The sequence below is a fragment of the Chaetodon auriga genome, chromosome 6 (assembly GCF_051107435.1).
Source record: "Chaetodon auriga isolate fChaAug3 chromosome 6, fChaAug3.hap1, whole genome shotgun sequence".
NCBI classification, from domain to species: domain Eukaryota; kingdom Metazoa; phylum Chordata; class Actinopteri; order Chaetodontiformes; family Chaetodontidae; genus Chaetodon; species Chaetodon auriga.
This window is the reverse complement of record NC_135079.1, coordinates 4871145-5001868: the sequence shown is the minus strand read 5'-3', so window position 1 is coordinate 5001868 and position 130724 is coordinate 4871145. Positions and strand designations below refer to the sequence as shown.

The following is a 130724-nucleotide window of genomic DNA, read 5'->3' as shown; positions in this document are numbered from 1 at the left end:
GAACAGTAGTGCAGTTGACATAATTAGTCAATTAACCGATTAACTGACTGACAGAAAATTAATTATTGTTGATTGTTAAAACTGTTCACCTTTTTCACATGTGATGTCCACCACATGTCTCATTTGTGTGTGAATTTACACATATATATCCCCTTCAAAGAGCACACAAAAATAATAATTGCCTCAAATTAAGTGAAAATCTCAGCATGCGGAAAACCTAAAACCATGGTGGCCTCTGGTCTCTCTGTGTGTGCTAACTGGGGGATCAATAAGGGACTGATAAAACATATTTGCCGCTGGAAACTCTAGGAAAATCTGTCCCTGGTGACAAATCTGGCAAGTGAATTATAGCTCATGGTAGCACAAATTAAGTTTGTGATTGTCAAATGAAAAGAGTCCACACACTGAGATCTGCGCCCAAGGTGTCTAACACAGCCCTAATTTCTTTCCGTTTACATTTTTTTCTATTCAGCAGCTGATTAAGACTAATTTTAATCTGTTAAATTGAATCAAACAGGCCATAACTGGTTACATTAATGCGTCTTTAATCCATGATGTCATCCCTTGATTAAGCCTGCATGGTGATCTTGAACAGTTCTCAGGAAATTCCCATGATGCATGAACTCCTCCTCTGAAATGCAGATTAAGGCCGATGTTTCATTGTGGAAAGCTGAAAGGTTCATCTGTGGGTGTTTCTTGAGCTGAGATCCAGCAGTGGGTCAGAGATGATTTTTGTGCTCGCGGAGGGAGTGGGCGTGAGGCGAAGAATTGTTTTTTAATGGGTGTGAGTTTGAAGGTGGTGTCCAACAGTGTCTGACCCTTTCAGTCGTTCAATCTTTCACCTCCTTCCTCTTGTATGGATGAGAATTGTTCAGATGTCATTTCTCATCCTGCTCCAGATTTAGGAATTCAAATGAAGGCTAAATATAACAACAGTTGCATGATTGTCAACTTAAGGGGATGTGATACCTGCGTGATTGCGCGATGGCTTTGGAAGTGTCTTCCTGGCTCTCGTGCTTACATTTCCTTCCATGTGTGATAAAGTGAGGCAGACTGTACAATAGCAGCAACGGTATCTGCAGATGAACTCTACACACTTTGATTGGCAGGGTAAAATGTACCCTTCTGTAGCCTAGTAACAAGCCAAAGTGATTTAAATGCAGCTTAAAGTGATCTCACGCTTGGCGACTAGCTCAAATACGGAAGAGGAAGGCTGCTGTGCTTTGATGGTCTGTTCTCATCACATCTCCATGCTTAGTTTGTTGCTCTACTCTCAGTCAAAAATGATGGTTCAGTCTTGAAACTATGCTGTGTGGAACCTATAGCCCTTCCTCCCACATACCGGACTTAAAAAAAAAAAAAAACCCTTCCCCCAGATGACCTTTTCACATCAAAGCTAAATCTCAAGCTAGATGGAGCGATACCAAGCTCCTCTTATGTTCCCACTCATTAGTTTGATGAGCAGCAGGTCAAACAGAGAGTGAATATACTGTAATATGGGAAGTGAAGGACTCTGTGACCTCCGCTCCTACTTGATAAGATGAGGAACCCAGAAATTCCTCTTTCTGCCCTACAATTCCCCCCAAATGTGAATGCAGAAGGTTATCTGTGGTATTTTCTATCAAAGCAAACTGAGGATATGCTGGGAAACGGCAGTAATAATAGCTACTTCTGCTTATGTACATACTGTATGTCATAAAATGAGACACTAAGAGGTGCTTACAGTTAGACTGATGAATTAAATCTTACCCATTTTTAACACAGGTATGAACTGGTGTGTGTCCTTTTAGAAGTTTTACTTATTTTAACTAAAAGATGTGCTACTATTTCGGCCGTTCTGCAGTGAGGAATTTGCTGTCAAATCCATTCACTGTGTGCTGCAAATAAATAATATGCACTGTAAAACACCTAAGACCTAAGTTTTCTCATCCTGAGCCACGTTTATAATAGAAAATCAGAATTAAATAAAACAGGGGTGACCTGGTGGGGACCTCTGTTACATGTCCTTCCCAAAGTCTGGATGACCAACCATGCAAAGGAGTCAACTTCCTGAGGGCCCTCAGGGGGCATGAGCGTCCCACATGCACTGTGTACCAGTTAATTTGGTAAGTCACAAGCCTTTTTGATAATACTGTACGCACTATAAAGCATGTTGAAGCCCCTGAAATGGCACCTGCATTATCACCAAATCTTGATGTACCTGTTTTGTAAAGAAGCCAAGTTAAAATCATGTTTGAAGACTTTTAATATTCTTCTTAATAATGTTCTTAAACTTATTCTGATATCTCTTAATAATTACTAGATAATGCATGCAAAATGCATAGCGAGTGGGAGAAACGGGGAGATTTTTCCCCTCGGGTCCCCACAACTCATTAATCTGGACTTGTCTCTCTCCCCTCATTTCCTGTCATTTCTCTGCTGTCAGCTATCCAATGAAAATACTTTTTTTTAATGAACCAAATTAAGCATACCACAGCATTAGATGTAGGACGCAACATTTTCTTCTCAGCTTTCTGCAGTCCCTTGTGAAGTAAAACCATACCTGAGTATATGTCTGTATAGTATGTCTTCATACACCCTCCAGAATCCCAGACAGTTACTCATCCTGTCCCTCAGACATTTAATATCACCAAACTCAGACTTTAGAGCATCATAAAAAATGTGGCCAGCAGCCCAACAGCAGGTAACAAACCACCATCAGCCTCGTAAAAAACTGATAATGTTTTAGAAAATGTGAAAAGTTGATGTGGACAGCAAAACTCAGGGATTTCCCATCCTGTAGCTCAAGCGTCAGTGATTTGCTGCGTGTGATGACAATGCTTCCATCATGTTGAAGTGTGCTACAGCAAAGATGTTTAAAGCACTCTTGGTTTCTTTCTTTCTTTTTTTCTGCCACAGAAAAAGAGTGTCAGCAAAATCCCTCAACTGTGAAACTCAACAGGCAGAAAGAGAAAAGCTGCTTTATGCGTACAGTCCTGAAGCCATCAGGACAGATCATGTGCACTGTGGGCGGGTTGACGTGGAGCAGCCGTCAGATGTGGTGAGGCTCCACAATGGCAGCATCCTCTGATGTTTCAGTCCTATGAGACAGGGCTTCTTCTCATGACTGACCCTCACTAAGTCTGAGCCAGAGGTTAATGATGGTTTGATGGAAGTTCAATGTGACAGAAGCCTGTTTGATGCTAATCCTCAATGTGGAGCGCAGCATAATCCTGTAAACTCAAACCTTGTGAAAATGAAGCGTGGTGAGAATTCATAAATCTGTGACTGGTGTGTATCAGTGAATTTTCACTTCTGTCTCGTGCTCAAAAACAAGATGAAGCCTCTTTCACTTCTGTCCTCATCTGGAGATACGAGTGAGGATTCACACTTATAAGCACGTCATTGATAAAGAAGTGAAAATGATTGAGGAGGGGAGTGTGCGTTCCTGTGGCTTCGTTTCTTTGGAAGAAAAAAATGCTACAGGGGAGCCGAAACCTCATTTTGATGCTCATGGTTCGTACAGCTGTTTTTGCTCAAAAGGTTCATTGAAACTGTGTCAAACTGAATGGGTGCAACAACCTAAACTGAAGTGTAGGGACTCAGCTTCATTTGGGACTAGAGATATAGAGTTTTCTTGCTAAATTTGAATTATTATGTTAGTGGTTTGGTAAATGTGGGCTAGATTGGTAAGAAACGGTGTGATGGGTCTGTATGTTGCAGCCAGTCTGCAAAAATATTTACTTAAAGTAAATACATAAATACAGTGTAACTATTTCATAAGAAAATTAATATCATATTCTAATAAAACTATAATAAACTTTCGAGTGATACTACACAATTATCAGCAGAACTGTATTAAGATCATGATCAGGTCACTGTGAATGAAAATTAAGTCGTCATACTGTATGTCCCATTAGTGAATAGCGCCCTCCAGTGGTTAAAAACTCAATGCAAAAGTGCCTGGCTGAAGTAACAGTCGCCTCACATAACTGTCACTCTGCCTACATTTTTAATCTCTTATGGTATCACATATACTCTAAAGTGAATCATATTACTGCTATATTTATATATGCAATAATATCTTTGTGTGGGAACTTGTAATTTTTTGTGATCTCATTCAGTTATATGATACCCTAGATATTAACTATCATTATGGAATAAAATGTCAGTAGTGTCTGTGTAAATTATATTTGTGTGTCGATATAAACTGCAGGCCTGCAGCGGTCTGCAATGTGGATCCTCTCGGTGAAACCGCAGCGTGTTACTATAAATTAGACATCTGTAGTTTCAGCGAAGTAGGAAGTAAGGTACACCGCTGTTTGTTATGCTGCCTTCCGGTGCTGTCGGATATCCTCTTTTTACAAGCTCGACGAACACGGACGCCCAAATAGGCTTCGTCTCAAAATAAGAGAAGCAAATATATACACGCGCTGTGATAAGTGCTTTGTGAATACACGTAAAGTGATGCAAAGAAGAATCTAAACTGTGTTATTTTATGGTTAGCTGTAGTTACTAGTGGTTTCTGAAAAGTCGGAGCTTTTTAAGAACAGGTGAACGCACCCTGAGCTCCCTGGTCAGCTCCGCTGTTGTAAACAGACGGTGTCCAGAGACGGAGCTCAACTCCGGGTGGATCCAACCAGAACCCGGCCAGACTCCGCAAAACACGATGGTAAGACCGAAAATGGTATCTGAATACTTTAAAACAAAAACTTTACGCAATGTCCGATTAGTGTTCCTGTTTTTTGAGGTCGTCAGTTTAGCCTCGACCCACTTTGGAGACAGTTTTACCTGAGTGACAAAAGAGTACAAGAAGCTGAGGGCAGGGATACCTGTGACTCATTTAAGCTAACCGGAACACAACGGGCTGTTTGCTCCAGTCTCTGCTAGTTTAGCTAGTTTTAGCTAGTTTAGCTAGTTTTTTGAAGTTTAAACTAAAGTAGGCCTACCTGTCTAGCTATCTGTCATAGCGAATAACACGATGTTTTTTCAGGTTTCTGTTGTAGTTTTTTGTTGAATTGAATCCAGTAAGTTGTTATTAAGGAGGTTGAACTGTGTTTTCCAGCACTGAGTGCGCATCATCTGACTTTGGTTTCATAAAGGAGGGACCACGACCACTGTGTCTCCTTCAAAGCTAGACAACAAGGTGGGTGAAACCGGGTGAAATCAACAGAGAGCATCTCTGCTGGTTAATGCTAGTAAGTGTCCAGAAGGACTTGATCAGTATGAGTTGAGCTGTGATCAATATCAGCATAAGCGCTTTTGAATGAAACATCCAATATATGCTATTTTGCGAGCCAGCGTTTAAGCACTGACCTCAGACTACAGACGTGTTTCCAGGGCCAGCAGCTCTCCAAAGAGAGGAACTGCAGCACAGCACCCTAAAAAATACTTGACTCTGAGATAAACAGTCAGAAATGTGTGCAAATTGAAGGGGGTTCAGTTTTAAAGGCTGTTTTATGTTATGTGTATGTCTAATTCCACCACCTGTAAGCTCTTAAGTCATGTAAACTTTCCTAACACGCTGTGTATAGGTCCTCTCCCGTGTCCACGATGACCACCCTCCAGGACGGTGACATGAACACCTTCGGCCCGGAGCTGCCCGCCATGTTTGATGGCGTGAAGCTGGCAGCCGTGGCAACTGTCCTCTACATCATCGTCCGCTGTCTGAACCTGAAGAGTACCACAGCACCACCAGACATCACCTACCAGGACACACCGCTCAGCCGCTTCCTGCTCAAATCCTGCCCGATGCTGACCAAAGAGTGAGTGTTTATGATTATCTAGTCCCAGTTTTAAAGACGAGGAACACTGGACGACTTCTGCATTGTTAATCGGCGTCTTGATCACCTGAGATACAGGTGCCACACCTGGCTAATTAACAAATAAGCCCGCTGCTATCATGCAACCACTGACAGAGGGGAGGTGACAGATCAGTGAGCTGCCTGGGAATGAGTCCGTCACAAGGAGGAGATAGATGTGAGGTTCACCGACATGGCTTTTCAAGACAAGTAATGGGACATCTGACAGAATGATTTGCAGAAACAGCATTCCGAGCTGCACTTGAACTGGTTTCTGGGATGCGGACTTGACATGTCATTCGTGACTTGGTCTTGTTGACTTTGGTGTGACCTTCATTTTCACTCTATTAAGTTTTCCCACAGTGAGGAGAAAGAGCCGAAAAACAGATGGAGAGTAATGAAAGTCACAAGTTAGACAAAAACATCCCTCATATAAAAATAGCTAAATAAAAAAGTGAATGCCTAAAAAGAGAAGAAATGTGTGTTTTGAGAGGCGAGAAGTTTGGTAGCTGACAGTGACTGTATGAGCTGCCTTATACCTGAAAAATGGAGAGCACACTGATTGACAGAGGGCTTCAGTCAGCCAATGAAAAGCATGTTTCTGCTCCCCCTGTGCTGTCACGCCTTGGTGGTGCTTCTTCTGTGTAAAATCAGTGTAGATGTTCAGTCTCTGCTCTGCACTTGCGCATTGTGTTTACAGAGGGAGTGTCTGCAGCGATGTGTTTAATAAAGCGAATGCTAAAGCTAAGGTCCCTTTATGCCAAACACAGCTCAGCTGCTTGTATTTGAACAAGAATGAGTAGTGTGGCAAGTGCGTGGGAATAAGGTGTGTCGAGTTACGTAATGTGGTGATATGAAAACGTCAACCACAAATGAAGTAATCTCCTCTAGCTCAGAGTTCAAATCCAACTCAGCTGCCAGGGCCGCTCAGTGAAATGGCTGACGGTGCCTGTAGATTTGTCTGCCACCTCCTATAGTTAGAGTGGTATGTGTGCTTGTCTGTGGTTGGCTACTCTTTGCTAAGACTGTGTTCACAACTGTAATGTAATCTGGAGCGCGTCCTTCTCTTCAGATACATTCCTCCCTTGCTGTGGGGTAAGAGTGGTCATCTGCAGACAGCTCTGTACGGCAAGATGGGACGTGTCAACACCCCGACGCCCTGCGGGGTCCGCAAGTTCCTCCAGATGCAGGACGGGGCCACGGCGACCTTTGACCTCTTTGAAGCACATGGAGATCACAGCACAGGAGGTCAGACACAAACAGTAGTCTGTCCTGTAAAGCCGAAAAAACAGCTGGCTTTGGATTTACTGCGTGTTTAGGATTTAATCACACAGCTACTGATCTTCTGTCACACTTTTAAAGCTTATTTTTCGATGAAGACCTCGCTAGTTGTGGATTTGTTAAGCTGTTTTTATCTACCCGTCTTTCCTCCTGAGCTTTATGTGCTTGTTTGGATTGCGAGCTCATCAGCCTCAAGTAACAATCAGCTCATACTACAGCATGCACGCGCTGGAAGACCGCTAATGAACTCCCTGGAGCGAAAATGCCATGCATTTCAGCAGCCAATTAAATCAACGTGCAAACACACACACTCATAGCATCGATTTTATGCCCACACATGACTCCAATTTGTATGCTTATGTGTGTGTGTTGGCTCATGTTTGTCTCTGTGTGTGTGTGTCAGATGACATTACCATGGTAATCTGCCCTGGGATCGGAAACCATAGCGAGAAGAACTACATTCGGACCTTCGTGGATCACTCCCAGCGGCAGGGTTACCGCTGTGCCGTCCTCAACCACCTGGGAGCTCTGCCCAACGTGGAGCTCACCTCGCCGCGCATGTTCACCTACGGTAACGAGGGAAACGTCACGCGGTAGTCTCTGACTTGTGGGTGTGATGACATGTTGTTGAGGAAGTTGACGACAGAACTAAAGTTAGAGGAAGCAAAGCAAAATGAGTCAACGTTGCAACACATGAAAACACTTAGAAAAGCTAATTTTATGAGCTGGAAGGAGACAGTGAAAGGGGGAAGGGTGGAAGATCTTCAGTGGGAGGGGGCGGCAGTATCAGAGCCTTTAAATAAAACATAACTTTTAAATTAACCATCTAATCTAATGCCACACTTCAGTGATACGACCGTTGTAAAAGTGTGTCTTACATTCAGGTTGTACCTGGGAGTTTGCGGCCATGGTGGGCCACATCAAGCGAGCTTTTCCCCAGACGCTGCTGGTGGTGGTGGGCTTCAGTCTGGGGGGAAACATTGTCTGTAAGTTCCTGGGTGAGAACAAATCGAACCAGGACCGAGTGCTCTGCTGTGTCAGCGTCTGTCAGGGTTACAGCGCCCTCAGGTTGGTAGAATGCAGGAGAATTAAATCATTTCTAAAACAGCACATTTGTCGAAACCTCTGAGTATACATTATGAGGGTTTTTCCTACCATAATGTGGTGCAGGGCCCAGGAAACATTCCTCCAGTGGGATCAGTGCCGGAGGCTCTACAACTTCGTGTTAGCGGACAACATGAAGAAGCTCGTCCTTTCACACAGGTGGAGAAACACAACAACAGTTTGTAAAGTTACAGATATATTCACCTTTCATCCTACGTGCATTGAAGCATCAATCAACAGTTTAGCTTCCTGCCCTGATTGGTCTAAAAACCTTTATTGTGCTGTTCAACAGGAGCAGTTTGCTCAGCCTGAACTCCAGCAACATCGGCGATGCCGACATGAACAGACTGTACGCAGCCACGTCTCTGATGCAGATCGATGACAGCATCATGAGGTGAGGTTTACGTGGATTTTGATCTAGATTTCGGCCGCCGATGGCCGTTCCTGACTCTACAGCTCTTATCTGTGTCACTGATGTTATCGCACGATTTGTGCTACAGAAAATTTCACGGCTACAGCTCGTTGAAGGAGTACTACGAGAAGGAGAGCTGTGTGCATTACATCCACAACGTGAGTGACAAGTGAAAGCTTGATACGACACGCAGTTTGCTTTACTTTGATGTGCTGCTAATATCAATACATCTACTACTGTCTACTATTGCTTCTACAACTACTGCACTACCTTGACTAACTCACTATTATAGCATCTTCTCCTCAAACTACTACTATTACTGCTGCTGCTGCTCCTTCCAGAAGCAGTTGTGCGACCAGGCCTTGCCAAGTCATTCAGTAACAAACTGTCGTGTCATGTCCAGGTGACTGTGCCTCTCCTCCTGGTAAACTCCTCAGACGACCCACTAGTTCATCAGTCGCTGCTGGCTATTCCTCGCACACTCGCAGGTTTGTGTTCATAGACAAGAGTCACTCATCAGTGCTGGGTAATTAGACATATTGGGGGTATTATGTGAAGGTGGATGTTGCATTGGTCATGATGTAGTTACTCATCAGAAACAGTAAAAGTATTTTGTGTGTTGTACTCACAAGGATTTAAATGAGTCATCGTCCCTGGTACATAAAAACCAACATGTTTTTGGTAGAAAAGACTTCATCAGGGTCTCATGCTTAAGAGACAAAGGATGTAAAGTACTTTTCAAAACTGCCTTAACGGGCCAATCAGAAAATAGGAGCATCACGCATTAAAGCCGCTTATAATAAAACAATAATGTACATCCATTTCTAATAAAACATAGTCATTCACACCTGATAAAAACAGTCATATGGAAGTCTGCAGGTATAACCCCCCCCCGCACATCTTAAGGCTTAACTAAACTGTTGTCATAACGGCTCATGTGTTGATGTTTGTTTTGAATATAATAGGATGACTACAGCGGTGAAACGTTGTCCTCAGACAAGTGTAGAGCCAATGAACCCGTTGTCCTCCCTCCACCGGAGCCGGACACTGGAGTCTTAAGTGTTGATAAAGTCTTGTCACGGCTATCCGCTCAACACCGCCCAGCTCAGACAGTGACATGCTGAATTTTTCAGGGCCATGTCATCCACCCGGGCTGTTGGAGAGATATATATATATATATATATATATACACATATATATATACACACACACACACACACACACACACACACACAGCAGTGCGCTTGTGTTTGTGTGTGTTTGTGTGTGTGTGTTGCCTCAGTAGGTCACATGCACTAGCCCCTGTGCATGTAAATCAGTGTGTGTTACAACCAAGACCTTGACAAGTCAAATTCGAAGCTTGTCCTTTACTTCAAGGAAACATGAACACACAGAATGAAATTTTTTTTTCTTAGATTATTCACGTCTTAACTTACAGTGACTCATTTGTAGGTATTTATACAAGGTCCAAACTAATCTGTACAGTTATATTATAGATAAAACTAATGAAGTAACCCCCAGCATCTCGCTGAATTGAAGTGTGTTTGTTACACGCTGCACACACACGTAAACAGGAGAAAGTGTGTCGGTGGTGTAGCGTAACAGAAAGGGAAAGAGGCTGGCGTCTTCAAACGTCTTGGCCACGGGCCTCACAGTCAGTCACCGAGCCGTTTTATCGATACCTCCGCAGAGCAGGAGAGCTTAATTATTTACCTTCACGTTGACGAGACCAGAGGGCCTTTAGTTACCAAACGGCTGGAGAGGCCTGACCAGGAAGTCAAAGTGAGACAATGATGCTTCTGTTCCACAGTCTTTACCAGCACTGTCTGTTTCTAGGTGCCAAATAGTGCTCTAATCATGTGACATGAACTCCATGTTGTCTGCTGGATGTGCAAATAGGCAGTTATGTGCCATCTTATCAGTCACTGCAGCTTAATGGGCCAGTAGTACAGTATGTACAGTATGTCATGGTTGTGGTTCTCTGAGGGTGATTTGGGGTATTTGTAGAAGTGGTCAAAAATCACTTATTGCAGCTTTAAAGAGGCTTTAATCAGTATTTTATAATGACAGTGGTTATGACTAATATGAAAGGGATCAGCATTAACTGACAGATGATTATCACCAGACTCTGCACTTCCTCTCAGCTCTACGGAGCTTTTTAGAGTCTTTGAGTTGATTGTTTCGCTCTTTCTGTTCGAAAAACTCGCTGTACACGGCCAGACAGCAGACAGACAAAGTTAGCGACGAGTCGGTGAACCTAGTGGAGCATTCAGCAGCTGAAGAGCCCTGAGGAGCTGGTAGAGACCAAACAGAGCTGAAAGAAGAGTAAATATTGAACCTAATGTCATCAGGTGGCCTGAAACACAAATCCACATGAATGCTAACGCTGCTCCGTTTGCATGTCAACTGTATGAAGCGATAATGTGTCGATGTTATTGTCTCTGCTGCCCCCAAGTGGCCAGAAAATATCTGTTATTGGAACTTAAAACACGAACCAAACACTGTGAGTGAGTCAGTTTGATGCTTCCTTATTTTTAAGATGATATTGGAGGCAGTATGTCCAGTCAAGAGCAGCTGGACTTGCTCTAGATTCAGTTCATCCAGCTGGTGAACTGGAACTTAACACATAAGAGCTGATGTCATGGGGAGCTCTGGTGATTGGTTCACAGCATCAGTAGCTGATAAGGCGAGTTCACTGAGAACCCAAAGCAGCCCTAACTTCCTGTTACAGACACTTCCTCCATGGCTCAGCAGCTGTTTGGAGGGATCTCATTAAGTTAGGTGTTTAACACTGTTGAACACTCCTCCTCGTTGTCTCTGCAGAGAAGATGCCCAATGTGATATTTGCCCTGACCCAACATGGAGGCCACCTGGGCTTCTTTGAGGGAGCCGTGCTGTTCCCTCAGCCCCTCACCTGGATGGACAAGGTCATCGTCGAGTACACCGACGCCATCTGCCACTGGGAGAGGGACCGGCCGGCCTGCCAGAGGAGCAGCCACCAGGACGTGAACTCCCACCTGCAGAGCGCAGGTGTAACAGTCAGCGGGTAACAAAGATGTCTGGAGACAAAACAACAGACCAAAAACACACAGACACACACTCAGCCTTCTGTAACAATGAGCTGACATATTCATAGGTAATTCTGGGAAATGTGGGAAATGACATGGATGAAAGTAGATTAGAAAAGGCCGGCTGAGGGGAAGTTCGTACACCGAGCTGTAAACTGAAACTCACATCAGATGACAAGACTGGAAAATGTAATATGACCCCATGGTGACATGCTTCCTGCTGGTTTTCTCATTTAACCTCCACGTAACACAACTTCACCCTCTGCTGGTGTTTGGCAGCTGCTGCGTCTTAGGTTTGGACAGCAGGGTGACCTTTGACCTGCAGGTAGAAAGAAGACAGAACTACTTTTCTACATGAATTACTGCTTCCTAGATACTACATGAAGGGTTCATTTTCAGAAGCAGATATCTCTCTTTATTTTCCTGAATCATATTTTTTGTGCGCTCCAGGGAATCTCAATCAAACTGGTTTTCATAAGATCTCAAAATTGTGTTCATAAATCATGTTTTTCTATGTTTGTGTGCACTCAAGTGGCATTAGTTTAATAATTTTAAGAAAGACAGTCATCTGTTTTTCAAATATTCACAGACCAGATTACAAATTAGACATCTGGCATAAATCAGAAAAACTGGAAAATCGTCTTAGTGAAGTGTGACGGGCACATTTATTTAGCAAATAGCCAGAAGCCTTAAAAGCATAACCATAAAATGCACTTTAAAATACACGTGATGACCAGCATCTGTCACATTTTGAAGCATGTTGTTGTTTTCTAGTGAAAAAAACTGAACTTGTGAAGTTCATGACCAGATTGAAGTGCCTTAATATAAACGTGAATCTGCTACACATTTGGTTTCTGGCTTCTCTGGAGTCATTGAGCTACCTCCGATCAGCAGCAGTATGACAGGATTTATGGTTTACAGTGATGGTTTCCAGCTGTTCTTAAGGCTCAACATAACGTCTGTCGAGTCCGGTCAAACTCAGATTTCCTTAATATGATCTTGTTTGTTTCCAATCAGAGAATTTTGCAGGAGAAACGTGTTAAATAACACCCAGTTTGGTTTATTTATATATTTTGAGGCATCATTGTGCCCTTTTTGACACCACTCTCCAGAATCAGGGTGTCAGACTTTTAAGGAGGACTAAGAGTTACACAAACAGACAATCTTATCTTCGGTTCAGTGAGGTTTTTCTAACAGTCTTTGTGTGTCGTTGAAAGGATTTTGGCATTAACATTGACTCCACACATTGTACTGCTCAAGGTCAGCTCGTCCTTTTCCATCTAATTGTTCCTCGGTACCTTAAAAGCAGCAGTAACAGCAGCACTGTAACACCTCCTGCAATAGCATGAGGACGTTCAGGCGGTTTAATTTTCCCAAATGCTGCTCTGATTATGACCACAGAAAAGCTTTTAGATCTTTACAATCCAGGACGCTGAAGACGTATACGTGACTGAGGGGCCGGTGAGGACAGAGCTGGGTCAAACCGTGTTTACAGCCTCAACAGAAAGGAGAGGAGAGAGTGCAAATGGGACACAAGCAGTAAGCGTATTAAATAGGAAATCCAATTGCGATCTCTCAATTTATGCACTTATTAAACAAATGGACCAAAGCACGTCTCACTTTTCAATAAAGAAGTGGCTCAGCCTTGAACCTTTCAATGATGACCTAAAAAAGCCTCGTGGCTTCGGCTCAAAAACAGCGAACGTCTCGTATCTGTGAACAAGGACTAACTGATGAGTTTTACAGGTGGGAAAGGTTTTTGGGATTTGTTTTAATCTGCTTATTGCTGCGTAGAGGACGGGTGGAGTTTGCCACATAAAACAAATAGTTACATAAACAGTGAATGGAGGAGTAAAGGCCTCAAAGTAAGAGGTCAAGTTCATGTGCAGATGTTTTACTTTGTCTTCTGTGGCTTATTCTCTTTTTCTGTTTTGAGGAGTGCCTGCGATGTGAATGTTTGATATTAATCATAGTTTCCCGTGAGTAACATCCTGTCAGACACTGTACATTCAGCAGACTCCACCCAAGTCCATACTTGTCTTATTAATCATCAGTTCAACCATCAGATTTAATACAACTGTACCGCCTCTGTGTCTGTATGTGCAATACGTCCTGACTGCACTTTACTGTCTCTACAGTTCCTGTTGTTCTGTACGGCGCTGTAGTTTGTATCAGCATATATATGTGTAACATTTCTAATCATGTGTTTTGTTCTGACAGCCAGGACTGATTAGTCATATTTGAACTCACCCATTAAAAAATGTTTTTCACATTGATTTTTTTTTGTCTGTTCATTGTAGCATCTGGTTTTAGATTTCTAGCCAAGCTGTCAACAGAGTAATATCTGACATTCATGGCCCCCAGAGGATGAATCCCTCTGACGTTCCTCTGCATGAGGTTGATATGTGGCTGCTATGTGAGCTGCCATTGAATTTGGTTCAAAATACTTTTAACCAAACATCTGCAAAATCAGACCCATCAGCCTCAGCTGTCAAATGTTAGCATGCTAACATGGTGAATATTATATGTTAGCATGCTAACGCTTTTAGGAGTGCTGTGCAGCCTCACAGAGCTGCTAGCAGTGACTCTTGTTTAGATTTGGAAAGTGATGCAAAGACTACAACTTACATTTATATACAGTTTATTGTACATTTATTGACAGTCTTATTGTTGCACCAGGTAGCACAGTGGGTAACACTTCATAGTATTCATACTGAAGAACAATCTAAAAAACACACGAGAGACAGGCACTTGTTGGAGTATCAGCCTCGTACTTGAAGGAGAGACGGGGGCAGAGAGTGGAGACTGAGAAAGCTGGGGCCTGCCAGTGTTCGAGCGAGCTGTGTGGGTGAACCGTGGTCCAAACAAAGCACCACAGCAGAGGTGAGAGACAGAAGATCTCAGTCTGCTGCTCAAAGCCAGGCGGTGGGTGTTTTCAGTGAATGTGGCATCAATTTTTCCGTGTATACTTTACAGTAATGCTGAAACTTTCCCTGCCTTCCCTGCCATTTTAGATTAAATCCTGCCTCTTGAACAGCCACTTGCGTCCATTCATTTGAGTTTGGGATGAAAATCAACTTGCAGAGCCTTGAAATCTGTTGAAATAGGTGATCCCACCACCGTGCACATCTGGTCACTGGTCACACAGCTGTGGTGACTCAGGTGTAAGCTCGTGCTGTTTTGAAATTTTTCCCCATTGGTGACTTTCAAAGAGCTCTGAGATCTCGTGTTTGTGAATCAGTGAAACATCGGACATTGGAAAGAATACTATGAATTTGGTCTTTTTGTAAAATAAAAGGTGTTTGCCAGCAAACTCAAATCTGGAAAATCAGAGCTTCTTTGAACACACCAACGAGGAAGCGTCAAACCGGCGCCTGTCTAAGATTCTCCTTAATGTGTGAAAATAACACATTTTGCAAAAAGCACCTAAATGTTCGGCGTGATGAATTGGCAATTTCAAGTCAGTCTGAGGTCGATTTTCACTCTGAACTGGTGTGAAGTCAACCAAGGAAACTGGTTATACAGAGTACTGTGGAGAGGAAGAGTGATTGTGGGTGAACCTGCCTCGTTCCTGCTGGTCTGTGCTTTGTCAGGACGTCTGGAAAACATCACTCAAACTTCTCACACACTTGTGACTTTCATTCACAACCTTTTTCCTCCAACCACACAGCTGGATTGGGCTTTGAGTCTCCGCAGTCTGAGGGGTTTTGTTATATAATGGCCGTTCGCCTGCTTGGTGCAAAGAAAGGGAGGACGTTTAGTCGAACAGCTTGGCTGCTGTGGCCTTGCCGTCATACTTGGAACCTTTTCCGTCGAACTCAGAGGGAAGGATGTCGGCGTCAAACTCCTTGTAGTAGTTTTCCAGCTCGTCTCCGTGGACGAACACCTACCGTAAGAAAAGCAGCCGTTAGACGCGTTTGAGACTGTGGGTATTTTCAGCGCTTAACTGTCCGATCGGAAATTCAAATTGAGCGGATGTTTGAGGTAAGAAGTCGTCATAAACTCTAACTCACTCTCTCCAGCAGCTTGCTCTTCATCAGTGGTTTGACCACATTGTAGGTGGTGGTGAAGTACCAGGGCTGGTGGATGAAGTGCACCGCTTTGAAACGAGCAGGGAACGAGTCCTGGTGGGAGAAGAGACAGTCAGGTGGTTTGGTTATAACTCTGGATAAAACCTTCGCTGAAGGGGAGTCCTGCTGAAAGATCTCCTCCACCCTGCGATCCGCCCGCACTAACAGACCGGCTCATGGCCTGAGTTTAGACTGTCCCACCTGCAGCATGTCCACCATCTTCTTGAGCTCGGTGGGTTTGATTCCTGAAGCCTGCTGCATGGTGAAGCCCTTGAAGTTCTCAATGATGCAGAACCCGTTGATCTGAGTCTCCTCGTTCTCCAGCAGCTTCTCCAGGATCACGCAGTAGGCACGCAGGATCTGAACACACACACACACGTTTAGGCTGCTTACTGACTCAATCTTTGTGGGACATGCGGTCGCTCAGAGCCTCCCTCACCTCATCGAAGGTGATCTCCTCGTAGTCCCAGTTCTCGATGTTGAAGAGCAGAACCACGCGGCCGTACTTGTCTCTGCTGGGCAGGATGCCGGGGTAGCCGGCCTCGATGGTGCTGCGTACGGCCTCGGGGGTCAGGTTCTCAAACAGCTCGGGGTAATCCTTCCTGAAACGCACGTAGCCTGGATGGAAACACATTGTAGGGTCACGCCAGGCTGGACATTTGGCTTCTGTTGGTATTGACCGCTCATGTCATCCACTGACAAAGTGACAGAGGCTCTATAAACAACTCTGGGATCATTAGAAAACAGACACCAGACTCTCATCATACAGACAGATTCACAGGTTTGTTATTGTTTTCTTTTATGTTGGACTCATAGATGTAATCAGGAGACACTGTTCTCTCTCTGTACCCTTCATGAGTTCGAAGGCTCTGGGCACGTCGTACTTCCTGGCCCGGATGAAGCGGATCAGCAAGCTGTCTGGTTTCTCCCCAAACGTGTCCTGCACCCCTTTGGCCAGGTCGTCACCTCCGTCTGCCTTCTCCTTAATCATGTCTCGCAGCTCCTTCGCTGCCGCCACCCTCTTCTCATCTGTCTCGTTCAGCTCGTCCTTGGCCTGTAGGGGGAGCCAGAGCAGACGGTTAGCTCACATTTTGGATAGCTTCGGTCTTAAAGCCTCCAGTTTGCTGGCACTCTGTGAGTGAGGAACTCAGGTTTGCCTTCATCACATGTGTCTGCTCAACTTAACTTAATGTGTTATCTTAGCTTCCTTCCGCAGTGACAGCAGGTATGAGAGCTAACTTGGTTATCTGCATGCAATGCTAGCCCGCTAGCCAGTTTTTGCTCTTGTCAGAACCCACCTGCAGTACATTTCCTTGTGTTATCACATCAATACTGAAATTAATGTTTATTTAAATGAATTAAACGAAAGAATGCATTGAAAACACTGGAAATTGTAGACTTTGGGTGGTCAAGACTGGATAGTGGCTGGAAAATGCAAGCGTCAGCACAGCCAGTCTCTCTGGATTTGACTTTATCTACGGATGGTGAATGATGAACTAATGATGAACTAATTTCTCTCTGAGAAAAGAATAAGAACACGAACCACAGCTTAATTCAACAGGTATATTTAGTTTAATACTGTGTTTTGTGTCCAACATGTCTGCCTACCTTCTGCTTGGTGTGGTCTGGCAGGCTGGCGCAGGGTCCAAACACTGGTCCGTGGTCCTTGACGGTGAGGCGCTCCAGCTTGGCCCTGAGAGCCTGCTCCTCCTCTGACACCATACGGTAAGTTCCACTCTGAAATAGAGGAGTCAGTATTAAGGCGAAGGCAGAAGACTTACTGGGACCACAGTAAGTGTTGCTGTAACACTGTTTCCAGCAGTCATGTTGACCCTAATGACAGCTCTGTCGTGGCTCCCAGCACCAGACTACACACACTACAACCAGGGCCTTGCAACAGGCACAGCTAAATAAGTGTTAACATTCTTCACATGTGTTTGATAAGTCACATTGATTACCTTGCAGCTGACACTAGCATTGTGCAGTTCTGCATAAATACAGTAAATCTTACTTGTGCACTAGCTGATGTATCAGACAGAAGCAACAGTAACTTCATCATTTTAAATTATTTTCAAGCTACAAGAGCTCGGTGTCTTCTAACATTGTTTTGATGTAAGTGCCTGTCCATTACTTGATTTTCAGCACCGATACTGAAGCAGAAACCTTCAACTTTGCATCGATAAAGTCAGAGATTGGCAATATTAGGATTTAAATCTGTAAATATTAATGAATACAAATCTGATTCCAACAGAATTTGACACCAAAATGTACTGAGGTTTGATACCCAGCCCCACAAGCTGCAGCAATAAGTAGGTCATAATAAGAGTCGAATGTGGCTTTGAGTCTAAAACTATTCCCGTTTCGTTCCACTAATAGATAAAGTCAGCACTGAATCACATGTTACACATCTGGAAGCCTCTCAGCAGGCTGTTGGTACTATAAGCCACACCTGAATAGGAACTTTCCACAGTGGACAGTTTATCATGGCAGGGAAAGCACAGGTATTATTAATGACATTAATAATGGATGCATTCCATTTAGCTGTGCCAGTTCCTGTGCCCTGGTATTGTGGGCACAGATCCATCGTCAGTGTTATCAGTTACATCTGTGCCTGTCTGCTGTGACGGAGGACGGCGAACACTGAACGTCTCTGCAGAGAAACATGCCCGTAAATCTTTTCATCTAAGTTGAACAAAAGCTAAACGCCTCACTGTGCCAGTAATTCTCTCACAAGGGTTGTGCTGTGTGCGGTTTAAAACACGTCTAATCCACGTTAGAGACAAAACGCCTGTCCAAAAATGTTGCCGGAGCATAATCAATAGGCCTCTGTGTTTGATTAATCCCCCTCACATGAGTCCGGTAAAGCCTGTAACTACACAGTAAGGGCCGCTCGCAGACCTGCTGCAGGGATCAGAGATTAGCAGCTAAGGCTACTGTAGCTGCTAACAATGGGCTTTGGTCTTGAGAAATGTTGAGCTGCAGCTGAGTCCATGTTACGGGAAGATGAATAAGTATTTATCTTGGCAGTTGGTTTTTGTGTGTGAGTATTACTCAAGCACAGGCCTCTCCAACTTCAACACCCCCGTCACAGTTCATGTATCCATGCAAAATGTTGCACTGAGCAGAATCAGACCAGCACAGTTTAAAGTCAGTGAAAGTGTAAGTACTCACAACCACGGCCATCTCTCCTGCTCTTTAGATCAGCTTCGCACTGTCTGCAAGGAAATGAAAGAGGGTTTCACAGTAAAAAACACAAAACAATTGACACACTGTACTCCACTTTAATCTCCTTCATCCCACCCTCTCTGCTGTCACAGGGTACCTTGATTCAGCTATATTTAGCATTGGCCCATTCCTGCGTGATTTAACAGGAGGTTTAAGGTTGAGAGTCTTTTGGTTTCATAATCAACAAGCTCACAAATGTTTGAACTCTTTAGTATCATGCCGATAAATTCTGCATCACCATAAACATTCAGAAATTCAGTTTGTATCATGCTCAAACCTTTATGCATGAAGTAAAGAAGACATTTTTGTCAAAGCGTCCTGCAGCACTTGCATCCTCTTGTTCTAACTCTAATCAACAAATGGACTCTAGTCTCTGCTATGTCATGATATGTGACAGTAAATTCAATATCTTTGGCTTTTAGACACCAGTTCAAACAAAAGAAGTCATCTATAGAGACTAAACTACTCTAAACTTGCATTTTATGGAGAAAATAACCAGCAAATTAACCGATAACGAATATAATTGTTGGAAAATTCCCAGTTCTCTCGAGCATCATTTTACACACATTTCCCTGTCATCTTTGGAAACCTGGAGAATTTTTCTCACAGGTTTGACCTGCAGACAAACATTCACGACCCTTTCAAAATAAAAGTGCTGTGAAATTTGACATGTAAATGTTTTGGGGAGACTGAAAGACGTTCCAGCTGCCATTCTGCGTGTCCGGCATATGTCTTCAGCATCACCTTCACAGACAGCTTTGAATTCTAACGTCACATAAACCACTCAGACACTTAAATCCAAAGCTGTAACACAACGAGCTCTTGCATTTTTGGGATTGCTGCTCACAGTGGGAAGGCAGCTCTGAACCTCGCCAGCATTAGTCCCATGATGCACCCACTGAGCAGCATTTGACCAACAATGGGCTTCACTCATCACTTCACTTGGATTTAGCATCAAATACCTCAAAATTCAAGAAGAAACTTTTGTTAAATACAGCCGAACGTCCACATTTCTTTTTTTAGTTTGATGCCGGTTCATGTGAGAACGCCAATGAGGAGAAGAGCGTGGAGCAGCCAATCAGCGGAGGAGTCTTACCTGAGGCGGATGTGAAGTTCCTGGCGGGGAGTCGCAGGGGTCTGTGAGGAGCCAGGAGGACGGGACCTATGATTTGTAGTGTTGGGATTAGTGGCGTCACACCAGATTACATCCGACAGATTTCTTTTTCTTTTCAATCAGCATAAAAGTGGCAGGGGGTGGGGACGGGGGAGGGCCAGTGCACATTTTGGATGATGTAATGTTGAGTTTACGCTTTAGGTAAGAGGTGGTTTAAGGGGGTGGGGGGGATTTGACTGCATTCCGAGGAGACTTGGAGAGAAAAGTGACCATTGTGGCCGGTTTGATTTCTGCAACGTGATCACGCTCAGGTGAGGAGGGAGGGGAGCCTGCATTCAGATGCTGCGTTTCACATGTTCGGAGGCATGGATGGCACTTCAGTCTGCTTTCAAGTCGCTTCCTTTACTCTGCAAACAAAACTGCAGCAAAATCTAAAAAATAAATCCAATCCACCAAATTCCCTGGACATTTTAGACGTTTACACATACTATTTGCACATGTTGCAAACTAAGCAGAAATCAGGTGACGGCAGTTAAAGGTATTAAGCATCGAGGCTCTTTTAGTTCAGAGCGACAGTAAGTTTTGTTGAGTGGTGCATATTTTGGTCTGTAGCTGCCGTCAGATTTGGTGTCCACATGCTCCCACTTTACAGCATGAACAGACTTCAGTTCATTCAGAAACAAAGTGGCAACTATTCGATAATCAATTAACTTTGGATTTGCTGCTTTTCTTTCTTTCATATTGTTGTAAATTAAATGTCTTTCTCAACTGTGAGTCGCACAAATCAAACAATTTGAAAATGTCAAATTGGACTGAGAGAAATCGTTATGGCCATTTTCTAATTTTTTTTTTATATAATTCATAGACTACAAACAATAAATGAAAAAAACAATTGGTAGACGAAACGTTGATGAAAATAAGTGGTAGTTGCAGCACTACACAGCCACAAGGGAAAGATAAAAGCTAAAAGAAGAAAACAGGGAAAAACAGCAAAGCAAAAGAGAAGCAGCAGCAGGAAATCAGCGACCAGGCAGTTCATGATATATCCTGTGGAACAGAAAATATTAGAAGAAAGAGATTTCTGTTCAGGACGTCTCACAAATCAACTGGAAATCCATCATTCTGACTGAGGGCGAGAGCTTCAGCATCTACCTCACATCTCATTTCATAAACCACAGATATCCACACATGTGAGGCCACGGCCTCCACAAGGATTTGGATTTAGGCTTGGCTGCATTGATATCAGTTAACATGGATTCTAAACTACCCACAATTCCCTGTGATCAGATTACTTCTCTCATGCACATTAGAACCCACAGAACATACGGACGCTGTGCACGTGCTCGTCGCCTCCATATCTGTGCTGTGCAGCGTGTGCCACAGCGAGCATTAACAGCTGAGAGCGAAGGTTTATATAATGTGATCAATCCTGTGAGCACTTCATCGAGAGTTAATCCCGACTGAGCAGCGAGAGGTGTGCATGAAAACAAATCAACAAAGAGCCGCTGGACAGGAAGTGCAAGAGGACACTGCAGGTGCTCAGTGGGTCGAGGAAGTCTGACACGTTTGGTGATAAGAAACATTCGTGAAAACAGTGGAAACATTAGCAGCATCTTGAATCAGATGGGGGCCGATGTAGAGGAGCTGAGGTTACGGTCTGTGTCTGTGATGAAGCAGCAGTGGTCGTGTATTTGTCATTTTAATGTGGGTTTGTTTGCTGGGTTTTAAACGGCCTGTTAAATTACATTATGAAGTATTTTTCAGTGTGTTTGACAAACACAAAGCTGATTTTAGTCGGTTTTTTTTTACATTTTCTGGATCTGAACTGGTGACGCCATCGCTCCGAGGCCAGCATCCAAACATCCAGACCACCACAACGGTCCTGTTTCAGTATTTAATAAAAATAAAAAAAGCTTTTCACCAGTTTCCATCTCACATCTGTAACTGTGACATCACTTCTTTGCCCTGAGTGTGAAGCCCCGCTCAGGTTTTCCTCTTCTTATTACGGACTCATCGCCGCAGCCGCTTGTTCTTTTGTGTGGTGGGTTGAGATGTTTGGAAGTTGGCCATGTTCCTCCCTCTGACCCCGGCAGCGCTAACGTCATCAGCACAAGCTTCCCCCCCGATGCAACGTTGAAGGAGCAGGCAGCCGACCAATAATCTGCTAAATCAGGCCTGATCTGCTCAATAAAGCGATTTGAGGAACAAAATTAGATGGATTGGGCAAACAATGCTACTCTGTTTTCTCCCTATAGCCTGAGCTGTGGGGCCAAGTAGAGGCTTTAGATGTGTGTGTGTGTGTGTGTGTGTGTTCATGGGTTTGAGTGTGACAGAAAGAAGCTGAGGCCCAAAGACGAAGCCATTCGCAGAGCGGTAACAAAATGTAGAGCTCCACCTGCAGCTCGCTGTGTTCCATGTTCATGTCAGATTACATCCTGCAGTGCATCATAATCTAGTGTCACGCTCACAAACATTAAACCACCACAGAAATCTGTGCAGCATGTCAGCTCAGTGCTCTCACCGGTGCTCTTTCGTCCCTCTGCAGTGTAGTTTTTAGGTCAGCCGCCTTTACTACAGTGGATTTTGCACCCTGTTTGGACGCCATTAGATGATTTTACATCCTGATCCAGTCTTGGTGACACACTCTGACCTGCTGCTCTGGATGATCCTGAAAACATTGCCCAACGTTAACAGAGCCGCGGTTTCACGCAGTAATGCGGCCGGTGCCAACAATGCCGCCATTAACGCTGAGCTGGCACTGGATCAAGTAGGATGACCGTGACGCCACAGTTGGGAGTTTTTCCTCTGCAATTAGCAGGACCCTCATCATGACCCAAGCCCACAGCAGGAAAAACAAAAAGAACACACACGAGGTAAAATAACACAGCTGACTTCACTAAATTAATGACTTACCAGTTTAAAAAACACTTTAACAGTGTGTGCTTTGTTTAAAAGAGCAGCTGAAGCGTAAAACTGGTCAATAATTTAGATGCAAACTGAACTGATGAATCACGGTATTTTTAAATACTCGTACACTTGCAGATACTCTGAACATTGACATAATACCACATGGCAAACTTGCCACCCTCCTTTTAGCTCATTCTTTGGTCTTCACCGACTCCTGATGTCTCGTTATGTGCTCAATGCTCCACTGTGCTCCTCCGGCTAGTTGCTAACTGTGCATCTGCTGTTTGGTGCAGAGCAGCTCCGAGTTTTCTTTTTCCCTGAAAACAATCAATCTGATTACAAACTGCTGTGTTTTTTGTACAAAAGATGGAGGCTTGGAGCCAAGCAGAGGGTTTCCTTAACTGATGGTCCATCATTTTAAACCAGAGCACGAGACTTTGAAAGTGACAAGAAAGAAACTTAAATACGATGTCTTTTATTAGGACATTTGAGAGCAGCTTACACTGAGAGGTAATGAAATAAACCATGGCAATTAAACACAACATACATCGAGCTGACGGCAACTTTAGCTTTTAAAAATCTTTCCACTTTGTCTTGAAGATGGTGAAAACATTTCAGCCACTTTCACTTCTATATTCTCATGTGAACATTTTAAAAACTTGATTGAAAAATGTGTTTTCCAAAAGCAGCTGTCATCTGCGGCCTCAGTCTCCTGTTTTACTACTTGTTCATTTTGCCTTTCAAGTAAGAGCATATTAAGTTAGAGAACTCTGAACTCTGTTTCATAAGTTAATAAGTTTAGGAGCACCAACGTCACACGACAACACGATCGAGTGTCAAAGCTGACTTGACGACTAACAACTGCAGGCAAACGTCTGGTATCACAGCAGAACATAAGCTGTTAGAACTCCAACCGCGTTCAACGTGTTTCAAAGTAATAAGTTAGCAAAGTGTTTCCATTCAAGCAATCAAGTTATTTCCCCCGCAGTGATGCAGTACATCTTCCCAAAATACATTTACTTCTTCCATTTTTCACTGTATATCCTGTCCACATGTTTTTCATCCACAGTGTTTAGAGTTATCTGAAGCTCTCGTGGCTGTGTACTGTACGCCACCATGTGACAGGATCTGCTGAGGTACTTCCCACTAATTGTGTCACGAATACTCCCCTCTCATTCGCTCTCAGCTATGACATCATCCGGCCAGTACTCGTCCTGCATGTAGTGGTTTGAGGAGGCGAAGCTCGGCTCGTGCGGAGCGTTGTCGTCCCTCAGCTTGTTCTGCAGCTCCTGCTCCCACTCGCCCTCCACCAGCTTGTAGAGGTCGAGGACGGCCTGAGCGTCCTCCACCGAGCAGTGACCTCTCTTCCCCGCCTGGGCGCGAAAACACGGACAGCGTCAGCGCGTTTAACAGCAAATCAAACTACAATCATACTGGCAGCAACTTCAAAAATACAGACGACGATGTTATCAAAGCAAAATGTATGTTTTACTGTGCACACGGCACTTCACTAAAGACAGTTAAAACACTCATCAACAACATATCAATATTCTATTTCTAACACAAATTTGACATTTAGTCATTTAAGAACCAGGAGACGCATCAAGCAGAACATTTGACAGCTGAAACATGAATGTGTCAGCGCCCTCTGGTGGACAAACATCATGATGACACTTTCTAATTTACATCACAGATTTTATTTTATTCTTCTGTACTGCTTCTACCAATATATCTGTGATTTGATCACATCAGTCAATGTTTAAGGACATGCCAGTGTTATCAGCTGGGTTCCAGCATCCACTTATCCTTCCTGACTTATATTTTTAGTTAACAAGTTCCTTTATTTCCTTCAATGCTTTTCCTTCACTCATAAAGGAGGAGCGTAAACTTGCTTCCAACAAAAGCAAACAAATGTGCTTATAGCTCACGGTCTCGTCTGTGATTGTTAAAAAGCTGTTTTCTGTGGTCGGATACTTATCATAAAAACAGAAATGCAACAGCATGTAAGAACATCAATAATACAAGTCGAAGATACAAATTTTCTTCACAACTCGGGTCATTAGCTCTAAAAATTCAAGCAGTCTAGAAAATGAATCTTAGTGATAAATAAGGTTCTGACACTCAGGACATCTCACCTGGATCCTCCTGTTCAGCAGCTTACAGGCCAAGATTTTGAGGGAGGGGCAGCGTTCGCGGGGGAAACCAGCCAACCGGCTGAGGAGACGTGTCATGCTGGTGTCCCTGACCATGTGACCTGGATGGAGCACGTCCAACGCCTCAAAGTCGTTGTAGATGGAGTGGCCGACGACCACTTTGCCCTCAAGTATACTGAGGATCTACAGAGGAGAAGCCACGCAAGTGTAGAAGAGGAGAAATGTGAATGTACCCGACGTGACGGATCACGAAGGGTTCGTTTGGACTTTAAACCGAGCTGACAGTTCAAACCTCTCTGACATGTTTGTACAAAATGAACTCTGTGTGATTGGAAATCTGGAGGCAGCACAGCAGGCATCTTTAAACACAGCCAGTATTTGACAGAGAGCTCATCTGGAGGAGCGCCGCCTGTTTAACCTGCACCGCAGCTTCAGCTGTTCCACGTCACATTTCTATACTGGTTTCCCCTGAGAGGACGCTGGCGGCTCAACACTCAGCAAGATTAATATGGAGCTAAGTGGCAACTGTTTTGGAAAGCCAGATAAATACAGTGATTTACTGCTGCTTTTGTTTTTTAAGTGGCTCTGTTCTAAAATAACTTTTCAAGTGATGATTCCCAGAGAGTACTGTAACAATTCAAAGGCTGACTGTAACCTGCAGCTTCATCACCGCAAAGCTGCTGGAAACTTTTTCTTTGTCACTTTAATTTGACTTGTTGGGAGCAAAGACAACAGCAGCATGTTAAATAAGCACTCTGATCATCTTCTGAATCTTTTATGTGTTGATATTGTGATGTCTAAGTCAGTAATATAACAAACTGCACCTTCACCCAAGCTTGAATAGAAAGAGGAGATGATTAAAGAATCCACAGATCCAAAGCAAAACAGGCCTCACCTCCTCCCTGGCCTGAGCGAAGGGCATGGCGTCGTGCAGGTGATGCCTCCGGATGCCACTCCATCGAGTCCTGTAGTCTGTGACGGGCTGACACGGTCGGACGTATTTATCGTACAGTATGTTGCCGTGATAGTCCAGGATGCTGCAGCGTGCCAGCTCGCTGCAGCGCCCGTCCGGCCCCGTCCCCACCATCTCGCAGTCCAACGCCACCACCATGGTCGTGCACGGGCCGAGGCACGGTGAACTCCGGCCGCTGGCCGGAGGACTCGCCTCAGAGGAGAAACCGCTGTCCACCTCCCAGCTGTCTCTGAGGGCGGTGACTAAACTGTGGTGGTCTGAAGCTCTGGGCTCAGACACAGAGAGTCCAGGTCGAGATACGCTAAAGCTCTTGTTTTCAGAGTTCAGAGTGCTGTGATGTTCCTGGGCTGCATCGCTCACTTTAGCTTTTTTGACCAGTTTATATGTTTCCATTCGGTCGTTGGAGTTGTCCGGTATTTTCCTCTTCATGCTGGTGATTTTCTTCTTCTGGCATTTCTTCCTAGCTCTCGTATTCTCCATGGCACAAAGCATCATGGACTTTTTGCATGAATGAGGGTAGTTGCTGAGAAAACCCGCCATCATCGACCTCTGACACCTGCCTTGAATTCATTTCTGAGGGAATAAAACAACACAACGACTCTGATTATTGTTAGGAAATCATTGTGATTCTGTATTTAGTTTTCTGAAGTCCACACATTTGCTTTGGGGAAAAAATGGCAGCGTTGTCACTGAAGCTGCTGCATAACATTGACTCTTAGCTCACTGTGTGTACATGCAACGTGACCAGCAGACCAAAAAAGCAGACTAATGAATCACAATAAAACAGACTAACTCTGACATCGGGTACAATCTTATTAGCTAACAGTCCTTTCAGGAGCAAGTGACTGACGGCAACACATTACAAGGCAATTCTGTGAGCTGCCTTGTTCGCTTGCTGAATTTAACAGTCAAATGAGCTGCTTCATAGTTATTTAATGAAGTTAACAATGAAAGTGTAGGAACTGTCAGGCTATTCCGAGCAAAAGACGACTTGTGTTTCCTCTGGTGTTCTCGGTACTATCGGTAGCCACGGCTAGCTGTTACTGCCGCACACGCCAACTGACGTTTAGCTAACGTTAGCTAACACAGCCGTAGAGAGCAACGTCAAACGAATACAATAAACGTCATTCCTCCAAGATAACTGTCAGATAATATTAATGCTGAGATATAAACTAAAACTACTAATAATGAACAATTTCTACGTTACCCTCTGAAGCAGCACGTGCACAGCCCGGACATGCCTGGACAAGATCCCTCTGCTCTCACTCTGATTGGCTCTTTCTCTTCTTCGTTCAGTTTTTGCCCGGAAGTGTTCGGCTGCCGTATACATGCGGAGTCGCCACCTACTGGTTGAATGCATTACTAGCTAAAAAAATGTGTCTCTCAGCTGCAGTGTTTCATTATTCAACCAGTTCGGACTATGACACGAATAAATCACACATGAACGATATTCAGTGATCAAACCAAAGCCGTTAAATCCCCGAGGTTTATGTAGTTAAACCCCAGTCACAAAAATTCAGCACTAACTTCGTTGGATCACCAAAAACCAACAACTTCATAATGAAAGAAAAGCCCCTTTGTGACTTAGTGGGTTACATCAACTTAAATTGGTTTCTTTAAAAAGCCCTACAGGCCCAAAATGTGACAAATGAGCCGTTTAGCATGATGTGTTGGTCCAATTCATCTGCAGTTTATTATGTTGTACAAAAAGGCCTTATTGTACTGAAGTGACAACACATTTAATTCTGTACAAAACCACATGTTCTACAGCTGTTATGATGGGAATAATGTCTTTTTCCCCTTTGATCCTAAATTGTTTACAGCCCGACAGAACCAAATTCATGTCAAAGAAGCAACCAACACCAATTTTGAATAAACTGAATCTTTTAAGTGTTGGACTTTTGGTTGGACTCTGGGAACTTTTGGACATTTTTTGACTTTCCGACATTAGCCAAAAAGCCAATCAATTAAAAGGTGCACATTAACTGATATATGCCCTATATGTCTCTCAGTCATTTAACGCAATGACTGTAGAACATTGGGAATTAAAGGTCTTGAAGTTTGAGTTGACAGTAAGATAAAAAATTAATGCTCATGAATGAGATCATACAGTTTTGGTTTTGTGGGCCTTTTTATTTCACAATCCTTCCAAATGTACAAAAACAAAGACATGTAACAAAACAAAAAAAAAAAAGAAAAAAAAAGAAAAGAAAAAGGAATTCACCAATACCATTATTCCCTGTGACGACAACAAAAACCAACAATGACTGGTGTCAAACCAAAGTGCATCAGCCTGAGGTGTGGCAGACAGACCAGGGAAAATAAAAATCTCATTTTGTCAAAAGCTGTCCCCTCTTCCCTAAAAATTTGTTTTTGTTTTTAAACATCGGGCAGGCCCTGGCCACCACCTCTCCACCTTCACCGGTTTTCCCAGAGTAGCGGAGGACCTAAAGGGGGCGCCGCATCTTTTCGACTTGGCTTCAGAGCATTCGGTAGTTCACTAAGAGAGTGGAATAAAATTTAGTTCTTTCTTTTCATGGATTTCCCCAATCCTCCTCCTCCTCCTCCTCCTGCTGTGGGGGGATGTTGAGTTCCTGTTTGGGGTTTTTATAGCTCTGACTTGTCGTCGTCCTTCTTCTTCTTCTTCTTCTTCTTGGACTCCTCCTGCATCACCAAGGGATTGGTGGCCTCTCTCTTCAGGTAGGAGATGAAGTCGCTCACCTCGCGACCTCCCTGAAACACGAGCGGCGAGACGGGACGATTAGCAGAGCTGACACAAACATGACTTTGTTTTAACGAACGCTCGAGCAGACGCTCACCTCGTATTTCTTTGGGCTCATCTTCCGTCCAGCTGGGGAAAAGTACAGTGTGGGGAAACTGGAAAAGGAAAGGTTGAGGAGAGTGATGAGAATTCGTATTGGTAACATGTCATGCTGCACCATCACACAGTGTTGTTCAGATCCTTTTATTCAAAATCTGTCAGCACGCCGACCAAGAATCCACGGGCAGAGGTGGTGGAGGGGTGTTCAGTTGGCTGCAATCTGCTCCCTCACCACTAGATGCCACTAAATCCTACACACTGGACCTTCACAGGAAGCCTGAATGTTGCACTGATGCGACTCTTGACTCACCCGCTGACTTCATATGGAGATGGCACATCGTTGGCGGTGGCATCCATCTTGGCAATGACAATGTTGGGATCGCCAGAGAGCTGTTAAGAGCAGAGCAGAGAAACCGTCGACCGTTTGCAAGCTAGTTCACAAAAATCGACCTCTGGACAGTTTGTAAGTTGTGTCTGGTCTTTCTGTCAGGTTGGACCAATGCAAATACAACCTCTGACTTAATGCTAACGGCACAACGTGGTTTCTGCTCATTATAGAACAACTGTTATTATTTTACAAACAGAAGTAGAGAACTGAAGATTCCCTCCACTATTCAGCCTAAAACAGCGTCTGTCAAGCTCTCAGTTGATGTTTGATCTGCTCTCTTATAATATGTTTGTGCAAATGTTGAAGCAAACACTTCGCTTCAAAACATTCTTTGGTTAAGGTCAAGAAAACATTTAACTTAGATTACTATCTTAATCTGGTAAATATTGCAAGTGCAGTAGATTAGATATGACAGAACGTTATTCATCCCGAGGGAAATCGTTCGGAGTCCGTTCCCTCACCTTCTCTCCCAGCTCGTTGTATTTGGGCTCCAGGTTCTTGCAGTGTCCGCACCACGGAGCGTAGAACTCGATCAGCACGTCTTTGCTGTCATCGTTGACGATGGAGTCGAAGTTCTCAGCCACCAAGACCTGAATTCAAATGAGACGTCATAAAGTCTAGGCATTATGGACCGATGGGCAGCTTCGAGTGTTTCTTTAAGAGCATTTTATGTGATTTTCAGGCTTTCAACAAGCACAGCATGTGATCCTGGCCTGTTTAAAAAGGTGAAGGCAGCGTTATGCTGTTAGATGCTTTTCAGCAGGTTTACTCCAGAGGCTGCAGACACAGAAAGGTGGCTATATAGCCCCCCCAAGGTGCCACACTAGAATAAATCAACAACACTTAACACCACTACAGAGCACACGTTAAGTAGAGAAGGAGAATCTTCCTGGAGGTTTCATCTCACCTTCACAGGCCCGTCGTTGTTCTCTGGGATGGGCTCTGATTTGAGGTAGCGCTTCAGCTTCCCGTCAAAGTAGTCCTGCAGGAAACGCTGCAGAGCCTTTCCGTCACGACTGTTAGAACAAAAACAGAAGTCGTTTAAGTAACCAGCAGAGAAATAAAGTGTCAAGTTTTCACTTCAGTGGAAGGCGCTGCTCTGTGGAAGCAAGCTAACATCTGCTGACCTCACGCTGCTAACTCAACCTGCTAACTAGTCAGCCACCAAAGAAAGGGCGTGTGTATAATTAAGAAAATGCACATTTGACTCACGAGAACTCCTCGGACATGACGTATTTGTCTCCCTTGGCGGTGCGGATGGCCACCAGGGGCAGCTCTCCTGAGCCGTCCAGGCCGAACTCAGACACGTCGTGGTTGAACACGTTCTTGTTGGCCACGGCAAAGTTCAGCTTCTTGCCCTGATCCAAGAAGTCCTTGGCCACCTTCATCACCCTGTACAATGTTCGTTTGGTCAGCTTGTTCTTGTGATTTTTTGTTTCTTCTTTAAAAAACACAAGAAGACTAATATGTAAGCTCAACAGCGACCATGCAGACTTCAGACACAAACCTGTTCCTCCAGTAGTTGGAGCCTTTGGGGTTTTTGTCATAATCAACATCATAATAAGCCACCAGCAGGTCTTTTCCCCTCAGCTGGTCTTTGTTGTCGTCCGTCATGTGGGGGCAGATGCCAAAGCTGCATTGATGAGAGAAAGTAAGAATGGATCAGTTTACAGATAAAGTTAAGTCAACATATACTCTTTTAAGCGTTTATGAACAACCACATTTACCAGATATGCACACAACATCTACATGTCTTTGTAAGTGCGTTGGATATCTGCTTCCCTTTTAATGAGCAAAATGTAGAAGTAAAAACACTGATCACATAAACTGGGCACAATATACAGAAAACACTGCAAATGGAGTAAAAAATAAAAATAATAACACAGGAAATGGTATGCTAGTGGTTTCACACTTTCATGGTTCTCACTCCAGCATGTGTGTTTAAGTCTATGAATGAACGATAACTAAAAAAAACCCCTATTTTACAGTGTGGCCACATCAACTTAGCGTTGACGTGAACCAGCTACAACAACCAGACATAACTGGGAAAGATAACCAGTTGTTTTCACAAGTACCCACATGTCTCCATCTGTAATACTCTTTCACTATTCTGAGTTCGAAGATAATTATCTCTCTTTTAATTGCAATGACTCAATCAAACAGAGGCATCTTTCTGATTCTCTAGTTTTATCTGCACATTCAGTCTGCGCCTGAGATAATGATCCTGCAACAATGATCTGCAAGCACTCAGTCCAGCAGTCGTTCATCACAAGTCCCACATATAGTTAGTTACAACTTAAATGAACACATTGACATATTTAGCCATTCTCCCGGAGTCAAGTGAGAATTTACTGTGTTTGCAGAACTCACACCAGACCTATTACATGAGGTCCTGTTGGCACTGGTCCATGTGTATAAATACATGCTGTTACTCTGTAAGATGATGCTTTGCAAATCAAAGGAACCATTATCTCTACTGCCAAACTGGAGCATATGGATGCTGTCAGATGATGGATTGCGATGGCACTCACATGTTGTCCTGGATGAACCTCTTGATTTTGTTACTGGTGTATTTGTCCTCGCTGAATTTAACGGAGCTGTCCTCAAACTTGTTGCTGAGTCGTGGTGGGCGGAACAGGATGACTCCCCTGTGAATCGAAACAGGAAATGTCACCCGAATCTTGCCGCACCAGCAGCAGCTACACCAGAGATATCAAATGCGTACTGATAGAAGTTATTTAGACTTCTTTGCCAATAACTGCTCCTATGGACTTGTGTCAAAACAAGAACGATAAGTAGATCAAAGGCAGAAAGAGCTACTTACTCTCCATCAATGCCGTGGCTCTGGAGGAGGGCCTCAGAGTTGGTGTGAGCAAAGCGGTAGTTGTCCCTCAGGGCACTGGCTGCCTTTAGGAACTCCACCTGCGCTGCGCTCTTCTCATCAGCAAAGAACCCTGGGAATGAAAGATGAATCATGTTCAGATCAGGATGCATTGAGCATCGTCCTGGACTCCGTGAATTTCACCAACTTTGCCTGCAAAATACTGCAATGCAACAATGATCTATGATCGGTTTTGTGTGACAGCGGCTTTTCAAAATAAGTTGACATCCCGGGCTTGTTCACATTCCCTCTGAGGGACTGAGTGAACACACTGCGAGGCAATTACCAACATTCAGACATCAACTCACCAACAACACTTGCGTCTTGGTCTCCGATGTACTTCTGCAAGTCTCCATCAGCCTTGAGCTCCACGGAAGCTGGTCCAGCCTGCTTCTTGAGGAAACTGACAATCCCATCTAGAGAGGGCAAGAGAAAAGAGGAGAAACAACACAGTGAGAAGAAATGATGAGAGAGAGAGAGAGAGACAGGAAATATGAAGATGACCACGAGGTGACAGAAATAAGCAGATATAAGGAGCATTTGTGCAAGTGTGCGAACCTTCAAGACAGCAGCAGTAATCCACATAAAAGAATGAAATCACGGGCAAATACCTGCAGTCCGGGGACCATCATAGGGACCAGATTCCTCTCCATCCCTGAAGATCTTCAGGGTGGGGTAGCCACTGACACCGTATTTGCTGCAAATGTTGCTGTTGGCTGTGCAGTCAACCTAAAGGGAAAGAAAATCATTCACTTTCTAAACAGGTGCACACAGTACAACAGTGCAGAGTGCAGCAAGCCACGCTTAAGTGGACTGAGTTAAGTGAACTGCATTATGCAATACCTTGGCCAGAGGGACGATGCCTTTCAGACGTGTGGCGGCTGCCTCATACTCAGGTGCTAGCCGTTTACAATGGCCACACCTATTGGAGAGAGGATCAGCCAAACAGAGGAACAAGTTACACTTCAGTTGTATTAAAGTTTCAGCTTGGTAAAGATCCTGAGGGAGATCCAGAGATTTCACTGTGTGGAATTGGATACATCTGAGGTAATTCAACAAGGGTTGGAAAATACAAGACGCTTAAAAATCAGCTAATTTAAATTAGTTGTACAGTATTGGGGATGCAAATAACATATTCTAATTACTGATTACTCTGCTGGTTATTTAATTAATAGTTTGGCCCATTAAATGTCCGTAAGTGATTAAAAAAAAAGGTTCATCACAATTTCCTAAACTCCTAGTTTGCATATAAACATGTCAAAAAAAAAGGACATAGAACAAAACACTTTAAAGTTTTTACAGTCAAAGTTTTGTTAAATACTGTCCTCGTTAACTTCTATTTTCATGTGCGGCACTGTGGAACACGTCATAGTTCCTCTGGACCAATCAAAAGTGGACACCAAAACTTACCTGACCAATTATAACGTTACAACAGTAAAAGGGCACGCCCCTAACTTCCTCATAGCCTCATTTGTACGTAGTTTCCATTGAACAGGATTCGGAGCAGTTAGAAATACGAAACATGACCAATTGTTGGATATTTTTGCAGTTTATTGTGCTGTCAAACTGCGGCAGTGTTTGAATCCTCGGCCCATTAAAAAAAACATTCAGTACAGTAACTGGCTTAATGTTACACCTTTCTGTTAGCTAACACGCTAACGTTCGGTCACTAGCCAGCAAGCCGAATACAAGTTGACGCTACAGACTCTGTAACCGTTAGAGGCAAACGGAGACTCAGTTTGCCATTTATACAACGAATGAAATACCTTCAAAACCCCCTCAACATACATTCAGAGTGGTAAAAATACTGCAACTAAACGTCAGTTAGCTGAACTGCTCACGGCGAAGCAAGTACGCTAGCATTAGCTAATTTAACGTCTACAGAACAGCACATTTGCTGAAATCCTCAGCACATAACGTGGGGAGACTCACCAAGGGGCGAAGAATTCCACAAGAGCGAGATCGTGGTCTCCGATTTTGCTTTCGAAATCATCGTCCGTGTACTCAAGCACATCACTGGCCCGGGTGAACCCAGCGAGAGCGGCCAAAAAGAGCAGCCTCCACATTGCACACCGCGCTCGCTAGAAGTCTTCTTCACTTTTTGTTAAACAAAAACAAAAGTTTGAGATGCAAATTGAGTCCGTGGCAGCCCCCTCTTCTGCTCTTCAGCGACGTGAAAGCTGAGGCTGCTAGCTCATCTGCCAAGGCCAAGCGCAGATCAGTCGATAGAGAAAGAGAAAGGGATGGAGGCGGTGAAAATGAACAGGCAGGCAGCTCCGGGATCTCGCCTAACCACAGTGTGGCAGCCTCCCATTGGTCTTCTCAACCTATCACTCTGCTCCGCTTAGCCAATGAAAAGCAGGCAAACTAGCATTCAGCCTCTCACAACCAATCACAACTCTGCAAAATCAAAACTCCTCTCTCAGGCGCGGAAGTCATCACGGTATTATTTCACTGCTTGAAATCATGGCTTTTTAATGACCGGCAAACAACTCCAAATGTGTCGATTACAGGAAGTTATGTTAATTCATAAGTTCGTTTATTTTAAAAGGCACCTAAAATACAGTTGCAGTGGTGAAATATTTGTCAGAAAAGAACATAACTTCTTTCATACATTAGACAGAGTATGTCCCCTCAGGCTGCTTTGGTTTACAGACATTAGTCAGTATTTACACATAAAGAAAAGTACAGAAAGCAGAAGGAGACATGCAGTCTAGGTGACCTGGAGACATCAAACACCTGAATCTTCATCACTTTAATCACTCCAAGTCAAACAAAAGTATTCTGAAAAGTAACATACAAATCATAACTTGATAACAACTTCAGAGTTTCCTGTGAACCATAACCTTAAATTTTTCTGAAAATTGTGGATCCAGTCTTCAAAATCTGCACTGGTCACTATATTTTCAGACTTTCCTCCAGGGAGACTGGCAGCACTTCTGATGATCACTTTTATGAGCTCATAGGATCTGATATACAAATCCCTTGTGCTCTTAAAATGTGCCACCTTGGCTCAGGTGTCAGGGGGAAGGTCAAACGCACTGATCACCATGTTGATCTGCAGGTCACTGTGCCGCATATGTGCTGCAGAAAAGCTAAGCCCCCAGGATTTACTGCGCTGGAGACACCGCTGATGCAACACACGTTTCCTAGGTATTAATTGTGTTAACCTGAAGTTTGTTTTCTATTGGCGCTGTGTCTGTCCATTTTCTGTCATTGACACTGACAGCCTGAGGATATCAACTGAGGCGAGTCCTGCATTGTTAAGAAATCACGAGGCCCTGTGTTGTAGGGGGGCCCTGTGTCAAACGCTAATTTTAATAATATTCTTATTTTAGTTTATATTGTGCTCACATGATGGATATTCCTACATTAAGATGTGATTCATTTGATCAGAGGTCAGGTATTACTCCAGCAGGGGAGAGCTGACGCAGCCATTTGTAGTCAGCTGGAGGCAACAGGTGCATACTGGAAATGCAGTGGGAAATACATAGTATTCCTTGCAGTCCCATTAAATGTTGTTAAAATCTTAATTTTTGACAATAGTTGAAATCAGCATCAGGTGAAGATCCACAGTCAGGATATTTGGTGAGAATACAATGTTAAATAATTATATAGTAAGAGTATAATGCTGATTTTCTGAGTTCATATGATGCTTTTTATGACACTTGTGACTGTTCTCATGAACTGTTTGTCAGCTGTGACTGTTTGGCCTATTTGTGTTGTTTTGTATGCAGATTGTGTGTCTTGTTCTTAGGTCTGCTCAGGTGTATGCACAGTTGTCTGACTTTCATTGCGAGGACCCCTGAGCAGATTTCATTTTTATTCTGATTTCTTATTGTTGAAGACATCCAGGCAAAAATAGGCTTCATATTAATCAACGCAGACTAACAGACAGCATGAGATAAACGACTTCCTTCTTTGTGCAGCTGCAGTTACATCACCAAGCCAGCAGAGGGAGCTCTCTGACAGCACCACAATCATTTTTTCTAAAAATAAATATTCCATCAGTGTTATATGAATGCACACAAGTGTCATACAGCACCTCAGTAGGTAAGTAAGTTCTACCTTAAAGGTATTCCTCATAGACTTTAGTATTTAAGTATTTATATTCATATAATACATTTTTATGTGACATACTCTATTCCAGCCTTTACATGTCACATATACATGTTACTCTGATGCCCAGTGAGAAACCAACAAGTCTTGCAAAAGCTGATATCTCCCCTCTGTAACTTGTTTAAGTGTCTTTCAGTGGTATTTCCTTCAGAGGCCTTTATCACTCTGCCATGCACCCATATGACTTCAAACTTGCTTACTTTGCCATATTTGAAGAGGATGGTTAGAGACTAATAGTGAAAACCTTAAAAAAATCAGGAGATATTTTACATTTGCATACAAACTCAAAATTTCTATTGTGACAGATTTTTCATTAAGACAGAACACAGAGACAGATTCAAGCTTCTTATCAGGTTGTGCAAAAAACTTTCCACATTAAGAATATAGTAATCTAATATCTGACTAATAATAGATGGAGTTATTCAGAGTGCATTCAGTATGTATTATTTGCCTGCCCTGCTAACTTTGAAGGTACAGTGCAGTACAAGAAAACTACATTCTGCAGTATCAGCGTATTTCTTGCTTGGGTTAAAAGTTGACATGATTATTTATTCATTAATAATCTTTCGTGACTTCAATCCAAATAAAGCTCCACTGTCTACAATGTATGTTAGTGGGGAAAGTGCTCTTCATTTTTATAAATCTTACTTCCTAAAGAGACCAGTTTCTTTCAGCAACGGCCCACAATGTCCCCTCATCTCCCCTCATGAAGCTCAAACACAGCTGACTGACGAGCTGTACAGCAGATCCTTTGAAGCGGAGCTGCAGCCGTTTACTGTAAACGTACAGCTGAGGTGGAAATGGCAGAACTGGATGGAAATAATGTCGGGATCAAATGAGGTTAGGGGAAGGCTGACTGTCAGCAGGGCTGTGATTGAAATGTGTGAGTGTGTGTGTGTGTGTGTGTGTGTGGGGGCGGGGGCGGGGGGGCACTATTGCACAACACAGCACTTTGTAAAATATTTGTACTATTTCAAGGTCACTGATTGTCAATGTCAATGTGTCACTGACATTGTGCTAAACACTGTGAACAAAGACGCTATGCAACCATTTGATTGCAATCAAAATGGTGAACAGAAACCATGTACACACAATCTACAATGGAAAGTATTGCACAAATGGATGGACCACACAAGCACCAGATAATAGGAATGAACAAACAACTCACAGGAATGAGGGGAAGAGACAGGCTGAGTATAGGACATACGTCAGGAAGGGGCAGAGTGGAGTAAAGCCAGGTTTGGTGGGCTCAGGAGTGCTTTGGGATCAGAGCCATAGACACCGTTTGGCCATGCAGAGACGGGCAAACCGGCAGCCGTTAGAGCAGCCTACAGTTTGTACATCCTTCTTTAATCTTTGCTACAATTTTAGAGCAAGGTTTGAATTTGAGTTTAAAGATAAAATCCCTTAGAACAACTGAAACACACTTAAGCCCAATGCTGGATTCTGGGACCCTGGTTTGGTTGAGCCAGACAGCTGAGTAAAATAGAGAGAAATCAGAGGGACAATCCCCTTTATTTGTCACACACTACATAGAACATGCTACACATGCCATGCATTGGTGAAATTTTTCCTCCGCTTTTGACCCATCCTGGTAGTCCTTCCACTGCGGCAGACCAGGAGCGGTGGGCTGCCATCCGACCGGCGCCCGGGGACACCAGATTTAAAGTCGCTGCATTGGCTCCCCGTGCGTTTCAGGATAAGATTTTAAGGTTCTTTTATTAGTTTTTAAATGTCTTAACGGTTTATCTGACCTACTTTTACCCTATCAACCCTCGCGGACCCTGAGGTCCCCCGGCACTGGCCTCTTAACCATACCAAAAGTAAGAACTAAAACACACGGGGAGGCGGCTTTTAGTTATTATGGCCCCCGATTGTGGAACTGCCCGCCGGAAAACCTCAGTGCCGCAGAGACTGTTGATGTTTTTAAAAAGAGGCTCAAGACCCACCTTTTTAATCAGGCTTTCAATTGATTTGTTTGATTTATCTCATTCCTTTAATCAGGCTTCTGACCATATTTATCTTTATACGTACATATATATCTTATTTTAGTTGATTGTTTTAACAACATGTTTATTTACTATTTATTTCATTTATTCATTTTATCTTATTTTATGTTAATGTCTTAGTCCCTTGGTTTTTAGCTCCAGTGTTTCCTCATGGGGGCCCCCCCACACTGGGAGCTGCTCTTGGTCTACTGATGGGGGCGCTGCCGAGGGGACAGCTCTGGCCTGGATGGCTGGAGGCCTCTGCACCTTGGTGTGGGGCCTCCTGTCTGCCTGGGTCGGGGTGGTCTCGGGCGGCGCTCCCTCGTCATGAGCAGGGGGCCCTCAGTGTGGATGGCTCCCAAACGTTGCTTATTCCTTGCCTTGCCCGTATGGGTGTGTTTGATTGATTGATTGATTTTGTAGATTATAGATGTTGTAGATTATATTATATATTTTGTAGATTATATTATAGAGAGGTACTCTGGGAGGGCACAGAGTGAGGTGTTGGTGCATGTGATCGTGCCCAGAGGTTTGTGGGGTGAGGTCAGGGATCAGTGTCTACTTGAACACCTTGATGGGTGGAGGCACCTCGATGTCCTGGCCTTTCTCCAGTCTCTTCTCACACTCGATCAGGTAGTTGACGCCATCAATCACTGTCTGCACCAGCTGGACCTGAGAGGGACACGTCACATTTTGTTTTTATCCTTTTTTGCATAAGAAAAATGGAGACTGGAACATAAAACGCCCTCTTCTGCTCAAAAATGTTGCTTCGTGCTGCTTCAGCTGCATGTTCGACCTTCGCTGCACAGAATGATGTCTGTGCAGAGTTTCACACTACAAGAAAATTATTCACCTGCGTCTCAAAACAATGCAGAAAAAAACAGTCCATGCATTCATGACTTCCAGGTTGGATTATTGCAATTTCTATCCAGCTGCCCACATCTTATTACCTGACTAAACACTGCGCTCCCAAAACAGAGGTTTACTTATGGTTCCTAAATTCTCCAAAAGCAGAATGGAAGCCAGAGCCTTTAGCTATCAAGCTCCTCTCCTGTGGAACCATCTCCCAGTCTTTGTCCCGGAGGCAGACACCGTCTCTACATTTAAGCGTAGGCTTAAAACTTTCCTTTTTGATAAATCTTATAGTTAGGGTTGGCTCAGGCTTGCCTTGGACCAGCCCTTAGTTATGCTGCTATAGCATTAGACTGGTGGGGAACTTCCAATGATACACCGAGCTCCTCTGCTCTTCTCTCCTTCTCTACCTGCACGCTTTCATGTCCTACCAAGGCATGTTAATAACTTAGCTTCTTCACTGGAGTCTTTGTGCATTGCTGTCTTGTAGGTTCCCATGGATAGTGGTTGAACCGCCTCTCATCCAAAAGGCTTAAATCATAAATCTCTCTGCATCAAAGTCGTGATTTATTTCTCTTGCACAGATGCAATAAGCAGTCTGTGTTCTTCCAATCGTAAAAAGCCACGTCTCCAAGTTATATAACAGTAAAAAACTGCAGGATTGATTCTCAATCTTCACTTGTTGTACAATGCACTCAACCCAACAGAGAACAATGATTGTAGATAACAGATCATTGTGCTGCATAACTCTCACTCAGGTGTGACAGCATTCTCTCCAGTCCCCTGCCCTCCCCTTCCCACTCCCCTCCTCTCTCAGTTGTGAGACAGTTTTGGCTTCATTTGGTCTGAAAACAAAACAAAACAAACAACAACTCTTTTGCCATCAATGGGTTGTTGTTTAGACTCCCAAAAAGTCAGAGTCACACTGTGAGGAGATAAATGTTCATTCCATTGAATCTTTCTTCATATCAGGAGGAGTTTCTCATCACACGCAATGTTTTTCGCAACACCCCGTTTGTTACCTATGTGTCTCCATACGTCAATGCCCGGGGGACAATGACAGACAAGTTCTGTAAGCTAATAAGCAACTCAAGTGGAGCAGTTTGGCAAGTGAAGGCTTGGCTCTGTTGATGAGACAATTACTCACACCCTTTGTTCTCACTCGGCCCCAGCCTCTGTGCAGTGCTATACAAGTTTCCCTACCTCAGACTTTCCCATGCGGAACAGGTTGGAGATGTCGTACACATTGTCCACAGCAGCGGTGTCCTCACCGCCTGTCCCTCGCTTCTGCAGACACAGGTTGCTCAGGATCTTACCGAAGCGGGCGTCCTTTTGTTTGGAGGAGAGAAATCATTCCATACAGTTTCAAAGCACTTTAATCAACACATTATTCAATATGCAAATCTACTGTTTTTCCTTCCAGATGTCATTTAGACATTTTCAAGTCTTTTACAAACAACATTTAATCAGCAAGAATCTTCTAAAAAGCTTATTTCCAGGTGAATATGACTGATGAAAGTTCTAAAAATGTTATTTGGCAATTTAAACTCTTGCACATCATTTCAAACTAAGTTAGTAAAAATACTTGTTCTTTCTTTACTAATGCATTACCTTGCTCAGCAGGGGCAGCTTGACGTGGACCCCGGCCCTGAGGCCTGTGCCCAGGTTGGAGGGGCAGGTGAGGATGTAGCCCAGCCTCTCATTCCACATGAACTCCCAGCCTCTCTCCTGGATCAGACGCTCCACCTTAAACACAGAGAGAGAGTCAAACACGATGAGTGTGTGTTTCATTCATAGAATGTCTGACCTTTGGCCCGCGTGACGGATGTGTACATACTGTTCATACGCAGCAAACTGTTAGTAACATGAAGTCTGTTGGGAGTGGACTGACACAAACGCTAGCATTAGCATAGCATGTCACACTCTCAGTGTAAAACACTGCAGTACCAGATGATGCATTGCTTGTACGTAACTCTTTCTCTGATGGGGAACTTGGACTGCTTGGATAAATAATTTAAGCTTGCACTGCTGTGTTTGGACAATGTGTTATCGTGTGTCATTTACAGGCTTTATTTTTGTAGTACGGCAAAGACTAGTATACAGCCTATAGCCTTGGTGAGTCATCAGAGCGACAGCCTACACCTGAGAGAAAGGAGGATGATGGCTGAGCTATCACCCCTGATGGAGAACACGTCTCACCCCATGCAGGACACTCTGACAGTACTGGGCAGCTCCTTCAGTGACAGGCTGATTCACCTGCGGTGTTTGAAGGAGATACACTATAGGCCCTTCCTTCCTGCTTTACAATCAACACTGCACCCACACTATGAGCTTTAGTAAGACTTTATTAATCCCCCACAGGGGAAATAAGGGTGTTACAGGTAGTCACAGTTCCTCTCTCATCTCAACATCTTAAACAATCCACACATGAACAAACACAGCCTTACCTCCTTTATGCCTCTGCAGAACCTCTCAAAGACTCTCTTCATGTTCCCTCCCTTCTCCATGGAGATGATCCTGGTGTGATCCTCCTCATTCACCCAAATCAAAAATGTCTTGTCGTTGTTGTGCCTGCACAGAACAGAGTTTTTTGAGTTATATTGTGCTGATCTCCATAGCTTATGGTTGTTTGCATTTGCCCCAAGGAACGGTAACCAGACAGTGCAGCACCCAGGGAGGGGTCATTCATTCTGACGTAGTACCCAGTAAACTGGAACACAGAGCTGATATCCTTTTCTTACTCATAGCTTATGGACTGTCTTTTTTAACTGTATCAACAACTTCAATATAATTTACTGACGGGAGACAGTGTGTAGCATAAGTTAATGAGTAGAGATTGGTTATGTGTTTTCTCTGTTAAGGGAACAATATGATATTGGTGGGGAGAGAGTAGCTGATTAACCATCAGTCACTGAGTATGACTGTTGTTTCTGTCTAGTAATACGACACTGATTTATGACATACTTAAAAGAAAAAGACAAATCATTAAACATAACACAAAGCTAAATGTGATGGATGAGACCTTGCAAACTCATGACGATCAGTTTGTTAGCAAAAGAGAAAAGCTGACAGTTGCAGGAAATTCTGGCCAAGTACAAGGCAGGCGTGTTTTTCTCTGACATTTCTGTTTCTAAAAAATATATACACAAGTCAATATACAGTGTGAATGAGTGACAAGAAAGTGTTGTACTGACATTCCTATCTTTAGCCTCACTAGTGATGGGGCTGGTGACGGTTCATCTGTTCATCGGTCCGACATAAGTGTCCAAATTGAAAAATCTCAACAACTATTGGATGGGTAAAAAGGTACAAACATTCCTGGTTTTCAGAGAAGGAATCTTGATGACAAAATCCCTGACTTGTTATGTAGTGCCCTAAGCAGGTAAGAAAACAATTTGTCCCACACTTTAGCTCATATAACCTTTATTTAATCAGGTAAGTCCATACAGATGGCAAGACACTGTAAAAACAAATTCGCTTTTACATCCAGCTTTCACAAGACCACATTCTGTCAGAGGTAATGTTACGCAGGCAGGTTTTGTGATTAGCGAGCTAACAGCTAGGAGGCTGAAACCCCATTCAGAAGGAGGATTTGTGAAGGAGTAGCCTTGTCGCTGCTGCCGAGCATCACATCAACCTCTCAGAGGTGAACCTCAAGCTTTCAAAAGTGAAATCATTTGAAAAGAAATTAAAGCTTTGGCAAGTGCAACTGGAAAGTTGAAGCAAAACTTTTCTCAGGAGTTCCACAAGGGTCAATCCTGGGTCCTTTGCTTTTTCATTTGTACATGCTCCAGCTTGGCAACATTGTAAGAAGATTCATTGTACCTTACCATTCATATATTGATGACACATATGCATATATATTGCGTTGCCAGAAACCTCTATCATCCTTTTTTTTTTTTTTTTTTTACTTACCAGATACCACGAGCATCTGGCCAATCACGAGCCATGCCTGTGCTCATCAGCCAGGGTGACACGGGCTTGTCAAACAGGAAATGGTCCTATTGTGAATACAGAGTTTTATACTCAAACTGTAAACAGTGGCTATGACCAAAACAGTGAAAACTGTGATTGGACATTATTGTTAGAGGGAAACAGAAACAAGGGTGTGAGACTTGAGAATTCAGATATGTGGTCAGTATCTCTCATTATGGCTCCACTGCTCCCCTTTTCCCTGGGTGTTAGTCAAGTAAAGTCAGTTTTATTTGTAAGGCCCAGTACCACAAACCACAACTTTATCTCAAGGGGGCTTCACAGCATAGAACATCCTCTATCATGAGACACTCAATTCAGATAAGGAAAAAGTCCCCCGAAAAACATTTTAATAGGGAAAAAATAGAAGAAACAAAGAAGGAATCATTCAGTAGATGTCATAGGAACAAAATAAACAAAGTCAAATTACAGTATGGACAATCAGGATGACAAAACACATATGAAGAATATGGACCCCGGAGGACGTCAAACAACTTCAGGTGTTGCCAAACAGAAGTTGTAACCACATCCACAGTCAACTAAACATCCTCACTATGAGTGCATGTGTTTCCCACACAAGCCCTTATTCCGACCAGCACATCCACATTGATTTTAGAAAGTCTGGACAGTAAAAAACTACATGAAAAACAGATCCAAGCCACATTTGGAGGTGGTGTGAAATACGATTAGATCGTATTTCTACAGATGTGATTCCAAAGTGTCTTTTGCATCACTAACAATGTGACACACAAGGACGACGTTAAATCCAAAGCGACTGAGGAAACCAAGAAATATCAAAACACAGCTGAACTCCTTCGCTGACTTTGCCTGGCACGATGGAGAAGTTCTGCACTATGACTTCACAACGTGACTGATGGCCATTTTTCATGCTTCCACATTGGAAAGGTGTGTCACCAGCATCTGTCGCCTACCACATAAGCACAGCGACCCATGCAGAGATGTTGGTATTGCCTGGACACATAAATCTAATCACTTGCAAATAACAGTGCTGTCAGTCTTAAAGATGTCATTTCAGAAACAAAGCTGATTTGCCTGCAGCCTGAACTGAAATAACCTCATTGTGAATCAGATTCCGACACGACGCATTACTATTGTGTTGCAGATTGTGCTGCAGTGAGTATTTTAAAATCCAAAATTGTTGGAACAGGTCCACTGGCAGATCATGTGAAACCACTAATGCTACTGTATTAAAATGATTGATTATAAGTGGATATGAAATAGAAAGCTGTTCTGGTGTTGTATTTCATGAGAATAATATGTAATTTAAGGCAATCGACCTCTAAAAAGATTCTGTTTCTACAACCCTGAATCCAAATAAGTTTGGATGCTGTAGAAAACGTCAAAAATAACCCAGAATGCAATCACTCACAAACAAACTGTGTTACCGACAGTAGTTTTATGAAGTGATCATGAGTCCATTAGTAATATTCTTCATACAATCATGTGTTCACAAAGTGGTGAACCTCTGTGAAGCTGATGAAGTAATCCACTATTTATATATTGCCTTTGTAGTATTTTCAACTGTGTATTTATCAACAGGGATTAGCAAATTATCGCATTCTGTATTATTTGTGTTTTACACAGCATCCCAATTTGTCTGAACTGAACCTTTTTTCCCCAAACAATTCCTCTTGTGACAAGAAGCAAAAGGGTTAAAGTGGCACTACAGGTCAAAAGACGTACATCTTCACCTGCATTGAGCAGTATCCCCACATCACTCACATCAATGAGCTGTTGCTGCTCCTTTTCTGTCATCTGGGTGAGACTGTAGTACCTTCCGGCCAGGTCATCCTTCAAGCCTGCAAGTGCATTCACCACCACCCTCTCCACCTCCCGTCGCTCTGCCCGAGTGCAGGCGGGAGGCAGGCTGAGCCCCCGGATACTGCGGCCCGTTCTCACCCTGGACGACAGCACATAACGCTCGTCAAACTGGCCCGACTGGATCTGAAATGAAGACAGGAGGGGAAATATTTTTATATATGTTTTGCATCACTTTACATGTCTTCATTCAATGTACAATAATGACACTGATGTGAGTTTCAGTGATAAAAATACAGGCTGATGTTCTCTCTTGAAGCAGAGTTAATCCCAGTGGTTGAGTTCAATAACAGATGGCAGAACCAAAGACCTCTATTGTTTCTTGCTAAGGATCATTGAAATAAAGCTTGGTGAAAAACATAAAGGAGGAAGAAGAGTTTCACTCTTCATTCATTTAGGTTGTACCTCTCAAGCTGGGACTAATCATACTAGCATACATATAGCCATCAAGCTAGCCAGCCAACTTGCCTGCTGACATTACATTCTTCATGTATTGGATTGTCTTAAGCGTTTGTGATGTGGTGTTATCCCTGTGCTGTGTGTGACCGTAACACTGTGCATGCCACACATGTAGGTACACACATTTCAGCACAGTCACCAAACAACGCTGTAGCTTGGCTGTACTCAAGAGATAAAGTGACTGATATACTGTAGGTTTATTGCAGCTGTTGACTATTGGTTGTTGCAATGAGAAAATGTGGTATTTGTTCAACTCTGATCAATATTGTAGGAACAATAAAAAAAAAATGGTTGCTTATTTGTTTGCGGTCACGTGATGTTAAATTCAGATGGAGGGCCGGAAATGAAAACCGTAACGGATGAGATGAAGGAAAGTTCTCATTGGGCAAGTTTAGATGAAAGTATGAGAGAAAGGTATAAACAGAAAATCAGAACATATGTTGGATGTGACCCTTATGTTATGAAGATGAGCAACAACTTTTGGTACTCGATTAAAGCTACTCCTGGTTTCTCGGTTGAATCGACCATAAATGACATCAAAACATAGGCATTGTGTATGCGTGTTATTGTGCTTCCTACGCAGACAATCACTTCCTGCCCTCCATCTGCAGTTTGCGTCACAACAAAAGAGTGACGTGACATCATCTACAAACAACCTACTGCTAAGTATCATAGTTCTTAAACAGCAGCAGGAAGTCACCAGCCCGAGGAATGAAACAACCTCTCGCATAAGAAGCTCTGTGAGGGTATTACCTTGCTGGCATCCAGGTCGGTGGGGTGCTTCATGGTGCGGGGATCATAGCCGTTGTGCCTCCCTTTGATGACAGGGTCCAACAGTTCTGCAAATACCTGAAACAGACCCAGAATTTAAGAACACACAAAAAAAATGAGACAATGGATAAAGACTTTGTCCTGAATTCAACTCATCAATGTTTGCCATGTAGAGGATGTGTTCCTGACATTTTGTAGAATCAGTGTAGATATGTATATGAACACATGGCCTTAATGGCTGCTGATGACAATAGTATGGATGTGATAATGAAACAAAACTGCAGGGTAAATCTATACATTTGCTGTCGACATTATAAGAACTCTTCTTGCACACTGTTGTCAGCACTTCTGTCCACTTACCAGCAGCAGAAATACCACACCCATATGACCACAAACAGAGGAACCACTCACAGCACACAAACACTCTGTCTCTGGTCACAAAGATTTGTTGCATTAAAAATGTTGTGTCATGCACTCGGAGTGATGCAACCTGGAGTCCTTGAAAATGACACATCCTTCCCTGAACCGTGACCTGCATCTGCAGCCTTAACACTCCCACCGATTGGTCCCAACTGGCAATTCATCATTCATATCTGACTAAAAAAATACACTGGCACTGAGACATCCCAAAAGAGGTGCTCTGGCCTGAAACTACCCCTCTCCTGTGCTGTAATACTCCTTCCTCTGGAGCAGCACAGGAGGGTTGGCTGACCGCAATTTTTTTGAGTTACACTCAGGCAAATTTCCCAATCATTTACAATTTCTGATGATTAAAAGATTTTCATCTATGTTGAAACTTTGTCAGGGTTGCCCTTGTTGCTGCAAACTCCCGCTGGTGCCCTGAGGAGGCAGTGGTCAGCTATTAGTCTTGTACAGTAAACATGGAGGTGTGCCAGCCCCTTCTTTTCCCCCAACAGTGAGGAGCTTGCATGTGTTTAAAAAGGCATAATGATGTCTGACCTCATAAGTCTCCTCGTCTCCTGCCACCATGCCAATAGACGTGATGCGGGGTTCCCCTGGGTTGTCCACGCCCCACTGGATGGCCTCGTCCAGTGTGTAACCGTTGGGAGTAGCCTTATCACACAGCTTGGCATACAAGGCAGGTGTAAGGTAAGTTGCCATGAAGTTGTTGTGTTTGCGCAGGTCAGGGTACTCGGCACTGCACAAACACAAATGCAAGATGAGATATTATACTGCTGCACTGATCTTTGAGAGAGAAGAACTCTTTTTAACAGTGTGGACGCCTGCTAACCATGGAGCTGTGTCCTTGGAGCAGGTGCAGAGTGAGCGACTCGCTCCGGGACACTTCCATGTGACACACACAGTGACTGTGGTTCAAACCTGTGTCCTTCTGGCTATGGGACACCTGCTGTGAAAGACGCCCACTAGTTCAGACAGATGATATTGGGACTGTAAAAACAAACAAACTGCTATGCGACACACATTGAAAACCACTGAAAACTGGCAGAACTGCGATTTTACGGTGTTCAGAGCCAGCAGGTGAATATAATCAATGTTTAAAGAAGTTTGAGTGGACTAATCCACCTCTATCTTTTTTTTTTTTTTAACTTTTTATTTATTTATTTATTTACATGAATTTTTTGTAAATTCTGTTTATTACATTTTTAGTTTTTTCAGAAACAAATACACAAACATTACACATGAACAAACATTAATATTAAAACAACAACAACGGTGCTGCAGGACTGGTCCATATGATGAAGTATGTGGCATTAATAGCACAATGAACTTGTGCGTTAGTCAATACTATATGGTGGGGTCTAAGACTAGAGAAAGTTCATGAATCAAACCCATGTCCTCTGGTCAAAGATTTAAAAAAAAAAATAAAGTTACCAGTTTAAATCCAGATTATAATCGAGTCCCAAAAGTTCCAGTGGCTTCCTCCATTCCTGCAGAAAAAGATGAGTCCTTCCATTGATACAATATCCAAGTTTTTCCAGAGTCACAACCTCTGAGATCAGAGATTTCCACACAGAGATAGGAGGATCCTCTCCAACCCACTGTACCATTACAGCTTTCCTTGCTATCATTAAAAGCGACTGGATTCCATTTTCGTTGTCTTTAAGAGAGGCAGGGACCTTCCCAAGCTGACACAGAAGCGGACTGACTGACAGCTGCTGACCTGTTGCTTTACTAACACTTAAACATACTGCCATCCAGAATGCTTGGATTTTTTTGCATTCCCACAAACAATGCAGCCCGGTGCCTATGCAAGATTTACATTTGGGGCAATTTGGTGAGGTTCCTGTTCTATACTTACTATAGATATGCGGAGAGATGTAGATTCGATGCAAGATATTATACTGAAGTTCTTTATATCTGTTGCAAATCGAAATTCTGGAAGGCAGTTGTAAAATCTCATCAGATACATCACCATCAATTATACACTTAAGTAAAGTACACCAGTTTACCCAGGTTCAAGCTCAATATCTCAGAATAGAATTTAGATATAAAGTGTTTTTGTTGCTTACAATTAATATAAAATCTTTCACCTACAGTTGTAATCTTGCTAGTTTAACCATAGGTTTCCTGCCATTCCAAATAAAGTCTGATAATGCTTTATTTATATTTGTATTGTCATTTGTATTTAAATTTACAAACAACACTGATGTGGTATATAATATTTTTGGAAGGACTGTCATCTTGATGAGGTTGATTCTGCCAAGGAACGATACAGGGAGACTCTTCCATCTTGTAAACATTTCTTGGACACTTTTAACTAGAGGATTAATATTTTCTGAATATAACTGATTGAGCTGGGGGGTGATTTTAATTCCTAAATAATGAAACCCAGATGGAGTCCAACGAAAGGGCTGAGTATAAGGTGGTTCTGTTTTTGTGTCATTATCTCAGATCATTATTTCTGACTTGTCAAAATTTACTTTATATCCAGATATTAGGCTGAATTCTTTTAAACAATTAGTTAAGGCTATTAATGATAGAGAGGGCTTTGTTAATGTCAAAAGGATATCATCAGCATACAGTAAAATTTTATCTTGGTTAGTACCAATATTGTTACTCCCTGGATGTCAGGGTTTTGTCTGATAGCTAACGCTAATGGCTCCATAGCCAGGGCAAACAAAGTAGGGGACAGTGGGCTTCTGCAGTATAATTTTTTCTAAGAGATATGTGATGATATGTGATGACTGGAGAAAATACTGTAACCAATGGTAGCTGATAGTAGTTGATTTACTGAATGTGATGCTGTGACAGTAGCTGATCTGCTGAGTGTGACACTGTAGCAGAAATTGTCATAGTTTGTACTTGTTTCCTTGTTTGTTTTTCATTGCATGTTGGCTAATGGCTCTCTCTCTCTCCTCGCCTGCAGTGGAGGTGTGGCCTGGTGGTGCTGCGGGTCTCCAACACACCTGGGGCAGATCTCCACTGATTGCGCCTTCACTTAAGCAGCTTGGCAGGATTGTCGACGCTTTTCGCTGAGACTCTCCAGCCATTCTGTTCCTATCGTTGTGCCTTAGCCTGTTTCCCTAGACTTGTTTTGTCGCTATTTGATCTGTGCCTAGTTGCACTAGTTTAGTTTGTTTCTGTATTTTCTGGTAGTGATACTCTTGGTTGTTCGAAGTCCTAAGCTCTCCTACCCGCTCGCCACGGTGTAGTGATCGCTTTGTTAGTTTGGCTGATTTTGTGTTCTTTGAGCAATTAGTATTTCTGCTACATTGGTCCGACTAAACGCCGATTCTATGGAATCATAACAGGAATAGAGAAATGGAGAAATCATGAAATCACAGAGCATTCTTATCAAGGCTTTCTGGGACTCTCTTTCTCTCCCACAACTCGTCTTGTCTTAGCAGCAGCTGCTTCTTTGTGTGGTGCACTGAACTCTGGTAACCTCATGTAACCTTACTGTTTGAACAAAGGCCTTTAAGCATGTGTTCCCTTACAACCTATATTTGTGTGTTTTACTATAACTACTGATGGATTGAATGCTCTTATAATCTCACCATGATTTGATGTAATCTTAAAGTGCACTAATGACAATATTATTGTGTGGTAGACCTTTATACTTTGTAATATGCATTCATTACTTTATTTTGTAATTTCTTAATCTTTTAAAAATTGGTATTTGTTGGCCGAAAAACAATGATGTAATTTGGGAAGAACAGAAAAAAAAAAAAGTAATAAAATGCTTCGTCCTGGATATTGGAGGCATAAACATTTCCTAATACAATAGTTTCACCGTCTAGCACCCTTTTAACCAAGACAAACCTGCCTTCAGTGTCTTTCGGAGAAGCTGTGACAGTCTCAGTGATCTTGAGTTTGCAGTGGTCGCAAGTGTCCCGCATATTTGATTCCAGGTCTCCTCTTGATATTTGTGTTTCTGACTCCCTCTCCCATTTTTGTTTGATAGACATTGTAGAGTGATTTTTAGAGGCTTGTATACTTCCATATATTCTTGAGACCAACTTTTTATTGTCTTTTTCTTTGTACGCATTATAAAATATAGAAATCAAATTATATTCTTTCACCTCTTTAGTTTGTAATTTTTTATTATAATAGTCTCTGACTTGCAAATATCCATGGAAGTCCCTCTTTTCCAAGCTAAATGTGTCTGAAATAGTCTCATAACTCTGAAATTTACTGTTTGAGGTGAGGGAACAGAAAGACGTGATACCTCTCCTGACCCACTGATTGAAGTCCCCGTCCAACCTAGCAGGTTCAAATTCTGGGTCATAGGCAACCCAGTTCAAGACCCTAGCCTGTTTCTCTATTTTTAACTTCCTCAAAACCTTGAACCATATCTTAAGAGTGAATAAAGTTCATTGATTCAAGTTGTTATATAGTCTTCCAGCTTGACTTTTATTTCCTATAATAGATTGTATCGCAGTTTTTATTTGTGTAATTTCCAGGGATTTCCATTTAGATTCATAATTTGGAGCACATCAGTATACCAAGGGTTTCAATTGTGCAGCGAAGTAATAATCCTGATCCACCTCTATCTTAAAATGATTTATTTATGCTTTCAAGCAGGCTGGTAGAACAAACATGAATAACCGGCTGTCAAAGATTGGCCTGTATCCAAACGAACACATTCTCGGGGCCAGGGATGGAATGAAACCAGGTTTGCCGTTTCGAAGACTAAAACTGCAGAAGCAGAACAGACTGAGTAGCTTATGGGTTCCTGTTCCCTGCCAGTCTGCAAAGATAAGACATTTAAATTAAAAATGACACAATAACTGCCTCTTATAAGTGTTCCCAACTTACTAAAGCAGTACTAATGATGAGATGGGTCTATGGAAAGATGTTTGTCATGGATGGACCCTCACAACAGTCTTCTTGCTTGATCTATATGTCTATTTCATCACTGCACAGTCAAACCTGGCCTCTTGCCTTAAATCTACCTTTCCTGGTCTATAACACAGAGACACAAGTTCCTCTTTCTTCCACAACAATGAGCTCAGAAGATGGTAAACGTCATAAGTTGGTGAGGGAGAGAGAGGTGCATCAAAGGATGCCATCTATGGTTGCGGTCCATGACAACACTTTCAGAGCCAACAAAACACAAGTGGCTGCAGAGACAGAGTTTCAAATGCTGGCAAAGTGTATCAGTCAGATTGATTCAGTATCATCACACTGAACGTGTTCCAACATGAGCACATAATGCAATGCGAAATTATGTCTGTTTGCATTGGAAAATAACATTAATGCAGAAGAGCCGCCTGTTCAGGCAGGTCTCATTTGTCAAAAGAAACGATCGGTAACTGTACCGTTGTTCACTCATTCAGGGATAAGCGGTCAAAACAGGATGTCCCAGCACCTGTAGTTTAATACTAAACGATTATTTTAAGACTGCCACAAACGATTTTTTTCATTTTTGTCTGTCAATGTGTCAATTATTTTCTCGATGAATCCATTCCTTGTTTGGTCGTTTAAATGTCAGAAAACAGTGAGAAATGTCAACTGCTGTTTCCTAATGCCCAAGAGGACATCCTCAAACGTCTTGTTTGATCCACAACCCAAAGATATTCAGTCTCCTGTCCGAGAGGAAAATGTTTACATTTAAAAAACTGGAATCAGAGAATATTGACTTTGTTTCTTAAAAATGACTCAAACCAATTAATCAATTATCAAAATAGTAATATTAATTTAATGGTTGACAGCTAACTGACAAACCGTTGCAGCTTTGGATTACCACAGAGGCTTGCAACATATTTGATCTGAGTGCTTTTATTAGTTTATTAGTGTTTTTTTATATTCGGATTTAAAGAACACTGTTATGAGCTATTCACCTCTAATCTCGAACCTCCAACCCCACCAACATAACTACAAAGATGCTTTTGTCGCTTCATAATTTCCCTCACATTAGTTTGCTAACTATAGTACCTGCTGTGTGTAAGCATTGTGCAACCACCTATGCAGGGTTTTTATATCTGAGTGCAGATAAGATTTACTAATAATTTACATTTAAGTGCTGCTGCTTTATAATAGAATGTCATATACAGGCAAAACAACTGTTTTTTCCTGTGAGATCAGGTGTAAACTAGCTCTGTGTCATTATTTGTCTAATACAAACATTAGCTACTCAAAATTCCCTTTAATGGCTGTTAAATCTGTAGGAGCAGGTGTGTGCAGTATGATGTTTTTTGTGTTTTAATCTTGGTGTATGATTAATAAAAGATACATTAAACAGGTGTACCTCCACTCTAAAAAAAAGATTACTATAAAACTCCAGTAACAAAGGAGAAACGTGGAGCCACAGCAGCATGTAATGTGTCAGTCATGTGCGTTTAAGGAACCTGTTAACGGCTCTTTGATTAGCTGGTGTCCTATAGCATTTCATATAGCATCTCATATTATTATTCTCACTATGCAAATTAATGTTTGCACGTAAACCCAGATTTTTAATACTTAATTAACAATTAGGCCTAATGTGTGTCGATGACAGACATTCTCACCTGTCAGGACTTCTTCATTAACAAACCTGATGATGTATATTGTGCTATGTGTTGGTGGGGGTTACGGTACCTGGCGGGGTACCTCCTGCGTACAGGGACTCCAGCGCTGACATGTTCTCGGTGGAGCAGAAATCCAGCCGTTGCAGAGCCTCCCACCAGCGACAGGATCCCAATGTTCCGTTTGGAGGACAGGATTCTTGAGAAGCTGCTTGCCATTTTTTTGTTTTCTTTAAAGGCGTTAAACAGGTATTATTTCCACGGCCGCAGGGAGGGAGGGACAGGTGGAGGAGAGAGTTGGTGACGAGGAGCCTCTGATGGAATGATAACAGGGAGAACGACTTAAAAGGAGCAACGTGAAGATGGATGGAGAGATACAGCACCAGACCGGAAATTCAGCCATAGCTTCAAAGTAAAAGGACAAGCGCAGCCAAGACCATCTGTTCTCAAGTTTGATTTGTTGACATGTGCACAACAATTACAGTGAAGCAGTCCTTCACAATCAAATTCTAAGATGAGTGCTCTTACATATAAGTATAAAAAAAAAGGTGTATTAACAAAGTGGAACAAAACCTAATTTGAATCTAAGGTAAAAAATTACAGTGAAATACATGAATATTATATAAGTAATAAACTATAATATTAATACTGCGTAGCCAGGTGAGAATTAGTCAAATGTATAGACTGCAATGTAAACAGGTTGTGTAGTAATGAAGTGAATCATGAGGACAGGTTGTAGACAGGGATGCATATAAATACAGTATACAGTATAAATAAATCCATATAAATGCAGTACTTCCACAGTTAAGAGTAGGCTCACACTATAAAGTGTTTCATAAAAATGACAGCAGCTAATATTGACAAATACAAAAATAATGCAAATCTGGATAATTCTAAATAGTAAGCTGCTCCAATTATATTGAAAAGTTATTCTCTTTTGTCTAATTTTCACTTGCACACTCTGAAATCCACAGAACAGTGCGCGCTAAGAATTTTATTGTGAAATTTGCTTACACAGGAAGTCACAGTGGTGGAGGAGTGTGTGGTATGGTATGAACGCTGACAGGCATCAACAAGCTGCTGTCATTCATAGCTGACATTCAAGTCAATTTTAAAAGTGCTGCTACTTCTTCATTACGATGAATCATGGCTGACTGACACTGAAGGGACAACACCTCCATGAGAAGACGTTCTGAGGTGGTTGTGAAATGTCTGCTTTGGTGTAATGAAGACCTGTGGGGACTCAGTATCTGATTCTGCTGTGCCTGAGAACCACGGAAAGCAGAGAGAGAGAGAGAAAGAGAGAGAGAGAGAGATACCAGAGAAGAGCTCTTTCACAGCTTTGTCGTAAATTACTTCTTATCCTTATTCGACTCTATTTTTATCTAGATTTTCATATTTTACTATGTAATTTTATGCACTGTATTTTTTATTTTAATCCTTATTTTCATTTGTTTTTATCTGTTTTAATGTCCATTCTGTCATTTTTATGTAAAGCACCCATTTCCACTTGGTGCATGTGATTCCTTTCTTGTAAAGCACTTTGAGCTGCAATTCCTGCATGAAAGCAGCTATACGAAAAAAGTGTCTTATTATTATTTTAAGTATTATTATAAGGTTCCTTTGTCCAATCACACAACAGCATCTCACTAAAGGTAATATCAGCAGGTTAACATGACCTCCAAGAAACGTTTTTTTTTTTTTCTTTTCAGAAACCTAAAATAAGTTCTGATATATTTATTTAGGGCCGGCTGCGGCTCAGGAGGTAGAGTGGTTGTCCATCTATCAGGAGGTCGGTGCTGTGCCATCGGTGTGTGAATTCATATGTACGTCACTTTGGAAAAAAGCATCTGCCAAATGACTACTCGTAACTGTAATTTAGATTTGCATGAGTCAAAAATGTGGAGTCCTCACTGTTCCAGATTCAGGTCCTGAGCTCCTTATGGAGGATAATTCAATAATCGGTGGATTAAAGAGGACCCTGCTGGTGTACAGTAGTTGGATCAAAGTTCACAATGCAGTTCTGCAGCATGTGGAGTCAGTTTACAAGACACAGGAAGAATTCAAACATATACTGTAGTACTACTCTGCTGAACTTCAGTCACCTGCAAGACTTTAAAAAAGTAATACTAATGTCAGTGTCACTTTTGGCTGGAGCTCTGATCTTCTGGCTCTCCTGGCCAAGTAGAAAACAAACTAAATGGCCATGAGTATGTGGACAGTCAAACATTACAACAACGTGTGACTGTGGCTGCAACTAAACCTTATTTTCACTGTTGATTAATCTGAAAATAATTTTCTTGATTCATCGTTCAGTCAATAAAATGTCAGAAAACAGCACCTGCAATTTTCCACAGCTAAAGACAATGTATTAAAATAGTTAAATTTTTTTCCACCAGCTGGTCCAAAACTTTATTCAAAGGTCAAAGATATGAATTTAATACCAGAGGCAAATAAGAAAATAAGCACATTTGAGAAGCTGTAAGCAAATCATTTTTGGCATTTTGCTTGAAAAATACTTAAAATCAGTTATCAAATTAGCTGCTTATCAATTAATATTTACATATCAATGGGAGGTTAAAATTCTTTTGCATTGTTGAATATCATATATGTACAATATAATATACACATATATCATGTGTATGTATATTGTACATGTGAGGGTATGTTTTTGCTGACATGTGGCTCATAGATAGTTGACAGTGAAATTAAAGGCACTAACAGTACGATTGTCAAAACAACGTGTTAATTTTGATTAATCCCTTGAAGAGTTTGACACTTTGGGAAAAAAGCTTGTTTGCTTTGCTGCACAGAAAGATTGTTGAGTGTTGTACAGTTTTAATGGGCAGACTCACTGATTGTGTTCGTTCCTTCAGATTTGTTCATGTCACTTGATCGTCTCTTCCCTCGTCTGTCGGGCCCCCTGCCCTTGACCCCGAGCTGCTCAGCCTCGTTCTGGTTCTTCTGGGCTTTGACATTCAGCCGCGCCACATTCAGCATCTGGAGGGAGCGGCTCATGGTCTTCATCTTCTGTTTCACTGGTGTGCGCTGGGCGCCACCTGTAGATCACAGATGGAAAATGACAGAGAAATATTTTATGCCTCTTTAGCTCGGGTTAAAATCTTGATGATACTAGAAACTCAACATTTTTTTTCCATTTGCTATTTAAAAAAAGCAACTTTACTTGTGTCTAAAAGAAAAAAGGATGATTCCTAATTTCCTAAATTGTGGGAACTCACTCCTGACTGGTCTGAAAGAGGGAACCAGCACTCCAACACCCCTTTGGTCAGCCGGATATAGCAAACTTCTCTCTGAGGCCACTCAGGAACCCGATGATCCTTTGGCTGGTCTGAGGGAGAAATGAAAACAGCAAGTAGCTCGTAATTAAACAGAACATGGATTGGAAATAAACCTATACTGTTATTTGCAGGTTCAATGAGGCCAACACATACATTTGGAATATAAATATTCTACTCTTACACATGAAAAAATAAAATCAGAACATTACGCCATCCTATTACAGTAAAATACATGCAACAAGTGAACTGTGTACTTTTAACAGCTGTGAGTCAAGCTAAAACCTTTTGGTAACATATTTTATTTTTGGTGACATAATCATGTGTGTGTTTGACAGAATTACTGATCATTTCAGGGAGAAATTATTGCTCCAAAAAAAGCTTTTGATACTTTGAATCCTGAATATTGCTTTTCTACGCTCACCATCAACAACGAAACAAGTGATTTTGTTCCTGAATACCATATCACCTACCAATGGGTTACACAAAATAGTCGAGGATAGCAGCAATATTTATATCCAAATGATTTGTTCTCAACTTACTGATTTATACATCTTGTGATTTTTAATTTTGTAATATTTTCGACTGTAACAGTGTGTGCTGCTACACTCACCTGGACATGTGATTTACTGTCAATCCAGTGCAACACAACCTGTCGCTGGACCAGCATATCACGAAGACCCCTGGATGTAATGTGCTCGGTCACATCTGTAGGCAGGTCATGGTTTCCCAAAGAAAGATAGTCCACAAGTTGCGTCCTGGACCGTGGACACTCCGAGACAATAAACACCACATTCCTCCCGTTGTTTGAAGTATCATCCTCCTGTGAAACACTGGGTTTCCCAACTCGGCTTGACTTCCTGGGCCTCAGGGACAGTTTAGTGGGAGAGGTAATGTCTGGTCTGTCCCATTGGAAGTCCAGCAGGGTTTCTCTGAGAGCGTTTTGAACTGAAGCAGACTGACTGGATTGATGCTTCTGCTGAGAAGACCACGGTTTATCCTTCACGTCAAACTTGGCTTCAAATTCTATTTCAAAATCCTCAAAGGTTTTGTGGAGAAGCTCCTTGAAGTCTGACACCCTTGATATGAGCCTGGCATTACAACCAGTCTTGGACTGAAAGAATTTATAACCCTAGCGCACTTTGTCAAATCCATATTTGTAGCTGAAATGCAGCAGAATTTGTAATATTCCTCGTTTCACAAAATGATTCCTGACATCCAGCTGATCGGCCAAATCGTGATCTCCATAATTGTGTAAAGCCATACCGTCAACCGAAGGAGCCCTTGACTCGATAAATCATGAAAACAGGTCAGCCTGGATAAAATTTATCTAAGTCCATTGTCACTAGTTTAACAAATCTGGTCCAACGGATTGTTCAATGTGTGTAGACACAGGGACGCCATTTTCAACTGCCAAAACTAGGACGCTTAAGTTACCCAGCTAGCTAGCTTGGGTAGCTACCGAGACTCAACATAACCAATTTACAAGCCAGCCTCGACTAGTGTGGCAGAGATTTTGCACTGTTGAAAAATGTTTTTAATTTTACACCCGCAGAAGAAAATAAAGCCACGTATTTAGTATTAACTACAACTGCTTAAAGTTTCCATATAACGTTATTCATGTGCACGCCCTCGTCCACATTCGGCATTTTCTCGTCGCAGTGTGTCCTTAACCGTTCGCGCTCCTTCAAAGACAGCCCACCCCCGAGGCTGTGATTGGCTAAATCCCTAACAATAACAACCCAACTGGGCCAATCTAAGGCATGAACGAGCTATCGATTCGGCACGAATCTCATGTTAACTTTTCATTGGGCTAATGCACCGTCCATCAAATCTAGACAGAAACGTATTACACGGCATTAATGTATCAGCTAATCAAGTATTTTGTTTTAGCTGCTCGCTGTGTGTTTAAAAGAAACAAAATAGAAATGTCTCAGACAGTTTGTTTTTTATCGTGTTGATCCACTGATGACTATCTACTTGTTCGTGCGTGCCAAGCTCAGGAACAAAGACCACGCCCCGAACACGTCCCACTTCAGCACAAGTATTAAAACTCACCTGATTCATCATTTCCACTTCGACTCCATATTCGCACGACTCGTCATAAACGAGCATTACAGCAAATCCCTCACCTTACACCGGGGACCAGGAGCTCATCCCTCACCCCTTCATTCCCTCACCCGTTCATCTGTCTTGGAGGGGGGCCTGTGTCAAAATCTAGTTTTAATAATATTATTATTTCTGTTTATACTGTGCTCACATGATGGATATTCCTAAATTAAGATGTGATTCATGGGAATTACCACAAATGACCTGAAACACAGAAGATCAGAGGTCAGATATTACTCCAGCAGTCGAGAGCTGAAGCAGCCATTTGGAGTCAGCTGGAGGCAACAGGTATTAATTATGCCTGTTATATTATATCACATCAATTAACACAGTCTATTACGCAGTGTATGATAAAGGTTTTCCTTCTTCGTGAAGCTGCATTTATATCACCAAGCCAGCGGAGGGAGCTCTCTGACAGCACCAGAATCACTGGTATGTAATCCTCTGTCCACATGAATAAATGAATAAAAATAAATATTCCACCAGTGTTATGTGAATGCACACAAGTGTCATACAACACCTCAGTAGGTAAGTAAGATAAGTTGAGTTCAAGGTACAGTACAGTACAAGAAAACTACATTCTGCAGTATCAGTGTATTTCTTGCTTGGGTTAAAAGTTTACATGATTATTTATGCACGAATGAATAAAGCTCCACCATCTAAAACTATGTGTGTTAATGTGGAAAGTACTTTTCATTTTTATAAACCTTACTTCCTAAAGAGACAAGTTTCTTTCAGCAACGACCCACAATGTCCCCTCATCTCCCCTCATGAAGCTCAAACACAGCTGACTGACGAGCTGTACAGCTGATCCTTTGAAGCAGAGCTGCAGCCGTTTACTGTAAACGCACAGCTGAGGTGGAAATGGCAGAACTGGATGGAAATAACGTTGGGATCAAATGAGGTTAGGGGAAGGCTGACTGTCAGCGGGGCTGTGATGGAAGTGTGTGAGTGCAGGTTGGGGGGGGGGGGGGACACTACTGCACGACAGCACTTTGTAAAACATTTGTACTATTTCAAGGTCACTGATTGGACACTCACTGGCATCTCAGCATACTGTCTACACACATTGTGCTGTGAACGCTGTGGGCTCAGGCATCTTCATCATCCTTTAATCAACATTTTTATCCCACTAAACTGTCTCCGCGCAACCACCATTTTATCCAAGACGCCTGTGTTTTGTGTGTGTGGCTGTGCGTTCTGCAGCACTGTAGAGATCTGTTTCCATTACCCACAAAGCCCCTTCCCTCCCGAATCCGAGCCCCCATCGCCCCTGTGAAGTAGTTGCCACAGCAACCCGCTTGCTCCTCAGCCATATCTGGAACGAGGAGGAGGAGAAGAGGTCTGCAGCATAATGCTGGCGACATGCTCTGAGAGCTGTGAGAGGGAGGGAGGGAGGGAGGGAGGAAGAGGATGTCTGTGTGCAGTCAGGACATCAGAACCTTCCTCCAAATCCTGGAAGGGAGACAAACAGATTCCTCTGGCCTCGCAGCACCAACACTTGACGTCTCGGCTGCGTCCCATCAGAACACTGAGCGCCTTGTTGTCCTGTCCAGACCAAAACACTGGAAAAACTGTTGCACAAGGAGACAATAAAACTCTATTTGTTCACAATGGGACAAAGCAGTCGTGACGTACTTCCTGCACTGCAGAGAAAACGCAGGCAGCTTTAAAAAAAAAAGACAGACACATTTAGGTTCATATTCACTGTCAAATTCAGATGATTTCTTTCTATTTCTTTTTGCTGCATCTTGTGTTTGTGAGTGTTTGCACTGTACTGACTGTTAACATTCAGATTTAATAACATTCATAATGGATCTTAAATATAAGACTGGTAATATTCTGTATTTCTGTCACTGACAAAACATCCAGCAAAATGTGAGTCTGTCTCTCAATACTTTCCAAATATATACTAGAGATACAAATTATACAAATAATTACTCGAGCTGCACCATATTATTTTGATTATTGATGAATCTGCCAATAATTCCAGGTCCTCCAGGTTTTAAGGTATCGGCTCTGCGTGAAAACAAGAACCCTGAGCAGAAGCCGTTCAAGCATCACAGGGTTTTGTTATGCCTTTGACAAAACTGGCACATGACGCTCTGCAACCACGCTGATCGCAATCACGCTCCTTGAGCTTGGTTACCATGGTTACATAAAGCTTGGGCTTCATGCTCTGGCAAAATCCTCTCGGGTACCAAAGAATTAAGCCCAGCTCATGTAGAAGCTAAAAAAAGCAACACCATAAACAAACCCAGAGACAGACAGAGCAGGTACTGTTAAATAGATGATTTCTTTAATAAAAGACATTAGTGTGACATTCAGTGATGATGCACTGGAATGATATTGCTTCATTAGCTTACAGTACAGAATCCAGCCTGGCCAATGTGTGTTATAACATTACATGGTGACACCGATGTGTCATCAAACATCCAAATCCTCTAGAGAGCACAAGTCTCCAACGCTGTTAATCTACATTCAAATCCAGTAAAATGGTGAACAGAAACCATGTACACACAATCTACAATGGAAAGTATTGCACAAATGGATGGACCACACAAGCACCAGATAATAGGAATGAACAAACAACTCACAGGAATGAGGGGAAGAGACAGGCTGAGTATAGGACATGCGTCAGGAAGGGGCAGAGTGGAGTAAAGCCAGGTTTGGTGGGCTCAGGAGTGCTTTGGGATCAGAGCCATAGACACCGTTTGGCCATGCAGAGACGGGCAAACCGGCGGCCGTTAGAGCAGCCTACAGTTTGTACATCCTTCTTTAATCTTTGCTGCAATTTTAGAGCAAGGTTTGAATTTGAGTTTAAAGATAAAATCCCTTAGAACAACTGAAACACACTTAAGCCCAATGCTGGATTCTGGGACTCTGGTTTGGTTGAGCCAGACAGCTGAGTAAAATATATGTAGATTATATTATAGAGAGGTACTCTGGGAGGGCAGGGAGGAATGATTAGATACGTAGTAGGAATAAAGGAGGCAATGGCATAGATATTAAGAATATCTATGAGCACAGAGTGAGGTGTTGGTGCATGTGATCGTGCCCAGAGGTTTGTGGGGTGAGGTCGGGGATCAGTGTCTACTTGAACACCTTGATGGGTGGAGGCACCTTGATGTCCTGGCCTTTCTCCAGTCTCTTCTCACACTCGATCAGGTAGTTGACGCCATCAATCACTGTCTGCACCAGCTGGACCTGAGAGAGGGACACGTCACATTTTGTTTTTAACCTTTTTTGCATAAGAAAAATGGAGACTGAAACATAAAACGCCCTCTTCTGCTCAAAAATGTTGCTTCGTGCTGCTTCAGCTGCATGTTCGACCTTCGCTGTGCAGAATGATGTATGTGCAGAGTTTCACACTACAAGAAAATTATTCACCTGCAGCCCTGACATCTGCAAACCCCTCACTGCCGAAGTACGGACACTGCAGACACTACCAAATATAAAGACACAAGCAGCACACTTATCCAAGCTGTGAGATGCATAAGCTCACAGAGGAATGCCTCCAAACTTGTCAAACATGAAGCACCACCACCAAAACAGACACTTTCCTGCTGCTCTCTTTTACAACATCTGCTGAGTCAGCTGTGGGGTTTATCAACTACAGTGGCACAGTTCAAACATAGAAAGCACAACCCAGGATTTTTGGACACTCTGCAGATGAAGAAAATCTTATGTCCTTCACAATTTTTCACATCCAGATTGAGAAAGCAGCTTACATACTGCTCAGATGATGTAACAGGGTTTCAGTTACATGTTAATGTGTGTGATGAAACAATACTGTACCTTGGAGACAAGGGGGCTCAGACAGGTTGTGTGTTCTTGATTTCGGGAACCACCTTCTATTAAGTAAGTTAGGATGAAGACTCAGTTAAACCATCATGAAAAGCTGTCATGAAAGGCCCAGGAGCTTATGTGTTCTGTATCTGCGCTAATTAGTCACAAGGGGAACAACTTCTTATTGTCCTCCTGTACGTGGCTTAACTCCAGCTTCAGAGTGCTCCACTCCTGAGCGATCATCAGTCTGGATGATGGAGGACCAAACAGCATTGAACAACCCACAGTCTCAAAAAAGCTTAAAAGAGGAGTGGATGCTGGAGTCAAATGGCTGCAGTGCTCCTCTTACATTCCAACACTTAAATCTCTCTGCGTCAAAGTCGTGGATTTATTTCTCTTGCACAGACGCAATGAGCAGTCTCTGTTCTTCCAGTCACAAAATGCCACGTCTCCAAGTTATATAACGGTAAGAAATTTGCAGGAGTGATTCTCAATCTGCACCATAATTTGTACAATGCACTCCACCCAACAGAGAACAACGATAAGAGAGAACAGATCCATTGTGCTGTACAACTCACAGGCATGACAGCATGACCAAGGACATAACAAAGACAAACTACATGCGCAGCCTGGAAAAGAACACTCCTCTCCTTCACTCTTCTCTCTCAGTTGTGAAACAGCTTTGGCTCCATTTGGTCAGAAAAAAACAACAACCCTTTTGCCATCACTGGGTTGTTATTTGGGCTCCAAAAAAATCCAACTTGCCACTTTAGGCCACCTTGACAACACTGTGAGGAGATAAATTGAATCCTTCTTCATATCAGCAGGAGTTTCTCATCACACACGCAATGTTTCTGCAACACCTAATAAGCAACTCAAGTGAAGGTTTTGCTCTGTTGATGAGACAATTACTCACACCCTTTGTCCTCTCTTGGCCCCAGCCTCTGTGCAGTTCTATACAGGTGTTCCTACCTCAGACTGTCCCAGGCGGTCCAGGTTGGAGATGTCGAACACACCACCCACAGCAGCGGTGTCCACACCGCCTGTCCCTCGCTTCTGTAGACGCAGGTTGCTCAGGATCTTACCGAAGCGGGCGTCCTTTTGTTTGGAGGAGAGAAATCATTCTATACAGTTTCTAAGCACTTTAATCAACACATTATTCAATATGCAAATCTATTGTTTTTCCTTCCAGATGTCATTTAGACATTTTCAAATCTTTTACAAACAACATTTAATGTTTTGGCAATATACATGGTTGCACATCATTTCAAACTAAGTTCGCAAAACAGAGAGAAAATACTTGTTTGGCATTTTGTAACAGCAACGCAGTACAAATCCTCAACATGCATGTGGGTCCAAAATGTTCAAATCATGTAATAAATGCATGTAGATGAAAATGAATACAAAAAATCTACTGAAGTGTGACTACCAAGTTATTTTCTTTGTATTACAACTAATGCATTACCTTGTTCAGCAGGGGCAGCTTGACGTGGACCCCGGCCCTGAGGCCTGTGCCCAGGTTGGAGGGGCAGGTGAGGATGTAGCCCAGCCTCTCGTTCCACATGAACTCCCAGCCTCTGTCCTGGATCAGACGCTCCACCTTAAACAAAGAGAGACAGTCAAACACGATGAGTGTGTGTTTCATTCGTAGAATCTCTGACCTTTGGCCCGCGTGACGGATGTGTACATACTGTTCATACGCAGCAAACTGTTAGTAACATGAAGTGTGTTGGGAGTGGACTGACACAAACGCTAGCATAGCATTGGAATCAAATTGACAATGTGTTATCGTGTCGTAGTAGGGCAAAGACGAGTATATACTGGCAAGTCATCAGAATGACGGCCTACATCTGAGAGAAGGGAAGTGCCAAATGCACAAAAGCACTCCTCTGCCAGGCTATGCTCTCTGTTACAACATTCACACACATATAAGTCTCACACTACTGACTACATCCATATCTCAGCTCTGCATCTTAATTTCATAATAATTAAATACATAAATTTGACTTTGGACTTTGAGTGTGTGGACTACCAATGTGTGTATACTTTACACAGTATTACTGCCCCCCCGTTGGCTGATTAAATCCCTTCAGCCATCTGATGGCAACAGGACAGATATGTCTGTCCCCGCTGCTTTAAGATGCTGTGCAGTGGTCCACTATGATACAGTACCTTGTTTAAATCATGCACAACTAACACCAGACTACTGCAAAATAACCACTCTAACTATATGCCTCTGTGCACATCAGACAAGCTTGTTATCCATACTCCTTGTTTGTGAGACAACTACCTGGACGTCACCTCAATAATAAACTCGACTGAACAAATGCAACAGATACTGACAAACACAGCCTTACCTCCTTGAGACCTTTGCAGAACCTCTCAAAGACTCTCTTCATGTTCCCTCCCTTCTCCATGGAGATGACCCTGGTGTGATCCTCCTCATTCACCCAAATCAAAAATGTCTTGTTGTTGTTGTGCCTGCACAGAGAGGAGTTTTACTGAGTGATACTGTATTGACTTTGATGACGTGAAAACAAATGGAACTGATCATATTTTCTACCCCGTTTAATGTGAGACAGGCTGATGCGCCTGACAAACAACAGCATGAAATTATTGAGCTGGAAAACAACAGTGAGCTCAAAGCTTGATGAAACAACCTTCCTCTGCTCAAGTTCTATAAAGTGTATGTACATCCTCAGGATTTTCTTATTCTGAGGAGACATGCGTTGACGATTGCATCTCTGTTTGTGCTGCCGTCAGCACTTTGTTTTTCAAACCTGACTCTTGCAAAGACTCAATTCTGCTGAGGACTAACTGACCCAAACCTGGAAAACCAGCTGCAAGTAGCATCATCATCATCATCATCATCATCATCTGTTATCAGACACACTGAAAAAAGAGAAGCAGTTCCAGCCACCGCAATTTGGGTGTGAGTGACATATGTGTTCAACATATGGCCCTCAACATTATGGAAGTTGACATGCTGGGAAAAAGGTTCCCCACTCTTGCTGTATATATTCATGGCATGCAGCATATTAATCATTAAGATTTTGGTCACAGTCTGACACAGTCACAGTCCGGCACAGTAGGGCAAAAAATGTCCACCTATAAATAATATAATTACTGGAAAGCAAAGTACAGTGACATTTGCTGAACACATTCATGCACTCATTCAGGAGCATCCATTGCATTTCGATGACTAAATGACACCTCCTCACCTCATTCTCAGGTCAAACTGTCAACGTTTTACACAACATTTCACATTACCACTATCAGCCACTGCACAGGCTTTTTGTCCATGCTGACCTCCTTAATACTGCTAGAGAATTAATGCCGTAATGGATAGGCTATGGAGATGGCAGGTTGGGGAGATGAGGAGTGAGCGAGCGAGAGGGGATTAAGAAGGAAGGATGCCTGAATGACAGAGATGGAGGAGTGAAATGAAAAAGGAGTACTAAAAGAGCGGAAGGGCTTGACAAGCAAAAATTAGAGAAAGTAGAGCAGAACATACAGGCGGCAAAAAATGAGAGAAAGGAGGGAGAGAACAAGCCAGGCAGGGAAGGAGAAAGGTGCCAGTGGACCTGAAAGAAGAGACGATGGAGGGATGAAGTGAAGGTGAATTATTAAGGAGAGGAGAGTCTGATACGGCAGGAGGGAGGCTGGTGATTGATTTTGGCTGGCTGACATGTTGCATCGGGCTATTCCTGGATACACGCTGAAACTCAGTCCTGAGGGAGCATCGTCCGCATTGCTAATACACCTCCACCATAGCTCAGCAACGGGGAGATGACATTACCGGTGCGACCGTGTCAGGGTAGACATGGATGAGAAGTTCATAAAATACCTGTGAAATTAAGGATCAAGGGGCAAATTTTTATCTTTTTTTTTTGTACGACGTGCCACCAGCCTCCACAAATGGAGGAAAAGGTTTGCACAAATCCTGGTGGATCAAACTCAGTGTTAATTTATTGAAATGCCAGAATCATCCCTGATAAGAAAATGAATGACTTGAATGAATTCCCTTTTTTGTTCCGTTTGACTTAAACGCTGCCTTTGAACCTGATGACCATATTCTAATTCATAAACTTCAGTGGGTCTGTTTTTACTTGCACGAGAAGAGCTCCTACGTTTCCATTAGATGCGTTGAAGCAAAGCTTTTCTCAGGAGTTCCACAAGGATCAATCCTGGGTCCTTTGCTTTTTAATGAGTACATGCTCTATCTTGACAACATTTTAAGGAGATTCATTGTATTTTGCCATTCATATATTAATGACACATATTCTGTATTTTCCTCTGGTGATCTCAATTTAATAAACAAGTAAACTACGCTGTCAACCTCAACTATAAAAGGTCCAGCTTAAACCTGAAGAAAGACAAACTGTAGTAGGTCTTAAAAAAGATCCTTTTTTTTTTTGAACTTACCAGATACCACGAGCATCTGGCCAATCACGAGCCATGCCTGCGCATGTCAGCAGGGGTGACACAGGCTTGTCAAACAGGAAATGGTCCTATTGCAAACACAGAGAACAGAAGTTTTATACTCAAAGAGTAAACAGTGGCTATGACCGAAAGAGTGAAAACTGTGATTGGACAGTATTGTCAGAGGGAGACTGAAACAAGGGTGTGAGACTTGAGAATTCAAATATGTGTTCAATATCTCTCATTATGAGTAAGAGAAAATGTCTTGGTAGCTACGGCCCACACCCCTTTCTAATTCCATGTTATGACACTGTCTGCTCCTTTTTCCCTGTTAGTCAAGTAAAGTCAGTTTTATTTGTACGGCCCAATACCACAAACCACAACTTTACCTCAAGGTGCTTCACTATCTGTACAGCATAGAGCACCCTCTATCATGAGACACTCAATTTGGATAAGGAAAAGTGACTGTGGAGATCTGCAGTCTTTTCCCCTCTGTGCTCCTATGTTTCCCCTTGCTGGTGTCTCCTGTTTGTTTCTCCCCTCTACCTAATCTGTTGTGTTTTTCCTGTCCTGCTCAGGTGCCTAGCCCACACCCGCTTTGTCTGTGCCCTGCCGGTCTGCTCTCACAGAAGAACTTGGATCAGTCTGTTGCTCTCACCAAGGACTTGGACCTGTCTACCAACTCTCACCAGGGGACTAAATCCGTCCCACTAAATATATTGTCTTTGTAGTATTTTCGATATGTCAACAAGGATTAGCAAATAATCACATTAGGTTTTACAAAGCATCCCAATTTGTTTGGAATCTGGGTCATACAAAACAAGCTCTCGGTCATCCAAAGTAAAAGATGTTTGGATCATTACCCAGTATAACCGTTATGGATGTGTATGCATTTTGTGAGTCCCTTTAATAAACTGAACCTCAGTCTTTCCTTAAAAAATGGGAAATTATCAATACAGACTTCCTGCCCTTCCTTTTTTCCCCAAACAATTCCTCTTGTGACAAGAAGTAAAAGGGTTAAAGTGGCACTACAGGTCAAAAGATGAACATCTTCACCTGCATTGAGCAGTATCCCCACATCACTCACATCAATGAGCTGTTGCTGCTCCTTTTCTGTCATCTGGGTGAGACTGTAGTACCTCCCGGCCAGGTCATCCTTCAAGCCTGCAAGTGCATCCACCACCACCCTCTCCACCTCCCGCCGCTCTGCCCGAGTGCAGGCGGGAGGCAGGCTGAGCCCCCGGATACTGCGGCCCGTTCTCACCCTGGACGACAGCACATAACGCTCGTCAAACTGGCCCGACTGGATCTGAAATGAAGACAGGAAGGGAAATATTTTTATATATGTTTTGCATCACTTTACATGTCTTCATTCAATGTACAGTAACACTAATGTGAGTTTCAGTGATAAAAATACAGGCTGATGTTCTCTCTCCAAGGAGAGTTAATCCCAGTGGTTGAGTTCAATAACAGACGGCAGAACCAAAGACCTCTATTGTTTCTTGCTAAGGATCATTGAAATAAAGCTTGGTGAAAAACATAAAGGAGGAAGAAGAGTTTCACTCTTCATTCATTTAGGTTGTACCTCTCAAGCTGGGACTAATCATACTAGCATACATATAGCCATCAAGCTAGCCAGCCAACTTGCCCGCGTGTTATATTGCTTCCATGCAGACAATCACTTCCTGCCCTCCATCTGCAGTTTGCATCACAACAAGAGTGACGTGACATCATCTGCAAACAACTTACTACTAAGTATCATAGTTCTTAAACAGCAGCAGGAAGTCACCAGCCCGAGGAATGAAACAGCCTCTCAGATAAGAAGCTCTGTGAGGGTATTACCTTGCTGGCATCCAGGTCGGTGGGGTGCTTCATGTTGCGGGGATCATAGCCGTTGTGCCTCTCTTTGATGACAGGGTCCAACAGTTCTGCAAATACCTGAAACAGACCCAGAATTTAAGAACATAAAAAAAATGAGACAATGGATAAAGATTTTGTCCTGGATTCAACTCATCAATGTTTGCCATGTAGAGGATGTGTTCCTGACATTTTGTAGATTCCGTGTAGATATGTATATGAACACATGGCCTTAATGGCTGTTGTTGAAATATGATAATGAAACACATGGTCTGTGTTACGATATAGTGCAGCCTATAAATCTATACATTTGCTGTCGACATTATAAGAACTCTTCTTGCACACTGTTGTCAGCATTTCTGTCTACTTACCAGCAGCAGAACCACACCCATATGACCACAAACAGAAGAACCACTCACAGCACACAAACACTCTGTCCAAAGTTTTGTTGCATTAAAAATGTTGTGTCATGCACTCGGAGTGATGCAGTCTGGAGTCTTTGAAAATGACACATCCTTTCCTGAGCCGTGACCTGCATCTGCAGCCTTAACACTCCCACCGATTGGTCCCAGCTGGCAATCCATCATTCATATCTGACTAAAAAAATACACTGACTAGTGTAAGAAGTCCTAGATATGTGTGGCCTCTAAGGGAAGTATGTAATAAAAATGGAAATATAGTTAGACTTTTACTATAGATAGGTACTGAGACATCCCAAAAGAGGTGCTCTGGCCTGAAACTCTCCCTCTCCTGTACTCTAATACTCCTTCCTCTGGAGCAGCACAGGAGGGTTGGCTGACTGCAATTTTTTTGAGTTACACTCAGGCAAATTTCCCAATCATTTACAATTTCTGATGATTAAAAGATTTTCATCTATGTTGAAACTTTGTCATGGTTGCCCTTGTTGCTGCAAACTCCCGCTGGTGCCCTGAGGAGGCTGTGGTCAGCTATTAGTCTTGTACAGTAAACATGGAGGTGTGCCAGCCCCTTCTTTTCACCCAACAGTGAGGAGCTTGCATGTGTTTAAAAAGGCATAATGATGTCTGACCTCATAAGACTCCTCGTCTCCTGCCACCATGCCAACAGTCTTGATGAAGGGGTGCCCAGGGTTGTCCACGCCCGTCTGGATGGCCTCGTCCAGTGTGTAACCGTTGGGAGTAGCCTTATCACACAGCTTGGCATAGATGGCAGGTGTCAGGTTACTTGCCATGCAGTTGTTGTGTTTGCGCAGGTCAGGGTACTCGGCACTGTACAAAAACAAATGCAAGATGAGATATTATACTGCTGCATTGATCTTTGAGAGTGTACTCTTTTTAACAGTGTGGACGCCTGCTAACCATGGAGCTGTGTCCTTGGAGCAGGTGCAGAGTGAGCGACTCGCTCCGGGACACTTCCATGTGACACACACAGTGACTGTGGTTCAAACCTGTGTCCTTCTGGCTATGGGACACCTGCTGTGAAAGACGCCCACTAGTTCAGACAGATGATATTGGGACTGTAAAAACAAACAAACTGCTATGCGACACACATTGAAAACCACTGAAAACTGGCAGAACTGCGATTGTAGTTTTCAGAGCCAGCAGGTGAATATAATCAATGTTTAAATCTTCATGAGACATTAGAAGTGTCCCGTCTTTAGATTCATGTTAAGCAAAATGATGCTGCTGAATTCACAAAAATAGACTAATGACTAATCTACCTCTGTCTTTAGATGAATTATTTAGGCTTCCAAGCAGGCTGGTAGAACAAACGTGAATAACCGGCTGTCAAAGATTGGCCTGTATCCAGACAAACGCATTCTTGGGGCCAGGGATGGAATGAAACTGTGTTTGCCGTTTCGAAGACTAAAACCGCAGAAGCAGCACAGACTGAGTAGCTTATGGGTTCCTGTTCCCTGCCAGCTAAGACATTTAAATTAAAAATGACACAATAACTGCCTCTTATAAGTGTTCCCAACTTACTAAAGCAGTACTAATGATGAGATGGGTCTATGGAAAGATGTTTGTCATGGATGGACCCTCACAACAGTCTTCTTGCTTGATCTATATGTCTATTTCATCACTGCACAGACAATCCTGGCCTCTTGCCTTAAATCTACCTTTCCTGGTCTATAACACAGAGACACAAGTTCCTCTTTCTTCCACAACAATCAGTTCAGAAGATGGTAAACATCATAAGTTGGTGAGGGAGAGAGAGGTGCATCAAAGGATGCCGTCTATGGTTGCGGTCCATGACAACACTTTCAGAGCCAGCAAAACACAAGTGGCTGCAGAGACAGAGTTTCAAATGCTGGCAAAGTGTATCAGTCAGATTGATTCAGTATCATCACACTGAACGTGTTCCAACATGAGCACATAATGCAATGCGAAATTATGTCTGTTTGCATTGGAAAATAATGATAATGCAGAAGAGCAGCCTGTTCAGGCAGGTCTCATTTGTCAAAATAAATGATGGATAATTGTACTGTTGTTCACTCATTCAGGGATAAGTGGTCAAAACAGGACGTCCCAGCATCTGTAGTTTAATACTAAACGATTATTTTAAGACTGCCACAAACGATTATTTTCATTTTTGATTAATCCATTCATTGTTTGGTCTATTAAATGGCAGAAAATGGTGAAAAACGTTTATCTGTGTTTCCCAAAGTATTCAAATGTCTTGTTTTACTCGCAACCCAAAGATATTCACTAAACTGTCATAGAGGAGCCGAAACCAGAAAATGTTTACATTTAAAAAGCTGAAATCAGAGAATTTTGACTTTGCTTCTTAAAAAATGACTCAAACTAAATTATTCGATTATCAAACTAATAATATTAATTTAACAGCTGAAAACAAATTGATTAACCGTTGCAGCTTTGGATTATTTGAACCAGTATTTCTGCAGTTATCAGTAAAGCAGGAACCTGCTCCATGCTCTAACACCACAGAGGCTTGTAACATATTTGATCTGAGTGATTTTATGACATTATTTGTGTTAAGCACAACTACAAAGTCCACATGCTGTAATAGTTTCATCATTTCCCTCACATTCTACCAGTTTTAATGATTAATAACATGAAGTTGGGTGTGTCCCACTCGCAGGATTCAGAGTATGTTTCCTTCTGAGATTATGCTGTTAATTGCATTGATAAGTCCTGATAGAAAAAACACAGAACTGAGGTCAGCAGAGGAACAACTGAGCACACATATCCAAAGCAATATCTGTCAGCATCTTTCTACTTCGAGACATTTAGTTTGCTAACTATTGTACCTGCTGTGTGTGTGAGCGTTGTGCAACCATCTGTGCAGGGTTTTTATATCTGAGTGCAGATAAGGTTTTACTGATCTGTATGTATGCGCTGCTTTTACGCAGGCCTGCGTGTCGTGGGACACGTACGCACCACCGCCCCCCACTTTCTCTGTGTATGTTACTCACAGCCTTTATAATTAATCAATAGGATGTCATACACAGGCGAAACAGCTGTTTTTTTTCCAGTGAATTCAGGTGCAGGTGACACCTTTCTGTCTTATTCTATATAATAAATCCAATGTAGAGCAGACATAAGCGAGCTCTGTCATATTTGTCTCACACCAACGTTAGCTCCTCACATTTTCCATTAACCGTTAAATCTGTAGGAGCAGGTGTGTGCAGTATGCTGTTTTTTTTTGTGATTTAATTTTGGTATACGATTAATAAAAGACACATTAAACAGGTGTACCTCCACTCTAAAAGAAGATTATTATAAAACTCCAATAATGAAGGAGAGACGTGGAGCCACAGCAGCATGTAATGTGTCAGTCATGGTGCGTTTAAGGAACCTGTTAACGGCTCTTCGATTAGCTGGTGTCCTATAGCATTTCATATAGCATCTCATATTATTATTCTTACTTTGAAATTGCTGAGGCTTGACAGTTTATTACATTTACATATTATTATTTTCTCAAAGTCAATGTTATTTCGGCAGTTGTGTGGTGAAGTGAAATGTGAAAAGTGGTGAAATGTCCCCGTTTTTAAATTGCTGTTTAGCTAGCAAGGTTACGCTCACGTTCAACACCCCGCCCTTTTTATTAAACGCACATAAACCCAGATTTTTAACACTTAATTAACAACTAGGCCTAATTTGTGTCGATGACAGACATTCTCACCTGTCAGGACTTCTTCATTAACAAACCTGATGATGTATATTGTGCTATGTGTTGGTGGGGGTTACGGTACCTGGCGGGGTACCTCCTGCGTACAGGGACTCCAGCGCTGACATGTTCTCGGTGGAGCAGAAATCCAGCCGTTGCAGAGCCTCCCACCAGCGACAGGATCCCGATGTTCCGTTTGGAGGACAGGATTCTTGAGAAGCTGCTTGCCATTTTTTTGTTTTCTTTAAAGGCGTTAAAAAGGTATAATTTCCACGGCCGCAGGGAGGGAGGGACAGGTGGAGGAGAGAGTTGGTGACGAGGAGCCTCTGATGGAATGATAACGGGGAGAACGATTTAACGCGAGCAACGTGAAGATGGATGGAGAGATACAGCACCAGACCGGAAATTCAGCCATTGCTTCAAAATAAAAGGACAAGCGCTGCCAAGACCATCTGTTCTCAAGTTTGGAAAAAAAAAGTGTATAAAGAAAGTGGAACAAAATCTAATTTGAATATAAGGCTAAATATTTACGGCATATATGAATATAATATAAAATAAGAAATAAACAAAAATATGAAAATAGTGGTAGCCAGGCGAGAATTAGTCAAATGTATAGACTGCAATGTAAACAGGTTGTGTAGTAATGAAGTGAATAATGAGGACAGGTTGTAGACAGGGATGCATATAAATGTATATACTGTGTTGTGTACAGGTTTAAGTAGTAGTAATAAATATATATACTGAGATGCAACAGTAAGTAATCATGTAAGTAAGCATGCACACAGTATAACTATGTTTTGATTTTAGATTTTGCTGATAATACTTACATACTTCTCCTCACAAAATGCTGAATGCAGGATTTTTGGAATATATTGTGCTATTGTTACTTTTACATCAGTAAAGAATATATAATCTCTCATCATACAGTCACACTGACCTATACCTTTATAGGTCTAAAAGATTATTTTACTGATGTGAAGTGATTAACTTACCTGTTACTTCATGAAAATCTGCAAATATCTGCATCTAAAAAGTCACAATTATATATATATAAAAAAAGTATTCCCGTTTGTCTAACTTTCACTTGCACATTGAAATCCACCGGAGTGCGCTCTAAGAATCTTATTATGACATTTGCTTATACAGGAAGTCACATAGATAATTATGGCTTGCTTGACAGTGGTGGAGGAGTACGTGGTGTGAATGCTGAAGGGCATCAGTGAACCGCGCTGCAGCAATGGAAGGTTTCACATCACCCCGGCCAACAACACCGAGTCACTCTACAGTCCAAAAACACACAGTACAGTCAGCCATTGTTTTCCTTTAAACAGAGACCAGGATAAGTGAAGCTTTTCTGCGGTAAATCTTATCACAAGGTTGATCGAGTCATTCACACCATAAAAAGTGCTGCAACTTCCTCATGATGCGTCGTCACGCCTAATTTGAGATTAAAGGGACAAGGTTCTTTTGTCCAATCACACAACACTATGTCACTAAAGGTAATATCAGACGGTTAATTGAACTCCAAAAAAGTTTTTTTCTTTTTTTTTTTGTGAAACCTAAACTGCTATGCAACTGTGGAGTTTTTCTGATATGATTCTTTAAAAAGATTTTAATGGAGCTGTAGCTGCAGATAACTGAAGAAACCCCTGAACGTCTGGCACCACAGACCTCAGATCAGTTTTCCACTTCCACACTGTGACCTCATCTGATTTATCCAGACTTTTCTGTCACATGTTGTTGATGCATGTACATAACTGTACTGTATAAAGTCAGGCGCCTCATTTTTGTCAATGCTCTATTTAAAAAAGCATTTTAATTAGAATTAATTTGCAGCAGTCAGTAATGAGTCTACTTTACGGTCTCTAGTTTACAAACAGAGTCCTCACTGTTCCAGATTCAGGTCCTGAGCTCCTTATGGAGGATAATTCAATAATCGGTGGATTAAAGAGGAAACAGTGGGTGTACAGTGCTTGGATCAAAGTTCACAATGCAGTTCTGCAGGATGTGGAGTCAGTTTACAAGACACAGGAAGAATTCGAACATATATTGTAGTACTACTCTGCTGAACTTCAGTCACCTGCAAGACTTAAAAAAGTAAGAAGTGCTGTTGGGAAAAACCTTCTGTGGTTAATTCACAGTGAATGTCGTCACCTCGGTTGGATTGGCTTTATGGTTTTACGACACTGAAACACAGCAGACATAATTAGGCTTTTTTTCAAAACCCCAATAAACTTCAATGACTGACATTTGTACATATTTACTCAAACTAAGTCCATATATAGAACTAAAGGACTCGTAGCATAAAGTATTTACCTCCTTTACTGTTTCACTACGACCCAAAAGAGATGGTTTACTGAATCTCCCTCAGAATACACACATTGGAAGAAATGGTAAGCATGTCAAATCAGTGAAGGGAGCCACCTAGCGGCCTGTGGCCCCAACATCCACACCATGAGCCTGGTGTGAATGGCTCCTGAAAGGCTTCTGGAAGTCCACGAAAAGTCCGGTGCCAAAACGTTAAAGCTGTGAAGCCAAGTCAGAGCACAGACCTCGACACAATCCATCATCTGTGGCAGGATTTGAAAGCTGCTGTTGTGTCGCGGCCCCCGTGCAACATCACAGAGCTTGAGCAGTTTTGCATGTGAATGAGGGGAAACTCGCAGCGTCTGGATCTGCGGAGCTGATAAAGGCCGATCCAAAGGCTGAAGGCTGCCACTGCTGCCAAAGCAAAGCAGCTAAATAGACTTCAGCCATGATTCATTTCATATGTATTTAAAATCTTTATTGTACCATTATCAAGATGTCTTTCACTTCAATCCCTTTCCAGTGAAAGACTTCAGGGGCGGGCTGGTGCAGCGCACTTGCCAAACTGGTGTAGAAGCACAGCACAGCCCAGAGGAGTGTCACCTTATCTGACTTTTCAGCAAACAACTGGAGCCTGATACTGGTTTACTGTAGTAATAATTCCAGTACAAAACCACCAGCAGGTCTGATGAAACAAACAAAATCAAATACTTGATCACAGTCAGGATTGTAAATTTTGGGGGTTGTTGTAAAATGTAATTTCCTGTGTGCAACAATCATTAATGCACCACCTGCTGAAGGCACATGAAGAGTTTTATACTTTTAGAGCACTGACCTCTGAACAGGTTTGTGATTGTGGGATGAAAGTATCAGGTTTCCTTTTATTTGCTGCCAGCTGCTGAATTATAAAAGTCACATTCAGAGAGAAGAAAGCTGGTACAGTAAAGTGGTTCAGTCTGCACTGCTGGTCGGGTTTTCCAGTCTTTGCCTGCTTTGCCAAGTGTGCAGCCTGACAAAGCAGGGTGAGTGCAGGATTAAAAAAAAAGGAGAAAAAACTTTAATAACTTACTTCAGAAAACTGATTTATTTACATAAAACTTTGGCAACATAAGATATTTACAATCTGACTCAATCGTTGGCTTCCCTTTTACACACAAATAAATAAACATGAAAAGTATTTATATCAACAAATTTAGACTTCAGACTTGATTGTAAAATTGCTGATTACAATTTTTAAAATCACTGATTCATGACTCATTTCAGAATGAGACATCAGAATCTTAGCTTTAGAAAGAGCCATGCTGAAAACACGGCAGAATCTGAACGATGAACTCATTAACAGGAACATTCAGGACAATTTGAAACGTCTCGGCAGAACTGCGGCGCTTTGAGCTCCGTGCTAAAAATCAGCTATCATCTTAAATGCTAAAATGTCCTGATTAAAATCAAAGTCAGTGGGTCGAACCGAAAACGTCAGGGCCAAACGTGTTGGTGGAGGAGACTGAAAAGGATCATTGATCTAAAAAGCCTTTTGAGTGGTGCTTGAAAGACATCTTTCAGATGTGCCATCAACAGCACTCCTGACAAAACACAAAGAAATATAAGGCTCAAAACTTCACAGTAAAAACAGAGGGGACAACCTTTCTGCTGGTTTTATGGTTTTCTGGGTCAGTGAAGGAGTCTCTTCCTGCTGTAGCTCCTCCCCGTGTTTGAGCGTCTGCTCGGCTGGCTGAAGGGAGAGACCTCCACGCCATCGTCTATCCTTCGCCCTGACGCAGCCTCATCTACAAAGTTTAGGAAATAATGAGTGTTAGTTAATTTGCAGCACTGGTGGAAGGTTATTGTATTGATCAGGTTCACTTTTGGAGGGATTATTATTTTCTTGATTCATCGTTCAGTCAATAAAATGTGAGAAAATAGCAGCTGTAATTTTCCACAGCTCAAGACAATGTATTAAAATAGTTTGTTTTATTCCACCAGCCATCCAAAACTTTATTCAAAGGTCAAAGACATGCAGTTTAGTATCAGACACAACCAAGAAAACAAGCAAACAGTCACATTTGAGAAGCTGTAGCCAGATCGTTTTTGGCATTTTGCTTGAAAGATACCTAAAATCAATTTTCAAAACATTTTCTGTTCATCAGCAAATCCATGAACAGACTAACTGTTGCAGCTCTACATGTGACGATTGAGCATCTTATTCCAAAACCATGGTCATAAGTATTGTTCTTTCTCCCAGCTCTGTCTTAAAACAACGCCTTGTATTTTCCAAAGTTAGTCTTTATAGTCAAATTCTTTTTCTGTTACACTGTAGAAACAGGAAACTTTAATTTCTACACATAACAAGGACTGAGGCCTGGGTCACAAATTACTTGAAACACTCTACCTCTTACCTTTAAAATTTGGAGTTCTCTTACCGGCAGAGCCAGTTTTGCCCTTGAACAACAGCGGAGAGTGAGTGAGGGCCAGAATCCCGCTTGCTGTCACCGGCTTCCTCACCTTCGAGCTGGGAGGGGTCGCCACTGTCAAAACGCAGAGAACAGCAGTGACAGAGTTACACTTTAATTCTGTAGTTTCAGGAACAAAGTTTTCTGAGAGCTTTACATCTGAACTTTCTTCTCACTAAACATTTGGTCAGAATATAGATGGTATTTTAAATTAAAATGAAAGCATTTCAATTATAACCCAAGGACTTTAAATTTGAAAGTGTTTAAAAAGGACAAACATCTTGTTAGAGAATGTCTCAATCATAACTTACATGACTTGACGTCTCCACCGCCAGCAGTCAAGATGACTTCTTCCTCCACTCTCTGGGGATCAGCACCGTCAGCCTGATGAGCCAGCTTCTCCATCCAGCACAAATCGTCCAGTGGAGAAAGAGGAGATGCATCTGCAGCTTTGTTGCTTGAGGGCTCATCCGTGTCCTCAAGGTCCTGCAACCTGCTAACTCCGAGCTCAGCTTCCTCCAGCAGCTCCACCAGCAAAGGCTCCCCCTTCCAACCACGATCTTTGCCTCCAGCCACTCCAATCTGCGCTCTCTTTCTGCGAGGCCAGCTGTTGAGGTTGTCTGGTGTCACCTTCCCTACACTCTGCGGTGAAGGAGTCAGGGGAATGATCTCTGCAACTGCCACTGGAGACACTGTCCCCGCAGGATGCCGTGTAGGGGTGTAGGACTGGCAGATGTAAGTCTGGACGCTGCCACCTTTTCTGGGCGTGCTCTTGGCCGGGGTGACGTGAGTACAGATCGATGGTGAGACACACCCAGGATCTCTGTGCTTAGAGAACAAAGCCAAGGGACTTTCCAGCTGAGAAGGTTTCACACCAACCAATGGGCTCTGGGCTCCTGAGGCCAAATCACCTGCGTTCATGGAGTCTGCACGTTTGATTCTGAGCTTGGGAAGTCCTGAAGTTTGCATCTCCATTTCCACTTGGTAAGTCAGAGGGTTCGGAGTACCCATGCCCTTTTGCTGACGAGGTTTTGCTGGGCCTCGAGGGGTTGAAAATCGAGGGGCTTCATTTCCGTACCCCAAACGAGCAGCAGCCTCCCTCTGTTGGCGGTCAGGGGTCTGTCGGAAGCCATAGCTCCGGCCAGGCGTACCCTGGGGTGGCACGTGTGGTTTAGGAGAGACGGTGCTCGACAGGAAGTCTTCACTGGACAGTGAAGGCTTCCGTGAAAAGCTAATGTTCATCCTGAGACCTCCACTGAACTGGGTCTTCACAACTGCTGCATCTACAATGTCCATACTATCGTCTTCTGTGGATTCAGCAGTTTGTGAAGAGTCAAACTGCTGTGAATCTGCATGGGAACTGGAGTCAGTATCAGCCTGGACCTCTTCCTTTGGATCTGACTGCATGCTCTTTTCCACGAGGTGACAGTTCTCAGCTGATTCTGTGTCTATTTTGGAGGGGACATTCTCACTACACTGGGATCTCAAGTTATGTCTGCTGGTTCTAACACCCTGACCAGACCTCGCTCTCAACAGGGACTTCGCAGGAGATTTTATTGAAGTATCTGACCCTTCTGAATCAGAAGTACCTCCCACTGGTGTAAACACTTGATAACATGGAGATGGGATGTCTGAATTTTTTCCTGGAGTTCTTCCAGAGCGTGTAATCATTTGGTGAGTAGGACTCGGAGTTCTGGTCTGAGTTCTGGTGTTGGATTTAGATAAGGGGCGGTGGTCTGGAGGTGGTGTGGATTGTGGAGGAGGCAGTTCCACTCGACTAACAGTGTCACTTTTTTCAGGTGTTTTCATCCTGTTGGGACGTTTGTCAGAGGACTTCTGATTTTTTTCATCCTTCAAAATAACACTGTTTGCATTTTCAGAAACCCTGTCTGGGCTTACCTGACAAATCTTTTCAGGGGTCTTGAAAATGTCTCTTTTAGTGTTTCTGCTTTTGACGGGACTGCAGAAAGTTTTGGGTGATTTGACCAGTCTTGGAGAAGTGCGGGATGCAATACAAGGCGACTCTGGCACCTTGAAAGAAATGCTGTTCTCTGCCACTCTGTATTTTCGAGGGGATGGAGACCATGTGACGCTCTTCTTGGGAGTCCTGGAAACTGGGCTATTGAGGAGATGTAATCCAGAAGAAGCTCGGCATTCGACCAAGGCCTTGACCGGAGTCCTGAGAATACCCTTCAGTGGGCTCCTCACAGGATTTTGCTTAGTCGGGGTCTCTGCCACAAGGGTCTTTCTGGCTGGTGATCTGAAAGGACTGCCTCTCAGAGCCATACCAAGAGAGCTGCCTGCTACGGGGCTCTCTGCAGCACAGACAACATGCATCCTGGATGAGGGTGGGGTTTTGGGGGTCCCTGGGGTTCGAGGGGTCCTGGGTGTTGTGATCCGATGGAAAGCCCTCCCACGTCTGCCAGGTGATTTTGTTGGTGTTTTATTTGGACTCTAAAACGAAAAGCAATCAAAGATCTCATTAAATCTGTCGTAACTGATTTCTTTGGCCACTTTATTTCATAGCTACTAATGCAGGTACTGTGTTTGGTGAACCATATTATTAAAAAGAGAACTTACCTCAAAGACACTCGAGTCTGTGGACAGCCGTGACCTGGTGGCCCTGGTTGCATAAGACTGATTGGAAGGACTGGAGGAATCAGCAGCCCCAAAAAGAAGACGCATGGGAGAGCGCACTGTTTTTATGTTGACCTCACTGACATCGCTGACAGTAAGCTGGGATGCAGAGAGAACCCTGTCCAGGTTGCGGGAGCGAGGTTGAGAACTTGAGTAGAAAGTGTTCGAGTGTCTTCTTGCAAATTTCTTTAGCCTTGGACTCCTTCTTAGGTCTGATACAAAACCAAAGCACAAATAAAAAAGGCCTGTTATGGTTACAGTGCTTGAATAGTGTAAAAATGTCCAAAGTACCCAAAAAATAAATTTCAAGGTAAATTATAATTTTTCTTTCATTCATTTCACAAGACGACACATACTTTCGTTGTGCACAAGACGAAGACAGATTATAATTCTTACATTCATAAAAAAATTCTGTGTAGAAAAACACAAAACTGTGGCGTCAGTAAAATACCTTCTGCAGGTTTTACTGGTGACTCTTCCACAATGCATTCCTCTGTCGGGGCAGATCTCCTGAAAACAGATCGTCGGAAAAACACACAGGGAAAGATTTTTAGCTCATAAAAATCAGCAGCTCCAGATGATTTCTGGGTCACACAATGGATCAATGTATTGCAAAATAATCAATAAATCTCAGTAAGACAAACCATTGGTAACATACCTTCCCATTTTCTGCCGGTGCAGGAGGCGACTGGACACTTGCTTGTGATGGGGTGTTTCACACACTTTCTTTGTTAGAAGTTTGTGCCTCTCTGAAAAAAACAAAAACAATTTCCTGTCAAAGAAATTGCTAAAAATATCCACGTAACTGAAAAGGAGGCACAGTCGCACAAACTCCAATGAGCGGAAAAACACACTGAACAGTTAATTTGGGAGAATAATGTGTTCACCTTCACTTTCATGAGATCGCTTGCGTTTCAATCCTTCCACAGCCGACACAGACTGGCTCCTCGGCAGCTTGGCTTTCTTTGAGGGGGATACGATCTCTTGATTGAACAGGTTTCTTCTCACCTTCGTCACCTCTGTGGACAATCAGAATAGTCTGTGCTGAGGACTCTAACGTTAACGTGGTGATGTCTTTTGTTTCAAACAGATTCAAAGGTGTCGAAAATGGTTTCTGCTCATAAGATCATTAGAGTATGGAACAATCTCCCCTGTAGGACTGTAAAACAGAACATACCTTGTGCTTCTTGTTTCTGAGGTTCTGGTTCTGCAGCAGGTTTCTCCAAAGCAACAGAGACCTTTGATTTGGACTAATGAAAACACAATAAAGACGGTCAGGTGTTCTGTGTGCAAATATCATCTCAGGTCTTAGTTGAGTGATGGTTCTCAAACAGGACAACACAGAAATGCATTTGAAAGTTGTTGTGACTTTGGATGACTCAAAGCAGGTTAGAAATCCAATAATCAGAGTTATCAGGAGTGAATAATTATCTAAAGGTCAACTTACAGCTCTTGTAGCCTTTTTGGGCATCTCTATTTGACGAAGACTCTGTGATGATTCTGTCATACTGCGATGACGAGTCAGCATCCCACTCCTAAAAGGGGGAAAGCTTTTAATTCTTGAGACAAAGCTTACAAAATATATACATCATGGTTTAATCATACAACTAAAAATTCTCCTAAATACTAAAAATTCAATGAGTATGATTCCATTGCAGTGACATTCAAGGAGCACAATCATTTTCACTAAACTGTGTCTTCTTTGTTTAGTATCTAAGATTTATTTAATTCAGGACCAGTCCTGATGTTTAATAAGAAAACAGTGTCTTTAACATTTAGCCTCCACTCACTTCCTCTTGCTGGCTGAGCGATTTCGCAGGTCCTGCAGGCAATCTCTGCCATCTGAAACCTGGCTGTGAGTGGAGAGGGGAGGTGAAGGGGCTGACGGAGAAACGCTGTCCTTGGCAACGGACTCGTCGCTGAAGAAGTCAGCAGGCAGAACGGCCACCAGAGCTTCAGGGAGCTGGGTGCCCAGACTGTGGTAGATGTCTGCAAGCACTCTGGGCACAGCTGTCAGGAACCTGCCATGACACAGAAAGACAATTCAGTACAGTTATCATGATGCACCCAGGTGATGTTCAAAACAGGCACTTTTCATCAGGGTGGTTTTAAAACTAAAGATTCAAGGTAATCGAAAAGGAAAAGCTTGTTAGTGAGTACAGGAAACTCGAAATCATGAATCTGCAACTAAATGTGTGGTAACTCTTGATTCCTCTTGGTTTTTCTGGGGAATACAAAAAAAAGCCAGAACACTTACCCTGGGAGGACTTCGTCTTGAAGGAACCTTGCAAGGAAAACTGGGTCTTTTGTTAGGGAGATTATCCGGAGCATTTCAGCCACCTGAAGAGGAGAGTTTAGGATCTGTTTGTTTTTGCTCAATTGTTCAATTAGTGGCGCTCAAGAAATAAACTTTGGTGGTCAAAATGATTTATTTATATACATCAGATATCTTATTATTTTGTGGTGATTAATGTAGGCAATTAATTAAACAAGGCTCCATTTCATTCAGATAATTGCCATGTTTCACACCTTTACTGTGGCAAGATGAACAACCAGCCAAATTGTGATAGGAGACCATCTATTTGTCATCAGAATGGCTTGAAAAAGGGATGTCAGGGCTGACTTTTACAGGAAACAACATACTCTGTAGCCACAGTTACTCTTCTGCCTTTGCACATAAATGGGACTCAACAGCAACATCTTACCTCCTCTGCCATCTGATCAACATCCAGGGAGTCGGGCTGCTCTGAAGAGAAAAGTCTGCACAACTCCAGCCTCAGCAACGCCTGTAGCTGGCACCTACGGGAGACAACCTGTGTTACCGACGCCTAATCATAACTGACTTAAGAACAGAATGACTGTTGACCAGCCACTAATAGCAAAAAAGCTAAACTTTCACACCTGGGAGAGCCGGTATTACCACAGACGGGTGTTGAAGTGGCTGAGTTTTAAATGTTTAACTGACTCTAAAAACAAAGTAAGACACAAAGTCAGAAATGACTCACTCTCTGACTTTGCTATCAGCATCAGCAGCCATGCAATAGATCTGTCTGATTGATTTGCTGGTCTTGAGGAGGTGCTGCTGGACAAACAGGGAGGTCTTTACCTGCAAAGAAGACATAAAATTTTAGATCTGCATATTAATAACCCAACTATCTGAGCTTTAATGTACTTTAGGTGATACGCTGAACGCTTCCATTATGTCAGTAATAAAAGGTTCTGCATCTTATATCAGCTACCAACAACAACCACCTTCCTGCTACTGTCTAACTTTACAATCAACACTGCTGCCAGTAAAACCACACACACACACACAAAAACAGACAAATTCACTCATGTTCAAGATCAGTTTATACTAAACTGTCAATATTTCCAGTTAACCAAACTGCAAACTGAAATCACAATGTATGATTATCCACAATTGTGCAACCAGCTATGAATTCATCCACCATCAAATTATGGAAAGCAGCAAAAATCAAAGTGGGTCAGGTCAAAATGTTGAAATACATTTAAAGCTGCCATGTGTCTCACCTCCACATCTGACTCTGCCACAAGAAAGATTTTCACAGCAGACGTGAGCTGCTGGACACTCGTGAGGAGGGCCGAGTCTCTTTCTACCACAGTCTTCTCATAACTGGACTTCAGATGGGACAGCAGCTCTTCCTCACTAGTGAAACCTGGGCAAAGGGTGACGATACATGACTTGATTTGTTGTTTTATCACAGTGTCAAAGAGTTTGACACTTTGGGAAATAAGATTGTTTGCTTTGCTGCACAGAAAGATTGTTGAGTGTTGTACAGTTTTAATGGGCAGACTCACTGATTGTGTTCATTCCTTCAGATTTGTTCTTGTCACTTGATCGTCTCTTCCCTTGTCTGTCAGGCCCCCTGCCCTCGAACCCCAGCTGCTCAGCCTCATTCTGGTTCTTCTGGGCTTTGACATTCAGCCGCGCCACATTCAGCATCTGGAGGGAGCGGCTCATGGTCTTCATCTTCTGTTTCACTGGTGTGCGCTGGGCGCCACCTGTAGATCACAGATGGAAAATTAGCTCAGGTTAAAATCTTGATGATACTAGAAACTAAACATTTTTCTTCCGTTTGCTATTTAAAAAAAAACTATTTTACTTGTGTCTAAAAGAATAATTGGTGATTGCTAATGTCCTAAATTAAACATCTGTACTTTCACAAATTTCACAACCTTCATAGAAACTCCGGAATATGCATAAAAAAAAAAATCAGATAAGGCTTCCTCACATTTCTTGCCCCTCTTGTTATTTGCATTCTGTGATGTCTGATACAATTCAGCCAGACCACTGATCAGCTCCTGCTGGAGGACAGACGACTCCTCCTCTTCTCTCTGCTCTGGCACTGCATGAAGTAATCTGTCCAACAAAGTAAACAAAACCTCAGGACCATGTGTCACATTTTGTGCCAAGATTGAGTTTGTTTTTGGTTGACTTTGATTATTTTTGTGTTTAAATCTTTATATAACTTTTGCTTCAAAAGCACTACATAAGTATTATACAATCAACCTTGAAATCGTATTTACCTCATTGATTCCATTAAGTGGGAACTCACTCCTGACTGGTCTGAATGAGGGAACCAACACTCCAACACGCCTTTGGTCAGCGGGACATGGCAAACTTCCCTCTGAGCCCACTCAGGAACCTGATGATCCTTTGGCTGGTCTGAGGGACAAATGAAAAACAAAACAGCAATAAGTAGCCACCATCTAACACATTAAAAGTTTCACTGTCTCTAATATTTGCAGGTTCAATGAGGCCAACACATACATTAGAAATATAAATATGCAACAAGTATTCTACTATTACAGAGTATTACACATCACATCACAACCCTATTATTAATAGGGTTGTAATTTAACCTATACTTACAACCCAATTAAAGTAAACTGTGTACTTTCAACAGCTGTGAGTCAAGCTAAAACCTTTTGGTAACATATTTTATTTTTGGTGACATAATCATGTGTGTGTTTGACAGAATTACTAATCATTTCAGGGAAAATTCTTCCTCCTAAAATGCTTCTGATGCTTTGAATCCTGAATCTCTTCTACCCTCACCATCAACACTGTCACCATCCGCCTCCATGATGTCATACACTACTCCCAAAACACTGCTCACAACATCTGGCAGTTCAGCTGAGCTTTCTGCTGTGGCGGGGGCAATGATTTCAGTGGTCAGGAACTGGTCGTGCTGAGTGATTCCACAGTGAACAGTAAGCAGAGCTGTAGAGTGTGACATGTGGGAGAGGACAGCCGAGCACGCCAGGCCGTTGACATTCACCTCACAAAGCTGAAGGAACAAGCAAAATACAAGAACAATCAAAAAGTAGTGAATCAGTAAATGTCCACAAAAAAAGGGGAAGCTGTTGAAACAGATACAAACATCTGTTATTTTTAACAGTTACAATATTACTCTGTGGAATTTCCAAGAGACTAAGTAAACAAACTTGTGCTGTCCCCAGCAACATGTCATGAGCACACAAGGAGTTGCTACTGGTATTAACACACAGCACACTGGACTGAAGGGACATTTGCAGGTACAGTTACATGCTGTTTAATGTGCTGCAGCTGAGAAGCTAATTAGCTATCTAGCCTGCAAACTGACACAAGAAGGGCATTTTCCCCCAGCAAATGTTTGTTTGGTTGCTAATTCAACAAGCTAAGGTGCAAGACACGAAAGGTGTGTTAATGTATGTAAGTCTGGTCAGGTGTCTTCAGCAGGAAACTAATGTGGACTGTTGTTTAAAGTCTGTGGCCCTTGCATTGTGTATCAGGCTATCGTGTGACCACCTGGTTTGCCTGAGAGGTCAAAACACAGATGTTACTGCTTCATGTATGATTTGACTGGCTGCAAAGGTCACCATCTTCGCAAACAGACAAAGGAAAACACAGGACCAGTGATTTACAAGGCAGATATGTAAGCTGTAGCAGACCAAAAAAATAAAAAAGAAAGAAAGAAATATAATTTCAGTTGGACACTGCAAAAGAGCCTTAACTGGGACAACTGTATTGTTGAACTGAAACACAGTTTGCCTCACCATGTGAAAAGTATGAGCAGACAGCTTCATCAGGAGATGCTGGAAGGCACCAACTCCCTGATCACTGCTGCTGGAAAACCGAAGCATCCACGACTCTGTGGAGGTCTGTGTCAGTGAAGAGGAGCCCCAACCCTGCAGCACTCCTTTCACGCACACTTCCACTCTTTCTGGGAGAAGCCTCTGCCTGCGAGACACTGGCTCAACCGTGATGCCACAGCTCTGTGTCACATCACCTGGTTGTGTGAAGAGTGACACAACAAACACAAATAAAGGCTGTTCATTTTCAACTTTATGTTTCACATCCTCACAGCATCAGATCACTTGAACAGTTTTAACAGCTGCTATTATAAGGCATGTTTTATTTATAACAGATGAAGATAAGAGTTCACTTCCATGTTACCAACCTTGCTCCCACCGCAGAACACCGCTGATGACAGGAAAAGCCAGGCGGTAGAGCCTTTCAGAGGACAGCAGGTACCCAATGCTGGACTTGAATGCAAAGGCCTCTTGAGTGCAGCAGAGATTCAGCAGAGCAACCACAGGGATCACTCTGCCACCCACCTGAGCTAGGACCTCAGACAGCTTGTCAAAGCCAAGGTGGTCTTCACACCTCATAACCTGCATCAAGACAAAAAAATCTAGATTGCCAACTTCAGGGGAAAAGGGAATTTGTTTTCATGGGCACTTTGGCAGTTCGTTCTCTGTAACTCATGACTGGTTTTTCATAGTCATCCTACATTTCAAACAGGCTAGTAAAACAGTAAAGAGTCTGAGGACAGTTGGTGTTAATGCCTGAGCCATGTAGGATTTAAAACATCCCCAAACTTTCTCTCCCAAAAGTTAGATTATTCATTGATTGATTTATTCATTTTGTAATATTTTCGACTGTAACAGTGTGTGCTGCTACACTCACCTGGACATGTGATTTACTGTCAATCCAGTGCAACACAACCTGTCGCTGGACCAGCATATCACGAAGACCCCTGGATGTAATGTGCTCGGTCACATCTGTAGGCAGGTCATGGTTTCCCAAAGAAAGATAGTCCACAAGTTGCGTCCTGGACCGTGGACACTCCGAGACAACAAACACCACATTCCTCCCGTTGTTTGAAGTATCATCCTCCTGTGAAACACTGGGTTTCCCAACTCGGCTTGACTTCCTGGGCCTCAGGGACAGTTTAGTGGGAGAGGTAATGTCTGGTCTGTCCCATTGGAAGTCCAGCAGGGTTTCTCTGAGAGCGTTTTGAACTGAAGCAGACTGACTGGATTGATGCTTCTGCTGAGAAGACCACGGTTTATCCTTCACGTCAAACTTGGCTTCAAATTCTATTTCAAAATCATCAAAGGTTTTGTGGAGAAGCTCCTTGAAGTCTGACACCCTTGATATGAGCCTGGCATTACAACCAGTCTTGGACTGAAAGAATTTATAACCCCAGCGCACTTTGTCAAATCCATATTTGTAGCTGAAATGCAGCAGAATTTGTAATATTCCTCGTTTCACGAAATGATTCCTGACATCCAGCTGATCGCCCGAATCGTGATCTCCATAATCCACATCAATGACAAAAACCAAGTTGTGCAAAGCCATACCGTCAACCCAAGTGACCCCGGAGCCCTCGACTCAACGATAAGCCATGAAAACAGGTCAGCCTGGATAAAATCTATTTAAGTCTGTTGTCACTAGTTTAACGAATTTGGTCCAATGGGATGTTCATTGTGTGTGGACACAGGGACGCCATTTACAGCTGCCAAAACTAGGACTCTTCATCTTTACTACGTCACACGAAGTTACCCAGCTAGCTAGCTACGGTAGCTACGGAGACTCAAGTTAACGTAACCAACTTACAAATTAGCTTCGGCTAGTGTGGTACGGATTTGGCCCCCGCCATTTCTTGAATTAACTTCGCATCCGCTGTAGAAAATACACCTATGTACTTCGTATTAGCTAAAACTGCTTTACAGTTTTCGTATAACGTTACTCATGTACACAACCTGCTCTACATTCGCCATTTTCTCGTTGCGGTGTGTCCTTAACCGTTCGCGCTCCTTGAACGATAGGCCACCCCCTACGCTGTGATTGGCTACATTCTTAATAACAACAACTCAATTGGTCCAATATAAGGAAAAAGCGAGTCGTCGATTCGCCCAAAATCTTAAGTCAACTTTTCATTGGGCTAATGCACCGTCCATCAAATGTAGACAGAAACGTATTACACGAAACATGACACAAGAACAGACAGGACTATGATTGGCAGGCTCCACTTAGATTTAACTTTTAAAAAGCTAGTTACTCATCGGTAAAGCATCGTACACATACATCGGGGAAAATCAAATAGATCCATCGGCCTATCGCTGAGTTAGCGATAGTGTCATTTTGTATCACTGCACAACTAATGTCAGCTGGTGCAAAGCTTTGTGTAAAACTGCTGTACCCAGAGACATCAGCCAGGGACCGCTGCTCCCTTTCTTCCTTACTTTTGCAGAAGTGCATAACTGTCCTTGCACTTTTTGATGCTTAAAGCAAACATTTTCCCTGTCATAACAAGTGAACTGAGAAAGACTGAATAAAGCAACATGGATGCATTATATAAAGCATGATTTGAAAGTTGAATTCAAATGACAATTAGATTTTATCATTGAATGAACAGTGGACTTCCAAAAAGACACTGCATGCTGCTGGACCACAGATTACCAGATATGGGAAAATCGAGGCAAACTAAGCTTGAGGTGAGATACAGATGTGTCCTTATGAATGGTATTGAAATGCTGAAGGAGATTTGGGTTTTCAGCGAATGAAGTACTTTGTCTGTTATGTGTGTAAAGGAAAGAGACAAAGTGAAAAATGGGCAAAGGCCTGAGACATTTTGTTTTTTTATTGTGTTGATCCACTGATGACTATCTACTCTGTCGAGTGTGCCAAGCAAAGCAGAGAGAATGATAGCTTGGCATCCTCGGCCATTCTGTCTCTCACTGCCTAAAATGGAAAAAACTCTCTTTCAGAGCAGTATTTGGCTTTGATATGGAGTTCTGGGTCATCTCACTGGGTTTTCAATGTTCCCTCAAGTTTTAAGCAAAGCAGGATACACTGAGTGTGTCTGCAGACCAGAAAATGCATATAGCCTAAAGGTGTCCTCAGTGTGTCCGACAGTTCGATTTCCAGGTCGGTCTCTGTCAGTTCAGTGACGACACAAAGGTAAATACAAATGAGACTGTATATAACATTTGACAATGTATGGACACGTTTGATATCTTTACATAGTGAGGTTTGTCAGCACTGGTATTCAATGCGTAACAACAAACCCTGAATGATTAAATAAAGAACTTCATTCAGCTACATCAACTCCTCAAAATTTGTTAATAAATTAAGTCACAACATCATATATGATAATATTCATATTAATAACAGGTAGCCTATTACCATAGCTGTTTTCACTAAAACCTGAGACAGAGCAATGACCAAAATACTTGAAGCAAGTAGTATGTCTTAGACCCAGCTCCCTGTTTTTCAGATAATCTGTCAAATGGACAGGTAAATGTGGAATCTTTCTCTGTCTCCCCAGGGCTGGAGGGCAAACCAGAAAAAGAAAGATTTAAGGAAGTAGAACACTGGGAGAGGAGGTATGTGGGTCACCCTCTGTTTTGCATCCATAATCATCTCTTTTCTACAGCACCAGGGGGAGATGAAGAGCTTAGAAAAGCTTTGAAATAGAGAGCGAGAGATCAAAGAAGCATACTGAATGTTCTAGACTCTGCTTTCTGTGTCCCACCAGACACCTCCCAAGTCATGAGACCAGGATGTAGGTCAGGGATGCTGTTGAGAGCATGCTGCTGCTGCTGAGACCAAATACTTGCATGGATGTACATATAATGCGTGCATACATGTACACACACACACACACACACACACACACACACACACACAAAAGTGTACACATATGCACACTAACATGTCAGGGGTCAATGTTCATGTGTAACATAACTGGAGTGAGAGATGACCACAGCAAATATTGCCTGGGGAGTAAAACAAAAACAAGGACAGGGAAAAAATAGGACAAATTTGGACAAGTCTGGTTGACATTTATGATTCCAGTCATGATGTTTTCAGTGTTATTGTACAGTGACAACAATACTGTGGTCCAGAGTGAAAGGTTTTAACAACTATTGGATAGATTGGCGTGAAATGTATTTCATTTCTTGCTCCCCAGAGGCTGAATCCTGATGACCTTAGTGAAGTCCAATATTACAATCATGATATAATCAGGACAATCAGTACAATCAATACAGTTTATCACCTTTAAAACTGATGACTGATTTCTTATCGTGACACTAGCATGTTAATAACTTTTGTGTTAAATGCCCACTTTTTTTTTTTTTTTTTTTTAACACCAAAATATTCTTCTCTGCCGATCATTCAGCCAATCAATGCTCAATGCTTAGATCAATGTGAAGAACTGGGCTCTTGATTTTTCATCCAACTAATATTTTTTTGTTTGCCTTTAGACTTTTAGTTTTATCTGGTAGAGGGTTCAAAACATTCAGCAGGCTATTTTGGAGTTCACTGCGCATCTTGATGGACATTCACCAGGCACGTGGCCATCGTACATCCATTGCTATACACGTCACTAGATTCATCAAAATGCAATTAGGATGAGCGTGAGTTCTGAGACAGAAACCACACAAACACACAACAGCACCAACAGGCTGCTTACCATGATGGTCTTAGGCGGTGGGTGGAATCACTGAGCAGATGCTTTCAAATTGGGAGAGAGGACTATTGTTCCAAAGCAAATATCGTACCAAAGATTATTCATGTGACCTGTGTTTGAGTGCACATCAATAGAATAGCCTTACCAAGATGTAAATGAAGGTCTTCTTTACATCAGTGACGTCAAACAGTCTTCATTCAGAGCAATCTTGACAAGCTTATCTGTTCCTCCTGACCTAAAAATAAATCCTTCTGTTGGTGCAGACTGGTCTCCTGGGTTGTGTTTGTAGTCCAAACAAGGCAGAGAACTGTCTTGTTTTGGGGACATTTTGTAATAATGTTGCTCTTGTGCATCCCAGATTAAAATAGTGGATAAACACTGTATGAGCAGACATAATGAAAGCTATCATCATAACACAATGAAATGAGCCAGTTACTTTTTGATAATCGACCGACTGATCAGGACGTCCTTTTCACTTAAAAGCAAGCAACATATACAGTGTTTGTTTTAGGCTACGTGGCATTTTTACACACATCAGTCGTCTCTATCTTGACGCCAAGTCTATCAGAATGGTGTGTGATTCATAATAAAAGACAATTCTGCACATGCGGCCTTAACCTTAAACAAAGTGTGACATGGTAATCCATCTCGGTGAGGGATTATAGCGTCTACATGTCTGTTGATACGTCACAAAGCTGCAGGTTCCTCTTTCACATGTTACATGTCGAACAGTTTAAGTGCCTGACTCATTGTCAGAGGTACTGAGAGACGAGATCCCGCTGAGGAAAGTCAGATTTGAAACTGTACATTTTGAGAAAATGAAGCTGAGTTGTTCTTACTGCCGTCCCATTTGACACTTTGAAGACCATAATCTTTCTAGAAAACTGTTCTCAGCGGCAGCTTTTTCTGATTTTGTTTATGTGTCTATGTTAAAACAATTAATATTGCTTTTTTTTTTTTTTTGGTAACAGCTCATGTTTAGCTGGTGTGTCCCTGTATACAGTGGGCCAAAATAATGACAAAAACAAACAAAATGATGAAACAGAAATAAGAAATTAAGCGAACTGTACTTTTTTGAAAGGATGCAGGCAGATATTTTAGTTAAAGGATGGAGGAATCCAACCTCATTCCATTAAAAAATAGCATGAAATGCAGATAATTTCACCTACTTCTAGCTTTTTTTGTAGACTAGCTTCCAGCAGATTTTTATGAAATTTCACCAGTGTTTTAAACTTTCCAGCTGTTGATGTATAAGATACGAAGAAGTGCGTGTGTTTGCATTTGGATGAACCAAAGCGTCAGAAAACCTGTACAGTCGGAGGCTGTGCATTTGTGTCTGTTTGCTGTCGGCTCTGTCTCATCTCGTCTGGCTCGTCAGACTCAAGCTAACGCACTGTCATTACAGTGGTGCACTTAAAGCAGTGATGCTGACTTTCAAACATCCTGACATGCCACCCACAACATGGAAAAAAACCCCAGCTCTTTAACAAGATCATGTATTTTCAGCCTCAGCGTACCCTCATTTTGGAGCTTTGGGGTTGTGTCACTTGTTAGCTGTCTGCACAGATCGTTCCACGTTCTACAAGTCCTATTTAACAGATGATTGCTCTTTTTTGCCATTTTGTCTGCTGCCAGGTTGTCCATAAAAATCCAACACACGTCACAGAGTTGCACGACCCCTCTGTGAACTCCTCTACACTAGTTTCCTGTTGATTTTAAGATTTAACTGATTGCTTTTAGCGCTCAGCTAAGACAGCTTCAATCTCAGATGTAAGAAAAAGACAAAGGCACAAAGCCTTTGGTGTTCAGGCACCAGGTTGTAAATTACAACTTTTCATTTTAGGCAAGAAGTGTTTAAGTCACACAGTTGTAAAAAAAAAAAATAAATAAAATCTGTCATTCTGGCCAAATGTGGATTATAATCATTCTTTATACCATTTATTTCTAGTTTTAGGGAGCATCTGTCATGCAGTTGAAATCAGACAGTGAAACCAAACAAAAAGGAATCATTGTCACACCTTTGATTTGGTGGGGAGATGTGGAGGCATGAACTGAGATCAACCTGTCACCCCAGCACACCATGAGAAATATGTTTCTCTCATATCTGTCTCTGTCTGCTGCTCCAAACTGTCCCACACTCCTTGAGCAAAATCTCAGTGACGCAAATGCTTCAAGAGTTGCGTTGTCACACATAAAAACAGGCCGTAATTCTCCTGTGGATGTGGTTAGTGGAAGTATGACAGCTCTACAAGCACTCGACAAACAATGACTAATGTGTGTGTTTTTGTGAGCGATGAGGAAAGAGGTATGGAGACCTTTCATGTGCTACCAGCTGGTCTTTGTCCATCCTCCCTATTGGCTGGGAGGCAGGAGGTGGCTGTTAATAGAGGGCAGTTGTGCTTTGTTCCATGTCAGACACAGCACAAGGGTCAGGGTTGTCACAGCCTGTGAGTTTTGTTGCTGCAGCAATGTTGTTTCTTTTGCATGAAAATATGAGTGCAGACATTAAACTGTGTCATCGTTTAAGGAAAGGCTGGCAATGTTCTGTGTTTTTCCTGTTTGTCAACCAGTACCATGAAGACCCAAACCAACACTGAATTAATGCAAACAGCCATCACCTGTGTAATCTGATATGGCCTATTCCTCAATGCTGAAGAAACTCTATATTTGTGGCTCATTTTTTAAGTCCGACAGTGCGTCCTCAGTGGGAACCAATGGGCTTCGGGCATGGGTGTTGTGAGACGGACTAATGTGTTGTTGGTTTTAGTCTTTTTAGATATGTTGAAAAGTAGAAAAATCTAAAATAAGACCAGTCTCATCATCACTGCTTTCCCTTTCTGTCTCACCAACGCTGATCTGGGGTCTGTGTCCCTCTGTGATTACATCTCCTCACGGCACACGCATCACAGCCCAGCGCTTAAGCCATTCTCCAGAGAGAACGTCTCTCATCTTCCAGATTTACTTAATCAAGAGTCTATTTTTAGCCAAACCACATGCAACCTTAGCAGGTTTTCAAGTAACGCCCCTGCAGCATTGTCTCAGTGTGCTCGCTCGCGCTCAGATGGAAGTCATGCATCACGTTTCACTTGTCAGCGAGTGGATTAGGAGAGTAGGGTTATTAGCAACAGCAGGGATGGCTGCAGCGGATCTCTGGGGCTCTGGAGGGCACCTCTCTCAGCAGGCTGGTGGTTGCTGTGGCTGAGCTCACTGATGACAACCTGACATTACTGGAAGTGCGTCACCAGCCGAGCAAGCCTGCAGCAGACGCAGCTCAAGTATTGTGTGTTTACATGTGGGTCTGACATCAGTTTATCTTAACAATAACAATGGAGATGGACAGCCAGTAAAGGCTCCACGTCATTTCCCGCTCTCTCATAACTTCCTCCTTCATGTATTCCTGATTTTGTCATAAGCTTTTCTGATTTTGGATTTCATCTCTTCACTCATAATGCCTCGATCATCATCCTTTTAGAGTCAATAATGTTTTCTCAGATCAGTTGTCTTGGTGCTGAGACTTACTGACCTTTGCACGTCTCGGCTTGTAGTTGATTGAGTGTAAATGAGGCTGATTACAGTGTTCAGAGTTCATGTCACAGATAAAACACAACTCATTGCTGACTGATTTCCCTAAATGAAACAAAAGCAGAAAATGATTGAAAGTACTTGAAAATATTTATTAAAGTACATATAACAAACATTGTAATATATGTAGAAAGTAAAACAAATATACAGTATAAAGGTTATAATTTTCTTTGAAAGTCAAGGTGACTTTAGGAGAGCAATACAACAACACATCTACAGCTTCATTGGTTATGAACAAAAGGAGAGAATAAATAAAGACATTTAGAAAGGCAGTTTTTCTGCTCAGGAATTGAAGCAAGAGCAGAGATTTCATTCACGGTGAAGCTGGAAAACAAGAGCTTGAACTCTTGACAAAGCTTTGTGTCGGTACTCTACTGCTTCAGTGACGGCCAGGTCACTTCTGATGCTCAGTACATTGCTTAGTCAAAGTATGTACAGCGTGGTAGGTCACAATAACATTTTTCAGCAGTCTCGTCTATGGTGACTGGTCAAGTAGAAAAATCTGGATTGAAACAAAAATACCTATACAGCTTTAAAGTGGAAAAATATCAGCCATCTTTCATCATTCCTCAAACACATCTACAGTAGAAAAGGAATACAGTTGAAGGGTGGTGTGTTCAACACTGCGTCATCTGCTACTTTTACACTTATCATATCTATACAGCAGTATAACCAGCCTGTGGCACTGGTAGAGATCTTTACAGATATGCATCAAATGCATCCTCGAGCTATATACTGTATGCTGATATGTTAGTATATATTAAATGCAGACTTTCATATAACAGCAGCAGCTTACACACGCACAGGCAGGCTGGCAAACAGGCCAGTTTGGTTCAGTTCAGTTGGCCTCCTTTTGAAGCCGCATCAAGGAGAAGCGTGGAACATGTGTGCCAGGTGTGTCCCACCGCTCACTGGGTGGAGTCGGAGTCACTGGAGTCCAGGCTGGCCTGTGTGGGTGTGGGGGTGCAGCTGTGATGGGCAGCCGGCGGGCAGTGGAGGGTCTGTGTGCTCCGCCGCAGGTTCTCCAGGGACTGCAGGAAGGAACGGCGTGCCCTCTCCTCCTCCAGGGGTGAGGAACCCTCTTCCTCTACCTCTGCGATCTCAGCAAAGGTGACGGGCTGCGTCTTGAAGCGAGCCTCGCGAGATCGGCGGGAGCGGCTCTTGCCCCTTGCTGGGCCCTTGGGGACGGGCAGCTGCTGGGGGAACTCCTCCATGGCTGAGGCCATAAGGTGGGCCGGCAGGACGTGGAAGCCGGAGGCCTCCATAACCATCTGACGCACAGCAGCCATTGAACAGAAGCCCAAATGGGTACAAAATTAAATCTAGTTTAAATGGAAGTTAACACAGAAGACAGCTGACTGCCTGTGCACGTCTCAGACTGGTCTTTCCTGGCTCTTTCTGGTGCCTTGTCCTGTTTGAAGAAAAGTCTCAGGAGCAGCAAAGCAAAAGTTCATCCAAAGTCAAAGCCGAACACAAACACTCCTCAAACCTCCAAGTCCAGGCACACTGAAGACAAGTCTTTTAGAAACGCGCTGCTCTGGTCAGCCTCTGCTCCTCACTCCTCGATGTGAGTGCTTCTGTTTCAACTCTGCTGCTGCCTGACGTCTCCTCTCTCTCTGACTGCTTCTCGTGTTTTCGTGTGTGAATCTCAGCCCGCTGAGGCTAATGCCACTGACAGCTCCAGCACTCTGTTTTATAGCTGCTCCTTCCCACTCAGTGTCTCCCTCCCTCTCTCTCTCTCTCCTTACTCCCGGTGTTTGCCAGGTCCCTCCCACTCCCCTCCTTCCCTCTCTGTCATGGTTCCGGCCTTCAGAGCAGTCACTCAGTCACCCCACCAAAATAAGCACATGAGGAGAGAATATCTGTGTGTGAGTGTGTTCTTAGGTGTGTGTGTGTGTGTGTGGGGTTAGAGACAGACGGCGGAGACAAAAATGGAGCCGTAAGACGGAGTGACACATCCAGAGTGAGTCGGGCAGAACAGACTTCAGAGAGGAGAATTAGAGCAGGGAGGACAGTCGACTAAACCGAAGTCAAGGTGGACTCAAAGCTATTACACGTTTATGACAAAATACAGGACAGGGTCCTTGGGACAGACAGGGGTGAGACGCAGCTCTGCAAAAAATAACTACTTTTGTGAAGCTTATAACATGAGACAATCAGAGAGGTGCTAACTCACCTCAGTGGCAATTTTAGTGTCTGCAGGTTGTGTTGTTTTTGTATTGCATCCATTGTACTGTAAGATATTCAATTTATTGTCTTAAATTAGGTACTATAAACATGTATTGCTCCAGATTCAGGAACTACACAAATTTTAGTACTAATTAAAGAGCCAAAAAAGGAAAGAAAAACAGCATTGCAATATGCAACCATGGGTGTATGGAGCGCTTTGTTGTTCAACATTAATGTCCTTTTGGTCTCTTTTTTTCCATTGCTGACATACGGGACATTGCTGGAGCCAGAAACCAATATTTTCATTTGGTGGCCACAGTCGCTGTTGCAGCCCAAAAATAACAAGCTATTTTAAATATTGTACCCACCAACTGCTTTGTCAGGAACAAATATTTTGGTTATTTGCCAAAGTAACTGTGGTCTAGTTAGACAGAGGCAAAGCAAACAGTGGATTTTCTCCTGCAGGCACTGAAAGATACAAACTCTGTTCGCTCCACTAACAGGTGTGGTTCCCCCCTGAACTCACCTTTATGTGTGTCTGGAGGGAAACATGGCAGCTAGCACCTTGTGTATGCACAGTGTGGCAGCTACACATAGACCGACAATAAGCTGAATGGACAAGACAAATGCACCTGGACTGGATGTCCATTAGGTCAGATATGAATTTCTTTATGGCACAACATAAAAAGAGGAACACGTCCTTCCTGCATACTGAATCTAAAACTCTCAGTTTTCTGGCAGCTGGTGTTAGACAACATTCCCATGAGACATTTGACATCCATCACGTTCACGGACAACCACAAACCACCCAGGCTGCTATGTTGTGGAAGTGTGTTTCTGTCCCAAATGAAGTCTATAAATAAATCATGTTTTCTCGCACTCTTTTGATTGGCTGGGTTATGACGGTTTCTCACACTGAAGTCCTAATGAATACAAGAAATAAACAGCGACAAGCACATGAAGAATTCCATTGAGGGAGAGGCATCCTTCGCTGCTTTGACTTAAACCCAGATGGATAATAAAGGCGATAAATCCTTTTCATTTGTGGTATTCAAGACATCACAATTTATTTTGCAATGACATGCTGATGTCACATTACAGCATCTTAAAGGACCAGTGTGCAGGCTTCAGTGGCATCTAGTGGTGAGGTTGCATATTGCAACCAACTGAGTACTCCTCGTCTTACCTCTCTCACTGCAAGCAGACCGCATGGTGGCTGGAGAACCCATGAGAAAGGTGAAAGGTGTTCTCTAGAGCCAGTGTTCGGTTTGTTTGTTGTTAATATTACTTATTTTTTTCTAAATAAATTTCAGCTTTGATGCAGGATATAATGTGTAATACACGTACACCCAATGAAAAGCTTGATCATTAGGAAATGCAGTCAGTTTTGGTAAATGATGAATGAAAGGTCACAGACAGTCACACAGGATGATCAGCCTTATATGTAGTCAAAGTCACAGTCGACAAGGAAACAGACACCAGAGGCTCATCAGCCGCAGCGTCATCCAAGCCAACATGTCACGTCATGTTAACTGTTAGGACTAATTTTACCAGCGTCGCTGCTAAATGCGGCGTGTCAGGGTTGTTGTAGCCTGGCTGAGTCGGTTTCATTCACACTGCAGATTTCTGCTCTCACATGTGACACTGGTCAGATGTTTTCTGATGGGTGACATCAGTCTGTGTAACGTCACATTTTCTCAGTTCTAACCTGAAATATTGATTTCTGATACAAAATCCCTTCCTGAGACATTCAACCATCATGCGACTTTAACTTGAACAGTCTTCACTGCTGCTGAAAATAAACGTATTATTTCTGCACCTCAGCTCGGTCAAAACTCCTCCTGCACTACATAATGTGAAGGACACGTGAGACAAGTGTCAAGACAAAGCAGACGTGGCCTCTTTCATTATTATTACTCTGTTTAATTTATGCTCAGCCACTCCTCAATCTCTTGACGGAGATGGTTGGTGCGGGTCACAGCTATTGCTCTCACATACAGTAATGTCTCACATAGTGGGTGTGACTCTTCGCTGCTGGTTAAATACTCATTTTCCCGAACAAGTCTGGCAAATCAGTGACGAAAATACTGATATTTACAGTATATGAACTGAGGTCAGTGACAGAGATACAGTATATTGGTGTACATTTTGATTTGTTGTACTTATGTGATCATTAGTGTGACTCTCGGTCACGGTGCTTAATGATTGCGCTGTCTACAGTTCTAACTGTCACTGTGGATTTAATGTAGGATGCTGTAGGCTTAATTGTGGTTCACAGAGTAAAGAGAGAGTCATGTGCTGAGGAATAAATTAACTCTCCAGAGTTGTAAAATCCTGCATGATAGCATTATAAACCTCTGTGCAGTGTTTCTGATAAGACGTCAGACTCATGGATCCGTTTCTCAAACCTAACGTCATCATCTCACTAAAACCTGAATCAACATCCCCCAACCAACGCAGCCTCGTTTCTTAATGAATGCAAGGCTGTTTATGGTCTAAATATGCTCTAAATTTCAACATTTTCTGAGTTCTTATTGGCCACAGATTTGCGTTCTAAAAAAACTGTAGGACAAACATTTTCCTCTGAAGAAAAAAAGTTCAGCTCGGAAAGTAAATTCAACGTAGAAACTGACAAAAATTCTAATCATTGAAACTGATTAATGCGTTTAGTGTATTCTTAAAGTTCAAATTGTGCATGTAGCTTCATGAACTTAACTTTTCAAATACACATGCATGAAAGCAGGGTGATAGGTGACATACACCTACAGATCGTATCATAATCCATGATTGTGGTCAATGTCACAGTGGGCAAGGCAACATGTAAACAAACAACAGAAACTCAGGGTCCAGCCCGACTGTCATCCATAGTTACTAATATTAACTTCTACTATCACCAGCGGTAGCATCACCGCACTCTGTACGATCAGTCACACTGAGGTGAGAACTTTTTCGCATTTCACAGGTTGACCTCACCTCAGGGGCTTTCCTTTGCCGTGGAGTTTCAGGGGTGACGTTAGGGTCTAAAACTGCTCCCGTTTCATCATGCATTCCTTGGATGACACCTCACGAGGGTTAGTCCAACTCCAGGTCATCCTGTGTCTTGTCTTGCACACACACTCACAGGCACACACATTCAACAAGGTTGTAAGTCGCGGATGTGAACTTGGAAATACCTCCTTGCTCTATTTTGAGTAGATCTAAGGTCACTGACGATCCAGCCAGCAGCTGCCAGTCAAGTGACATCACATAACATTATTGATTCCTTCTGAAACACACATGTAAGTGTGGCGCGTGGGAGTCCATGCACACAATTTTTCATTTCATATCATCGCCCACTTGATTTAGCCAATGTGTTTTGCGACAAGGTTGCGGGGAATGAGAAATGTATTGAGCAGGAAGTTAGTAGGCCAAGAGCTGTGTGTGTCCTTGGGGATGCCTTGTTTTCCTAGAAGACCCTGCCAAGGCTGCATGTGCTGCACACAAGGACATCGTTTGGCAAAAACAATCCCCGGAAAAACATTAGCAACGCCCTCATCTTTCAACCAGGTTGTTGAAAGTTTCATTTAAAGAGAGGAGGTGAAAGTAAAACAACTGTCCCTCAGTCCATGTTCGAATATTATCTCATTAACACACTTTTTTATTACTTCTTTGAAAATTAAAGCGAGATGGCTTAAAAATGAACAGCTGCATACCCCTTGAAAAGATCAAATATAACAATACTACATAATATAAGCCCCAATGTTCACTCATAATATAAAAATGCAGGATGGAAATTAAATTTTTGGATGTTGGAGTTGATCTCAGCGCATCAATGCTGGCATCAGGGTGGCGGGAACTGAAAAAAATGACTTCCAGAATAAAGTAATGTGCTCAGAAGAAGAATAGTCTGTTTTGGTTTCGTGTTTCTAGTTCATACAATGTACAGCAGGTGTTTACCTTTCGCATATACAGCCAAAAAAGCCTGACAGTCTCCTACCACGACTACTTCATGACTTATCCTCTTTTAGGAAATTTAAAACACAGCTACACAGATAATCCTGGGTGCTGCATTGCTCCATCCCATCCTGTATCCTGTATTCAACAGCTGATGGCATTTCGAGGAGAATACTTCCAGCAGGGAGCACGGGCAGAGGCAGCTGAGAAATAATCCCCTCCAATCCGCTGCTTGATCACTAACACCACCCTCGACCCGCCTTCAACACACACACACACACACACACACACACACACACACACACAATGAGCTAGCAGGAAGAATGTTGAGAAACATATCCTAATTTTGAAAACTATGTCACTAATACAAATTAAACCCTTTGAAACGTGCCCACTAAAGGAAATGTAAAAATAGATACATTCTGTATTTGCTTGCAATAGTTCATAATTAATTTGATTATGATATACTGATGTTTAAAAAAAAAAATGCTACACCTACAGTGGTGCACTTTAAAGGTGCTTACAACAGCATACTCCAAACTGGACATGAGCCAGTATCAGCAATACAGTGAGCATATAAAAATAACAGCACTGGTTATGAAACAAGGACATCGGCTGGGAGAGGAATCAGATGGAGTTATTGTGATTAACAAGCAGGCTCGACTTTCACTAGATTCCACTTCATCGGTGTGTAAGTGTGTGTGTTCGTACGGTCAGGGTGTGTAGTGGGTGTGTGGCAGGTAGGGTTACAGGGCTAAATGTCAGGGATTAGTTTAGGGGATGACAGTATAAGTGACAGACACGCCGATAGAGATGAACGATAAGGATTCAGCAATATAGTTTGTCTCAATATAGAATATATTTAATTATCATAACGTAAAGTGCACTGGGAGCATCGCTGCATGTTGATTAGTGCAGCTTACTCAGGTGTCTCTGATCGTAACACATAATGAGACAGACAAAAAAGTGGAATCACTCAGCAGTTCAGAAATTTGTCTGATTGTGGGATGCTTCATTCATAGCTTGGACAGCTGTACGTCGAGCAGAAGTAGTTAGAAAAAGAAAAGTCACCGGTGTTTTGGACACTGTATTGTTGTATAGCAATGCAGGCTGCATGGCTCTAGCGATGAGATCATCAGTCTGTCAAAGTCCTGGAAGGATTGTCGTAAACGTGCACAGACATTTATGGTCCTCCAGATGAATCCTGCAGGTTTTGGTGGTCCCCTGATTTTTGTCTAACATCACCAGCAGCTTGATATTTTTGGCTTTTACTGCTTAACATCAGAATGTTAGCATGGTTGTTGTGAGCATGTTAGCATACTGACGTTAGCATTTAGCTCAAAGCTCCACTGTGCGATGGCTGTAGCATCTTTATTCATTTATTTAAGGTTGCACTCTTTCAGAGTCATCTACTGTATTTAACACAAACCCTATGAAAACAATTCAAAAGTGACTTTAATAAAGTTTGTGTCATACTGCTCGGCCCTTCTCCATTATTAGCAGTAAACTGAGAAGAACCTCGTGTTTATCTGTGTACACAACAGGAGTGCATAGACATAGCAGTGATAGACAGTCGCTTTTTTCTTAAACGTTGCTAAATCAGTGTTTGATTTAAGGTAGAATATAAATGTGGTCATGGACACACGCAGACTCAACAGTTCTTTAAATCACAGTCTATCTAAACGCGAGGTGTGCTGTGCAGAGACAGGAACAACGAAGCCTGGAGCCAACAATCAGTGTGATCCTCCTCCAATGCGTGACAACACATTCCTCTTCTTCCACTCATAAAAACACACTGAATCTGGTGGAGCCTCACATACACTCATTTCACATTAATTTAACCTTGCAACACAGTTTAGTAGGAGACACACATGTCTTTGAGAGACTCCACATTCTGGAGAATATGACAAAAATAAACATTGTCTTGCACATACTGACAAATGGGCCCAAAGGTAAAAACAGATGCACAACAACTAGCTATCAACTATCAACTATATTTCACGCTGCAGAAGCTACATAAATCCAAAACAGCAGAGAAGTGCTCCAGTGCTCTTTTATTCACTGCACCCTTGAAAACTTTGCCAGTCTTATCTGGATTATATGAACATGTTGCCTGCGCTGGTGGTTGCTGTGTCTTGTCTTGTGTTTGAAACTTGTCTTGTGAGTGTTTTTGAGATTTTAGTTGTTTTTCCTGCAGGTGGATTTTAGTGGGAAGGGTCTGTAGATGTGTCTGTTTGGTCTATTTTGTTAGAATTTAAAAGCTTCAGTATCATGAAATTGACATACTGAATGACTTCCCTGCTACATTTATTATTTTCGAAACATAGTTTTTTTTAGGTAATAAGTAATAATTATAACTCAATAATAAAACAATGCACACTATCTACTAGATGCAGCTTGTGCTAATAACTGAGAACACTCAAATGTACTGTGAGCCTGTTGGCATGACCAGCATTGAGCTAGTTTGCATACAAACAAAGAAAAAATCTGAGTCACCTTTACACAAATTCATATAAAAAGTAGTACATGTACACAGTCTGTATACAGTATATTGACATAGATTATGAGCACGTCCATAAGAATTACTTCCTCTGAGTACGTGTGGGAGAAGAAAATGAAAGAGAAGAAGAGAGAGAGATCCAGGTCCACGCGGTCAGGAGGTGAAGTACACGCCACAGGCAACATTCCCGGACCGGCAAATCACCCCGTACCCACTGCGGCGGGACGCCCCTGTTACCATAGCAATCGAAATGTCAGGGGACTGCAGGGAGGAGGGGAACCGAAGTTGGCAAGTCAGGTACTGTGTATCTTCTCGCCCTCCTGAAGAAGTATGAGTGAGCACACTTCCACCAACACCACGACGCCAAACAACACTGAGATACAGTGTAGGTCAGTGAGGAGACGTGATCTGTGGGACTGTTTCTTGTTGAACGGCAGCTGGATGCAGAGACTTTGCAAAGCATCCCCATGTCTTGCTGTCACGATTGCCAGGTTTGATACCATTTGGCAAACCACACACAGAAGCACAGGGTGGACGAATAAGTGATTGGTCATGAAAGACCGTAACGGCAACTCTGCGTTACTACTGTGTCACTGTTGTTGCATTAAATTGTGTCATTAGCTGAATCTAATGTTTTTGACTACATAACACCCCTGAAAATAAGACTTTTTTGATCCCAAACCGAGAAGTTCAAGATGCATCTCTCATATTGCATCTACTGTCTGTATGTAAAGTTGTACGCCACTAACTAACAACCTAAAACTACAACATTAAAACCATTACCAGTGTTGGAAAGGCGATATTGACCAGTTTGATCCAGTTTAACTGCTGTGTGACAAACTGATCTTCTTGGATCTCACACTGCTTTGAGGATTCAGTCCAAGAAAATCTTAATCACTTTAAGTATTTTGGCACCTACAATACGGGCACCATTATCCAAAAGCAGTTTAATGTGCCCGTCATTGGCGAATTACTGTCAGCTGGCTAACTTGGTTAGCATTAGCCTGCGGGCTGAAACACAGTAGTCATAGTCATGATAATTTACATTTAAGCAGCTGTGCCTCGTGCAGTAATGACGGACATCACTCACACACACTGGTGTAGTTTCATAAAGGAGGCGGCTTCAGGTCTGTTTGAAAACACACGAGACAGCAGTGGAGGCAATATTGGTATAAATCAACAAACACATCATCCTCTGGGGACTGGCCTGGCTCCCCCACCCTCCCTCTCTGGAGACTGAGTCAGTAAGACACCATCGGGACAACATGGTTATTTATAGACTGAGACTTGGAGACTGGGAAGCATTCCCATGCAGAACACCACGTCTGTTTACCCTGCACGACCACGTGCTGCCACAGATAAATTACGTCTCACCGATTAAAAAAAATGCTTTTAATTTCAACTGAGGAAGACTTTAGATTACTGCATGAAAGTCAATGCACATGACCTGAAGACTTGAGACACTGTCTCAAGTCTCTGTCACATGTTGTTTTAATTATTATTGATTTGAACTGCAATTTGTTCAAACTCGGGGTTGCACTTCGCATCTTTTTTGACTCATAACACATGAATGGATAGAAAAGACCCTCCAGATCAGAACTCATGCTAAAACAGCTTTGTCAGGCGATGAAGGGGTAAAGTTTCCATCCATCTCTTCAAAGACCCGGGGGTTTAATTCCCAGTAGCTGCGCCTCCGTCTTTGCCGGGAATTCCAACAAAAACAATTTCCCTTGTACTCAGGTGCCGATTAGAGTTCCCGTCCTTGGCTCTGCATTCTGATTCCTCCAACTGTTGTAAGGGAAACATAAGTCAATATGAGTCAACATGTCTCCCATAAGACAATGCACTTACAGCGTAACTGTGGCCAATGATTCGTTGAGAAGAAGCTGCTCTTAAGGGACCCACAAATGTGACCTTCTGGTTGCAGGATTGTCTCTTGAAGTACTCACCCTGTATACAGCAATCATAGCGCAATTAAAACGTATTCCTCCTGAATCCGTCCGTGAAGCGTTACCACATTGGTGGTGCATTACAATCGGTTGTTATGTCCTCAAGAAGCCACTAATGATGCGTCTCTTAATGTGAGATCAGTGCCAGCCGCTAAACCTCACGGAGGAAAGACGTGACTTCACAGGGCATGCATATCGAAAACAGTCACAGAGATCCATTAAGAGCAGCTGAGGTCATGTTTTCCTTTATTCCAAAATTAGAACGAGGCATTAAATTTAAAATATGAAAGACTGATACATGAAATAGTGGTTTTAACCAAAACGAGGAAGGGGCTTTTACTTTCGAAGATTACGGTAAAGCTTATTAAAGACTGTGATGTATCTTAAGTCCAGCAGTGGATCTCGAGTTAATACATTCAAGGAGAAAAGACACAAGCCTATTTATCTCCATCAGAGGTCGACCGGGGGGAGGCAGCTGCATTGTGACCTGACCTACAAGACAACTTGACCAAGCCGGATAAAAGAGAAGAAAAGGTGACAGACGACAGGGATGGAGAGGTGAAGATGAAGAGGCTAATAGGGGAAGGAGAGGAAGGAGGAGAGGAGGAGGCACAGGAAGGGAGAGTGAACTGAAGACTGAAGTCATGAAGCCCAGGGGAGGGGAGCTGGGGGGCTCGGGCAGTGAATCGGTCAGCTTGTTCCCAGAGCAGCTTCCCAGCAAATCACAGCATGACTTCAGACAGCATTTACAGCTACATTAAACACACACACACACACACACACACACGCTCACACACACACGGATGCACAACATCCTTACAGCATGCAGTTAGATGTGTGCATTTGCAGCTATGCATCCAGACAAAAGCACAAAATATCTCAGTGAGTCAGTCATTCACTGCGCTCCATGGAAGATGTAGGTCAGTCTAAGTTTTCCCAGAATGCAGCAATAGCGAAATACAATCTGCAGTGCTGCGAAGTTACTGAGCGGCAAACATCCTGCCTGCACACACAGATGGTCATGGTTCTCTTCTACATGGGCGCTCTGCAATTCACCTTGTTGACAGTGTGTTTAGCTTTTAGCCCGACAAAGAAAGACATGAGCTGGCTGCAACACACCAGCAGAATTTATTACTGTTCAAACACCTGCAGCTTTCCCATAATACAAACATGACACAGTTAAGGGACGTCAGGGGAAATCATTGTCCTATCATTGCCAGTTGTTTCTCTTATTGAACTGTGATATGTGGCACCATCTATCCTTTCAGCAAAACAAACATAAGCTATGAAAAAAAGTTACTGATGGTAGCAAAGGGTGACATTTGATTTATGCAATTTCTGCCCTTCCTGCAGTATTTTCCTACCTTTTTCTACTGCAACAGGCTATAATCATGAAATGTTAAATGATATTAAAGATCTGTGTGATATCTTGGCACAATGAAAATCATGAGCTGGTGATGATCACCGTTTCACCAGAACACCACAGATAAACATTATTTTCCTGTGCTCAGGGGAAGCTTTGATATTTTACAATCAAACAGTGATCATATGGAGAAAAAACACAAACTTACTTCAACATATTTTACTAGTTCAACAGTTCAGAGGCTGATTAATCGATATATTCAGCATATTGCGACTGTGCCGTATTCAAAAATAGGCCTAACATGCTCACACAGCTGGCACATTGACTAAGATTCATTACGCAAGTCAGTTTGTTACTTAATTATGGCATTATGTAACACTGCTGCATCTGAGCTTCATATATGTGGTTCTATATTCCCCATAGGATTAATGTCGGTATCCTTATGGATCAGGACATAATGCCACGCAACCTATCTAAAGCTCTGTAATAAAACACGGCCCAGTAGTTTACAGCTCATTGCGTCCCAGTGTGAGACTAAAGTGACTGTGGCTGGAAGTCATGTGGCCACGGTAAACAGCATGGACAGGAGCACTGCTGGACTGAGGCCTAATTGGGTGTGGCTCCAGTGGCTACAGAGACAGTTAGCAGCAACCGCAGCTCTGATGCAGCTCCTATGACTCCATGTTTCCCGCTTCTAACAACAGGTGTCAGGATCTGGAACAAGAAAACAGCAGCTAACAGGAATGCCGGGCAGCTTGTTCGTTAGCTACTGTGTCACATGGAGAGTTTCTTTCCTGGCAGAGTGGAAAACATCAACAATAACAAAACAGAAGGGGAAGGAGCTGCAGGAAGACAGTGTCTACTTCTGAATATGTAGTGGCAATAAAGATGGCCAGAAATGTTATTTCCGCCGTCATTTAAGTCAGAATTTATGTGAGCACGAAGTAATATAGAAAAGTAACATGAATATTTTTCAAAGCACAAAAAAATAGTTATTGTTGTATATAAGATTTAAAACACATCCATGTTTAAAAAAGTAAAGTTCACAAATGTATTCCTGATGCAAACGTATATAGTTCTTGCTTTAAATTGATGTATTAGACATAAAAAAAAATACATGTATTTTCATCAAAAACATTCTTAGATGTCGTTGCTTTACAATAAACAATGTTACATCACTGTGCACTGAGGTCCAGTGAAGACTGCAGGGCTACAGTAGAATATTTAACTACCTTACCTCACAAATTTTAAGCGCCTGTAGATTTTTTTGTCCTGTTTTGATGATAATCATTATGATTATGAATTTTAACAGCTACCAGAAGAACTTAATACTGAATAAGTGAGCGGGGGCAACATTTGCAACCAAGCATTTCCAAAACACAAACACACGAGCGCCAATGTTTAAAATATGAGGCGCTATCCCGTAACTAAATCAAATGTTCAGCCCAGACATAACATGAATGTTGAGCGGTGTGATGTCCTCTTCTGGTACGAAATGTCCCAGTCTGTGCCTCTGGAGGCCCAGCATCAAGGAGCCAGTAAAAGCCAGGCACAGCATGTGGCGCATTTCTCACCTGAGCTGCACCAACAAAAGGCCTCGGACCTATTACACAACCTGCTGCACTCGCTGTGGGTCTTCCTCATTAATGCACTCCCTTCACCCACACACAGAGGGTCTTGCAAGAAGAAAGGGTTATGGGTGGACCTATTACACAGTATGAGTTCCCAAATCCACAAAAATACATCCTGCAGACTACTCTGCTGTCACGTGTGGCCAAAGCCGTGTGCTCAGTAGAAACGGACTGAGAGGAGAAAAGACAAAAGTTGTCACGTTTATGACTGTTATTGTCAAGCCTAAAGGGAGTTTGGAGAAAGGTTATGCTGGCATGTAAGGCTAGAGTCAAATGAGGCACAGTGACTCCCGAACTAATGGAAAAGTAGATGGAAAACTGAGTCAAGCAAAGGCTGCAGAGTTTACAGCGTCTTGTCAGTGTCAAGTGGTGTTCAGTTTGGACTGAACACCTTGGTGGCCTTAACTTAAAGAGTAACTTAACCATAAATCCACTTTTTGAGTTTGCAGTACATACTGCATATGTCATGACTTTAGGACGCTATCCACTGATCCTGGCCGCAGTCTGCAGTGTTCATTGCAACGGTAATTATTTGCTAAAGCTAAGCTAGCAGATCATACAAATACACCTCTGAACCACCCTCTTGGCCATCGGTGAAGGTGGAGACTGTTGCAGCTGTCCATGCCAGACGGTAAAAAATACGCTTCGGGTCATGCAAGTGAAACAAGACCCGTCACCCAGCCGGTGTCAACACTGCAACAAGAATGTGGATGTAACCGTGGTTCTATGAATTCGGGGGTGAGGAGCATGTGAGCATCTGGGTTTGAATACAATATTTTGTAAAGGGGTCGTGTTCAAGCGGAAGATGATGCTCTTTCAACCTTTCCGAATGTAATTTTCAGTCAAATCTTTTCTTTCATATTAGAGCAGCTGCAGTATGTTAAAATCAATGCCTGCACCACACTGTAACTGTAGAATTGAAGACATTTCGCCGCTCATCCAAGAGGCTTCACCAGTTCAACTGACTGGTAGGGGAGTGGTGCTCTACTCTGTATGCGACAAGCTGATTATATCATCATGGAATCATCTTCAGCCTTTAATCCATTTGACTTCATCTGCCTTTCTTTGCTCTTGTAAAGCTTTTGGTGCCAGTCCTGGCTGCTAAAACTCCAGTGAAAACTGTCTTTACTGGAATTGCAGTCCAGCCAGCTCTTCTCTTCTGAGGGATAGTAATACATATCTGTTACGTGAAGCTTCAATATGGAAAGAATTTTCCTATTTCAGAGGGAACAACTGAGCCCGACCTATTTAAGTATTTACCACAAGACTGTTTTTCTCTGAAGAAACCTCGGATTGGAGCAATCTGTGTGATTAAAACAACTATTCATAGACTACGCAGAGGGTGATTGGTATGATTGGACTTGCACCAGTAAGCTGATAGGACATGGCTAGTGAGCTAATGCCTAAATATAATACCATATCAGCAGGAATCACGCGGAGGAGTGGGCTCAGTGTCTTGACGCTTGACTGAATCTGCAACAAAGCTGTTATTAGTCTGTATGTTCCCAAAACTGTCTGTGAAACTATTTGCTGTAATTATCCCAAAAGATGCCGAGACAAAGACTATGTGGACAGCGACACTTTTTTATATCTTTCCTCTTGATGCTGTGTAGGATCTGCCATCTTGATCTTCACTTGTTTCACTTGCTTAAGACCCAACTGAAGGCAAAAACTCCTAAAATGGAAAACAGTGATCAGTGGGATTGAGGTAATGACTTGGTTGCCTTGTATATGTGTTGGTCTGTTCAGCCTTCATTGTCCAGAAACATGGATGTGAAACCCTCACACAACCTGAAAGCTGAGAGTCGGCACTTTAAACTTCAAATCCAATCTGCCGGCCAGACAGCAAACGACCAAAAACGTACCTGTCGTAATCCTTCCTGACTGCACTGTCACACACAATTTGAATAAAACCACAACATGAAATGAACTCGAACTGTTGCCCATTAAACAACATTATCACACCTTTGAGTATAATTACAACAATGATTGCATAATGTCTCTCGTCTCAGAGATTCTGGACAGAACATTTCACTCTTCCATTTATTTTGCCAACATTATGCGCAGATGAAGAATATTTTCATGACAAACTTCCTTTTACGACATGGTATTCTGTTTGAACCTGCCTGCCCCTTATAACATGTTGAGCCCAAGCATACCCCTGTTATTATTATTAACATTTTTAAATTGCAGTTTTACGTATAAAATAAGGTATATTATGTATAATTGGCAAACATCTTTGTTGGAACATAGGAAGCAATAGAATTCTTTAGTAATAGTAATTCTTTATTTCAAAACCACAGCAATCAAGAACACCTCTTGTATCTGTTAGTGTCACAAAATAAACAGAATATCCCATCATGTGGGCAGTGAAAGTTGCCTGAATTCCCTCTTAAGACACGTACTTTCTTAAATTCACACAGTTGTAGATGTCAGTGTCATGTTGGAATAAGACTCAGAGTAATTTGTCTATAAAAAAGGTTTGTTTGATCATTTGTTTCTGTTTGATCTGCTTTGATTCACCTCTCAGTTGTCCATAGCACATGCTTGACCTTGATTTAGTTTGGATTGCATGATGTCTTCTGTACATTTCTACAGCAATGAAACACTTTTCTCCATTTATGTATTTACCAAAGAAAGGACATTTTAGAACTAGTTTTCATGTTGAAACAGCAGCTAGCTCTTTAGCTAGCTCTCAGAGACATCAGTGAAGGACATGCACTGGTATCCAAAACTACAACAGAGAAGGCAGAGAGGGATCATTCAGGCTTCTAACCGTCTGATTTACCACTAAATATTTACTCAACGCACCTTCAGTCACTTCAAATAAAACAAAAACAAAAGTTGCAGACAATCAAAAACACACTTGTGCAGTGGGTGTGCAGGTAATCTGCACGGTTTGCTGTTGCTTGCACAGTGCTTTCCTGTTTCCTTGTCTTCAGTTTTCATCAAACACACGTCTAAGCACGTCTTAAATGGACCTTTCTGACATATCAGATGTTTTAAAAAACCTGAAGGACTTCTTTTAGGGACTTGTCAGACCAATCTTGACGATTAACGTATTCCAGTCCTGATGGCGCTGTAATGGACCCAAGGGGCCACTTTACTTGTTCCTTCCCTTTTATAAGCAACTATGTTTTCTCCAAAAAGCTCTCCAAGGTTAACAGGGCAGGAAATCATTTACATTTCAGGGCATTTCACCAGAAGTCACATCGATGGTGACTTACCGTACAGCGACGCTCTTTCTTAAAGACACTTTTCATGGCGTGTCACATGGGTCAAAATGTTTGGCGAAGCAACACAAAAAAACCCAAAAGCTTCAATCGAAGTGACTCACCAGGGCAAATATATTGCCTTGGACATGCTATCTGTTTATATCACGTCTGACATTTCCACCTGGGAGCTTCCCAGTACAAAGCAAGTGTTGGCAAGCAGAGCATCTGATAACCACCAGTGGTCACGACCGCGGTGTTATTACGGGTCCTTTATGCGACAGATGGATTCGGGTTGAAACTTTCGGTTTAAGTTGGAAGACGCTGTTGTTCATACTGCGGCCTGTAACTCAGTGATGTGTTTGCAAACCTCACTGAGAAGGACGGTAACGTTCACACACCGTCACTAAGTCTTGTTCACGCTCCATCCTTCAGACCTCGCACTGTGTGGATCCGCGTTTGAAACGCAGAACCTGAACACAGGACACAGTTTCCTGCTTCACTGTAAGTACCTGCCTCTGAGGGGAGTTTACGGTTGCTTGGCTGTGAATCGCAGCTTGGTCCCCGGCCTGTGGCCCTCCGGCTCTGCGTGGATGTTTCTGAAGGTCAGGTTGATGCGTGGGCCTCGGTCGTGGTACTCTTTAGCCACCTGATGCTGGTGGAGATGGAGAGACAGATAAAAGATGTATTTTACATTTACATGTTAAATGTTTTACCTGCTGGTCTTTTATCCAGGAAGATTTCTATGAAGACTAAAGAAAGATGCTGAACATTAGCTTTTCTTACCAAAAACATGAGGCTGACATGAGACAAAATATCTGTAAATATCTGTAATACATGTTGGGTTTTGGTTCTATAGTCATAAAATTAGCATTTCTTATCCAGGGGTTAGCATGTGACAGCATGTACAGGCTGTCCTTTATCAGACAAAAGACAAAAAAATAAACAAATATAGACATTTAAATACAGATTTTAGGCACCTTTCATACAAAAAATGCCGCACAAAAGTGTTTTACAACAAAGACATGACATGCATCAAGTACTTCACATCAAAAAAACATCAAATGAGCACAAAAATAGGCATAGAAAGCTTGTTAAATGAAGAGATAGGTTTTTAGCTTTCAATGAAAAATATTTAGCTCGCTGGTTTCCCTGATATCTACAGGTAGCTTTGGGGCATTATTGATAAAAGCTGCATCCCTGATTTCCTGTCGGCTGCTGCTGGGAACCTCCAAAAAAACCAGCAGCAGACGATGGCAGTGATCTTGAAGAGAGAATATACAAAAGTAAAGCAAAAAGAAAAAAGAAGTTTTTTTATTGGTCAAAACCGCAGACTCACACAGGCATACGGCCGAGATTGGAAAACAAACAAATATGAGAAGAATGGTTTTAAGATATGGGGTAAAGGTCAAGTCAAACAGTGCTTAATGTGTCCAGATGCAAAGTGTTTCTCCATCGAGTTCAACTGATTCATGTCCGGCCCTTTCGCTTTCTTGTTTTCCACATGTGCGAATGCGAATACCCTCAAACACACACACACACACACACACACACACACACACACACACACACACACACACACACACACACACACTCCTCCCTCACCTCCATCTCAAAAGGAGGTGAAAGTTTGCTTTTCCACAGCAGAGTCAAAAGGAAGAGTCCGGAACAGGCAGAAATAAGCCCGTATCCTTTTTCAAACAAATGAAGCGCCTCAGCAGGATTCAGGATTGACAGGTTTAGTTAAATATTTAGCATTTCCAAATCTCTCGAACGGAGCCAGGAGGTTTTATTAGGCAAACCAGGTCTGCAGCGACACGGAGAGAATTAATGGATGGTGTGATCTTCTTTCTCTGGCAAGATCTTTAAAGGAGAGATGAAACTTTTGTTGAGATACGCAGGGAGGCGTCGCCATAAAACACCTGTGACCTTCTTTTAAGATCAAACCTCTTTCTCTGTCTCCGCAGTTCTCCCTCTTTTCTTCCCATCTCCCGTATTTTTCTCTCACTCTTCTTAATTTTCACTTACTTTTCAGTGTGACCATCCAGGCTGTTAACGCTAAAGCACTGAATAAAATACACAAAGCCAAAACAATGACAAGACAAACGGACAACAAGACAGTAAAGACAAACACCATTTGCTATTGCGGTGCTGTGATTTCTAATATTGCTGCTTTTCCACCCGCCAAACGATCAGAAAACCAAGACAACAACGCGACAGTAACAGCACAAACCTGCTCATCACCAAAAATCACCATCTTTTCAACATAAGCAACAATGATTTTAAGGATTTTGTGAACTAACACCAGTGATTATACAACTTTCACATGTGTTCATGTTCAGTTAATATGTCTGAGTCAGTGTCTAACACATTGATGCTCATCGCCAAAGGAACAAACAGCATGTGGAGCTCCACAAGGCTCCTTTTGTGGGCCGTTGTTATATATTCAAATCATTAGATCACACTTATTCAACTGTCATACACTCATAAAAACGTACAAATCAAAAAAACCCACTTTATTATATTTTTAGGGAGGAATAATTAATACAACAAATCTGAATTCTATACCTTAAAAATGCATGATCAGATGACAATCACTGAACGTCATCTGCAGAATCAGTCTGTTGTCATCATCACGGCATTAGTCTCATATCATTCATATCTCCCACCTCTCTCATTAATTATAATTTCAGATTAAACCGAACACGGGCCGGCGCGATCCTTCCTTTTGAGGGAGAGTGAAGCTAAATAGCATGACCTATTTTAGACAGAAGTGGAACTTTCAACTACTTTTCCAAAGGCTGAAAACATTTAGTCATCATTAAATTCAAACTAATGTAATATAAAATATTCCAGCGGCACACTCGCACTGTTCATCCTCTTTCATCCACTCATATAAACCAGGCCGTCACTCCTGATTGGAAGACAAATTACTGTCATTATGCTGAATCTCTGCTGTTCTCTCCGGGTCACTCCATTCATCCTCGCTGCCTGAACCGAGCGCCTTCAGCACAGGTCTACCCTCTCACATGTGATGAGTCTGAAGCTATTACGCACTCACAAATACACACGAAACACGCATGCACACACACACGAACAGAGCAGGCGAGCTCAGCCTATTTACTGTAAATGTCAGACGTTAACTGAGGTAACTGTTTGTGTCATGTTTCTCTTTTTATAATCGTTAAGGACGTCTTACGACTGTTTCTGATACATTTCTTTTTTAATTAGGCACATATGAGAGTAGAAACTTCTAAATAACAGAGTTGTTGCTGTTGTCACTGTTTATAGGAGTGTTTCCTTCATTTTGCCAGTAAATAGTGTACATCAGAACCTTAGATAAAACATTTGGCCTTAATTGGCCTTAAAACAGACATTTTACATTTCAGTTTCATTATTCTATGTTTGTGGCTGATAAAATTCAGCTGCTGGTGGTTGTGGTTTAAGGTACTGGACTGTATTTTCCCCCTGCCAGTATGTGATTTATATGTTTGTATAAAATATATAAGTTTGTTGGTGTTGTTTGGTATAAACAGAGGAAGCCCTCCGAATTTTATAGTAACCATAACATAAAAGACAAGGAACGAGGTGTACAATATTGCTAAAGCTGTTTGACTGACAAACTCTGAGAAGTCTGGTGTGAAAACCAACCATCACGTAACAACGGAGACTTTTTCATTTCCACCTGATTCTGATCTGTCCCTGTGAGCGGTGGCTGACGTTTTTAGAAATGTCCGTTTGGGATGCATGGGCCCTTGCACTCGATTGGTGAAGCCTACCTGCCAGTCGTCTTGCGTGGCTCCTGCCATCAGCAGAAGGGTCCCGTGGCCCAAAGGAACCCGAATCCGCTCCACGTACGTGTAGTCACCGTTCTCCTCCTAACACAGAAACACAAAGAGATGAAGGCATCATGTATCATCACCTTAAAACACACGCACACACATTTGGTAAAATATCCTGGCACATGAATAAACACATCTGAAGACAAAGGCCTCAAACTGAGCTGAAGGCACATTCAGTCACCTGCAAATCAAGACTAAATGCAAATACAACTCGTCTACATCTTGACTAATGAATCCTGCCTCCTAAGAAGTGTATAATTTAACATTTGGCGATTGCACACAGTCCTCTAAATACTCTGCTGAGTCTAAACACCTCACTGAAGCCTTCCCTTTGTGTCCCTTTTCATGACCTCACCTTCTCTGCTGGTCTGCTCTCCACTACCCACAGTCACTTCTTTGTATGAAGATTCGACAGCAGTTCAGCTTTATTAGGTACCAAGATATTCAGTGTCCAGAGGCATAATATACCAAAGAAGTACGTAAACACTGTATTTATTACGCTGTATCTGTAATGTAAGACTGGACAGACATTCAGAACTCTTTTCTTCCATCATCTCACCGGAGGAGGCTGCTTGCGGAGGCTGAACACTCTTGTGTCTCCCAGACTGAGGGAGGCGATGGTGGGCTTCACACCCAAAGAGGCCTCATCGTCACTGTGCCAGCCGATGCTGTCATGGCCGTCCCGATACAGATTACACAGCAGCGAGTTGAAGCTGCATCCGCTCAGCTGCTCCACTGCCTCGCGAAGGGTTAACAGCAATGGATGCCACTACGAGGAAAAAAGAAGAGAGAGAGCAAATATAAAGAATGAAAACAGCAAAAAACAAACAGAACAAAACGCACGCTGAGGGGTGATGATGAATCCAGGATGAATCTGTGGATAATGTGCTCGTCTTTCTGTCAAAGCCTTGGTGGCTTGGAGGTCAACGGCTCTCTCTAACCTGCGGGTTTGCAGCCATGGTGGAGCGAGCGTACGTATAGGGAAGTTCTCCATACCAGCACGTCAGCCTGGGCTCCTCGTACGCCTCACCTGCACCAACACACACAAACAGATACACCTTCACCTCAGGGGAACCAGCTGAGACCACGGTCTGGACATTTAGTCCATCTCAGCTATTTTCTTTATTAGTCTTAGTCCTGTCTCAAGTGTTAGATTAATCTTATGTAGTCAACCTCATCCTGTTTTTACAGTTGACTTGAAGTCTGGGCATCTCAGTTTTATCTTAGTCAAAGAAAACAGGAACTATTTCAGCAGTTTTAGTCAGTGAAAACTTGACGTTTTAGTTTCTTTAGCCATCAGATAATACAGAACATTTCAGTCAATCTAGCCGAGCCAAAGCCAACATTTTTTTTTGTCATTTTGCTCAAACTTAAGTCACATAACATTTTATCTTATCATTATCTGAAGAAAAACAAAGGTTAAATGATTAAGAAAGCAGCTTTACAGAGTACAAGTGTCTGGTCTCATGGTCTGGTGTAAAGTTAAAAATGACAAGGGCTTGGGAGACAGACAAGGTGAGATTTGGGCCCGTTTTCATTACAACGAGGCTGAGGACAAAAAACAAATGTGTTACTTTATGAGAAGGGATGCGACGTGTGTCACTGTGTCCTGATATGTCGCTCAGCTCAGGACACAAAACTGTCGCATTAAAAAAAGGCTGTAAAATCATCATCATCTCCTTCCTCTCAACAAATACAAAGGAAGGTTTTGGCTACGTTTTTGTTTTTTAAACTACATTTTAGTCTTTTCTCAACAACAATATTGCATGTTGTCAAAAAGGTTGCCGACAGAGAGCCATCGTTTTTGTTGATGAAATTAGCACATGTAGCCGGGTTTGCACAGAGTTGTCAAAACTCTGGCATCACTGCTGTCTAAATAAAATATAAACAGGAAGTTTCCCGATTTAGATCAGTCGAAGCCTGACTAGCATTCATGCCCAATTTACTTGTGCTGATATCTGAAAATTGAGGTGGTAATGATTTACTAATTGGCCAGAGTGATGGTTCTGCATGTTGCAGCCCACTGACGTGATCACCACCGTGATCTCCGCCAAAAATGTGTCTTTTCAGCATCAAACACTCCACCCCTGCAGGCTTTGAATACCTGTGTCCTTTGGAGACCAGCGTCTGTGGACGGTTTGCATGACAGAAGAAAAGCTCACATCGCCGTCTCTATATTGCATCAGTAATCGGGTCACAGCACTTTTTACTTCTAGAGAGGACAGACCCAGTCTGTTTTCATAGCTGCCTCTCTTTTTGCTAAATGACAATGATAAGTAGGGCAGAAAGCTGACACAGTTTTGTTCTTAATGTATTCCTCTCCAGCATTAACACAAACGTATAATGATCATCTGCTTCGTCACCAGAATCTGTTTCTATCCGAAGGTGATGTCAGGTAGGGTCAACATCTTGATCCAGTTTCTCTCCGTCTGTCTCCCACTGCTGGACTTGGTGCGTTCCTCTCTCTCTGGGAACAACCACATCTCTTCCAAGAACCAATTCTCTGTCATTAGTGTATTCTGGCCAGCCCTCTGGTACGAGAACACGGTGAAACCAAAACAAACTATTCGAGCAGCCGTCGCTTTTTATAGTGCTGAATTATTCAGAGACTCTGAAGCTAATACTTATAAATATGTGTAGTTATTTATCAACTTTCAAAAGCCTTACTCTCTCCATAAAAAGATGCTATCAGGGGGAAAAGACTAACAAAGCCACAACCCACTCACAGGATCCAATTTAGAGCCCTGAGCAATGGTTGGAAAAAACTGAGTTAAGAGAGTTTTAAAACAAGACAGGATAAATGACAGAGGGTGGAAGAGAGGTGACTGCTGAAGAGTTAACATCGTTTTTCCACCACTTCCTCTTTAACCCAAACACTAAGTGGACTTTGTTGACAAAGTCTGAGGAGTGATGGATTGAGATTACTCAACGTGCTGCTGTGCACTGTGTTTGGAAATCATCTTGGTCACTTGTCTTTATCACGCTGTTTGTCTGCCGTGGGGCTATTGCAGAATAACACACAAGATGGGCAAGAGCCAGCTGAGAGAAAGGCCGATTCTGAGGCAAAGTCTGGCTGCAGCTCAACAGGCTCACTGTGTATAGTCTGGGTACAATGTGTGAGTTATTCTCTCCTTTTAAAGGAAAATGCCAACTGTTTTTGCAAAACGAAGCCTTTGCACAACTCATGCATGTATGAGGAGAGAGTGGCTGCAGTTTTTGCTTATATTATATTAACTTGAATGAAATGAAACCAGGCATGCGTGTCAAACCATCACCGATCACTTTGCAAACCCAGATGTACACTGAAAATGTCTTAACCTATTCTATTAAAATATGAAATCTAGAGGATTTTGCAGCCTTGGCAAAGCTGTGCTCCCCCTAAATACTGTTTACATGCACCATAAACATGTCTCAAAGATGAAAATGTTTAACATTGCACTGCAATGAAACTAGAAGAGACATGTACCCAACATCCAATCAGCTGCAGTGGGGAAACCCTTTTCACGCTCCAGTTTGCGTCACAGGCTCACATTTCACCCCTTCCATACTGCTTATTCTGTTAAGCCCCTGATACCCACCCTGTCTGTAGTTGGTCTTCTGGGACCAGGGAAGCTCTGCTAACAGCTTACTGAACATCCAGTCAGCCTCCTCTGAGGGAAGAAACCCAGGCAGCAGCCGCAGTCTGCGCAGATGGAAAGAAACAGACACACACACGCACACAGTTTAAGTACCCAGAAAAGGAAGATGCATACACACAGTATGTGGCTCATATATTCAGTGTCTGTACAGGCTCAAAAACCCTCCTTCAAGTCTGGACATGAATCATTTCCTGCAACCTCTACACTATCAGCTCTATAATTATGACATCAAATTTCCCAAAAATAATATTAAAGTAGAGGATAGTCAAGAATACATCGACAGTGGTTTACGTGCAGGACACCAACCTTCTCATCTGCCAGTCAAAGCACTGGTTATACTGGAATCAAATGTTCAACATCCCATTTCAGTATAACAGCATCATAGCTGGTTGTTAACCCACCACAGTGTTTGATTAAACTGAAAAAACAACCAGCTAAAACAATCTGACAAGTTGCTGGTGTGAAGAGTCGGTTTATGGCCGATCAGAACCAGTTAATGAGACCTGTTGTCCAACTGCTGGAAATCAAAAGTGTCTGCAGCTGTTCCGAATGACTCCACTGGAAGGTGGAGTGACAATGACACAGTATCACTGAAGTCAGGGGTTTACACTCTTCATTGTGTTGCATGCACTCAGTTGGCCATGTGAAAAGTGTCGTGAATAGTTGTCTAACGAATGAAAAGGGAGAGCTTGACAGAGAAGCTCAAACCCTGGCTCTTGTCTCACCTCTGCACAGCTGGCCAATCACAGCGCGAAGTGGGTGTTGTGGTTGGATTGTTGGTTTGGGACAGTTACAGAAATGGTTGGACATAGTCCCACCAATCCGACATCAGAAAGGTGTAGGGGGAGGGGGTTCTGAAAGTATTCGGCCAACTGACAAGCAGTTCTGAAGAAGCCCTTCACTGCGCTTTGGTGCTTAAATGGTGCACGTGATGAAGGGCAGTCATGGGATGTCCCTCAAAATCGAGCTAAGACTCGGTTGCAAAGTGGTCTGCTAAGACTTAACGCTACCAACAGAGCAACGTGACTTTTCTAGAGAAATTGGATGCTTGTCCCTTGCTCAAGGGCACTTTAGCAGAGCAGGTGGCCACCAAAGATGTAAATTGGAATTGAAATTGTGATTTTTCATCAATGCCCTTTTTCTCTCTCGTGCCTTAAAAGGGAAGGAAAACATTCTGTTCATCCTGTATGCGACATGCACAGCACATTACTACATATTCAGTGTGTATTAAACATATGGCGACGTCCATGAGTCTTAGAGGGTAACATAAGCAGGGTGAGAGATATTTATGCCATTGCTTTGGGATGAGTGCCATCTAGTGGCCTTCAAAGTCAATCACAGGTTTGTCATCTTCATTAAATACACTGGTTTGGGGCACATCACTGTTTATTCTCCTCTTTTCCATTTGGTGTAATTTTTTTCCATCTAAACTTCCCACTGAATGATGATGGCCTCACGGTCACACCGCCGTACTCACCTGGACACTCCTGAAGGTCCATGGCTGATCTCATAATCACCTGCCTGTCTGTCCAGAGCAAAATGATGTATGTTAGCCAAGCAATGGGTAGTAAACAACAAGCCAAAACATCATGAGATAAGAGAGAGAAACAAATTCAAAATAGATGTAATATGAAAAAAAAACTGAAAAAGTCAATCCGGGGAAGAAAGAAATGTGTAACTTACTCAATCACCTTCTCTGGTGGAGCATATCTGACTGGCTGCAATGAAAAACAGAAGGCGGAAGCACTTCCTTAAAAAAAAACAAAAACATCCTAACAGGCTGTAAAACACCAAGTGATTTAGCCCAGTATTCAATGCAGGCTCATTTCTTATGTTTACTGTCTACCTTGGTGGGCTGGTGAAACTCAAATGTTGTTAGGGGTGTTTTCTGTGACCCACATCCCCAGGAAACAGCGGCTGGATTGGCACTTTTGGACTGTTGGTTGTTTGAGACTGCACCTGGCAAAAAAACAAAAACAGGAAGCTGTTAACTGCATATCAGACAGGTTACTAGAACTAAGAAAATGTTGTATGTAATTGTATGCATTTCAGTGAGGAGCAGGCACAGGGAGTCACCGACAACAGTAAACATCGCCCCTGACGTTACCTGTTGGTCTGGAGTGTTTTGGCAGTTGTTTGGCCCAGGAGCCCTGGACTCTGGCACGCTGACGCTTATCTGACATCACATCACATCTGCATTTAAAGAGCGGAAGACGAAAGTACGACTGATCACTTGTGCTGACCCTGACACACTTAATATTTATAAAAGCATGGGTTCACAGTAAATGATGACAACCCACAGATTCTTATCCGCCTTTTTAACTACTTCATTGAATTTGATGCGTCTGTGCGCGTACTAGTACCTTCAGTGTTTGGTGGAAATGCTTTAATTTTGCAGTCATAACTACTGTCATAACTACTACTAATTATTCTGTGACATAATCTGGACTATTAAGGTCAAACATAACGATTTAATTATTAAGGTACTGATAATGATATAAGTTGTATTTCAAGCCTGACTGACGCAGGAACTAGCTAGCTACGTATGTCGCCTCTAAGCTAAGCTAGCTAAACCAACTCGAAGTTACTTTAATAAACATTTTAAAGGTCTGAATTTAAAACAAATACCAGAATGACTAATATTGATATAGATCTTTAAATGACTTACCAAAAAGGCTGCTAAAACGCAACAATACAGGTAGCAGAAAAGACACAACTCTACATGAGCTCGACCTCTTCTGATTTAACAGCCATGGCAGTGTGTTCCAACAAAACAATTCCTACCCGGAACTGAGATGTGAAAAGATGTTCCGTCCAGTTCGTTATCTCTGTCTGCCTTAAATATCTGGATCACATTAGTACAGTATTTAAGTACAGTTTTTAGTTAATTGTACTTTGAGTTCTTCCATTATGTATTTTTCTTCTTCTTCGCTACGTTCAGAAGGAAATAAATACTTCTCCACTACATGTCAGTTACTAGTTTCTTGGCAGATTAAGATTTCAGGATATAGATTAAACTACACAGCAGTATCTAAAGTGCTTCAAATTAGCCCCACCTTGAAATCAACAATATAGCCTACTACACCTTATTGCAGTGGTAAAAATAATCCTGTTAGCAGAGCATAATTTAGGCGTGTATTTCTTAATACAGGGCCTTAATGTAGCTGAGCAGTCCTTCTGCCACTTCCTAGAACTCATTGTGTATTATGCTACTAAGCCAATCCAATATACAGTACAATCCTAAAAATCTCTAAAGCTACACACATTTGGGGGGACAAAGATACACAATTACAGTAATGTGCTGTATACCAGAGCTTTTTATTAACAAATCATATAAAACATACATTTCAAGCAATATAAATGTAAACAGTGCATTTTACATGTAGAAACTCAAATTTTAATTTCCAAGCATATTAAAAAGACATTACAGAGGGAAAACATTCACAAGGCACCTTAGCTGAGGCACAGGTCAGACCAAGTCATATGGGGGTACTGAACTGTGCACAGAGTGTAAAGAGGAGCTATTCCCTAGTTTTGCAGCATATATTTGGTAGCATACGAACCAGCCTGTAGATAAACGTGAAACCACAGCTAATGATGTAAAACATTCTGCGTGAAATCCTTTCAAAACACAATGGATTAACTAAATGGGCAGCGGTTAAAAGGTTTTCCTTTGTCTATGAAAGGTTTACATTTGGATTTCAAGTGGCAGAAAAATGGAGCAACTGTGTAGTTCACATGGACATGGCACCCGCTGAATTGCCTCCTTTCACAGTACATTTTTATCCAGTCAGTACCCGCTCATTGAATCTGACCATTTCCAGCATTAATGTCAGTAGAAAGGCACTTGTTGTTAATGCCACAGTGAATGAGAACTACAAAAAAAAAAACAAAAAAAAAACCAACTTTGGTTTAGAACAAGTGATACATTGGTGCAACAACAACCCACCACTAAAGTATCATTTTAAATATACACACAATATTATACAAAAACAGGAGAGCCAAAGCATAACGACTACAGCACAGCAATGGAAGTAAACTGGCATGATAGGGAGCAGAGACTGCCATCTTTAAAAGGCCCAGTGATTTGTAAACAGGTTGAAAGCTAGTCTTAAGGTCAGAATTTGGCTCATGTGTTCATACGAATAGAAAATAAATAATTATACAATTATATATGTAAAAAGATGCCCACCACCATTTTCCACTGCTTACAACAGCAGGGTTAACAAATGACTCAATTTTTTGGCTGTATCATTTCCACCATACGTGTCAGTGACAAAAAGTATTAATGTTCTTTGCAAGGAGCAGCATTTTATTATCGTTTCACCTCCTGTCCTCTTTGGCTGTGTCTCTCCAGACAAACCGCATCAGGGCAGAGGCTGCCGTTTTAAACGCAGTCAGACACATGCTTTGGTGTGCACGTCTACTGAAGGCACAAAGGTGAATTCGCAGGGAACCCTGGAGGATCAGCTGCACAGATACACACACGCACACACAATCTCTCTTTTCCTTAAACGCTGCACCGGGTCAGAACAGAGTGGCTGCCTGCAGATTCATCAGCAGTCTTCCTATTCACTCTTCAAACTCGCTCCGTTCTTCTGCTCCCGCAGCTTCCTCCTCTGCAGGTATCCGGTACGCTGCAGACGGTTCATTCTGGCTCCCAGGAAGATGACAATGCTGCTTGGCACCAGCTTGGTGGTCACCCAACCCTGTGAGAAAAGAAACAACAAAAGAGGTGCATGGGTTTGCAGTCAATTTAGTCATAGCTTACAGGCTTTAAATGAAAATGCTAAAATAAATGATTTGACTAAAAAGCTTTTCCAGGACATCTTCAAGAAGTCAGTTAGGTTAAATTTTGTAGCACCAAAAACATTGTTTAAGCAACAGGGTTTTCCACACAGACAAAATACAGCCTGGATGTATGCTGGATATGTGCTGCAGCAAACCTCAAGAGGCATTAAAATCGACCACTGAGCCGGATAGCTCAGTCTGAAGTCTGACATTCCACAACTAAGAACAACGTCGAAGTTCACTGAATGTATTCTTGATCAGTATCATGAAGTGTTCACTTCTTACCATGACAGCGTGGGGGAAATAGCCATTGGTCTGGCTCTGCAGACCCACAGTGGTGAGCTCAGCTGCCACATAGCGCTCTGGGGTGGGCTTGTCCAGGGTGGGCTTCCTGATACGAGTCATTTTCGTGGCCACAAAGAAGGGCAGCACACTCTGAAGGAAGGCAAAGGGAAAACATATGAGATGAGCTCAAAAAACAAAAGCATCTAAATACCACCCTGGCTGAATTACCATAAAGAAAACCATTGTGCTTCCCTATGCTGGTATAAATTTTCTTAATTTAAATTACAAACTTCCACAGTTGAACTCCCGTTTTGCAGCAAAGACAAAATTGCGTGATAAGTATTTAAATTAAAATGCATAAAATCTCGGGCTGACTGGGGTTATCAGGTGAAAATACACTCAGGGTTTGCTGAGGTGAAACTGTTGTTCACGCTGCAGCCACAGGGTGGCACATAAGTCACTACTACAGAGGGTGCTAAAAACAGAACAAACGAGCTTTGTGTGCAACAACAGATTTTTCCAAAATGCCACTGCTGTAAAAATGTGCATCAGAGGCAGCATTCATGAAGGTGTGTCCTTTCCACTGGCCTTAAGGCAGGACTGGCTGACAGCAACAAGTTAGCAACTTCTTTTGACTTGAATCTGAGGGAATTTCTCTTTCACATTCCATAAAACTCAAAAAAGAAAATACATTTAACCATTTTAAATTTAAAGTCACGGCACAAGCAGGGCCTACAGCCCCCGTCCCAAATCCCCAAATGTTTTGTAGGTCATCTACACTTGCATGAAGGGTGAGGTGCAAAAGCTGCTGTACACCATCTCACGAATGGACCTTTCAGAAATTGTTGTGCATACTATTTTCAACTTAGACTGAGATAAATTGACACTAAATGACACCACGGGATGGAGAAGACCGGGCCTACAGCGGTATCGTTTGTGCTACTATCTCCCAAAGTTTGGACAGGGGAGCAAAGTTACAGTTCTTCCTATCTGGCCTAAAAATGCTCAAAGCTTGAGTGCCCTCACAGCTAAGAATGCATCCTTGGGGAAAAAAAAAAAACCTACGCAGGGAGGCGGAGAGGGATTAATCCCATCAGACAAGCCCCAAACTCACCTGAATGATGATGCCTTGACGCCTGTACTCCTCCTGAAGGCCACGAGAGAAGAAATCCACAAAGGCCTGCACACAGAAAACGATGAACACATCAGTGTGGAAAATGTTGCTGTTATCACAGACTCCACATGAGGCAAAAAGGGGTGGCTTGGGTTGATGAAACAAGCAAATACTGAACAATTTTATGAAACAATTCCATTTTCAGAGAGACTTCTTGATGGTTTGTCAGTGACAGACAAGTGCAGGTGTCATACATACCTTTGTGGAAGAATAGACTGTGAGCAGAGGGACAGGGTACATTCCACTGGCAGAGGAGATGTTGAGGATCACACCTTTGGACCTGAGAGAAACACAGCGAGTCCAATTTAGGACGAGAACTTTGCTCTTTTAGCCAAAAGAGAACATTTAGCATTGCAACAGTCACCTGTCAGAGTTCAATGAACGAATGAAATTTCAGGACATGTTTTGATGATGTGACATGAGTCAGAAATCAATCAGAGGCTTCTTGTTCAAAATCAAGAAAGCCTGCTGACATCCTCAATTTCAACAGTGCTGCCATCACATCACATCACAGCACAGCACAGGGCTTTCCTCACGATGTGAAGCACTGATCCCAGAACAGTGCAACACATTTATTTTCCTAAGTGTCCTTATTTTTTCTTCAAATCCACAAACTTTCAATGATTTTCCAGGCCAGTGGGAACCCTGTGTCTATACACATTCAGCACACTGACAAATACATACAAAGTGATCTTCCACACACACACACACACACACACACACACACACACACACACACACACACACACACACACACTCTAAAACAGTGTGGTAGTGGCCGTGTGTGTTGCCATGGCAGCCTGTTGCTGCAGTGATGTAGTGGAGTGACGCTCCAGCCTCACACGGCACCAAATGTGCCTGCGCTGCTATTGGCCAGCGGGAGTCACATGGGAACCGAGCAGCCAATCCGGTGGGAAGAGCACTTTGTGTGAATTGAAAGCTTGTCAGCATTGCGAACAAAGGAGGAGAGGAAAAGAGATGCAGTGATGGAAAGGGCTCGGTGAGGATTTCTGGTCCCCCTTCCCCATAAAAAGAGTCACCTTTATAAAATGTGATCTCCCAGTAACTGTTAGAAGACAACAAGGTCTTTTGTTTCATTTTGAGATTCCTTGTGCAGCTCTGTGCCACAATCCCTCGTTCACAACACTGATATTTGACTGCAGTCATGTCGCAAAACATGGAAGCCCGTCACTTGACTCACCTCTCAGCCATTCTGGGCAGCACCAGACGGGTCATCTGAAAGAACGGCAGCAACACAAGCTCAGTTAACATCAACTGTCGCATAAAAACAATGACAAAACTCCTAAAAAAGGAGGAACAAGGGGAGTGGGGAAAGAAGGGAAAGAGTTTTGCTTAAAAAAAAAAAAGACTAAAAGTAGGAGGGAGAGAGAGAGAGACGGGCAGAAACCGACAGAGAGAGAGAGAGAGAGTTGCGTGGGTGGCGAGTACAGACAGCGTTGGTGTAGTCCACCGTTGCTTTGGGAACAACTGAGACACTGCAGGTACCATGGTAGAAACAGCAGAAGAGGAGAAAGAAAAAGAAGAGGAGGAGACGAACAAAAGGGGGAAAAGTGAGAGGAAAGTGATACTTCGAACAAACACTCAGGGCGAGATGTAAATATGTAGTTTGCCGTCACACAGCTGAAGGTATTTGGGATATTTCCTCCCAGAAAAGTGTGAAGGAGACAGTCTTACCTGGCACACTGAGGTCATGTTGACGTTGATCATATTCGTGATGAACTGAAACACAGAAAGCACCAGTCAGCCAAAGATTCACTTATGAGAGGAGTTTGCTCACTTATTTTAAGACCGGGCTCTTAACTTGGAGTATTAGAGAATTTGCATTTGCAAATAAACATGAAGTAATAAAACTCACATTGTCCAGATCAGGAATGTGGAGGAAGTACTCTGGGTAGGGGTAGGAGACGCCAACATTGTTGACTGTTGGAGACAAAAGGGGAAAAAAAAGCAATTCATACACCAGTTTCACAGAATAACCTGGTGCTAAAGCAGTCAAACTCACTTACATTTCTACCACAAGGTGGCAGCAAAAGCAAACCAGATAGAAACAGGCCTTTACTCCACAGTAGACAGAGCCACACCTTAGAGGCAGTAGAGCACATTTGGTATCATAAAAAGAGGACAAAGAGTTCCTTAAATGTTCAGCTGAAAAGTACAACGTGAACTCTCGGGCTAAGGTGTACAATAAGATCAACAGCTGAAATTTTAGTGCTACTTGAAACAACGTGAGTCGTGATATCAGAGTCAAAATAACGTTTTCTTGAAAGTCTCAACAGCTCGAACTAAAGGCTGACTTTTAAAAAGAAGGTAAGAAGTGCAGGATAAGAAACGCGTTCTTTTCACACTCAAAGGAAGACTCGTTTTTTGTGGTCTGGCGGTATGTCTCCGACACAATGGCACGATAATTCAGCCAGACCTTAAACATGGTCCCAGTCAACAATGTGCACATCAAACCTTTGCCAGACAGTGAAACACAAAGACGTCTATTCATGTGTGCAAGTTCAGTAAGTTTAAAACGGATTAAATGAATCTACTGGTCACACCAAACTCGGCATGGCTCATATGTAGTGAAATTCAGAAGGTCAACAGTGAAACAAAGGCCAAACTGTCTTTGCAAGGTTCCTTTCCATCACATGAATTATGTCCAATTTTTTAATAATAATGAGCCTATAAGTGTTTCACCTCCTGCTGCAAAAACAATGCATCTCATGCTGCTTTAACACACAAGAAGTTTATAGTTTGTCTTGTACTCTCTTTGCCCTTTAGGAGAGGTCTGATCATTTCTGTCTGCAACACAACAGGTTCAAACAGTACGTGAACCGCACTGAAGACAAGACGAAACTCTTTTTAAATGTGTCGATATGCAAATGATGTCTGCAGGTCTCCAGTGGAAGGGTCAATGTGCACACTGTCTTGAAAAATCAGCTCTTACCAAGAACACCGATCTCCAGACCAGCCAGCCCCGCTTCGATCTTTGGATAGATGTCTGTCTTGCCAAAGTCAACGGCAATGGTCCTGGTCTCCACTTTAAACTGCTCCTCTGTGAAGGGAGAAACGAGTGTCCATTAACATTACAGTGTTAGCTATGAGGCAATGGACGGAAAGGATACGAGTGTGTGATCATTCACTCATGCCATGCATTCATGTGTCACAAGTCAACCAGCATTACGTGGCCCCACAACAGAGCAGTCCCCTGTTTCAAAACCCTGGATCCATTCAAATGAATGGATCATGAAACCAGTCAAGTGCCAGACCTGAACTGAAGAGGGCACTGCGTACCAACAAACCAGGCGAGCCATCTTCTCCACCTCCCTCCACTCCCTCGTCATGTTTGACGCGCCTGCTGCAATTAGAATTTATTGTCCAAAGACTCGTTTAGCTGATCAGTGGCGGAGGGAGTTATAAGAGGAAAATTCCTGGGATGTGCCTCGCTAAAGACCAGCAGTGTGTCAGTGTGTGCTCAGAGTTGAAACAAGATTAAACGAAAAAAAAAAAGAAAAAAAAAAAGGGGGAACCTGAGAGGAATGAGAGCTGGGGGTGAGTGACAAAAAGAGGGGAGGGTTAGAGGACGGAGGCGCGCTGAAATCTATATCCAGCTCAGATTATTTTTAGTCACTACAACCAATGTGAGCTCACGTCAAAGAAAATTATGAAAAGCAGGACATGGTGGCAAAGAGGCAGAAATATTCAAGTTGCTAAATTGGCGGAATAATTTGCGGTTGCCGGGTAGGTGCACTCAAGAGTCAAATGAGATGCTTGTGTAAGAGAGGAGAGGCATTTAGAACAATGAAATTATAGGTGGGACCGGGTGGGCTGCCTTGTTACATGCCAGGGAGGGTGATCTCGTCAGACTAATCGTGAGGGAGGAGTGCCAGAGTTTGGCACGCCGCACCCCGCTCGTGACTACCCATCAGCCCCCTCTGTGGACTTGAAGCACGACAGGGGAAATTGCGCTGCGAGAGACGTCAGAGACAGATGGAAAGAGAGAGTCAGGGAGAGGGCACTATTTGAACAGGGGGGGCCACTCACCATTCAGTCCCTCTTAAAATCTGGAGACAAGCCAGCGAGAAAGAGAGAAAAAAGTTTCCTTTCATACGGACGCTCATTTCTTTTTTTTTGTTTGTTTCCATCTGTGTAGACTTGAATGAGATATCTGTCAGAAACGGGCCGGTCTTTCCTCAGAGGAACAGGTTGGTCCAAGAGTTTCTTTAAATCAGGCCAGATCTTTAATCTGTCTTCCTTCATACTGAGAGTGAGGATGTAAAAACACAGCCCGCTTTGTTGGCTACATGTTTCCAATTCACCTGCTCTCAAACAGAATAAAGGCACGACTTAGCGGGATGCAAAAGAGTGTGAAAAATGGGATTTAGAGAATAAATCTGAATAGTGAAACTACTCACAAAATGACAAAACAAAGGAGAAGCCAGTAAATTCACTACTTTGTTGCCAGTTTGTACACAGTGAAACAACTAAAATAAACTTGTGCTAACTTCTATTTTGTTCTCAAAAGAGATGCAGTGATTATTTTCGCTCCATTTTTCCGTGTCCGGTTATCGAGGCCTGGGAAACCCTGCAGCCGACGGGGTGGGAGGTTGCACGTCACCGCCTGCCCATACTCACATCCTCATCAGCCCACTCGCTGTGCGCTCAACCCCGAACAGGTTTCCATGATGTGGACACGCACACACACAAACACACACACACACACACACATTTATACACACTTACCAAGTGAGCTGGCCACGTCATCCAGCTTGTCCTGGGAGCGACTGATCAACATCATGGCAAATCCTCTACGAGCCAGCTAGAAAGGAAACAGCTGTTAGTAAGAGAAGCACAAACTTGACCATAATTTGAATGTATTGGGCCCGTTGTCACATTTGGTGACTGCAGATGTCAGTGAAAGGAGGCAGAAAACTTCAGTGTGCAGAAATCACACAGTATAGAAATGTGAGATCAAAAAAGATCCAACAAGAGCACTAACTCTCTGAAGTGTATGTTAAGTTGATGTCGCTTAACTTTCCGTAAGTTCAGCTTCAAAGAAGATTGGTAACATAACATCAAAAATTGTTGTGCCCACTTTGTTGGAAACGTGCTTCCAGAGGAGACGAGGAGACGTTCACAGAGGGCACGAGAGCAGAAAAGACCTCATACTTCACTTACGATCGGGAGAATTTTGATCAAATCAGAAGCACGTAATCCTCAATTTTTGTCAATTTTTGCTTCCCATGAGGTTTCTAAGTTCATGTGGCCATTCTGCTGTGCAGTGACCAAATATGCTTGTGCACTTGAAACGATGCACTTCAGAGCACTGAGGTGGATTTATCAAGTCCGATGTGAAATGCGAAAGCAGCATTCGCAGCGTGTTTCTGCATAAATATTAACATGCCTAAAAACCCTGCATGGCATAATGCGCTTGCTAAAATAGTGGCCTACCGTTGCGTGACAAGCTGCTAGCCCCACTGTAGCACCAACAGCAACGGTATGAGTCAAAGGCCCTACATGACTATATTATACAGCCAGCACACCCACACACGGATGGGCAAGTAAACACGTGGCAGGGTAGCTCCGATTCAACGTGTGCCTGTTACCTCCGTATGAGCTCTTGTTGACGAGCCTGTATTGAAGTGTGCATGCATATGTGTGTGAGGACTCTCTTCCACGTTAATAGGCCTGTAAGAGCTTTCCCCTACCGTGGCCTATGAGGGAACACGGTGTATGTGTGTTTGTGTGTGTGTGTGTGTGTGTGTATGCATGAGTCACAGCTTTTCCGTGAAAGAAATGAAAT

The 130724-nt window shown here is 42.6% G+C and overlaps 10 protein-coding genes across 13 annotated transcripts in view; 1 reads left to right on the top strand and 9 right to left on the bottom strand.

Annotated features, from left to right (window-relative positions):
* The first annotated feature begins 4534 nt into the window (after positions 1-4534).
* abhd2b (abhydrolase domain containing 2, acylglycerol lipase b) lies at positions 4535-13921 on the top strand. 2 transcript variants are annotated; one of them, XM_076734132.1, is made up of 11 exons: positions 4535-4651; positions 5045-5125; positions 5514-5744; positions 6853-7028; positions 7465-7632; positions 7946-8129; positions 8232-8324; positions 8458-8559; positions 8666-8735; positions 8981-9065; positions 11401-13921. In XM_076734132.1, exons 3-11 carry the CDS (start codon positions 5533-5535, stop codon positions 11625-11627), a joined length of 1317 nt encoding a protein of 438 aa, XP_076590247.1. In that variant the 5' UTR covers positions 4535-4651; positions 5045-5125; positions 5514-5532; the 3' UTR covers positions 11628-13921. The 2 variants fall into 2 exon arrangements, with proteins under 2 accessions (XP_076590247.1, XP_076590248.1); XM_076734133.1 differs by lacking the exon at positions 4535-4651 and having other exon boundaries at positions 5109-5177.
* A 348-nt stretch (positions 13922-14269) lies between these two features.
* rlbp1b (retinaldehyde binding protein 1b) lies at positions 14270-20121 on the bottom strand. Its single transcript, XM_076732092.1, has 8 exons — positions 20037-20121; positions 18887-18930; positions 17324-17452; positions 16565-16769; positions 16155-16333; positions 15917-16075; positions 15659-15769; positions 14270-15531 (listed from the first exon to the last, which is right to left on the bottom strand). Exons 2-8 carry the CDS (start codon positions 18896-18898, stop codon positions 15403-15405), a joined length of 924 nt encoding a protein of 307 aa, XP_076588207.1. The 5' UTR covers positions 18899-18930; positions 20037-20121; the 3' UTR covers positions 14270-15402.
* Positions 20122-23415: 3294 nt separating this feature from the next.
* On the bottom strand, positions 23416-27368 carry isg20 (interferon stimulated exonuclease gene). Its single transcript, XM_076732193.1, has 4 exons — positions 27295-27368; positions 26010-26660; positions 25097-25297; positions 23416-24334 (listed from the first exon to the last, which is right to left on the bottom strand). Exons 2-4 carry the CDS (start codon positions 26628-26630, stop codon positions 24134-24136), a joined length of 1023 nt encoding a protein of 340 aa, XP_076588308.1. The 5' UTR covers positions 26631-26660; positions 27295-27368; the 3' UTR covers positions 23416-24133.
* Positions 27369-27755: 387 nt separating this feature from the next.
* On the bottom strand, positions 27756-34473 carry pdia3 (protein disulfide isomerase family A, member 3). The gene is made up of 13 exons (XM_076733265.1): positions 34110-34473; positions 33021-33099; positions 32789-32906; positions 32486-32593; positions 32121-32250; positions 31828-31944; positions 30804-30929; positions 30509-30688; positions 30204-30312; positions 29758-29886; positions 29219-29298; positions 28907-28964; positions 27756-28820 (listed from the first exon to the last, which is right to left on the bottom strand). Exons 1-13 carry the CDS (start codon positions 34241-34243, stop codon positions 28695-28697), a joined length of 1494 nt encoding a protein of 497 aa, XP_076589380.1. The 5' UTR covers positions 34244-34473; the 3' UTR covers positions 27756-28694.
* Positions 34474-34720: 247 nt separating this feature from the next.
* On the bottom strand, positions 34721-53487 carry LOC143322251 (creatine kinase U-type, mitochondrial-like). 2 transcript variants are annotated; one of them, XM_076733313.1, is made up of 9 exons: positions 53180-53487; positions 47138-47336; positions 46160-46255; positions 44852-45073; positions 43052-43137; positions 41584-41707; positions 40748-40882; positions 40340-40465; positions 34721-38956 (listed from the first exon to the last, which is right to left on the bottom strand). In XM_076733313.1, exons 1-9 carry the CDS (start codon positions 53323-53325, stop codon positions 38843-38845), a joined length of 1248 nt encoding a protein of 415 aa, XP_076589428.1. In that variant the 5' UTR covers positions 53326-53487; the 3' UTR covers positions 34721-38842. The 2 variants fall into 2 exon arrangements, with proteins under 2 accessions (XP_076589428.1, XP_076589430.1); XM_076733315.1 differs by lacking the exon at positions 53180-53487 and adding an exon at positions 47430-47660.
* Positions 53488-60788: 7301 nt separating this feature from the next.
* LOC143321876 (creatine kinase U-type, mitochondrial-like) lies at positions 60789-73077 on the bottom strand. Its single transcript, XM_076732582.1, has 9 exons — positions 72775-73077; positions 69628-69826; positions 68565-68660; positions 67810-68031; positions 66726-66811; positions 64658-64781; positions 63766-63900; positions 63273-63398; positions 60789-61718 (listed from the first exon to the last, which is right to left on the bottom strand). Exons 1-9 carry the CDS (start codon positions 72918-72920, stop codon positions 61605-61607), a joined length of 1248 nt encoding a protein of 415 aa, XP_076588697.1. The 5' UTR covers positions 72921-73077; the 3' UTR covers positions 60789-61604.
* Positions 73078-76059: 2982 nt separating this feature from the next.
* Positions 76060-87775, bottom strand: ticrr (TopBP1-interacting, checkpoint, and replication regulator). The gene is made up of 21 exons (XM_076732581.1): positions 87054-87775; positions 86545-86758; positions 86141-86373; positions 85161-85392; positions 84629-84767; positions 84334-84461; positions 83900-84103; positions 83612-83757; positions 83086-83186; positions 82786-82879; positions 82338-82420; positions 81871-82101; positions 81528-81615; positions 81258-81330; positions 80968-81099; positions 80739-80829; positions 80532-80590; positions 80024-80292; positions 77755-79897; positions 77390-77518; positions 76060-76780 (listed from the first exon to the last, which is right to left on the bottom strand). The coding sequence occupies exons 1-21, from the start codon at positions 87726-87728 to the stop codon at positions 76665-76667; spliced, it is 5580 nt and encodes a 1859-aa protein (XP_076588696.1). The 5' UTR covers positions 87729-87775; the 3' UTR covers positions 76060-76664.
* Positions 87776-94499: 6724 nt separating this feature from the next.
* c6h11orf96 (chromosome 6 C11orf96 homolog) lies at positions 94500-96075 on the bottom strand. Its single transcript, XM_076732144.1, has one exon. It carries the CDS (start codon positions 95715-95717, stop codon positions 95337-95339), a length of 381 nt encoding a protein of 126 aa, XP_076588259.1. The 5' UTR covers positions 95718-96075; the 3' UTR covers positions 94500-95336.
* Positions 96076-110238: 14163 nt separating this feature from the next.
* On the bottom strand, positions 110239-121443 carry alkbh3 (alkB homolog 3, alpha-ketoglutarate dependent dioxygenase). The gene is made up of 10 exons (XM_076734184.1): positions 121334-121443; positions 120773-120858; positions 120512-120624; positions 120349-120383; positions 120143-120190; positions 118606-118709; positions 115969-116057; positions 115587-115796; positions 114965-115063; positions 110239-111840 (listed from the first exon to the last, which is right to left on the bottom strand). The coding sequence occupies exons 2-10, from the start codon at positions 120846-120848 to the stop codon at positions 111715-111717; spliced, it is 900 nt and encodes a 299-aa protein (XP_076590299.1). The 5' UTR covers positions 120849-120858; positions 121334-121443; the 3' UTR covers positions 110239-111714.
* A 521-nt stretch (positions 121444-121964) lies between these two features.
* hsd17b12a (hydroxysteroid (17-beta) dehydrogenase 12a) overlaps positions 121965-130724 on the bottom strand; it is a 20352-nt gene continuing 11592 nt past the window's right edge. The window contains exons 3-12 of one of the 2 annotated variants that reach the window (XR_013077294.1): positions 129665-129740; positions 127869-127976; positions 126792-126856; positions 126611-126655; positions 126117-126151; positions 125114-125195; positions 124856-124921; positions 123742-123891; positions 123154-123374; positions 122903-123016 (exon numbers count right to left, since the gene is read on the bottom strand). Coding sequence is in view for 1 of the 2 variants with exons in the window: in XM_076733717.1 (XP_076589832.1) it covers positions 123234-123374; positions 123742-123891; positions 124856-124921; positions 125114-125195; positions 126117-126151; positions 126611-126655; positions 126792-126856; positions 127869-127976; positions 129665-129740 (768 nt within the window). In the remaining variant the exon portion in view is untranslated. Of the gene's footprint in view, positions 123375-123741; positions 123892-124855; positions 124922-125113; positions 125196-126116; positions 126152-126610; positions 126656-126791; positions 126857-127868; positions 127977-129664; positions 129741-130724 lie in introns of both variants that reach the window. The other variant, XM_076733717.1, reaches the window with a different exon arrangement.

What these genes read in the sequence shown, in the direction of transcription:
- abhd2b (XM_076734132.1), top strand. Translation starts at nt 5,533, where the DNA reads ATGACCACCCTCCAGGACGGTGACATGAACACCTTCGGCCCGGAGCTG. An exon ending in AAGCTCGTCCTTTCACACAG is followed by an intron (nt 8,325 to 8,457) that starts GTGGAGAAACAC and finishes GCTGTTCAACAG; the next exon opens with GAGCAGTTTGCTCAGCCTGA. An exon ending in TATTCCTCGCACACTCGCAG is followed by an intron (nt 9,066 to 11,400) that starts GTTTGTGTTCAT and finishes TTGTCTCTGCAG; the next exon opens with AGAAGATGCCCAATGTGATA.
- rlbp1b (XM_076732092.1), bottom strand. An exon ending in AGGAGATCACCTTCGATGAG is followed by an intron (nt 16,076 to 16,154) that starts GTGAGGGAGGCT and finishes GTGTGTGTTCAG; the next exon opens with ATCCTGCGTGCCTACTGCGT. An exon ending in AGAGCAAGCTGCTGGAGAGA is followed by an intron (nt 15,532 to 15,658) that starts GTGAGTTAGAGT and finishes TTCTTACGGTAG; the next exon opens with GTGTTCGTCCACGGAGACGA.
- isg20 (XM_076732193.1), bottom strand. Translation starts at nt 26,630, where the DNA reads ATGATGGCGGGTTTTCTCAGCAACTACCCTCATTCATGCAAAAAGTCC. An exon ending in TCGCTCAGGCCAGGGAGGAG is followed by an intron (nt 25,298 to 26,009) that starts GTGAGGCCTGTT and finishes TCTCCTCTGTAG; the next exon opens with ATCCTCAGTATACTTGAGGG. An exon ending in TGCTGAACAGGAGGATCCAG is followed by an intron (nt 24,335 to 25,096) that starts GTGAGATGTCCT and finishes TTTCGCGCCCAG; the next exon opens with GCGGGGAAGAGAGGTCACTG.
- pdia3 (XM_076733265.1), bottom strand. Translation starts at nt 34,243, where the DNA reads ATGTGGAGGCTGCTCTTTTTGGCCGCTCTCGCTGGGTTCACCCGGGCC. An exon ending in GTGGAATTCTTCGCCCCTTG is followed by an intron (nt 33,100 to 34,109) that starts GTGAGTCTCCCC and finishes TCTCTCCAATAG; the next exon opens with GTGTGGCCATTGTAAACGGC. An exon ending in CCAAGACGCAAGTGTTGTTG is followed by an intron (nt 32,251 to 32,485) that starts GTGAGTTGATGT and finishes TTTCATTCCCAG; the next exon opens with GGTTCTTTGCTGATGAGAAG.
- LOC143322251 (XM_076733313.1), bottom strand. Translation starts at nt 53,325, where the DNA reads ATGGCAAGCAGCTTCTCAAGAATCCTGTCCTCCAAACGGAACATTGGG. An exon ending in CCGACCTGGATGCCAGCAAG is followed by an intron (nt 45,074 to 46,159) that starts GTAATACCCTCA and finishes TCTTCATTTCAG; the next exon opens with ATCCAGTCGGGCCAGTTTGA. An exon ending in TCCGCATGGGAAAGTCTGAG is followed by an intron (nt 38,957 to 40,339) that starts GTAGGGAAACTT and finishes TGTCCCTCTCAG; the next exon opens with GTCCAGCTGGTGCAGACAGT.
- LOC143321876 (XM_076732582.1), bottom strand. Translation starts at nt 72,920, where the DNA reads ATGGCAAGCAGCTTCTCAAGAATCCTGTCCTCCAAACGGAACATCGGG. An exon ending in AGCAGCAACAGCTCATTGAT is followed by an intron (nt 66,812 to 67,809) that starts GTGAGTGATGTG and finishes TGTTTGCAATAG; the next exon opens with GACCATTTCCTGTTTGACAA. An exon ending in ACCGCCTGGGACAGTCTGAG is followed by an intron (nt 61,719 to 63,272) that starts GTAGGAACACCT and finishes TCCCTCTCTCAG; the next exon opens with GTCCAGCTGGTGCAGACAGT.
- ticrr (XM_076732581.1), bottom strand. Translation starts at nt 87,728, where the DNA reads ATGGCTTTGCACAACTTGGTTTTTGTCATTGATGTGGATTATGGAGAT. An exon ending in ACCAGTAAAACCTGCAGAAG is followed by an intron (nt 80,293 to 80,531) that starts GTATTTTACTGA and finishes GTTTTGTATCAG; the next exon opens with ACCTAAGAAGGAGTCCAAGG. An exon ending in CGGTGGAGACGTCAAGTCAT is followed by an intron (nt 77,519 to 77,754) that starts GTAAGTTATGAT and finishes GCGTTTTGACAG; the next exon opens with TGGCGACCCCTCCCAGCTCG.
- c6h11orf96 (XM_076732144.1), bottom strand. Translation starts at nt 95,717, where the DNA reads ATGGCTGCTGTGCGTCAGATGGTTATGGAGGCCTCCGGCTTCCACGTC.
- alkbh3 (XM_076734184.1), bottom strand. Translation starts at nt 120,848, where the DNA reads ATGTCAGATAAGCGTCAGCGTGCCAGAGTCCAGGGCTCCTGGGCCAAA. An exon ending in GAAGACCAACTACAGACAGG is followed by an intron (nt 116,058 to 118,605) that starts GTGGGTATCAGG and finishes GTGTTGGTGCAG; the next exon opens with GTGAGGCGTACGAGGAGCCC. An exon ending in TCCGCAAGCAGCCTCCTCCG is followed by an intron (nt 115,064 to 115,586) that starts GTGAGATGATGG and finishes TTTCTGTGTTAG; the next exon opens with GAGGAGAACGGTGACTACAC.